The sequence below is a fragment of the Hydra viridissima genome, unplaced genomic scaffold (assembly GCF_058129835.1).
Source record: "Hydra viridissima isolate aposymbiotic clone 2 unplaced genomic scaffold, HvirCarnegie_v1 scaffold_5, whole genome shotgun sequence".
NCBI lineage: Eukaryota > Metazoa > Cnidaria > Hydrozoa > Anthoathecata > Hydridae > Hydra > Hydra viridissima.
Window position 1 is genome coordinate 4,785,446 of NW_028324304.1, and position 144,179 is coordinate 4,929,624.

The 144,179-nt window shown below is 30.2% G+C and overlaps 9 protein-coding genes, 3 long non-coding RNA genes and 1 pseudogene across 33 annotated transcripts in view; 7 read left to right on the forward strand and 6 right to left on the reverse strand.

Annotated features, from left to right (window-relative positions):
• The first annotated feature begins 8,995 nt into the window (after positions 1–8,995).
• Positions 8,996–23,678, forward strand: LOC145181026 (NACHT, LRR and PYD domains-containing protein 14-like). Of its 6 annotated transcripts, none has more exons than XM_090087179.1 (13): positions 8,996–9,330; positions 13,733–13,852; positions 14,436–14,693; positions 14,883–14,903; positions 15,604–16,944; positions 17,926–17,949; positions 18,252–18,290; positions 18,457–18,504; positions 19,521–19,550; positions 19,712–19,744; positions 21,049–21,084; positions 21,421–21,456; positions 23,037–23,678. In XM_090087179.1, the coding sequence occupies exons 2-13, from the start codon at positions 13,738–13,740 to the stop codon at positions 23,573–23,575; spliced, it is 2,520 nt and encodes an 839-aa protein (XP_089943305.1). In that variant the 5' UTR covers positions 8,996–9,330; positions 13,733–13,737; the 3' UTR covers positions 23,576–23,678. The 6 variants fall into 6 exon arrangements, 5 of the variants coding, with proteins under 5 accessions (XP_089943305.1, XP_089943307.1, XP_089943308.1 ...); XM_090087180.1 differs by having other exon boundaries at positions 8,999–9,315; XR_016452437.1 differs by having other exon boundaries at positions 9,012–9,315; positions 18,842–19,550.
• A 398-nt stretch (positions 23,679–24,076) lies between these two features.
• On the forward strand, positions 24,077–26,541 carry LOC149888114 (uncharacterized). The gene is made up of 3 exons (XR_016452438.1): positions 24,077–24,187; positions 24,385–25,243; positions 25,531–26,541. It is a non-coding gene; the product is annotated as an uncharacterized LOC149888114 (long non-coding RNA).
• Positions 26,542–26,794: 253 nt separating this feature from the next.
• On the reverse strand, positions 26,795–29,223 carry LOC149888115 (uncharacterized). The gene is made up of 2 exons (XM_090087184.1): positions 28,505–29,223; positions 26,795–28,315 (listed from the first exon to the last, which is right to left on the reverse strand). The coding sequence occupies exons 1-2, from the start codon at positions 29,103–29,105 to the stop codon at positions 26,922–26,924; spliced, it is 1,995 nt and encodes a 664-aa protein (XP_089943310.1). The 5' UTR covers positions 29,106–29,223; the 3' UTR covers positions 26,795–26,921.
• A 4,547-nt stretch (positions 29,224–33,770) lies between these two features.
• Positions 33,771–36,282, reverse strand: LOC149888116 (uncharacterized). Its single transcript, XR_016452439.1, has 2 exons — positions 35,593–36,282; positions 33,771–34,984 (listed from the first exon to the last, which is right to left on the reverse strand). It is a non-coding gene; the product is annotated as an uncharacterized LOC149888116 (long non-coding RNA).
• Positions 36,283–38,177: 1,895 nt separating this feature from the next.
• Positions 38,178–51,275, forward strand: LOC145188958 (uncharacterized). 3 transcript variants are annotated; one of them, XR_016452441.1, is made up of 14 exons: positions 38,178–38,513; positions 38,962–39,018; positions 44,781–45,203; positions 45,299–45,419; positions 45,527–45,616; positions 45,807–45,860; positions 46,599–46,653; positions 46,802–46,844; positions 47,211–47,312; positions 47,453–47,642; positions 49,041–49,226; positions 49,479–49,527; positions 49,886–50,486; positions 50,632–51,275. XR_016452441.1 is itself a non-coding variant. In XM_090087186.1 (13 exons), exons 1-13 carry the CDS (start codon positions 38,427–38,429, stop codon positions 49,917–49,919), a joined length of 1,491 nt encoding a protein of 496 aa, XP_089943312.1. In that variant the 5' UTR covers positions 38,178–38,426; the 3' UTR covers positions 49,920–50,626. The 3 variants fall into 3 exon arrangements, 1 of the variants encoding a protein (XP_089943312.1); XM_090087186.1 differs by lacking the exon at positions 50,632–51,275 and having other exon boundaries at positions 49,886–50,626; XR_016452442.1 differs by lacking the exons at positions 49,479–49,527; positions 49,886–50,486; positions 50,632–51,275 and having other exon boundaries at positions 38,187–38,513; positions 46,599–46,691; positions 49,041–49,227.
• A 102-nt stretch (positions 51,276–51,377) lies between these two features.
• Positions 51,378–64,307, reverse strand: LOC145188957 (uncharacterized). 2 transcript variants are annotated; one of them, XM_090087185.1, is made up of 8 exons: positions 62,865–64,307; positions 62,238–62,412; positions 61,689–61,831; positions 61,432–61,560; positions 60,524–60,685; positions 57,315–60,351; positions 55,691–57,198; positions 51,378–51,918 (listed from the first exon to the last, which is right to left on the reverse strand). In XM_090087185.1, the coding sequence occupies exons 1-8, from the start codon at positions 63,972–63,974 to the stop codon at positions 51,913–51,915; spliced, it is 6,270 nt and encodes a 2,089-aa protein (XP_089943311.1). In that variant the 5' UTR covers positions 63,975–64,307; the 3' UTR covers positions 51,378–51,912. The 2 variants fall into 2 exon arrangements, with proteins under 2 accessions (XP_089943311.1, XP_079921604.2); XM_080065478.2 differs by having other exon boundaries at positions 52,453–57,198.
• Positions 64,308–64,418: 111 nt separating this feature from the next.
• LOC149888117 (uS5 assembly chaperone PDCD2L-like) lies at positions 64,419–75,029 on the forward strand. Of its 4 annotated transcripts, none has more exons than XR_016452444.1 (8): positions 64,419–65,836; positions 66,219–66,379; positions 70,620–70,680; positions 71,289–71,343; positions 71,444–71,566; positions 71,664–71,879; positions 72,144–72,456; positions 74,228–75,029. XR_016452444.1 is itself a non-coding variant. In XM_090087187.1 (8 exons), exons 1-8 carry the CDS (start codon positions 65,756–65,758, stop codon positions 74,249–74,251), a joined length of 1,038 nt encoding a protein of 345 aa, XP_089943313.1. In that variant the 5' UTR covers positions 64,419–65,755; the 3' UTR covers positions 74,252–75,029. The 4 variants fall into 4 exon arrangements, 1 of the variants encoding a protein (XP_089943313.1); XM_090087187.1 differs by having other exon boundaries at positions 71,289–71,347; XR_016452443.1 differs by lacking the exon at positions 74,228–75,029 and having other exon boundaries at positions 71,289–71,347; positions 71,684–71,879; positions 72,144–72,502.
• Positions 74,232–75,029, forward strand: LOC145189065 (GTP-binding protein Di-Ras2-like). The gene has a single exon (XM_080065630.2). It carries the CDS (start codon positions 74,232–74,234, stop codon positions 74,892–74,894), a length of 663 nt encoding a protein of 220 aa, XP_079921756.2. The 3' UTR covers positions 74,895–75,029.
• Positions 75,030–76,781: 1,752 nt separating this feature from the next.
• LOC149888118 (uncharacterized) lies at positions 76,782–82,024 on the reverse strand. Its single transcript, XM_090086625.1, has 5 exons — positions 81,617–82,024; positions 81,124–81,392; positions 77,564–80,937; positions 77,213–77,451; positions 76,782–77,054 (listed from the first exon to the last, which is right to left on the reverse strand). Exons 1-5 carry the CDS (start codon positions 81,872–81,874, stop codon positions 76,806–76,808), a joined length of 4,389 nt encoding a protein of 1,462 aa, XP_089942751.1. The 5' UTR covers positions 81,875–82,024; the 3' UTR covers positions 76,782–76,805.
• Positions 82,025–85,085: 3,061 nt separating this feature from the next.
• LOC145188956 (uncharacterized) lies at positions 85,086–104,536 on the forward strand. Of its 2 annotated transcripts, XM_090087280.1 has the most exons (4): positions 85,086–85,590; positions 88,864–91,884; positions 92,544–104,076; positions 104,199–104,536. In XM_090087280.1, the coding sequence occupies exons 1-4, from the start codon at positions 85,321–85,323 to the stop codon at positions 104,201–104,203; spliced, it is 14,829 nt and encodes a 4,942-aa protein (XP_089943406.1). In that variant the 5' UTR covers positions 85,086–85,320; the 3' UTR covers positions 104,204–104,536. The 2 variants fall into 2 exon arrangements, with proteins under 2 accessions (XP_089943406.1, XP_089943405.1); XM_090087279.1 differs by having other exon boundaries at positions 92,544–104,536.
• A 1,887-nt stretch (positions 104,537–106,423) lies between these two features.
• On the reverse strand, positions 106,424–107,569 carry LOC145189599 (uncharacterized). The gene is made up of 3 exons (XR_013847289.2): positions 107,354–107,569; positions 106,762–106,951; positions 106,424–106,584 (listed from the first exon to the last, which is right to left on the reverse strand). It is a non-coding gene; the product is annotated as an uncharacterized LOC145189599 (long non-coding RNA).
• Positions 107,570–115,524: 7,955 nt separating this feature from the next.
• On the reverse strand, positions 115,525–116,565 carry LOC149888119 (V(D)J recombination-activating protein 1-like; annotated as a pseudogene).
• A 13,267-nt stretch (positions 116,566–129,832) lies between these two features.
• The window catches only part of LOC145188555 (BAI1-associated protein 3-like), a 28,037-nt gene continuing 13,690 nt past the window's right edge, over positions 129,833–144,179 (forward strand). For 2 of the 10 annotated variants that reach the window (XR_016452405.1, XR_016452404.1), the window contains exons 1-14: positions 130,640–130,737; positions 132,942–133,094; positions 136,194–136,362; positions 138,453–138,563; positions 138,673–138,732; positions 138,918–138,945; positions 139,080–139,118; positions 139,991–140,165; positions 140,260–140,304; positions 140,432–140,509; positions 141,020–141,104; positions 141,236–141,340; positions 141,468–141,512; positions 141,727–141,825. Coding sequence is in view for 6 of the 10 variants with exons in the window: in XM_090087045.1 (XP_089943171.1) it covers positions 130,712–130,737; positions 132,942–133,094; positions 136,194–136,362; positions 138,453–138,563; positions 138,673–138,732; positions 138,918–138,945; positions 139,080–139,118; positions 139,991–140,165; positions 140,260–140,304; positions 140,432–140,509; positions 141,020–141,104; positions 141,236–141,340; positions 141,468–141,512; positions 141,727–141,825 (1,218 nt within the window). In the remaining 4 variants the exon portion in view is untranslated. Of the gene's footprint in view, positions 129,963–130,639; positions 130,738–132,150; positions 132,333–132,417; positions 132,443–132,941; positions 133,095–136,193; positions 137,014–138,452; positions 138,564–138,672; positions 138,733–138,917; positions 138,946–139,079; positions 139,119–139,990; positions 140,166–140,259; positions 140,305–140,431; positions 140,510–141,019; positions 141,105–141,235; positions 141,341–141,467; positions 141,513–141,726; positions 141,826–144,179 lie in introns of those variants that run through there. The other 8 variants (XM_090087048.1, XM_090087046.1, XM_090087045.1 and 5 more) reach the window with 8 other exon arrangements.

A 144,179-nucleotide genomic window follows, 5' to 3' on the forward strand; every position in this document is an offset into this window, starting at 1 on the left:
GGCTTAAAAAACTTGCTCAAATCAGTCTGATAATTTGCATCTGAAATGTTGGTGTTAAGACTCTCATTGTAAAGCTTTTCTCTATTAGCTTTATATTCTCTCAAAATCTCATCTCGCTTTTCAGGATCTTGTATTCTAAAAAAAGACATTTTTAGAATACGGAGAAAAAAACTTAAAACAAAAACTCAATTGCGTTTACTATTTCTTAAATCCGCGTGCGAATTCATGGAAAAATCTTTAATTTTTCTTAAACAGGTTGTTGAATGCTTTTATCGCGTCTTCTCTTCCTTTTTGGATCAACGACTCTTTAGTCAATTCGTCAATGACGCTTTTTGTCTTGGTTCGGATTTCTTCAGTCATAGTTTTGAATTTTTGAAGCTCGCTGAGAATGAGTTCGTACTCGGAATCACTCACAAATCCATCCATAAGAGATTTTGAAATGTGGTCACTAATCGTATTCAATTTTGACTCGGAAAGAACTTTCAATTTTTCGTGCTTTTCAGCCTTTAGCATCATTTTTTTGTTCTGATGATTTCCGAAAATGGATAAAGCTCCCAATACAACAGCAATCCCTTCACACGCAATCGAAACTGGAGTGGCAACGACGGTTGATAAAAGTGCAATCCCTGTAACCCCTAAACCAATGCATACCGTTTGCAATCCGTCGTCGGTGAAACGAATTATTTTTGCCGCTCGATGGTATTTTTTACTCAAAGCCATTCGTTTCACTTTTTCATCCTCTATTTCTTTTTGGATCTCGCTTATTTTTTGAAGTCGATATAAATGTCCTCCATCTGATGGTGCCGTTGGAAGAACTGGATAAATTTTTTCATTTTTTTTTATTATTTCCATCTTTTTAACAAAGACACATTTTTTTTAATTCGAATCGATGTAGTTTATTTTACAAAGCTTTTCACCTTTTTTAACGGTGACTTCCTGGTTGTTGTAATTGTGTATGGTCATAACTATGTCATCCACAGACTCGGAAAAAATAGCATCGTTTTTGAAATAATTCAATTGATTGCTTATTTTATTCATCAAAGTGACGACAGCAATTCCTTTGTCTAATTGTAAACCTACGGACAACGATATCTGCTTGTGAGATACAGGAGGAAATTTAATGTCTTGTTGAGCAAAAATCTCGTGCTGTCTGTTGATGTTGAAATAGGTAGGATAATCCAACTTTTTCTTTGTTACAATAATGTTTTTTGTATTTTTTCGTTCCAACTCTTTGATTCTATCCTCTAAATGACTCAGATGGAAATTAAAATTGTAAATCTCTGCTGAGGCGCTGTTTTTAAACAACTTGTGTGGGGCATGCATTTTTTTTAATATGAAAATAAAATGTTTTAAGTCGTTTTATTTTCAGCTTTTTGTGCTTTTTACATTTCCTCGTCAGAATCCATTTCTCCCAAATCCAAGTTTTCACACATCATGATGCTATGAGGTAAAGATGCATTTTTTACGATGATGGCTTCGGACAGTTTAACTTGAATAGACACAATCGAAGGACCAATATACACCCCATCAATTCTAAGTCCTCCAATAGCGTAACATCGTTGATTGATAAAACCATGTCCAGAAGATAAGACCAAATTTTTATTATTACGTTCTCCTTTGACTCCATTTTTTATATCAAGAGCTGTTTTCTTTCTATGAAATGTAGAAGTAATGAATATTTCGTCTTCATTTTTAGTTATATACATTTTAGCATAAAACACTGGCGCTGCATCAGCATGGTCAGCTTTATATTTATAAATACTCAATTCGTTAGAGTTAATTTGCTTTCTTCTTCCTCCTTTTTTAAGTTTGGATGACAATTTATCTACTTCACCTCTAATAAACAAAGTAATCTTTTCCATTGTGCTAATAAACTTTGCTTCTTCTTCAGTTTTACCCTTTTTAGCATCAAAGCAAACAAAGGACATGGAATATCCAGTCAATTTTTGTGTTATCGGATCTTTATTCTCACACACACCATACGAAAATAATGTACAAATAGGTATAATAATATGTAGGTGTTCGTAATACAAGAGGACCATCTCCAGTTGGATAAGAATATTTTACTGGCACTTTTTGATAGACTACTGGTTTTGTTGCTGCGTAAATTTCTCCAACTGATAATTTGCTCTCATCAAAATTTTCAATTGTAATAAAATTCATTTCTTTTATATAGAAAAGAAAATTATTTAACTCATTTTTTCAGAGAAATCAATTCTTTATGATCTACCCATGAGTTGAATGAATCTGGATATCCAAACCATTTGACTAAAGATCTGTTCTTTTGCTTTCGAATGACTTTTTCAATTCTAAATATGTCTTGATTGGTCTTTTGCATTTCTTGTTCATAAAATGTACCTTTAATTTTTTCACCGTTAGCATCAGCGATTTTATACGTGGGTGGATTCGTATGCTGAACATTTAACACGGTAAAAACCTCTTCAGTCCATCTCGGTGTATACCCCTTTTCAAAATGAGACTTTTTTTTTACGATCCTCACTTTGTCACCCATTGAAAATTTTGGTCCTGCTCTTTCTGTTTGCGTCTTTCCATTCAGGTTCCACCATACCCTACCTTTATTATTTTCATCGCTAGCTTCCACTGGAGTCATTTTGATAGAAGAGTGCTTTGTGTTGTTGTAATTTTTCACCATTTCATCTAATACGTCAATGTATTTATTGGTATTGTTTGCTGAAAAATATTTAAACATTCTCTCTTTCATCGTTCTATTCCATTGTTCAACAACAGAACTTTTTTCCTCGTTTTCAGTGGAATACAATTGCACTCCCAACGCTTTCACATGCTTGTTATAAAACTCTTTACCTTTATCCACACACATCTTTGTACACCTTCTCTCCTCAAATATTTTGCTTAGAGCGTTAGCTACATCAACTCCAGTTTTACTCTTTAACGGAACGATCCATCCATACTTTGAAAACACGTCGATCACCATGAGCAAATATTTTACCCCGTTGTTGAATTTTGAAAACGATTGCATGTCCACCAAATCTGCAGCCCATATTTCATCCATGTCGTTCACAAACACTTTTCTTCTTTTAAAATGATGAATGACTGGTTTATGAAGCTCGTTTGCAAGTTGATCCGTCCATTTCAGGTTCTCCGGTGCTTTTTTTTTAGACCTAGACCGAATTTAGCTTTGGCTTTGATGATGGGAGTGATCAGTTTTCTTTCGTTTACTTCTCTCTGAGTAGGGTTTGGAATGGAGTTCATTTCTTCAAGCATCATTTGATCTGCCAAATTTCTGCTTTGAACGTCGTTTAAATATTTATAAGCTAAATCGTGATGGTATGCTGCATTGTCCACTCGGTCTACTGGTTTGCTCCACTCTTGATACATATCGGTGGATGTGAGCCTTTTGTCCAAGTTTGTGCCAGGTCCTGCAAAATTCATTCCTGGAATGTGCATTTCTCCTGGAAATTTTGCCCATGGAAGCTTTATTTTTTTTGAAAAATTGTTGATCGATTCCACCAAGTCTCCTCCTTTTGCCGTATGCGAAGATGATCCTTTGAGTGCATGCGAAGAAACAAACTTACATTTGGTCGTTCCGCAAACGTTGCAAGCCCCTTTGACTATATGCTTGTTGTTTTTTGTGATTTCGTTTCTCAAATGATTCGTTTCTGTTTTCCTTTTGCATTTAACACAGTACATTTTTTTTATTTTAAAAAAAATATTTTTAAACTAAAAATGGAAGTGTCTGATTTGTCATGGAATATTGGAAAAATGAAAAGAAACAACAACAAGCTTTTACCGAGAAGCATTCGAGGAATCATCGTTGGAAAATCCGGATGTGGAAAAACAACGTTGCTTCTCAATTTATTGCTCAGACCTGGATGGTTGGATTATAACCATTTGCAAGTTTTTGGAAAATCTCTTTTCCAACCCGAGTACAAAATACTAAAAAGTTCGTTCGAAAAAAAATTGCCAAAAAAAATAATCCTCGACTTGTTCAAGGTACAAACCGAAATTGAAAAATTGAAACTAGACCCTGAATGCGTTATCAACGACCTTTCAAAAAATTTTTCCGAAACCGAGGGTATGGAGTGTGAATTTTTTGAAACGGCTGACGATGTGCCTAATCCTGAAGATCTTGATTCATCCAAAAACAATTTAATGATCTTTGACGATTTACAACTAACCAAACAAAACAAGTGTAAAAAATATTACATCCGAGGAAGACACTCTAACGTCGGCTGCTTTTACCTCGCTCATAATTATTTCATGCTCCCAAGACAAACGATCAGAGAAAACACCAATTTTATCTGTCTCTTTCCCCAAGACTTAAAAAACATTAACCACATTTATCAAGACCACGTTTCGAGCGATATGGGAAAAAAAGAGTTTGAAAAGTTTTGCAGACATTGTTGGTCTGAACCTCACGGATTTGCGGTGATTGATTTGTCGTCAAAAAAGGACAATGGAAAATATCGAAGCTGATTTGACACTTTTTATTTTCCAAAAGAAGCCATTTAAATACGCCTGAATCCGAAGGATTTAAAAAAAATGTTACATAATAAAATGTCAGGCATAATCATCGACGTGGATGGAAATTCCAACGTAATCATAACAGAATTTTTAGAAAAAATCGTTTTTGAAAAAGGAAAAACTTATGAAATGGCTTTTTTAGGGCTTGAGACGTACAACAGCTTTCCAAACATCACCAGCAAAAACAATTCTTTCCGGTATAGCATGAACAACGGAATCAATTGGAAAAATGTCGCCATTGCAGACGGGAGCTATGACATCATTGACATTAACAATTATTTACAAAAGACCGTCTCAAACACAATAAAAAATTATGCATCTCAAAGCGCAAGCTTCGTCACAACAAATAAAATCAGCTACTCTCCAGATAACATAAAAATCGGATCCAATTTAAACACTTTAAAATCAACCATCACACTTGGATTGAATTATATGATGGATTTGAATGTGGATAACAGCATCGCCTCACTTTCAGGATTCACAAAAAGACAATTGGATCCTAATTCCGAATATGAGTCTGACGATGTTGTTAGAATTTCAAGCATCAACACGATCAGAATCCTCAACAACGTCATCGGGTCGGCTTATATCAACGGCTCCCAACTCAATTGCATCTACTCTTTTTATCCAGCTGTTGGTCCTGGGTTTAAAATCATCGAAAGACCCACTCATTTGGTTTACCTCCCTGTCAAAGTCCCAGAAATCTCCACAATGATCACTCGCGTTGTTGACCAAAATGGAAATTTGGTTGATTTTCGTGGAGAGGACATTACGATCCGTTATCACATTCGAGAAGTGAAATAAATATTTTTTCCCACATTTAAAAATGAGCAAATATGTTAGTGTTAAATTAAATGTGTCTCAGGGACAGATTGAAAAAATAAAAAAATCAATGATAGCAGGTAAACCTGTGAGCATCCGTATTTCAAAAGATGATTTTAACGGAAACGACGTTTTACTTGTAACACAAAATCAACATCGAAAACTTTTGGACGCTCTCCATCGAGGAGTTGGAGTCACCATTAAAATGAGCAAAACCCAATTGGAACATAACGCAAATGTGAAAGGAGGATTTATTGGAGCTCTTCTACCTTTATTGGGTATGTTGGGTAGTACACTTGCAACAAGAGTAGTTCCAGCTCTTGCCACCGGATTGTTAGCAGGTGGAGGATCTTCTGCAGGTTCTGCTATGGTTGATAAAATTGCAGGAAGAGGTATCGTTTATTTGAAAAAGAATGGAAATGGAATGAAAATGGGAACGCACAGAGGAAACGGATTATTTTTAACACCCTGGCCTAAAGGAGGATCATTCAAAGACGGAGTTTACGTTAAAAGCGGAAGAGGATATGAATCTATCGGCGCTGGTTTGCTTCTCGGACCAAACTCTCCATTCTCAAGCATCCCTTTTTTAAATTTAATTTTGTAAAATATACAGTGAAAACTTTTTTAAAATGACTTAAATAAATTTTTTCTTGTTATAAAAAATGAGTATTACAGAACAAGAAGAATATGAGGAATTCTGTTACAGTGAACTACAGGAAATAATTAAACCCACTTTTGATCCAGAATTACACAGAATTGCTATACAATTCCACTATGATAATCACAAAAACAAAATTGATGAAAATTATCTTAATAAAATTAAAAAATTAAATACCTTACCCATTCATCACAATACTAAACTCTTACTACAACATGGATTTGAGGAACAACGACAAAAAGAACATAATCAATTAATAAGAGAAACACGAAGAGAAAAATATAAACATCTTTTTCCATACTTGAAGAACAACTACAAAGAATAAATTAACTAAGACATTCACAACCTTTTTTCATAATGTCATCTCATTATGAAAATGCGCAAAGAAATAATTTTAGAACGGGAAAAAATATTCAGACAACACTTTACATTAAAAAAACACGACGCCATCTTGCATTCCTTAAGTATGGAAAAGTATCAATGAGCTTGAACCCGCTTTTTATAGTAGTAGTATCTCTTTTACTGTATGCAGAAGAACATATGGATAGTTTTGTTAGGAAGTCAAGTCAATTATACGGACAAAATTTCTATGTGTATAATGTTCACAATTTGTTACACCTTGGTAATGATGTTAGACATATTCAATGTAGTTGAAACCAATTGTCTTCTTTTCCATTTGAAAATTTCTTACAATCATTAAAACGTCTAGTTCGCAATGGACCTAACCTGCTAGTACAGGTTGTAAAAAGGCTAGAAGAAATAAAGTTAGTTGGAAGAAAAAAAGAAAGTCATCTAAATGAAATAAAAATAACAGCAAAATTGCATTTATCAAATGATTCATGTATTTTACTTAAGCATGGTAACTTTCCCGTTGTATAAGTAGTTGTTGAAAATGGTTTTATTTGTGATATTTATGCAATAGGCCAAGGAAAAAAGGTTTATTCATGTATGCAGTGCCGGTTTTGGCACTACCAGCGCCCTGGGCGAGATTTCTACGGCGCCCCTAGCTCAATTGAACCCCATACAAAAAAAGGCTAAACTTCGCCCCTTTATATTCGGCGCCCTGGGCCATCGCCCAACCAGGCCCTACCCTAACGCCGCCACTGCATGTATGTATGTATGTATGTATGTATGTATGTATGTATGTATGTATGTATGTATGTATGTATGTATGTATGTATGTATGTATGTATGTATGTATGTATGTATGTATGTATGTATGTATGTATGTATGTATGTATGTATGTATGTATGTAGTTCAACATTATTAAATGTTTTACATTTTAAAGCAGCAGATGCTATAATTGGAGTTTTTGTCCAAAAGTGTGATGTCAAATGTAAGGCTATTTGTTTGCCGATAGCTGATGGATATGTTATGATGACTGTCAGAAATGGAATAGAAAGGTATTTTTAATCATTCAAGATTTGTTAAAAGTTCAACTACAATAATTGTCTCATTTTTGACTTTTTTAAAACTTAGGAAGAAAAAAAGCTAAAAATTATGCGTTTTAATTTTGAAAATATACATATTTAGCACTTGGTTCAGATTTTTCTTACATATATTGTGTTTACAAATGCATATGATTGATTAAGTGTAAAAAAATCAGGAGTGGGGAGAGTTTAAACCGGGCGGTCAATTTGGAGAACAGTATACGCACTTTGATGAATATTTGGTACCTAAAATTGCTTTTTTCCCCTTTCCTTGACTACCCTGCTTCTAAATAGGATTATCTTGACAAAAATAGGCACCGTTTAATTATTGATAAACATCCTTTTACTAGCGAAAGTGGTCCTCAATCTTGTATATTATTTTACAAACATCAAAGATCATTTTCAATCGCCGAATTACTCATTATTTTGATCTGGATAAAACCTCGCTTGATTGATAAATACCATCTTATTATTCGGTCGAATCAATTTAAGCAGTATTGATCAAATTCCTCAGCTGCTATTTTAGATTTTGAAGATTTCGTAATCCACAAATTATGGAGCATGGGGTGCAGTATTTGAGACATTAGAACTGTCTATCGATTTTTACTCTGACGAATCACGAGAGGCTCTGAATAAGGAAATTCGCAAAGCTAGATTAAACCATACAGCCAAGATATCTAGAAAGATTGTTATGATGAACCAGTACCAATACCTCTAGAAGTGGTTCTGCAATATCTAACATTTATTTCAAAAAACAAAAATCTGAAAATGGAAAACCATTTCCCCTTGAAGTTTCGTCTTTTTTAATGACGTAATATATCTTTTCTAATGACAAAATAAAGCTGTGTTTTCTAGTTATCTTTTCTTTTTTTGTTTTGGTTAAAGAAAGGTAAGTTAGGATAATACGGTATTTTGGTTTTTTTAATCTAAACTTTTTCTTTTAGTTAATATATGTGCTCGTTTTGGTTTAAGGTACCCAAATTTTTTCATCTAAATTAATCTTTGCGCGCGTAAAAGACACCAACGCGAATTTGTAGAAGGCAAACAAGTAAAAATTCGATTATAAGTAGGGATCGCCGGTTACAGTATACGGTATAGTAACTTTACGGTATACTTTACGGTATACTTGGTATACTAAAATTTAGTATACAGATTAGTATACCTGTTTACTTTTATTTGTGAAATATTTTTGGACTGGCTTTAAAATTATATTTTCTTAATGAATTAAATTACTGCATCATGTCTATTATTTGACTAAACATGATTAAAGTGTTTTTTTTTATTCAATTTTTGTTTCTTAGATTTATTTAATAAAAACTTTAATTTGTTTAGTTGTTATATTTTTATACCAGGCTGTTTGTGCTGCTCTTCACCCTTTTAAGATTTAAGATTGTTTATTCTACAGATTTCTCTAATCTGAAATAAATAGTAATAATAGTAATCGAAAAAAAAAAAAGTAAAAAGTTTTGTTTACGTTAAACTTTACAGTATACTTTACGGTATACTGTACGGTATACTTTACGGTAGACTGTACACTAAATCTTTAGTATACCGTATACTGGCGATCCCTAATTATAAGACACTGACACGCGTACGCGTGCGTAATATGCGCCTTTTGTACGCGTAAAGTCTATTTCTTACAACAAGTTTAAATTTTCTGAACCTAAAAACATAACTATTGATGTATCAGGTGTTTATATTTAACGATCATATAATTTTTGTCGTTTTTTTACCTTTCGGATTCATCGTACACCTTGATATCACTTGATCTTATATATCCCATGACCTAAGGAGTTCTAGAAATACTGTTCAGAACATTTGAATAGCTGAATTTCAGCATATTGGTTGAGAAGGTGTTCTGATTCTGATTTTCTTTTCAATTTTCCTTGAGTGAAATAAAGGCAAGTAATTCTATCGTAAGTTGTTTTGAAATAACGTTTCTCATTTTTAAATTTCAGAAGTAGTTAGCTTCATAAGTGATTTCTTGTCTAAATTAATCTAAATATAATAGTAAATTAATAAAGTAATTGATAAATATTTCATTAACAAAACACCACAAAATGTTTGTGAAAAGATGGAAAATTTAGTTATTAGTAATTTCCTTTAAATTATCAAATGCTTTTATTTAAAAATTTAGTATTTTTATAAAGTAAGCTACATAAGTTTATATAAACTTATGTAACCATGCATTTTTTTATGACTTTATCTAAAATACTTTATTAGTATTGCATGTTTAAGTAGAAAATAATGTACTGTAAATGTTCAGGTGGAAAATAGTGTACTTAATATGCTGCACTTTTGAAATCAATTTATAAAATAATGTTTTCTTGTTGCTTTTTAACATTTTTTCTGTTATAACCATAGATATATAAAATATATTATATTGTTATAACCATAGATATATAAGTGTTTTATATATCTATGGTTATAACAGAAACCTTTTTTCTGATCAGGGGTGGATCCAGGATTTCCTGGCAAGGTGTAATTTATAGAAGTGACAATTTATAACAAGCATAAATGAAAATGCATTGCTATATCCCTAACCAGGGCAAGGATTACCAGTATTTAAATTCTTGTTTTAAACTTAGTTTCTGTCTTTTTTATTAAATGCTTGGTTGGATCAAACTGTTTTAGGAGAAATTTTTGTTTTATTTCACACTACAAGACAATGTACATTAAATGAATATATTCTACAGTTCCTATCTTAAAAGCCTACAATCAGACATTTTTAAGATAAAGTCTTGTTTTGTCCCATACCTTAACCAAAAGACATGCAAAAAGCAAATAAATAACATATTCAGATTTCTTTTGTTTTAGCATTTTTTTAATATATGCAGATCTTTTGCTAAAAAAAAATACTTGGGTAGAAACTGTTCTCCAAATTCTCACAATACAATGTTGCCTTAAAAGGAAGAAGCATAGTTCTCTCATTGAAGCTTTCTCAAAACAATTATTATTCTGTACATGTTTCTTTCATTCATATCAAAACATTCTTGTATAATTATTCATTTGCTTTACAAGTTCTTTTCAGAAATCACAAAAAGTTGTTTAAGATTGAAAATTTCTCTGTTAGTTGTAAATATTGATTCAGCCAGTTATAAAAATTTTAATTTGATTTGTTTTAATGAAAGTTATTTCTGCTTATTGCAATGTTCTTAAATGTGCTTGTGAATGAATTCTTTCAAGAAAGTTACAAAATGTTTATATTGTATAAACTGTAAAAAAAAGGAAACAGTATTGGTGCACAAAACAAGGCGTATTAATTATTTGAAACTGAGCTCAATTTTATATTCTTTTCCATGCTACCTTATATTTAGGCTTTAACAATACTCAATTTATTTAATAGATGTATTAAATACAAGGATACATCTTTACTGAATTTGGGTTATTTCATCTATTAAATAAATTTTAAACTTCAACATAAAAAGTTCAACAAAAAAGAAACCCTGTTGTTCTCATTGCTTAAGTCTTATATTTATTATTATTTATGTTTGTTAAGTCTTTTATTTTTACCTCAGTGTTATTACATTTTGCTTCTTTTAGCTAACCTTTAAAAAAGTAGCAGTTTAAAATCATGTCCAGAAATTTTATAGGAAATTGAATCAGTGCCCCAAACTGTCCTCGTCTTATTTTAATTTCTAATTTCAATTTATTTTAGTACACTATCTTTTTGCCCTAATTTGAGTTAAATTTGAATATTTTTTGTTATATTATAGATATCTGTAGTAAGCTATTTTTGAAATGCATGTTTTTATAATAATATGTAAATTTAAAAGATTATTACATTATATACATTTAGATTACACAGTCTGATTCATAAATTATTGTATAATTAATAGTAAATAATGCAAATAAGCTTATTTTTGCTTCAGTTTCAAAGTTCTGCTTTTCAGATTAAAAATGATAATATATGACACTATTTTAAAAAAACATAAGCTATAAAAGTTTATTTTGTCTATTTCTAAATGATACAAGATTTTAATGATATATATTATAAAATTGTTAATTTACTTTATGACCTGTTTTTTCGTGAAAGATTTTTTCTTTTTGTCTATTTCTAAATGATACAAGATTTTAATGATATATATTATAAATTTGTTAATTTACTTTATGACCTGTTTTTTTGTGAAAGATTTTTTCTTTTTGTCTATTTCTAAATGATACAAGATTTTAATGATGTATATTATAAAATTATTAATTTACTTTATGACCTGTTTTTTTCGTGAAAGATTTTTTCTTTTTTTTGTTCTTTTTTTTGCTATGAAGATTATCATTCATCTTTTAAAAAAAGCTTCTTTTAAAATCTTACTGTTGTCATTTATATTTATACTTATTATTATATATTTACACTGTTTTATACTTATTAGTGTATAATAACATCTTTGGTAAAAGGTTAAAGTTATGAAATTAAAAAATCATCAATTTACAGAAGTTATATTCTATAAAGTTATTTAAAAATTTTTTGATACCTTGATTTTTTGTATTCCACCAGTGTGTGTTTTTTTTACATCTGAGTGTATATTTACTTTTATACCTTTAAACAATAAATCTTTATATTAGTCTTTGTTTGATTATTTTTGTACTGCTATAAAAGTGAAGCAATAATTGAGCCATTTAATGCACAAGTCAATTAACTCTATAAAACAAAAAGTTTAGAAATGCAATAAAGTTATGTAAATTGTTTTTTAAAATTTCTTTTATAACATAAAAAAATGTTATTTTTTAATGGTGTTAATCTTTATCATTTAGGAAGGTTGTTATATAAATATAAAAAGTTATGACAACATCAAGTGCTTTGAGACTTAAATTTAAGAGTTTTCAAAAAGTGAATTAATTGATTTGTGCACTGAGTGGCTCAATAAATAATTTGGGAATATTTCTAAATTATTATCTAAAATACTCCATTAAAAACAAAGAAGAGAAAATATAATGTTAAGTATTTTTAAAACAGAGTTTTCCTTAAAGAATGCAGAGTCCCTTTTAAAAAAAGTCATTTAATTTAAAATATTCAAATCACGTTTAAAAAATACCTTACAAAGTCTTACACCATTATGTAAAAATTTGAAAAATAAGTGTTCACTGAAATATGTCATTTCAGTAAGCCCTGTTTTATGTTAAACTCAGAGAACATTTGATTAAATGATTGGAAAACTGCCATTTTTCCAGTATATTAAAATCCGTAGAGGATGAAAAACCAATAAATTACAATTTTTTTACTAACTTTATCATTCAAGAAATTTTTTTTGAATTTAAGAACAAAGATGTAGCGGAAAAGCGTATTATTTTAACATTTTTTGAAGAACCTTAAAATAACTGCAAAAAGAAATGTTTGCTGTAGCAAGTTGTTTTCAACTTTTAACTGAAGAAAATTGTGAAAAATTTTTTAAAAAGCTACTTGTTTTTGGGGTTAGCATGAAAATGATTTTATGTTAATACAGAAACTTTTTGCAAAAGTTCTTTTGTTTCTATCAACATCTGATGTAAGTATTGCTTCAGCAGTTAGTGATGTTGACAACACTAAACCTCTACAGCAAGCTATACTTTTTATCTTTTTTATTGGTTGCAGGATTTTTTTTCTAGTTGTTAAGTTTATAATTCTTGCTCTATGAAATAATATTCTTTATTCTAAACCAAGGTTAAAAGTTTCATTAAAAACCTACAACTTTGTAGAACAAAACATATTATAGTTTTTGTGAAATTTTCTTTTCATATTAGTTAGTTAGCAAATTTTTATTGGAAACTTTTAAAGAAACAAAAAACTTTTTTAAACTCATTTTCTTAAGTCTATGAATTGTGGTGATAATTCTCTTCAGAGTTGACCATTTTAACACTCCGTTTCTATCTTGATTAATTATTGTGTTTTTATTCGCTTTGTTACTCTGAGAAATTATTGGTTGTTATAAATAAAATCTAAAATCCCTGATTACATCATAAAAACATGGTTACAACAAAAACTGCATAGTTGCAATGTTTATTTATTGTATATTTATTTAAAGCTTTTATAGAACATGGTCTTTATTTTTTGTAAAATGTAGTTCTTCCTATTGTTCTTCACAATTTTTTTTGCTGACTAGAAGGCCTCTGTTATGATTTTTTTTAAGATTATTTAATTAATGTTATTAAATGTTGCTTATTAAAACATTGAAAAATATGAATCGTTACCACTTATGCAAATTAAAATGAATTTTGAACTTGAAAATGTGAAAAACACATAATTAGTTTTACTAGATTTATAAATTGCATACATTACAACTCTTTTTTTTTTATGCGTGTTAAAATTACAATGATATTTTATAGAATGCTCTTTTGACACAATAGGTTGAATGGGGAACAATGCAGTTAAAACAGTTAAGAAACAAAGTTTAATAGACTCTCAAAATGGTCATTATACTGGTACTGACCCTAACGCATCACTAGAAAGTTCTTTAGATAATGAAGGTATGTATTTTATGTATATATGTAATGTATTAATATATTGTATGCATATAGCCTATATATGTAATGTGTAATGATTGGTCATTAAATATTTTTAATAAAAGAATAAGTTGAGGTTTTTGGGATTCAGGCAAATACTTTGTCTAGAGTGAACCATTACCAATAGAAGAAGAAACTTTGGAAGATGAAATGATTGCTTAAGTAAATATCGTTAACTCAACTACAGAAGATATGACTTGTTGACAAACAAGAGAAAAAGAATAATTGATGATAGAGCAAAATTCTACTGGTCAAAAGTCATATTAAAAAAATCTAACACTCACTGATGGAAATTGTTTTTGTTGGATGGAAATTGAGTGTTTGTCTCAATTCCTTCCCTTTTTATTTATTCAAAATATGTTAATAACATTTATCATACAACACATGTTAAAATTTGTTTCCATATTATTTAATTATTCTTTGATCATTTTAAAAAAAAATATCTATATAAAAAATTTACTAAAAGAGCATTGAGTCCAAATGAAAACAAATTCATATAATCAATTGAATTGTTTGTTATAATTGGTGATAAATAAATTTTATTTAGGTATGGATGCAAAAGTAGTAAATGTTATAAAAGATAAACTGGCATTACATTGGAAAATATTTGCACGTGGCACTGGCTTTAATGGTGTGGATGCTGTTGTTGATCAAATAGATCATGATGTGGCAAGAGAAAAGTCTAAAATTGAAATCTTCTTAAAGAAACTTTACCAACAACAGCCGAACGATTACAGGACTTGTATACAGAATTCTCTAAAAGTTATGGGAAGGAATGATGTCTTACAAGAATTAGAAAACTTGGGTGGGTTTCTCATAGTTTTTGTTTGTCTTTCAGATAATTAGCAATTGTAAAAAAAAATTTAAAGAAAACTGCATTTTTTTTAAACTTTTCTAATTAAAATAATTCTTTTTGTGAAATTGTATTTCCTTAATTATTGCATTTTTTTGTGCTTAGAATATGTTATTATGACCATTTTTTTTTATTTTTTAGATAAAGAGGAGTACAAGATAGGTAAGCGATTTGATTTGTGAAAATTTTAATTCAGTTCATTTTTGAATTACTTGCAATCATTAAAAAAAGTTTATTTTATCTTCAGATAAAGATGAATTTAAGATTTTGAGAATATGATTTTATATTTTCTTAATATAATTTTTAATGAGTCTAAAGAAAATGAAAAAGAAAATAACTTTTTATCTGAAATATGCTAAATCATTTTGAGTACCTGTTTGAAACCATTCTATATGTTAAACTAAGCTCATAGCTTTGCTTAAGTATGTGGCATCCCCAAAAAGGTTGAGTAGAGCAACTAAATGAGCAGCACTCAAATTTGTGTCCCATAATGTTTGCTAGCTACCCTTTTTTTACAAATTTACAACTTCACAAATGTACAAGAGTCAAAGTGTATTAGTTAGAAATTAACATGTTTGAAGTATTGTTAGAAAGTGTCATATAATTACAAAAGGCTAAAGTTTTTTTTTATCAACTTTGGCCAGTGATAATCTTATTGCTTTTAACATGAATTTTGGCTATCAATTTATCATAATATTCTCAACATTAATTTGTTCTGGTTTCTGCATAAAAGATTAAGAAAGTATGATCAGTTCCTTTTTTTTGAAATGTATGAGTTTATCCATTTATATACTAGTCACTGAATCCTTTAATTGTATAGCAATTTATTCTTATGTTTACTTTCATATTTATATACTTTTAGAAATGCGTGATAAACTCAAAACACATTATCTAACCAATTATGGAAAAGTTGATCAACTTGTGCATATTGTAAAAAACCCGACTAAAGTTGAACTTTTAAATAAGTTTGTTGAATTGATTGTAGTTGATGCTGATGAAGTGGAAAAAGATTCTGTTACTACTATCAAGCAAGAGTCAATTCAACGAAAAAAATTGAGCTATAAACCTATTGATTTAAAGGAAGTGTTTTCAATAGAACGATCTTTACTCTTGATTTCTGGTATTGCTGGAGTAGGAAAAACCTGGCTGCTCAAAAAATGTTTACTTGACTGGGCCAATAATCTTTTATGGCAAAATGTGGATTTTTTAATTCATCTTGAATGCAGAAAGTTAAATCAATATCAAAGTATTAGTAACCTCAATGAGTTGTTTGATGTTTTCTACAAAGGTATTTTTAAGGATTGGAATATTCTTGAATGTTTTTCTATATTGTTTGTGATAGATGGGCTGGATGAGTTTGCTTATGTAGATGAATTAATAAAACACAATCCTCAAAATCCAAGCCAGTATCCCATTGTTAATGTGTTAGCAGATGCTTTGGATGTTAAAAAATATAAGTGTGTTGTTGCTGGAAGAGTCGGAGCTGTATTACAGTACAAAGACAAAGTGATAGAATGTGCAGATCTGTTAACCATTCAGATAATGGGTTTTAATGATGACGGAATAAACAATTACATCGAAAAGTTCAGTCCTGATAAAATAGCTGTAAAATGTGTTCTTGAATCATCTAGCTTTGCTAAAGCCATGGCATCTGTCCCATTTCACTTATCTGCAATGTGTGCAATTGTTGCTACACCCACACTAAGTGATTCTTGCTCATTCCTCAGTATTACAGAGTTGTATTGTTGTACTTTTTTATACTTTTTGCAAAAACACATTAACAAAAACAATGAGCCAGTTTATAAGATGATGCAAAGTGATTATAACAAGCAATTTATTTTAAGAGTTTGTAAAATTGCATGGCATATGTTTAATCAAAGTAAAGTGGTTTTTTCCCAAAAGGAAATTGAAGAATTTGTTGATGGCTTTGAAGAACATGAGCATTTGGGTTTCATTGAAAAAGTTGAATCTCAACTTGGCTATCAATATCAGTTTGTTCACCTCACTTTAATGGAGTTTTGTGCTTCTCTACATGCACATATTTATTTAAATTCTAAAGAGATTTTAGAAAACAAAAGGTTGTATAGCTGTTTGCCTATGATATGTGGACTAATGAATGAAAATGAAAGATCTTTTGTAAAATTTCTTTCTAACTTGAAGAATTCAAATGAAAGAAAGAGTTCATTGCTTATTGCTGTATGTGGTAAGTTAAGTTCACAATAAATATTAACTTTAAACCTTCATTGTACTGTTTGAAGTTACATATTTTATTTGTTACATACAAAATCATATATTTTATACATATAAAACATCTATTGAAATTCATATATATGTGGTTTAATAGTGAATTTATGGTTTATGGGTATTGTTCCAATATTTATAACTTCTATGATTGTATGTTAAAACTTCTTGGTTTAAAGACTTATTCTTATGTTTTAGAATTTATATTTAATGTTTCAAATTTCTTTTTGCTTTGCAAAGTTTTAATTTCCAGATTGCTAAATGAATATCTTTATTTTACTGGGAAATGATCCATATCACATGTTGTGAAAGTATGTGGCACTGCATGTGACCATAAATTTCATTTAAGTTAGTTTTTTTATTAAAATTATTTTTTGATTGGAAACTTGAATCAGGAGGAATAAATTTGCTTGGTAAAACCAACTTAAAAATACATTTGGAACATTTTTATTCAATATGATCTCCTTCAACATCAATGACAGTCTTACTTTGACCATTGACTTTAAACTACCACATGGATTTTTTAAAAACCTTTTCATACAGATCTCTGTGAGTGAGCACACCATCAGATGTATGGTTAGGAAAGAACATTTCAAGAGAGATCTTTGAAATTGTAATTCTTATGGGTTTAAAATTTACTTTTAGAAATGATCTAAAAATTAAAGGATGTATATCTAGGAATTGTTTTATGCAACTTTGAGTAAGGAATCCAGAAGAGAAAAATCTCAGCAAAAAAACAATGCTTATTTTTAAATTTTATCTAAAATTTGAATTTCCCTGATTTTCAAATAAAAATAAAAGCATGCTGAAAATGTTTTATATTATTTATGTTATTAGAAACATTTCAAATATTCAGTTGACCTGTTTTATCTATTTTTAAATGCATATTTTCCCTCAAAATAGGGAAAACAAGTTCTCTAACATGTTAAGGGATTTTTTTTAGATCTAATTCCAAAAAGAGGTTTTGGTATGTACCTTTTGAATTATTATTTCATATTGGTTTTGTTTTTTTGTTAAAACTTGTTGATGAGTAATAAAGTTGGTAAAGTATTCTATTTTTCCGTTCCACTCAATACAATCAACTTTAAAAAATTGTCATTATATTTTCTTTGCTGTTAATATGCTAATTGCAAATATATTTCTGCTAATTATAATTAAATTGTTGTTCCTCTTGCTCTATTTATATATAAAATATTTATACCTATATTTTTTTTTCATTCTTTACAGAGAAAAATCTTTTTTTGAAATCTTAAATTATTCTTTTCTTAGATGGTGTACAAAAACGAAAACTAGAATTTGCTGGTTGGGGTAATTTTTTAAAATTATTACTTCATAATGTTTTTATTTTGTTAAAAAATTAAAATTTTCATCAATAAAAAAGCTTTTTCTAGTTTTTTTTAAGTTTAAAAAATTTCCATTTTCTTCCCTGATCTTGTTTTTAGTGAACAATTTGTTGTTAATTTTTTTCTTTTAGATTTTACACAAAAAATATCAAAATGTCTTCAAGAATCAAAAAAAGAAGGTATTTGTACTTTTTTAATATTTTTATTTTTTTTTTAAGAGACTTAGAGCTTTATATTGATGGAAGATAAATCTGAAAAGATAAATCTGATAAATTTTAATTGCATTTGTTAAAAAAATAAAATTTTTCTTTATTGCATTTATTAAAACAATTTCCGGAAGTATGTGGCTGTTTCGTTTGCCATTACTATGATGGTTGTAAATACATTTTTACTAATTATATTAGGTTGCAAAGAAAGTTTCTTTCATACTTTCATTAATTAGTTTACACCATTACAATCCTTTGAATACACAAATTTCTCTATTTATTAGCTGAAAAATGGATCCCATCCTTTTAGAGCTGCCTGGCTGTGCCTCAAAGAATTTATGAATGTTAGCTTTGAGTTGGCAAACATCAAAGTTCTTCTCTCACATGCAAAATTGCAGAGCACAAAAAGATGATAGTCACTTGGAATGATGTCTAGAGAATATGGCAGGTTAGACAAGATCTCACATCCCATCTTGACAAGCTTCAGACATGTCCATTTTTTCATGTGTAGTTGCGCATTGGTGTGCAGATAATAAATCTCTTGATGCCATTATAATGGTATTGGGAGAAAAAAGCTCAAAATGCAAGATAGCATGTATGTCCCACCACACTGACAACATGACACTCTTTTGGTGAGGATCTGATGTGTGAGAACATCAAAGTGTGGGGGCTTGGTATATGTTGTTTCAGCCTCTCAGGCAAAATGACCAAGCTGGAACTCATATAAGATGCAGTGTCATGATCCAAGTGAATCATCTGTTCTCACTTATGTAGTTGCTTATAAATTTCTAGAAAATAGTGTACTGTTGATGCATGCCAGAACATTCTAGAAAACCATAGAACTTCCATGTTCTATTGAGATCCATTTGTAATGACGCAAGTGTAAAAGAACTTTCCGACTCAATATTTAAATTGTTTTTCCACTATACATTTTTGATGGTGGAAAAACAAAATACTTTTTTGTAAATTTTTAAATTGTATTTTTTTAGATGATCAAATATTAGGACAAAAACTGAATGGTGAGTTCTTTTTTAACAATTACTTCTTTTTTAATGATAACTTCATATTGTTTTTTTTTAACTTTTATCATTTCAAAAGATTTTCCTAATCATATTTTATTTTCATTCTTCATAGAGAAATAGCTTTTTATGAAATCTTAAAATTTTTTTTTTTTTTTAAGATGATGCCCTAAAATTTGGACAAGTAATGATTGGTTAGTACTTCTTTAATGATTAAGTCATATTGCTCGTATTTTTTACTGTTAAAATGTTTAAAAGGTTTTTATAGATGAATGATGAGTAAAAATTTTTCAAAAAACAATGAGTTGCACCATACATCGCCAAATTTGCTGAAATTTGGCACAAAAGTGTAAAGATGTAAGTTAGGAAAGACTGTAAATTTTTTTCAAAAATTTTTTATCCCTTGAAGAATTACAGCAACTTAAAGTTTGTTAGACTTTGACTGAAAAATGAGGGTGGAAAAGTCCTGTAAATGTGCCCATTTACTATTACCCTTATAAGGTGCTTGTAGTAATTTTGCAAAGCTAAAATTTGGTACCAAAGGAGTTTGAAACCTGTTTAAATTGAAAATTATAGATTTGTATCTCTCAAAACAACAAAATGTAGCTTATTTCAAGATATTCAAAGCGCAATAATTAATGACAATAAAAAAGAGCATTGACAACTTCCGTCAACCCGAGCAACTTTGGTCAGTTTCAGTAATTTTTCTTAAACATCTCTGAATCTTTTTACATCATCAGGACATGAACTGAACCCACTTAACCAACTTTTTCACTTTACCAACTTTTTCACTTTACCAACTTTTTCACTTTACCAATTTGAGATTTTATTCAGTACCTGAACTAGAACCCACTTAATCAACTTCTTTGCTTTACCAATTTGAGCTAAGTTAGTTAAAAATGTTTGTTTGCCTACACCAAATTTCAACTCTAATTCATAGGAACTCTGAGACAGGTCTTACTCAATGATGACCTACTGTCATCATTGACCTTTGATTCTAGGCAACTCCATGACTGATTAGTGAGGTCAAAGTTACTTGTACAAATTTCAGTTAATTAATTTTATACTGTCTGTTGCATAGTAACACTAGCCAAATACTCTATTAATGTTTCATGCACTCTACGATGCTGTAGTTCCACCTAAGAACTCATTCTTCATAACAGTGCAAAATTCATAAAGTTTCATTTCAACAAAATTATATTGTTTAAATGTTTTTAACATTTTTAGAGCTTGAAATTATTTCTTTAAACAAACAGAGTATGTAATTTTTTAACCAAGTAGTGAAATATCAAGCCAATGTCAAATAATAAGCTGTTAAAGGTGATTATTCTCAATTACAAATTTCATCGTTGTCAATCTTGTTAATGTAATTCTGCTAAATAATCTAAGTTGTTATTCCTCTCACTCCATTTACTTAGACTTTTCTCTATGCACTTCTTTTTATTTTCATTCTTTAAGAGAAAATTTTTTTTTTCTACTGTGAGTTTTTTTTTCTTAGATTTTATGCAGTTATGCCAGGAATTCCTTGGTATTGGTTAGTACCTTTTTATTGATTATTTCTTTTTTTTTTTTTTTTTATTGTTTTCTTGTTTAAAAATTGAAAATTTTTTTTAATGAAATATTAAACTGATGAAAATTTCCAGTTCTTAAATGCATTTATTATAATGAACAACTACAAAAAATGTACCTGGTTCACTTGTCATTAATAAGATATTTAGAACAATATTTCTGCTTATTAAATGCTTGCTCCTCTGAAATCATTTGTTTTGACATTTTTCTATATACTTTTTTTTCGTTCTTTATAGATGAAATGATTTTTTCTAAAATCTGATATTGTATTTTTTTTTTTTTTTTTTTTTTTTTTTCAAAGATGCTCAAAGTACACTAGAAGACTGGTATGGTTTTGGTAAGTACATTTCCTATTACTTAAGTATGTTTCTTAATTGAACTTATTGTAAAGAACAGTTTAAAGACCTAGATGAAATATCTTTTGATGGAAATCATTATATATGTGGTAAATGTTATTGCTGCACAATGTAATAAAAAGAAGATGTTTTTACGAAAGTTCGCGCTATTTGCTCACTTGTCTAAAGTTTAAAATTATTCATGAATCCACAATTTTTCTTATGTGATTTTTAAAGCTTGTAATGACATACTTAACGCTTCACTGATTCATAAACAAAAAGCCTAGTGTTTTTTGACTAGACTGTATTCCCTCTGATGGTAGAATAATAACGATCCTTTGAATTCTAAACTATTTTGATTTTTATAAGTTCTAGCAGAAATACCCAGCGTTATCCAGGAGGTGAAAGTAGTAACTGAATAATTATGGGGATCTGTTGCCGCCTAAATTTGGATGTTACTAGGCCTGCATCACGTGGAGGTTGACCCTTACAGACCTTTTTTGTTTATTTGGTTTTTTGTTTCTAATTATTTTTCTTTAATGGCAACTTTAACATTCTAAAAAAAGCCTCAGTTTTCAAGTTAGTAGGAAGTTTTTGGGCCCTTTTGGAAGACTGTCTTCTCTGTTCAGTAAATCTGGCTTCTGTTTGCTGTGATGTTTTATTTGATCTTGCTGAAGCTTGCCTTTGATTCTGCTAAGCAAGCCTGGCTTTTGTCTGTTGAGGTGTTTCATTCGATCTCTTGGAGTCTACTCTGGCTCTCTCGTCAGCAAGGCTTGCTTATATCTGTTGATGTATTTCATTTGATCTTGCTGAAGCTTGCCTTTGATTCTGGTTTCAAGGTTGGTCACAACTGATGATGCGCCTGATACAGTACGGCGAGGCTTTACCGAGGAATTAATAAAAATTTACTAGTATGCTATAATCTTTTGAGTTAAATATAGTGACACAAGGACAGATATTATCCGTAACCCCACTCGAACCGCATACTTATTTTTCTATCCCCTTCAATTGCCAAGTGGTTTGTTCACGATTCCATCACTAATGTCTTCTCATCCAGTTTGTAATAACATTTTTCATTCATACAACTTGAATCTAAAAATGTAAAAATTATAGAATGTTTTTAGAACTATTTATGGTTCAAATATTCTTCGTTCAAAATAAGCAGAGATTTAATAGTCAACAGAATTTTTCCAACACGAATAACTTAGTCATCCAGCATTAAAACATTTGCGCAATTTTTTTAAGATTCGCACCAAATTTGTGATTGACAGGGTTTTTTTAATTTGTTTTTCTATTGGTTGAAGTGCAAAAGGTGGAAACCAGAGTACGATTAGTTTCCAATATTTTGGTTCAACCCTTCCATGGATTATTTGTTGAAAATATATTTCAACAGCTAAAATATAATGATATATATAACAAGCTTTCCGATTATTTTATTATTTTCGGTATAGAATGGTATTCTTTATTTACTAAAGATGTTTATTTTGCTAAAATAATATTTAAAAGGTTTTAAAAAATATCGGTTATGAAAATAAATTCTGTTGCAAATGAATAAATGTTTATTATAATCTCTTTTCTTCAGATGATCGAAAGATGTTCATGGAATGCTTCTTTGAAGCACAGGCGTCGATGACAGAGGACTTAAAAAGATCAATCGGTGAACGAGAGTGGTCCGTTTCGATTCGCGATGGAAAAACTGCTCATGAATTTTCACATGAAAAGTATTTCCTAGAAAAATTTATCGACGCAGGATTCAAGTTGAATCGTTTAGAATCTTCTAAAAAGATCTTGTCTGAAGATGAGAAAAATATTCTTATTAAATGTTCGACCAACGTTCATCGGGTCGAATTTTCTCATCCGTTGAAGATCAGTGAGCTTAGTCCGAGGCATAAAATTGAATGGGTCGTGATAAACATTTATGAAACTTTTGTATCGAAAAACGAGTTCGAAGGTTTTCTCTCGTGGATTCGTCTCGCTGAAAATATGCATCTTATGCTTCATGACGACACGAACATCGACGACATTTGTGAGTTGCTTTGTGTTTTAAACTTCAAAAGGTTGAACATCACGTACCGTGGAAAACATTTTTCAAACACCGAAGAATTAAAAAAGATGAAATGAAAAACACGAAAATCTTTTTGAATGTTTAAATAGGTTTAATATCATAAAATAAATATGTAAAATGTAGACATTAAATCTTAAAATACATAAACTATTTATAAAATGAAACATTTATCGCTTTTTCTTTTTAATTGAAAAAGTTCTTCATTGAAAAGATGAAAAGGTTTTTCAGTTTTATTTTTCTAAATTGAAAATTACTTCTAAAAAATATTTAAAAGAATTTTTTTCTTTAACAAGAAAGAGAAGATCTTAACTGAGGAAAACCATAAAAAATATGAACAAATTTATTTTTATGATAAAAGTATTTATGAGTTTTTTAATAAAATTTTGTCTTATTTTTTTGCTGCTTTTTATAGTTTGAGACAAGTTTTGTATAAGCACCTAGAAGTTTAAAAAAAAGAATGGAATACTATGGCCTAGTACTAATTCAAAGCATATAGATTTTAACTCTCCAATTCGTTTGTATGTTTTCTGCAGGTTGTTGCCCTAATGATACAGTGAACATTTAGTCAATGATTTAGCTCTTATCATCTTTGTATATTTGTAAATAGTTAAAGATATTACATCTTTGGAGATGCATAAAGTGAGATTAACATCTACATTTATCGCGAGGTTAGAATTATTTTGTTCTATCTCCCATGTTAAAAGTTGGGAGAAAATAAAATATTAATTTTAGTAATTAATGATTAATTTTAAAATAGGCTTTTTTTTTAAATTTTTTTCTAAATAATTTGTTTAAACATAAATTATTTAAAGTTATTATTTCTTTAAAAATGAAAGTTAAAGTTTTAAGTACTTTTTACTTTTAGAAAAGAATCAAAAACTTTCTCAATGCTTAAAAATTGGAGATAGAACAAAATAATTCTTTGTTTGAACCGTTATGGTATTGAAACCGTTATGGTATTGAAAATCTTTTGAAGCTGTTAATAATTTATAACATCAATAAAACTTAAATCATGGTCATGCCTTTTTATTACAAAATTCTAATTGGAGTATTATTTTTAAGAGCAATACTGAAACGGAGGGGATGCTATAAACAATATGACTACTTTCTGACACTAAACCTAATGACACATTGACAAAACAATTTACAGAGCTTTTAAGAAATATTCTGATTCCTCAAAATATATATATAATTCTTCACTTATCTGAGTCTCACTTAGGACCTAGTTGAGAAGATAAAACTATGAGGCGTGATCCTTCATTATCTCTTCCCTAAGCTGACTATAAACCATCTTTGGACTTCATCTCAGCATACCTTTTAAAAAAGAATCCAATAGGTGGGCAGTTGTGTAAAGCTTATTGTACAGGCGTGGTTCCAAAATTTGACAAGCGTTTCGATGTTTAGATTCTTGGCAAACTCCACCAGTAGTTTTTCCTTCTTTGCCACATTCTCTATCACCTTTCTTACTCTGACTAGAATTTTAAAAATTGAAGAACAAGATAAATGAATTGTTGGAGTGAGATTACCAGAGAGTTTTTCTGAGAAGGATTGATATATTGTCTAATAGGGTTCCATCCTTTTAATACTGGTCCAATCATCCTCCTTTGGTATGAGAGGAGCAAACTTCTCCGTTCCAAGCTATTTGATTGTCATCATAGCTGGCTCTAATCGAATCAATCATTAAAACATCATTTGGTGAGAGTTCCGCCTTGTTACAGCTGGAGGTAATTGACTTTTCATATTTTACTGACAACAAAATAAAATAAAAAATTATTACAAATGATACAAGTTGTCAATTTTTTACATATATAATTTGATTTTTAACTAAAAACTTGACAATATTATTATAATTGATATCATTATTGAGCGAATTATTAAAAAATCAAATATAGTTTAACATGCCGACACCTGCCGACTGTTACCAACTATAACTTTTACTTATACAAGTACCACTAATCTACTACTATTTAATAGAAATTTAATAAAATTTTCATAGCTTTTTACCTTTCAGATCATTCCAAATGTTGCTCTAATAATGATGATCGGTGCAGGAAGCTGACAAGGTTTGTGAGCTTTTCAAGTAACCTCTTCATACCTTCTGTTCTGGCAACTGCTTTCTATAGGACCAGGTTGAACACATGATCAACGCATAAAAGGCTTTAATTGATCTGAATTGACTTGTATCTGGATTGCTACCTTTATGTTAACTCTAAACTGCCACAGCTTTCCAGTTGTCGGAATATCCAGAAATAGATTCACAGATTTTATCCAGTTTCTGACCAATTGCTAAAGAAATATGTGAACCTTCAAAGAGATCGCAGTTGATAACACTTTTGACAGTTCAAAGTCATCACTAATGTAGTGGAAAGAAAAATGACATGTGCGATTGATTTACGCTCGAAGTTGAGAGATCGGTGTTGATGGCTGCACCTGGCAAATACTCCGAGTCTCTAAGGACTTTCTTGTTCACCAAGCTCTTGCGTGTTTGTTTAGTAGTGTTAGCTTGAATCTTTAGTAGTGGTAGCTTGAATCTTGAATATTTTGCTTAATAGACTCTGTTGTTAAGTGAGTGGGTGTACTTCTTAAATCCTTCACAATTAACAATTGAGAATGCCAGGCTGCATTTCACTATAAACATCGTTCAGTCTATGTTCTTGGCCAACTGGCGGTTGTGTATCAGGTACTCAAGTTTCTTCGCTTTGTAGTATAAAAATACTTACCTGGTTTTTACAAGCGTTAAGAAACGCAAAGAACAAAAAAAATGGATGGAGTGTTATCAACAAAATCAGTTTTTAAGTAGTTTTTACACTCCATCTTTGATGTTTGTCCATGTTTTGCTGCGTGACTGCCTTATCACACTTGTCCAAAATGGGAAATAATTACTCCGAAGCTTCCCGAAAAAACCCTTTGGAGCGAAGTATCTACATATGTTCCTGATTAGAAAAATGAAAAAAATGAAATCCTTCATGACCGTCCGAGCGAGAAATTTTAGTTTTAAAATGTAAGAAATTGCGACAAAAAATATTTTTTTGCAATCAAAAGAAAACACATTTTTTATTCACTAAACATTGATCTACACTACATAACAGATCCCTGATGCATGGGTAAGTCACTAAAATGTTTAAAAAACTTCAAAATCAAAAGTAAAATGATTGTTAAGCAAGTTTAATTTTGATTTTTTTTTAAATGATTTAACAATTGTCCACTGTAGATTGCTTTTATTCTTTTTATTCTATGAACACATAACAAAGAAATAATGTGAGAAAACGATGTGAGAAAACAATGTACTCTTTAAAAAATTGAGTTGGGGGCAGCTTTAATGTTAGTTAGTCAAGCTTTTTTGAAAAACTAAAACATAAATAAACTGAAACAAAGAGACGATGTTTTCTTGATAACTTTGCATTAAAGACGCTTGCTGTTGAAATCTACTATGCAACTCAGCAACTTTTCTGGATAGTCTGGATGACCCAGAGGCCTTTTGTATCTCTCCCAGTGGGTTCGGAAACTGTGATGAAGGGCTTCTGTTGTCTGTTCGCTGAATGGTCCAAGAGACTTTTTGTGACGATCAATGAAATCCTTGACATGAAAGAAGACAGTGTGGACTTTTGGACTCACACTTACTTTTGGCAAGGAGAGGAAAGCTAGTTGAAATTGGTCAATTTTCTTTGAGTAGTTTGAATCCAGATGATTTCCAAAGCAGGCATTCACAACTGCATCAAACTTTCTCAAAGTGTCGATGAATGGAAAAACATGAAAAGCTGAACAATTCTCTGCTTGTCTTTGAAGAAGGTCAACATTTTTGAGGAGTTTGCGGCATTCATTCCCAGCAAACTGCCCTCCGTGAAAAGGCTGTTCTTTGATATGAAGAGCTTTAGGCCATTCTTCAGCCTCAGGCCAGGAGTCCTTTAGTGCCTTGAACAGATGGTTCACTACACCGAGAAGGAGATGTAGCTCCATTGGTGGTATGATGTCAAGAACAAGTGCATTGTCAGAAAAATCCAAGAGGGGCTCATGCACCACATTCTGAAATTGTTTAGCCTTTTTCATGTCTAAACCAGCTGCTTTAAATGAGGCATAAGATCTTCTGATGGATCCAAAGGTTCGAAAGTTACCATTCTGTGATAACCTATTGTGGTCAATGTCACACCATGTGCAAGGGTGTGAGCTGGCATGTGACTGAAGCCCACACACAAGGTTTGCCACCTTCAGGTCACTTGAAAGAAGAAAGTCAACTCGCTCAGAGAAGATGAGAGATAGTATTGTTCTCAAATTCTCATAGTTTTCTGGTACATCCTCTGCTACAGCAACAAGAAGTTGAGATTTCACACCACTGTCTTTTGCTGCAAAAGATGTAAGCGTCTTCTTGTCTGGTGGAGCTTGAACTTGAGAAATCAATTCATCTTCTTGAATCCCAAGGCTAACCTTGAGGAAACCACCACCACCGTCAATTCCAAGCTTGACTATGTGCTCTTTATACACTTGTCTTTTGAGCAAGACATCATTGAGAAGTTCAGAGAGATTCTTGCAGTGAACCACAATTTGTTTCTTTGTCTGAGACTTTTCATGTGTCACAGTTATGTTTGTGTGAGTGAAATGTTCAGATAGTTGTGTACCTATTTGATGGAATTTTGCCCGGAATTGAGGTTCAACAACTCTGGCTTGTGCAACATGGTTCAATGTTGAGGCCAATTTTTTGACGCTTGCATTAGACAGCCCTGTGTTTGTCTGAATGTTTGCAAGGTCTTGGGCTTTTAGAACTACTTCATCACCAAAGAGTCTTTTTGCGCTTGCTGCACCTGTATTAAAAACATTGCTATGAGTAGGAGCAAATTTTTCACATAAACAACCAAGTTTTCTTTATGGAAAGTAAAGTTTAGATTTGAACTGCAAATTTTATTTGTTAAAGGTTTTTTCTTTTGTAAAAGACAAAGACAATGACAAAGTTTTAATTACTATCAGATAAAAGATTTGCAAGTTACTGTTACCTGGAGTAATTGGCAAAGGTCGCCCACCACCACTTTGTGCTATTCTTAGGGTTCCATGAGGAGAAGCCTCTTTAGATGAAATGACTGCTGAAGCAATCTGTTCACTGACTTTGGAATCTTTTGATGCCAACATCTTTATGTTATGCCTGAATGTGAACTGATTGCATTGATGAGGTACTCCTCTTCCAATTAAGGAGAGGCAATTAGAACATCTTCTTTGGTCTTGGGATGGTAAAGGCTGTTGTGGCATTTCAAATGGGTGCTTTTGCAATGCTTTCAGGTGTCCAATTTTGCAAATGATGCAATCACACTGCTGTCCTCTTGTCTCAGGCCTAGGGATGACAGATGAGAAATCAAAAATGGGAGGGACAGAGACATTCTCACCATTTTTCTTTCTCCTCAGAAGCAGTCTGCAAGAATCACACATTCCAAGTGGGACTCGTGTGTCACAAAAGTCAACATCCTGAGAAATCAGACTCTTGACTTGGTCTTTAAGAAAACTTGTTAGCTCCCTAGAACATTTTTTCATACAGAGGAGACAAACTGACTTCCGACAGTCTTCATGATTTTTTGCTGAGTTTGGCATTTTTGAGTTGTGCATTCCACGAATGAAAACATGAATATGTCATTAAAATGCCTTTTCCCGAAATTTGGTTCAATATTTTATTAGGGATGTGCCACTAATACTTAAGAACTGATTTTTTCATCAAATTTTGAAAAAAAAATTAAAATTTTTTTTGGCAAAAATCTTATTTTTTAAACTGAAATTTCTCGCTCGGACGGTCATGAAGGATTTCATTTTTTTCATTTTTCTAATCAGGAACATATGTAGATACTCCGCTCCAAAGGGTTTTTTCGGGAAGCTTCGGAGTAGTTATTTCCAATTTTGGACAAGTGTGGACACCGCTATATTGATTCCTAATATACAAGAATTGATTCAACCTGGTTCAATTGTGTAGAGTGACATGTGGGCTGCTTGAAATAACTTACCAGCCTTTAGCATATGTAGATAAACGGTCAGCCTTAGACTCTTTTTTGTTGATCCTCCTACTGGAGTTACTACAAATCATTAGAAAGCAGTGCCGAACTAAAGTGGTGTTGAGCGAAATCTAAATTAAAAGCAATGACGCCCACTAATCATGCAATGACGCCCGGATTACTTGTATGAAATTATGTGATTACAACGGCTTAATCAAAATTGCTTCTTTAACTTTTGAATCCAAATTGTAGTAACACATGCTGTGTGAATTCAAATGTATACGCTTTTTTGCTGTTCAGCAACGCTTGAGTAAACTCGAGTGTACTTTAAAGAAAATTACTCAACATTTTAAAACGATAACTTATACGATAAAAGCTATCCTTTTACTTTTGTTACTGGGAGAGTGTTTTTAAAATTGCAATTATTACTTAAGGGACATTTTAGCTTTAGTAATAAAGTTCGTGTGGTCTCATTAAACCACTATTTAGAAAAATTGAAATTCCTCTTGTCCTAGGTATGAGCATTTTAAAAGTAAGTATTAGGTTTTAAGGAACTTTTTGTCGATTTAATAGATTTTATTTTTGACAATTACTTTACTGAATAAATGATTTCTCAACTGTCACTTAAAATATAGAATAAAATCGAATGCTTATTCTGATGATGCAATTCCTTTTTTATCAGCCGTTTTAGCTAATTACTATACAATGTCAGTGGGCAATTTTTCGTCAATTTTCTTGTATGAGTTCAAACTGGGATAAAATGCTGGCGAGATGACTAAAAAAATTAACATGGCGTTTGGGGTCAATAGTGTCAGCGAACACACCATTAAGCGTTGGTTCACAAAATCTGTTCCGGAGATTTCAGCCTCCATGATGAGCCCCGTAGTGATCGAACTACAGCAATCCAGGACTGAGATCTGAAGACTCTGGTGGAAGCCAACCCATCCCTAATAGCTTGAGGATCGCGAAAGAACTGTGAATCAGTCAAGAAACTGTTTTGGATAGTTTGAAATGCATCAGAAAGGTGAAAAAATTCGAAAAGTGGATGCCCCAGGATTTGATAGATTTACAGAAATTGTCAAAATTCAAGGTTTGTTCTTCGTTGCTTCTACGCAATCAAAACAACACATTCCAGAGACAATTACTAGAGACGTTCGAGACAATGTTTGGACGCCAACAAAACCCCTTAGAAACTTTTCAAAGGCGAAAACCTACCAAAAAAAGATAATAGTTACTGTAGTGTGGTCTGCAGCCGGTGTGATCTACTATAATTTCTTGGAACCAGGCCAAATCATCACTGCAGAGTCCTATTTTGAAATCAACTTAATGTTTGGGAAATTACGATGTTTTTTTATTAAATAGTTAAATTTTAAAAATATGGAAGAAGTAACTCAAGAAGTACAGCATCAAATACTAACTACACAACACCGCCCAATTCTTAGAAATAATCCTAAAAAATTGTCTGAACCATGGCTGCTCGGTAATCTACTTGAAGATTTGATCCCAAACTATGGATGCCAGTTGCCCAAAAAAGGGGATGTGCTTCGCTACTTTGATTTTCTCGATTGCTACTTTGATTCTCTTTGATTTCTCAGAAAAGCAAAATGGATGATATCATGAAACTTGTTATATTGAAGATCGAAGAGTTGTGGAAGCATTCTGGTATTGCTGTTACGCCTCTCAGACCTGGGAGTTCCAAAGCAAAGCTTAAAAGATTAATTTTGCAATATGAAAATCTTCGAAAACACAAAACTAGGAAATATTTTTCTGCTGAGAGTGCAAACTTTCTGAAACATCTTTTTCAACTACTTGACTAGCAAATGACAATACCATTTATATTTTACTTCAAGACAGATGTAAGACCAGAAAAATGATAAGGGAAGATATTCAATTTTTATGAGATCAAAGAGCGTGTCAAAAAACGGAGTTAGGTAGTCTTCATAAGTCACATTTTTCAAGAGTTACGAGGAAAGCATTCTATAATAAAAAAGAAATGTGAAAAATCTGTGAGGGAAAAGCAAAGGTAACTAGAATCTTCAATTAAGATAAACAAAACCACTCTTGAAGAAATTAACAAATTTGGTTCTTTTGATTCAAATGACTTGGATGGATTTAATGCTGAATTTGGTAAGGTTGAACCTGATTCAACTGAAGATCCTAAGTTTAGAGTTCCTTCAACTAGTGGTATAAAAAGTACAGCAATCCGTACAAAAACACAGTCACTTACTTTAAATTTACCCAGAAATCCATTTAAAAGCAAAACAATATAAGCTATGGGACGTAGACTAAATCTATCAGCTATTCAACCAGCAGCATTCATGGGAGCGATTCTTAAAGAAGGTGAAGTTCCTCTGGAAAAATCAACTCTTTCAATTAAAAGCACTTCGAAAGCAGGTCAAGAAGTAAGAAAATCATCAGCAAAATCTTAGTTGATTCTGCTGATAATTTAAATTTAAAGCACTAAAGCATTCAACTGTACATTGGGATGGTAAATTGGTTCCAGACTTGAAAAAGGAAAACAAGGAAAGATTAGTTGTTCTGGTATCTTTCATTTACTACGAAAAAAAAAACAACTTTACTTTGAGGTAAAGTTAAAATTAATTAGTTATTGTGTTATTCTTTACTGAAAAAAAATATTTTAATTTTAATTTCAAGTTGTTAAGGTTTTAATGCTCGCACTTAATTTAAAAGAATACTATTAAAAATTATATAATAAGTATTAAAATTAGTATGCATCTTTATTGTCCAACTGATCAACCGATAAACCACAACAGTTCCTTAAAGTTGTAAAAAGAATTTTTTTTACTTAGCAAGTATATTGTAGTGACTTAATAAAATGGAGGAAATCAATTTAAGACAAGTTGATCAATATTTTAGGTTTCAAAAAATATTTTCGATAATGGAGATTTAATTGTAATTAAATGATTAAATTAATGATTAGAATCATTTAATTATGATTAAATGACACTTTTAATTATGATTAATTATGATAACGCATTTAATTAAGATTAGAATTCAAGTTAGAAAAGACAAAGAGCCATGCATCACATTTGACAAAAAAGGTATTTGATTATAGAAATCAATTTTGACCTTATTGAGTATTTAAAATAAATTATTTAGTTGAATCACCAACAAACCAAGAGAGTTCAATAAATGAAAGTGCAAAAAAGTGGTTAGCCAACAAAAGAATTCAATTGAGTTCTAGCAACAAAAGACGACTGATAGTAAATATGCCATATGATGAAAAAACAGACTCTCTCGAAAGTAAAAAATGTGTCAGTTGCATAAAGAGCAGCATTTAACAAACGCAATTTTAGTTGTGTTAAATCATCACAAAAAGGCGACACAGATCATTATTGCTTTACGGTTTACGACGTTGCAAGAGAAAATGGCGTCAAAGAATCTTTTGCATACTTCTTGGATAATAAACTTCAAAAAGTAATACTCATAATGAAGCAAAGTGAGAATTTCCTTATTAACGAGCAATTGCTAAAATTTAAAAGCATCCATCAAAGTTACTGAAGGCTAAAGATGAAAATTAGATTTAAGATTTAAAAATTCTAACTGGAATTACCTACAAGGTTCTGATCTTTAAGCCACAGCAACAGAACCTCTTCGATTACATGTACAATCGGGAATTATAACAATATTTTATGGAATGTCTCAAAGACAGTGTTTGGAAGAGAGCGTTCCTAAAGGAACGGATTCGTAGAACGAGTTCTTTTTTTGAGGAACGAAGCTTGAAACTGGTTCCTTTTAAAACAACAGAACGAGGAAAGAGAGCGAATCCTTTTTTTGAACGAAAAGTAATAGTTCCCTAAAAATTTACAACTTTGCTTTTTGATATTGTTGTATTTGACAGTTCAAAAAACAAAACACTGTTACTTTTCATCTATCTTACAATGCATTGGCTTAAGTTTATTATTTATAAAGTATGTTTACAAAGTAAGTTTATTACCTAACGTCCTAAACTTTACTAAAGTCATGAGTGTATGCAACTAATGAATTTGCTAAACTTAACATAATGCAGTGTTTTCTTTTTTTCTCCAAGGTGAATTTTTTGTCTTGAAGTGGGTTAGAACTTTTTTTTGTATTCAATGGAAAAAATGGCAATAGTATAAATGCAAGTTGTGTTTATTTGACCCTTTAGGAAAAGTTGAGCGGCTATTTTCGACAGGGTCTAATGGGATGACTGAAAAAAGAAATAAGTTGGTGACTCTCTATTTGAAAAATCAGTTGTATTGAAACAAAATTAAGTTGGTGTTTAAAATTTTCTTTGTCTTCATACTTTTTGTTTATTTTCTAAATTTTTATTGTCCAATAACATTTTTATAATGCTCATACTTCCGAGCTCAAATTAATATATCAACTTTATGTGTGCATAATGTACATTGAGAGGCAGACCGGGAGGGCACCAGAAATGTTAAAAAACTTTCTAAAAGTAATGATTAAATAAAACACGTTAAAAAAAACTCGCTCACATAACGAAACAATAAATTTGCTCTCATTTTATCATAAATATGGTATAAGCAATACCTTTTATGGTATAAGATATACCATTTATATGTAAAAACAAGTTTAAAAAAAGGAACGGTGTAGGAACGAATTCTAATTTTGAGGAACGTGGAACGCGTTCCTTTTTTGAACAAGGAACAGGGCACTGGAACGAGTTCTTATTTTACGAAATGAACAGAGAACAGAACGAGATCTTTTTAAAAAGAAACTTCCCGAACACTGCTCAGAATACTAGATTCTGTAGACCAATTATGCTGGATTTTTTTAAAGGAAATAATAAAGTAATAATAATGGAATATATAAATATTGCAAGTAAATGTATAAATAATTGTTTGAGATATTTGATTGATTTAGAGTTCTAGTTTCCATTCACAAGGTATTAAGCACAAACTGGCGAAATCATCAATTTACCATTTCACCATGGTTTAATTGAAGAATAAGCAGCTGAATCTTGACAAAAAAGTAGAAAAACTACTTTGTTTGGCGTTTCCATACGAGCTGTGCATAATTCAGACCCTCTAATTTGTTAAATCTCATTGAAGATTGAAAACAGGAAATTTTTGAGCTTACCAGATAAAAAGTAAAATGCTTGTTAGCAGTTTGTTAGCAGTTTTATAGTGAAAGTTCATCTGGTATGAATCTTAGACCTTGTGTCGATATAGTTCTGTGATTATCTAGGCGTATACCTCACAAGCAAAACTACAGATTGTAATTTGAGAATTGTAATACCTCTCTTCCACTGTAGACTTCTTTCAGGCAAAGACATGAAAAAAGATCCTCGGGGGAACTTCATGTAGGAGACCAGGATGGGAAAGGAATATCTAAATTTGTTTGAAAGGATAATAGGGAAGATACTCTCGTGTACAAAGATGTTTCATAAAATCAACAAACGAAATAAGCAGCCTATTTTTCATTAATGAATACAACACACCACAGGGATGCCAATGTCTTACTTGATGCCATTATGACGAAGCAAAAAATAAAAAGCTAAAAAGAAAAAAGAAGTATTTCCATCTCATTTATAAGTTTTTGGCTCATAAGACTTTGGGAAGTTTTTGAATTCTAATCAAGAGTATTTCTAAAAAACAACAAAATGATCAGAATAAAGTATCAATTTTAGAGTTTAGAAAATATGTATTTTCATGTCTTATCATGGAGGATTGGCAAACAAACTCAAATAAAGTATCAATTTTAGAGTTTAGAAAATATGTATTTTCATGTCTTATCATGGAGGATTGGCAAACAAACTCAAATAAAAAAGACGGTCGAATAACATGCGCCACAAAAGACATAAAGCTTGACAAGGTTGGTCACTGTGTCACATGGATATATATATATATATACTTGATCGGTATTTAATAATTTCATACAAAGGCTATTAATAAAAAAATAAAAAAAAACTGCTGTTAAAATTGAATGCTAATGCATTAAATAGTTTTTTCAAATAAATGTATCATTTTTATTATAACATAAATTTTTCATTAATTTTTTATTAGTAAAAAGTTTCAAAACCAATTCATTCATTAAAAAAAAAAATCTAAACAATTAAGGGTTAAAAGTGGGAAACAAACGAGACACAAGGTAAACGAGCTTACCTGTGCTTTGGTTGTCCTATGAACAACACGATCGGCATACAACTGTAGCACTGAATGTCACTTAGGTAACAGAAGATGTACCTTTTCCCAGTCAAATTCGGTAACACGAGAAATTATTAATTGGCCCAGTAAGTAAATTTTGAAAGTAAAACAGAAATCCACAAAATGAGAAAGGCAGAAAATTCATTTCATGAATATTTACTGAATAGTTTCAATTAAGTTCACTGAATTAAAAAAAACTTTTTTCTAATATAATCTTTATTTCACGTAAAGAAAAACAAACTATTCCAAAGCATTTTTACGAAAGCGAATATTCTATTCTCCTCTTGATACACGATTTTTATAAAACGTTTTTACGATGAAACAAATTTTTGTCGATTTTTAGTTTTTCACTTAACGGCAATCATGTTTTCTTTTTTGTCAAAGAATCTTTTGCAGCAACAAATTTCGCAGCCTACGTGTGATAACTTTGAACCATCGCAGCTACAATGGGCGTTGCAATTTAACAGCATCTCTTCTTCTTCATTATAGAAAGTAAATCGATTAGGAGAACACTTGTTTTTCGAACTTACTAGACTAAGCAATCCCGAAAAAGCAATAAAACTCACTATTAGTAGCTGTGATACCATCTTAACAAAATATAAGATACATATTACTACGCGCATGCAATAACAGCTAATGTATGAGTAGAAAATTATATTTAAAAGTAATAAACGCTTATAAATACAAATATGATGGCTCAGATATATAAAGAAATTGAAATAAAAAAAACTTAATATTTTCATTATTACATATTTGAAGTTTCTTTTTTACTGTTGACTCGTTTAAGTAACTGAATTTCATCTTAATCCAAACACTCACTTTTTAAACAGATATTAAATTTCCTTTGAATTAAATTTTTCTGTGATGATGAAAATAAACATTTTGGTACGTAATAAGCTAGTTTTCCCAAAGCGTAACTAGTTCCGGTTTACTCATTTGCGCGTCACAAAAGAATAAGGATTTTCCCTAACATTCGAAGAAAACTTTCCCTAAAATTAAATTGGAAATACCAGAAGAAAAATTCCATTACTAACAGCTTAAAAATACCTTGGGATGGTGCAAATTAATCTCCACTTACGCAGACTTTATAATATTCTAATTACATTACGCGAAGTATTTATCTTCGATGTTAAAAAGTTGTTTTAAAGTTGGGACAGCTCTCTATGTTTTATGTATTTTTTGTCGGTTACCGTGTTTTCCCTTTATCCCAATTTTGTTGGTTTCTTAAATTTTAAATCTTTAAGTAACACGTACTAATAACATTTTTAAAATAAATAAATACAAAAAAAAACAAAAAAAAAAAACAAAAAAAAAACAAAGGGAAAACACGGCAATTCTTAGAAAATATGACTTTTCCAAGAACTAGCATGTTTTTTCTACGAACAGTAGAAAATCACAGAAAATATGACATTTCTGTGATTTTCTACTGTTCGTAGTTTTAATGGAATTTTCAATCAAGTCGATTGAAAAGCACAATAAAACTATAAGGTTTTTTTTTTAGTTAAAAAATTTTTCATGGTTTAAACTAAGGAAGCATAGTTATACATCCTATTGCATCATCCTATTGTATCATCCTCTTGAATATTATTTTGTAGGAAGTAATAGCTAAATACAGTGAATCAAAAAAAACTTAAAATGAAGGTCCGAGCTGGAGATTTTAATAAAATCAGCGGTAAAAAAAAGAAAAAAAAAGTCTAATATAATAACTTTTACCGCAAAATTTAAGCGGATTATTTAGTTGATAACTGTAGCACATTGTTCAAAATTTTATCTTTCAAACTAGTGCTTAAAGTTTGCGACAGGTAGCAGCTTGATACGCATACTTAAGAATAGAATCAAAAGGATGCTTTGTAAATGACACTGAAACCCTATAAAAATATATAAAACATCATTATGCATTTAGCTGTTTACGCTCCAACCCTCTTAGATGCTTCTAACATTTTATCGTTGTGCGTGCCATTGCAAAATGTTGTGTTTTAATTTTGTAATATTCAACATGTCTGCAGGTATGTTTAAGGTTTTTAATAATTGTTTTAGCTATGCACATGAGCTAAAGTAAATATCGAGTAATTTTAATTTTTTTATTTTTCACTTTTTTTATTTTTGATTGATTTCGAAAAAATGCAGGTTTCTTTTCAGGTGCTAAAACTGCTGTTTTAGGAGCTAGTGTTTTAAATTTAACTTAAGAAAATAGATTGCCCTGAAACGTCCGTACCAGTTTTTTTTTTAGCAGGTATATTTTAGAATTTTATAAAGAAATCTTTTATTTACACAGCTGCAATATTTTGTAAGTTTGGCGAGATTTTAAAATATCTCCAAGGTCAATTGGATTGTCAGGGAAAGAAGCTTAATAAGCTTTTCAGGTTTGATATTTTAAATCCTCAGTTATGTGGAAGAGATCCTTTGTATCCTCTTAATCTATTCACGTAATGAATTCAACCACGGTTTTTTTAGTAACATTGATTCTTCAATGACTTTTGTCTTAGCACAAACGGATCCAGACCTCTATGACGCTTGTCTTAAATTTTTTAATATTCTTAAAAAGTTGCAATAAGCCACAAAGTTCAACCTACCAGTAACGAACTAATAGTCTACAGTAATGGAAACCCTATTTTACCATAACTAGTCAAAAAAAAGATAATCATCATAAAATGACGTGTTAAATAAACACGCGTTAACAAAAAACGTATACCTTGCATGAGCTAGTGACGTAACAATGTTTTGATTAATTATAATGGTCGATCTATCTTTTCGGTCATAAAATGTAACTGGCTGTATTTGCTGGCTTAACCATGAATCATGATGAATCTTTACAGCTTATTAACGTAATTTCTAGATTCCAAAAAAAGTTGCAAAAAACTGATACTGCTGCATCTAAAGTAATTACATTATTTGTGTAATAAAAATGTCTATTAAGTAAAACTATTTCATTGGTATCAGTATTATTTTTAATTCAGACACAAACATTCATTTTAGTTTTACCCTTAACCCTTATCAATTTAAAATGAAACTGGTTGAACTTATTATACACATACATACATACATACATACATACATACATACATACATACATACATACATACATACATACATACATACATACATACATACATACATACATACATACATACATACATACATACATACATACATACATACATACATACATACATACATACATACATACTTACATACATACATACATACATACATACATACATACATACATACATACATACATACATACATACATACATACATACATACATACATACATACATACATACATATATACATACATACTGTATCTGTAGTTTATGCTTTTAGAAATTGAAGATATTGAAGAAGCTCAGTGAGATTCCAGTCAATGTATCTATTCTCAGGGTATATAAGAATATTCTATTTCTAATTGTCTTTTGATTGTTTCTGATCATGATAAGTTACAAATAGTTATTGAAACAGTGTATATATGCAGTGTTTGTGTATGTGAGAGAAAAAGGAGGGCAGCTGTTAAACTCTATGTTTATAAGAAACGAAATCTTAATTTGATGTTGTGGCCTAAAAATGTTTTTTGATTGGATTTACAGCAATTGCACTCACTGGTTGTAGGGATAAGTCTCTAATTGTCTTTACAAAGAGAATTAGGGACTTACCTCTTTGTAAAAAAGTTTCACATGAAATTTCAGGTAAAGTAGCCATAATTATATTGTAAATTAATAAAGTTACTGAAATGAAAATTTATTTTTGAACCAAATTAAGGTATATAAAATTATGATTAAAGATTAGTAAATAAATTTTTCAGAATAATGAAATTAACTCCACAAGCTCAGATATCTGTGTTGAGAACAAGTAAATAAATAAGAAAATCTCTAGTCTAAATATAAATCTTCACTTATTTTTTTTCATTATCAATCCAAAGTGTTTATATTACCAAATAAAGCAAGAACTTAACAACGAAAACATGAATACAGTTTGTTGTGGTTGAGGAAGTTGAGTCTTGCCAAGTTGTCTTTATAGGACTGAAAGATTTATCATAAAATATCAAATTCATCTTAGCAATTCAAGGATATCCACTAGATTATGTCAGAGGTGTCATTCAATAACGTTTCATTACTTGCAATCAAAAATGTTACAGCTGTCTCAGTCATCAAGGAATCTTTCAACACAATATTTGCTAAATAGTTTGGCAGAAAAAGTAAAATCCAGTGGTGTGCAAAACAATAATTTTCTTTTTTTGTGACTTCTTAGAATAAAGAATTCTTAAATTAGTTATATTTTTTATAATTGCTAGGGTAGTCTTAAAATCCAGAATAAAAATACACGTACTACCTCACCAAGTTGCAACAAATCAAGTTTTTGAAAATTGGCCAAAGCATTTGAGATCTTTTTAAAGACATTGAGTGATATTTTAACTAATAAGGAAAAATATGGAGGAAAAACTTGCTATTGACTGCAAAAAAATTCAGGGTCTCTGTGAGCAAATCCTTGGCATCAGAAACATTTATGAGAATTAATTGTGAAATTTGAAATAGTGATGGAGAGCAAATATTTAAAAATGTTTTTATAAAAACTTAGCTCATTTAACTTTTATCAAAGGTTCTCATGAAACTTTGACCCTTAATATCCTTCCACCTATGAAATTAAATTATTATTTGTTGCTGTTGTTATTATTCTTTTACAACCTCTTATATTTTGTGTGCACTATTGAGTGACTAAGATTAATTCACATAACAAAGCAGTCATTCCACAGTGGACATTAGGTGAAAAAATGACTGTAGGAAGATATTAAAAAGGATAGGCATTCTCAAATGATTTTATCAGAATCATTCATTCTTCCTTGCTCTTCTTTTGATTGACATGTTTAGAAAATTTGATGCTGTTATGAATGCATTGTTTGGTTATACTCTTGATAATAGTTAATGCAGAGAAAAAAAGAGCAATTCAGATTCTCCTACCTTTAGCTAGAAAACCCAAACATTACAATATTACGTTTTTCTCAATGCCAAAAATCCAGTGCCAAAACTCTTCCCTTAGGGTTAATTCTGAACTAGAGAGCTACAGAGATTCTGCATCATTTCTTCTGTGCTCTTTGGTAGAAATACAAGAAGACAAGTAACCATCATTATCTAGATGGTTAGCACAGTCAAAATGTTTGACAGAAAGTTGAATTAAAAAAAAAAAAGCAAAAGTTGGATGAAGCAGAGTAAGGGATTTTGAAAACTCTTGAAAGTTTTGTTTAATTTTTAGAACTTTTTATTTCTGTATTTTTTCGTAAGTTAAATTTCAATCTTTTGAATAAAATGATAAATCATATTTACAAACAATACACATTTATAGACACATTTTCAAAAGTTTAATTTTATTGAATTAATTTAATGACCAGTGACCTCATGGCTACTAATCTCATCAAAGGTTATTTTAGTTTACAACATAAAAGTTAAATCCATGACTCACTTTAAAAAAACTGTGACCCACTTCCTCAGATTTTTGAAATATATACCATATCTTTAATGGATTTCTTATTCAGATATTGTGACCTTTATGTAAATATTATTGTTAAATTAAAAATTACTTACAACAATAAAATTTTTATCTGATATATATTATTTGCCATGCACCAACAGATTTTAAAGATTGATCCTTGATAACTATAAATATTATACTTAACTGAATCCTACAATTGTCTTCTCAACTACCCAGGTGATATGATGGCTTAAATAACGATGTTTTTATTCTTTTTTAAAATCAATGTCACATCTAGTTCCAGTAAATGTTCTTGCCCTACCATGATATTTATTTTTTGTCTGTAAAGGAAATTTTAAAGAAAATAATTATAATGGTATTGAAGGATTTCATCAAGTTTCCATCAATAGAAATGGAGATTATCATTATAGAAGAATAGAAATTACCTTTAAATGGAATTAAAAGTAGGAATGGAGATGTTGGACAAAAAAAAAAAAAGAAGAAAAATAGAATGGAAAGTAGAAATTAATTATGATAAAAGTAATTATAATCCCTGAGTCAGTTTTTTAGAATCTTTTTTTGAAATTAGCAGTTTTCACAGTTAGATATGAGTCTGCATTACCAACAACAGATGTGTGTTTACTAAAATCTCTGCAAACTTCTAATACAAAGTTACAATACAAAGTTTAAAGTTTTACAAAAATTTCTTTTATAAAGATATATTTCAGTTGTTATTATTAAAAGATAGCTTTTGTTGTTTTTATTTAAAACATTTCTGTTTACTAAATCTCCAGCAACTTGTGCATTCAATTGGGTCAACCCAACAATATGAAGCCCACAGAGCAAAAAATATATCTGCTCCATAGATATGAAGCTAGCGCTGGCAATAAGTCTTGTGCCAACTTATATAACTGACTCTAAAAAATTTACTTCTTTCCGCAGAAATCCATTTTCAATACCTTCTCCCATTTTTTAATGGCCATAAATCTTATTTTTAAGGAAATTAAACCTAATATTGATGCTATGAGTGATCCTATTCTTTATGCATTTTTGTGGTAATTATTTACTATTAAAATAACAATAACTTTGTGCACCATTTTACCACATGTGCTTCACTTTACCAAACACCAACAAATGACACACTTCCTCAGTTTTTTAATTTAATGTTGGCGTTTAGTTTTTCAGTTAATGACAAATAATTACCATAATGGTACAAACGTGTATAATAGCGTATACAAATGTGTATAATAGTCTTTTAATATTAAGTCATATTATTAAAATATATTTTTATAATTTAGAATAAAATTACGTTTGTAACATGCAACATTTTTTAGTTTAGTTTTGGATTTTTTTATACTATTAGATTATGCTTCAAGTTTATCAACATGATACTTACATCAATAAAAATTTTCTCCTCTCCATAAACAGTGTTTCCGGTTACAAGATTTAAAGTTATTAAGACATCCTCTTTGCCTCTTGCAATAAATACACCTAAATAAAACCTAAACTTTTTTTTTGTGCAGGTCATTTAATGATAATTTAAGCAAAAATTATTTGCATAAAAATAAGGAAAAAATTATTTGTATAAAGCAATTGACCAGTTAAAATCGTCAAATGTCAAAATTTTTACTTTAAAAAATGAAAGCAGCACCTTTTTTAAATGCTGCATATTTTAGATGTTAAATTGGTAAACAAGACTTATGTAGGCAATACTGATCGTAAAAAAATAAGTTGATTTCTAATTTCTATTTAATTTTATTTAAATAGGTATGATGGAGATAAATTAATTTCTACTTTTCATTCTTATTTTTCAAAATCTATGTTTTGTCAGACAATTCAATTTATAAATTTCTTCTCTAAAAATAAATTGATTCCTAATTTCTAGTTTTCATCTCTCTAAAAAATAAGTTGTTAGTTGACATGTCATGAGGTTGTTACATAGGCCATTTGTAAGTGTTTATTAAGTTATCTACATCTGTCTGTAATTCTCTTGTTCTTAGCAGGTATGTACTGGTGGTAAACTCTTTGAGCCTTTGTCAAGTCTTTCTAATTGAAAGCTTTGGTTTAATAAACAACATCCAATTAGTCATTAGAAAAAGAGTTTGCATTCATTTTTAAATTTTGAAGTTCAACTAAAAAACTCTAAAATATTTGATGCTGCATTAAAAGTCATGTTAAAAGTATGTTATATAGACTGTCTTTCTTTCTTTTTTAGAAGCCCAATTAGAATTTTATATATGATGAATATATATATATATATATATATATATATATATATATATATATATATATATATATATATATATATATATATATATATATATATATATATATATATATATATATATATATATATGCATAATTTTTTGATGACTTCCAAGTAGATTTAGAGGATTTAATTGAGTTAGTTCACCTTAACTAATTTAACTAATCAAGCTGCATTCAATCAATCAAAATTAAGCTGCTGTTCTATAGAAAGGAAGCATTATTGAAAGTTATTATAAATGTTTATTATCATTATTATCATTATTGTTATTATTATTATTATTATTTTTATTATTATTATTATTATTATTATTTTTATTATTATTATTATTATTATTATTATTATTATTATTATTATTATTATTATTATTATTGTTATTATTATTATTATTATTATTGTTATTATTATTTTTATTATTATTATTATTATTATTATTATTATTATTATTATTATTATTATTATTATTATTATTATTGTTATTATTATTATTATTATTATTGTTATTATTATTTTTATTATTATTTTTATTATTATTGTTTTTTTTATTATTATTATTATTATTATTATTATTATTATTATTATTATTATTATTATTATTATTACTATTATTATTATTATTACTATTATTATTTTTATTATAATTATTATTATTATATTTATTATTATTATTATTATTATTATTATTATTATTATTATTATTATTATTATTATTATTATTATTATTATTATTATTATTACTATCAAAAAAAGACATCAATTAAATATACAAATTTTAGAGTAATTATGGAAATGAAGAACATATAAAAATATTGAAATGTGAAATTCTGCCTTATTGATAAATTTTAGGTGCCCTTCTGTTATTTAGCTCCTACAATTAGAGCATCCCGCCATCGGAAATTGCGTAAATGCGTAAATTCCGATGTGAGAAATAGTTTATAAAGGTGACTCCGACGTGATGCGATGGTGAGGAATGGTATCACATCGGAGGTGTGATGTAGTCCGAGGCCGATGGGGAGAATTTCACGCACTCTCCGATATATTTCGAGATTTACACAGTATCATACGATATTTTCGTGTAATATCACAATAAATCGTATTTAAAGTGTAAACTCGTAATATTGTGGTATTTCCAATATATTTATTTATAATTACAAAGTTTTTGCAAAATTACAGCAAAATTTTGCAAGCCACCACATCGGAGTCACCTTTATAAATTATTTCTCACATCGGAATTTACGCATTTACGCAATTTCCGATGGCGGGATGCTCTACCTACAATTCATAAAACCTTGCTGCTTAATAGTAGAAACTAAAAGTTTGTTTCGAGATATTTTTTAAACTAGATTGTCTAATTTTTGTAATTGATAATTTTGAAATGATGTGATGTTCAATACAGATTGATTTCCATTTCCTTTAGGAAACAGGCATTGGAAAGACAGTAAATAGTTTAAGAAAATGTGATGGAATGCTTGGCGAGCAAGCTAAAGAACTTATCATACAATGGAGAGATCATGTTAATGCTCTGCTTGTAACAGAGGAGAAGAGCAAAAAATGTAGTAAAAAGGAGGAGTTTATTCCAATACATGAGAAAAATTTAGGAACTTTTAGTAATGGAAGCAAAAATACTTTTCCCTCTGAAGCTTCTTGTTTTAAAAAAGCTAAAGAAAATTTTGATGATATATCTTTAAAACAGAAAAATGACATAATGCATGATGATCATACAAGAACAAAGCACAAACGATCTTTTGAAGAAATGCTAACATTACCGGCAGTTAGTAAAGTAAAGAAAAAGAAGAAAAAATCAGAATTTATTCCAAAAGTTATTGAAAAAATGGCAGAGGTGTGCATTGTTGATTAAAGTTTTCTTAGAGTTTGCCTAGAAAACTCTTTGTAAAGTTTTTTTTTTGATTTTCATTGTTCGTCTTTTATATATAGGTCAAAGCAAACAAGCTTTTAATGCCTAAATTACCTGATATTGAGCTACCTAAATGTGTGCTAGATGCTCCGAAAAATGAATACAAACCATTACCTGATCCTATTTTATCAAAAAAGAAAAGTTTGTAATTTTTTAAAAGTGCTTTTTTAATCTCCTGTAATTATCTTATATATTTTCAAGTTTTAATGATCTTTTTATGTTGAGTTTTTTTTTTTTTTAATGTCTAGCTGACCATCATTCCATTGAAGATCAAGATGTTATTATTAAAAGGGGTTCTCGTGGACAGATGTATTCAGGAAAGAAGCATACCAATGGGGGTATTTATATTCCTTTTATTTAACCAGATTTTTAATCTTGTTAATCTTTTTATCTCTTTGAAGAGTTTAAGTTTGAAACAAACATTTGAGTTTAAAATTTGAGTTGGAATAATTTTGATCTAATAAGTTTTTTTTTAATCATTTTTAACCAGTTTTTGATGTGGTACAAGTACTAATGCTTCATTTTTAGTTGTAATGACACTTTATCAAATGTGCATGAAAGTGCTTATGGAAAATATCAACTGTAAGTTTTTCTATGTGTATTAATTGAGATTTAAAAGTTCTGTTTTATTTGAATATTATATAGAATAAAAATGACTTTATGATGGGACTAAGAAAAAGAAAAAATATATTTTTGAGTACATTTTTACTTTCTTTTTTTTAATGTTTATATATGAATGTTAAAGACATAAAAATTTTAAATTTCCCATCATAAGTTATGATTGGAATCTTAAATTTATGACAGGTCATCTTAAATTTAAAAAAGTAATAAGTAGTTTTGCCATTTTCTTTGGCTTGATTCCAAGATGAAGTTCCTTCTGGATTTTCTGGATTTTTTTGTTACAAATGTATAAATGATTATTATCAAGTGCAATACATTTTCAATTCTTTGTTAATAATTGTGACAATATGAATGTAAAGTCATTGTTTTAGCATTAGTGTTTGTTTTTTTAAAAAAATTTGCATTTCAAAATTGTATTTAAAAACTATAATTTTGCTTTATTAAATAATCTCTAAGAATAACTTATTTTCTATTAAATAATCTTTAAGAATAACTTATTTTCTATTAAATAATCTTTAAGAATAACTTATTTTCTATTAAATAATCTCTAAGAATAACTTATTTTCTATTAAATTATCTTTAAGAATAACTTATTTTCTATAAAACAAATAGAAATTTTCAAAAGAACCATCTTAATCAGTCTTTTGGGTACTTTACTGGTGCTTGTCATAAATTGTTCATTCAGTTCTGTTTTTTTAGCCTTGTATGAAACTGGTGGTGTTCCTTTCACTATTCTAGAGCCATTATTGGCCAAGTATGTTTTTATTAAAAGGATGTAACAGTGATCATATTGTAAGAGGGTTTTACTATTTATATTTTCTCATTTTTATTTCTGTATGTAATAATTACTTATAGATAAATGATTAAGATAACAATTATTATTTTGGAATTTTTTTTTTCAGATGTTCTCCTAGTGAGCTAGAAAGACTAGAGGAGTACAATCCGGTATAGAATTTGTTCCCTGTATATTTCATTTGTATGGTTAAATTTAACTGTTCCAAATTTCTTTTACATTTTTTGGATTATTTTAATGAAGAACCATCTAAGACGGTCGAAGAAAGAAATGCTATTTAGTTTTTGATTTAGATTCTTTTGTAAAGGTGATGGAGATAAAAAATATTTATTTGGTACTATATTATTTTTTATTTGGTACTCTATTATTACCGTTATTTGATTGGTACTGTATAGTTAACATTAATTGTTTTTCCTTTGTTTTTTTGCTATTATACTACTGTTTGATTGTTACAGAGCATTTATGTAGATTGATTTGTATTTTTTCTTTTCATTAACATTTTGTTCTCTTATGTTCAGCATTTTCTTGAAGAGTCGGAGACATTATGGAAGACTCATTGTCAGCGTGAGTTTAAAGGAAAAGAACCTACATCACAGGAGTCTTGGAGAGAGTTGTTTCATGTAAAATATTGTGTTAAAAGTTTGCTTTTTCAAAACATTTCAATCAAAATTCTATAATATAGTTTAATTTAAACTACCTCTATTTTTCTTTGCTTGTTACCCTTATTTCATTTATCTTTTTTTTTTTCTTGCACTTTCAGAGGCTTAATATTGAGAGAGAGGACCGTCTACAGAGATTAAGCACCAAAATTACTAATTCCCAAGCTGCTAAAGCTCCTGAAAGATCAGTAAAGTTAGCTTATATAGCAGGAGTTCCTCAAATTACAAGGAACCAAAAAAAGACTGGTACTGGAATAGATAGCATTGCTCAATGTAAACTGGAGCTAAAGAGTAAAAATTGTTTATTTGAAGCTAATTTGTTATTTTGAGTTTCATTAACATAATTTATAAATTGATTTAAGGGATCCACCTTAACCTGAACGTTTGTCATTTATCAACATTTATTTTATAACATAACATTTTATTTGAAGGGGTTTTTTTAACCTGAATGTTTGCCATTTAACAACATTTATGTGAAGGTGTTTTTATGTGAAGGGTTTTTTTTTTTGTGTGTGTTTAGTGTAAAAAAACTGAAGGTGAATAAATGTTGTAGAATGGCCAAATAAAGTTTAAATGATAAATGTTCAACTCTATAAATATTGTCTAAATGAAGTCTATAAATTATGTTTAAACAATAAATATTCATGTCTATAAATGTTATGAATTAAGCAGTGCTACAAAAGGCTCAAACTTCTTGTAATTTCCTATTAACAGCTTATTAGAAACAATACTACCAAAATGTCAAACAAATTGCAAAGTAGGACTTACAGGGATATCCAATTATTTGCAAACCCAAAATGATAATATTTAATCATATGGTGATTGAATAATGGCTGTACTGATTTATGCTTATATGTATTCTACTGTTACTGCTCTTAATTGTGATTGTTGTGTCTCTTTTAAACAAATACTGTTGTTATCATTTTTTAATAACAATGACATCATTCAAATGACATCATTCAAATGACATCATTCAAATGACATCATTCAAATGAAATAAAAAACTTTTTTTGTACTGAAATAGTTCCAAAAAATAGTTAAAATAAAAAACCCTTGAGATTTTTTTTTAAATAAATTTATTGTCCATATAAAAGTTCCATTATTTTGATTATCTTTCACTGTTTTTTGATTATCTTTCATCATTTTACTTTTTTAAGCACTAAAATCTAAAAGTCTCATGATCTCCAACTGTAAATACAACAATTGGTTATTAATGCAAAATATTTTTTATTTTTTACTTATTCTTTAAATCAAGAGCAACATAAATTCAATTGCAAGGGGTAAATAAAACTGAGTTAAATTTGAGTTGTTATCTTTTGTATTATAATAAAATCCAGATTTTACAAAATTATGGAAATAGATTCAGAAATTCAAATGAATCATTTTTGATTTTGTTGATTAAGTTATGACACAAATCAAAATCCTACTTTAAATCCTTAAAAGATTGGAAATCAGATGCAAAAGTAAAAATTATTTACCAATTATATTGAAAAAGATTGACAACAGGTTTACAGATTATTGTGTTCCCTAAAATTGCTGGCCTTCAGCCGAGACCTATTCAGCATATTGGTATCTTGGTATTATCCGGTACTGATTCTATCCATTACTTTGCAGACTTTTTTACATATTTTTAATGTTACCTAAACTTTTATCAGCAAAATTGAAATGTTTCATCTTTGCTATTTTTAGAACGGATTGAAAAGCAAACTCAAAGTGAAGCAGATGTTTCTGTCCACTTTGCTAAATTACCACGAAAAGAAAGATGCTCATTAAGTGTGCCATTCAGCTCAAGTCAAAATTCTCCAATGAAAAGTCGCACAGAAGACTTAGGAACAGGCTCATTACGATATACACAAAAAGCTGCTAAGAAAAAAGGTTAGCTAAGTTACAGTTTAGTATCAAGCAGTTAGTTGTGTTTTTGATTTCAGCAAATATGTTGCATATACATTTAGTAAAATAGATCTTTAGAAAATTTCTTATGAGAATCAGTTTTCATTATTATTTTATGTCAAAAAGTATTACGTATCTGATAAATATGTAATAAATAGGTATTAAGAAATATGATCATGCTTTTAAAACTCTGTATTCTAATGATTTATCAAATATATGGTTTACATATATTTGTAGGAAAGAACCCATTAATGGCTGCAGCAATTAAACTACTTCACAAACAAAAGTAAGTTTTTAATATAAGATGATAAGATGCAAATTTACCATTCATCCAAGTTTTACTAAAATATTTCTAAACAAAATGAAATTTTAAAAAGACTAACATAATAACAGTGTTTCAAAGTAATTATTAAATAATTATTACTTATTATCAAAATGATTAGCATAATTTAACTAAAAGATTTAAATTAACTAAGTTAGTTAACATCAATAACATAATCACCATACCATTATAATTATAATGTTGTAATATACTATAATACATTATAATATAATATAATATATATTAATATGTTACAATATTTTAATATACTGCAGTGTTATAATATATTTTATTCTTAAAAGCTTTTGTTTCATGCATGCAGGAATCGAGTTAGCTCTCAAGTAATTCGCAAATGAGATGACGTCTATGATAAATGCTACTAGAAAGGATTGCTATTAGTTTACTCTCGCTGTCAGGATCACTTGGTAGTAATTTCACTTTAAACACTTGGGTTAGAACACTTTGGTTCAACTACGTTCTTGCTATTAATAGCTCAGTCCCAGTTCTTTTTATTGTTTTCTTCTAAATTTTAATTTGATAGGATTAATTTTTTTTTGACATCATAGGGAGTCTTAAAAAACGGTGAAAAGTTATAAATAAAAAAAAAAAAAGGTTTTTTGTTTTTATACTTTTAAACAAAGGTCGATTTTTTATATTTTCAAAGGTAAAAATTTTTCTGAACTATTGTAAATTTTATCATTCAAGTGCATGGTCTTTTTAACTAGATAAAAATTAACTAATGATTTTATCATTCAAGTGCATGGTCTTTTTAACTAGATAAAAATTAACTAATGATTGTGAGTTTATGAGAATTAAGAACAACTTTGTAATTAGTATAACACTTAATGATGCTTGTGCGGACTTAGTTGCAACGATTTCGTCTGGTTGAATCACTAAAGCTGTCATTTTATGTCATCTGACAAGTAATATTTTAAATTCTATTAAATATCTGTTTTAAAAATTCTAGATTTTCTTTTTTCTAGAATTCTTTTTTTTACAAAAATAAATTTTGTGTATTATACAGTTGTAGATTTTATAATAGTCGCAAATATAGTTATTATTTTATAGCCGATTTTTTACAATGAGATCATACAAAGCTTACACTGGAAACGGGCTCTTACCAACAGTTGTGCTAGATGAAACAGAAAAAAAAACTTTGATGGAAGATCGTGCAGTAGCAAAAAGTTGCTAAACAAGCTAAACATAGTCATTTCTTAAGTAACAGGGGACACTACAGGCTGTAGAAATGGTAATATTGTGCCTTCCATGTTTATTTTTCTAGGAATGAAGTTTTTTGACCACTTTATTTGCGACCAACAGATTTTTTAAAACCCTCCTATGATTCATACTGAATAAACAAGGAATACTTTGTTAAGTCCACCACTCTGTTTATCGCGTAAAGACTACAAAAGTGAAGCCTGCGTCTTGACTTAAATTAGTAACTATGTGAAGACAATAGTACAGTTTTGCTTTCCTATCTTCCTCATCGCTCACACAAGCTGCAGCCGCTCGATTTTAGCCAAAGGTTGTGATGTCACTTATTCAAATAGAAAGCATACTGAAATACTATCAGGGATCCTGGTGCAACTTTTAGCTGAAGAAGTTCCTTTTTCCAGAAAAGGGAGGACTGAAAATGCTGTTTTAAACTTAGATTCATCTTGTAATTGGCAAATGTTAGATAGACAATAGAATTACAAATTTTGGATTATAAATTTTGTTGCAACCAGCCCCAGTCTCCCTTATACGAAGGTATGATTGTAATTTAAGTCGTTTGATTTAAATATGATTTAAGTCAAAATTCTGGAAACATAAACTTTAATGTTGGAGAAGTTTTTAAGAAGAATCTTTGAGAAGCTAGACATAAGAAGAGTAAAAACGCAGGTGGCGTTTACTTTATCTACAATCCGTTTAAAGTCCTATTTTGTCCTATGGAGCACAAATGGCGCTCATATATCAAAAGTATCTAAAGTACGCGCATGTTTAAGCAATCGACGAGTCTGATATTTTCGGCTTCCAACAGAGACAACGCCTTCACGAGTTCATCCATTTCGTCCTCTTTCATTTTCAAATTAAAGTCGCACTTTTGCTTTTCTTTTAAATATCTTTTTGCTAATTCCTCTTTTTGGTTCACAACCAATTGAAGTTCCTTTAGAAGAACTTGCAGTTTTAGTTTCTCCTCGGTCGTGCTCGCGAGTTCTTCTTTCAGCGAATTTATGTGTTCTTCTTTCACCTGTAAATACGTCGATTTCGTGTTAATGATATCATCGTCATAGCAACGCTTTTGTGCATTGAGTTGATCGTAAAGAGATTGCATTTCTTGCTTAAGAATGCGAGTTTCGTGTTCACTTTTTAAAGCTAAAAAAAAAATTAGATTGTCATTGAACAAATTTAAGATACAAAAAAAAAGAGGTGAAATTTTAAAAATTCGTTAAAGCATCATTATGATAGTATTACAAATAAACAAATATTTTTCTGGAAAGTGATCACAAAATTATAAAATTCGTCTTAAATACATGATATTTCCTTTAAGCATTACTCAAAAATGCCAACAACTTTGAATCACGTTCATAGGTAGTCAGTGTTTTATACGAACTTAAATTTACGGCTTGCAGTCATGATGATTTGTGATCAATGAACAGAAAAGGACCTTAATGTGGTCGCATGTAAATGTATGGTTTTATGGGGAAGGGGGAGGGGGGGGGGAAGAGTAGGATAAAAAGAGGGGTAGACAGTCATGCCCTTAATATCTTTTTGTGAAGAAGTTCTGTATTAACGTTTTTTGGAAAGTGCTTCTGCTTACTCATATTATTTGTTTATTATTTACTCTAAATATTTAAGATTAACAAATCAAAACAATAGAATGTGATTATTTTGAAATAGTCATGTGACCTTTGTTATTTGTGCTTATGAGCTGCGTTTGTAAACATTTTATTGTTTCTTCTTTTTCTTGTATGTTTTTATTGGTCTTGCAAAGATTTCTTCGCTGTTCTTCAAGTTCTTTGATAAGATTTTCTATTTCGTTTATATGATTATTATTTTGTAACTTTAACTTTTTAATCTCTTCCTTTAGGGAAGATATCTCGTCTTCTTTTTGCATCTTTGGCTCCTCTAACTCTGATATCTTTTTAAAGTCATTTAAGTCACTCTTATATTCTTCAAAACCGTCTAAAAGTATTGTTTCGTTCGCGTCCTCTTTTACCTTTTTCGACATTAATGTTACGGTATTTCCAAGCGGAGTCACCTCGGTGACGTCTGTTTGTTCAGCAATATATTTGTCTATTAAATATTCGTTTTCATGCATTAAGGTTTTTTCGATATTTCGAACTTTTTCAACAAGTTTAAAAATTTGCTCTTGCAAAAAATCGCAATGCTGCGATTTGCTTATTAATTGATTTCTGAGTTGAAAAATTTGATCGATCAGTTCTTGATCGTCAGTTTCTGTCTCCTCATTAGATTCTTTTTTATTCATGACAATGTTCGCTTCAGGAGAGTGCGGCAATAGACCAGATTTTAAATTATCTAACTCGCAGCTTTGAATTTCTATTTTCAAATTTAATTTAGCGATTTCTATCGACTTTTCTCTTAGCTCTTCGTAGGCGGTTAGAATTTTTGCTTTAATGTAAAAGTTGGATTCCTCTGTCGAGTTTTCGTATATCAAAGAGCGCAGTCGATTGATTTTTTCTCTCGCTATTTGCAATTCATTTTTAATTTCTGTTTCTTGCTCTTTCAATTGCTTGTTTACAGCTTTATAAGTTAAATTTTCTTGTTCCATTTTGTGAAGGTCTTTCAGCAGCGATTTGTTTCTGTTGCGAACTATCGAAAGTTGTGTTAAGATTGCATTTGAGTTACCTTCTTTTTCAAACTTTTGTGCGGAGACTTTGCTTTCTTCGAAACTTTCGCCAAAAGCGGCGGAAACATCTTCAGATGTATCGATACTTTCATCGCAATTGTCACTAGGTTTTAGTAAACGTTTTAATTTCTGAATGACATTTTCTTTTCTGTTAATCTCGTTTTGGAGTTTTTCCTGCATCTTTACAAAGCCTTTTAGCTCTTCCCGAGTTTTATTCAAGCTTGCAATATATTTTTCAATCTGTTTACATTTACTGTCTAGCTCCTCTTGCAACGCTGAGTTTTTACTTCTTAACTCGCTAACCACAAGTTCTTTCGCAATACTCACTTCGAAACTTTCGGTGTAGTTAAGTCTTGTCAGTTCTTCGAGTTCTTTTGAGGTGTCTAATATTTTCTTTGACTGTTCTAGCAGCGTTTTTGTTTGAGACAACTTAGATTCGTTTGGCTGATCTGACTCGTGCATTGATTTTAGCATCCATTTCTGCAGCTGCATTTCTAAGTTAGAAATCTCTTTATCCTTCTGATGCAGTTGTTCTTGCTTTTCTGTGAGTCTGGTTTTTAAAGAGCTCACCTTTTGCTTTTGACTTCCATTTTGACTTTTTAAATGTTCAACTTCTTTGTTTTGATTTCTAAGTTGCTCTTCGAGTAATTTTATTGTATCTTTGCACTCGACGCTTGATCTTCTCTGGATTGATTTTTCTGTTTTTAAGTTTGTGTCATTTTTCTGCATTTTTGCTTCATATTCTTCAACAATGCTTTGAAGTTTCTCAATTTCTTCAGTGTCTTTTACACTTTGCTTTTGAAGTGCTTTGATATCTTGGTGACGTCTTCCTCTTGTCTCTAGTTCAAAAAGGTGTTGCTCAAGCTGTTTAACTTTCTGCTCCAACTTTTGCTTCTGCTCCTCCGCTATTTCAAATTTGTGTGTAGCGTGTTGCAGCTTGGTGGATGCTATCTCTGCGTCAACCTTTGCTTCATTAATTGTGTTTTCAGCTTGCTGTATGAACTTTTCGTTTTCTCTCAAGTTATTCTCCAGACTTAGAATTTGTTCTTCTAACTCTTCATTGCAACCCTTTAAAATTTCGTATTCGATTTCGTAGTCGATATCACGATCGTCATTCTTATCATCTGCATCTGTCTTCATTGAGCGATCGTCGGAAATCAAATCTAAAGTGTTTGCCAAAGACTCATTTTTTTCTTTAAGCTTTTGATTTTTTAACCTCAGTCCTTCAATCGTACTCTTTGTCTCGTTCAACTCTGTTTTAAGATGGATTGCTTCATTTTTTGAATGACAAATAAACTCTGACGTTGTGCTTTCGCTATTTTCAAGGAGAACCTTGTAGTCTTGACATTGTTTTTCTACTTCTCTTAGCTGTTTTGTAACTTTATCGTATTCTTCTTCGCTTTTTCGTTTGTATTCTTGAAAATCTTTATGCAGAGTAGAAAGTGAATTGTTCTTCTCTGCAAGAGCTTCTGTCAGCTCTTTTTTTATTTCCTCAAAATATTTGTCTTTTAGCCGATTATCCTCGTGTATTTCATTGACTTTTTTTGTCAGCTCCTTGTTGTGTTGATGTTGAATTGTTAACTTGTGCTTAGCAATCTCCAAAGCCTTTTCGGCTTCCTTCAAAACATCTTCATAACTGAGTTCAGTTTCCTTGAGTTTTTTTTCCAGCTCTTCTGCTCTTAAATTTTGTCCTATTAAAGGACTTGCATTTATACTAAGACTCGTATTACTTTGGTCTTGAATTCTATACTCATTGCGAGAGTTAGAGACAATAATGTCCTCTTTACTTTTTGCAATGTTTAGTTCTTTTACGTGTTTTTTAAGGCGTCGAACTTCTTTTTTTTTCTCCTTGAGCTCCTCTGATATTCTGTCGCAATGTTCAATGTATTTTTCTTTACACTTTTCCATATCATCTTTAAGTGCTTTAATTACACGCTCTTGAGAAGACACATTTTGCGTTTGAGTTTCTAGGAGCTCTTTCAATGACTTGTTTTCTTCAATCAGTAAAGAGTTTTTCTCAGCTAAAACTTTAGGCATGTAGTAAACACTTTCCTTTGAAGAACCCCATTGTTCTACTTGGCTACTCTTTAAATTTTGTTTTTTTTTTGTTAGTTCGTCATTGTTTAGTTGCATTTGTAAGAAACTGTATTTATCATATACGTGGTTTTCAATGACGTCAATTAACCTGTCTTGTCCGAGTGTCGAAAGATTTTTGTTTTCAGTAATTCCTAATGTTTTTCGGTAAACGTCAAGTTCTTCATAAAGTAATTTAATTACCTTATCATAAGAAGTATCTGGATAATCTTCGTTGCCATTATCTTCTTCGCAGTTCTCAGACTTCGCTGTTGCATTAGAGGATTCGTACTTTAGTCTAGACTTTGGGACTTTTGGCACTGGCGGACGCCTTTGAGGTATCTTCGATGTTTTTTTAAGAACATCGCTGCTTTTAGAACGAGTCGGGACTTCTTTATGCATTGTTGTTGATTCATAAATGTTTTCTTCTTTGTCAATGGCTTCGTGAATTTCTGCTTTTTGGTAACTATATTCCTCTTCAGGTGTTTTCGATATCAGCGATAGAGAGTCTTGTCCAGGTGTTTTTCGATCAAGGTATCCACCTGATAACGTACTTCCACTATATGGTATCATTTTGTTAAGATAGACTTTCTTAAATTTATCATCGTCGTGGGATGAAGCTGATTGAATTATTCTGGCTTGCTGTAACTCTCTTTCAAAATCTTGTGCTTTTTTCTTCCATTCTTGAATATCGCGTTCTTTCGCCTCAATTTCCAACATCAAAGACTGCTGTTCTTCAATTTCAACACTTTCAACTAGTTTTTCAACTTCGTTTATTTTTGGCCACTTTGCTTCTTTTAGCTCTTCTATAGTTCTTAACAATTCGCTGATCCTTCGTCGCTTTTGATGAATGTCTTTTGTAAGCGTCTTTATTTCGGCGTCACGATTTTCTTCGGTTTCCTTCAAGTTTTGTTGCAGTTTTTTATTTGAAAGAAGTAATTCACTAATGTCTTCGTTTTGGTCCGATATATTGTTTGTCGAGGTGTTGTACTTTTTCTCTTGGTTAGACTTAATGAATGTTAATTCTCTTTTTATTTCTTGAATTTCTGCTTCTTTAGCAACGAGTTTATCGCGGTAAGTTTTTTCTAAAAACTTATCATCTTTGGAAACTGGTTTATCTCTCTTTCTTTCTAAATCTTTAACTTTTGTTTCAAGTATAAACTTTTCTGTTTTCAGTTCCGATATTTCATGTACCATTCGTGCATATTCCTCCTCTTTCCTGAACACTTTTCCTTCGGTTAATTTACCGTCTTCTCTCATGCGCAAACTATGGAGATCTTTAGACATGTCATACATTAATCGTTGCTTGATCGCCAACTCCTGCTTCAAGTCTCCGTTTTCTTTTGCAATTTTCTTTAAATCGTCCCTCAACAAATGTATTGTTCCTCGATCTTCGTTTGCTTTGGCCATGTAACCAATTCGGTTCTCTGCTTCTTTTTTCAATTTGTCTCTCTGCTCTGTCATTTCGTGAAGCTTCCTTTCTAAATATTGTATTCGCCGTTTGTATTCTTCCGTCTCTTTTTTTGCCAAGTCAAGTGAACGCGTTGCTGCGCTTAAATTTTTTTGTTTATCTTCCAGAGACTCGTTCAGTTCTAAAATATTAGCGTGGACATCTCTTAATCTATTATCGTGACTTTCGCTTAACTCGTTAATCTCGCTTTGAAGAGCAGTATTATGCATTATCACTTCTTTAATGGTCTTTTCTTCGTTTTCTATAAATAAAAAATATAAGAAAAATCTAGCATTTATTTAAAACCAATCAGATAAATCCAATAAAGCTTAACAACAAATCTGAATTATCCAACAACTTAATAAGATTAAGCATTACCTTGCAGCAGTTTAATAATTTTTCTAAGTGATTGATTTTCTTTTGAAAGCCTTACTGAATCTTTTTTTAATCTTTGCATCAACGTTTCACGTGACTCCAAATCTCGTGTTGTATCCTCTAGTTCTTCTTGGGTTACTTCGTACTCTGCAGTCTTTGCGTGCAACCTTAAGTTTAGCTCCTCGGCCCGAAGTTGCAACTCGCGATGACGTTTTTCAACGTCACTTAGCTGTCGTCTCATAATCCACAACCTGGACTTATAATCTTTGTTAACAAACTCTTCATCTAAATCTTTTTCCAAGTCTTCTTCAAACTTAAAGAAACCTTCGTTTAAAATGTTGTGAATGTTAGTAATAGAGGCGGCCGCATTTGTAAAAAGGTCCCAAGCATGATCTCTTCGCCTTGACGATTTTTTGTCTCGATCATACTTTGTTTCAAGAGCTTTAAACTTGCGTTTAAAGTTTTCAAAATCAGATGCATACTGTTCAATTGAACCATCTAAAAGTTTGGCTGTCGAGGCTTTTTGAAGAACTAAATGAGTTCGCAACGTTCCGGTTAAATGACCATGACCTCGTTCCATATCAGCGATAATTTTTACTGTTTCAACCCCTTCTTCTTCTAAATTTAACATTTTTGCGCGTAAAGTTTGATTTTCTACTTGAAGCTTCCTTATTAATCTTCCGTGGTCTCGAACATGTTTTCGATCAGAAATACTTCCACGAAAATCATCAGGACTCAATAGTGAGAAACGTTTGTTTAAATCAGATTGAAACCAATCGTTACCATCCTCACTTTGCTTACTATTTTCTAATTTCTTTACAACATTTGCATAATCTTCTTCCAATGCTGACTTTTCGTCTTTTAACTTATTTATATCTTCAATCAAAGAGTCCATTTTTCGGATCATTGAGTCAATTTTCTCTTCAAAAGTAATTTTATCTTGTAAGTTTTGAGAGGCCATCTTTCTTTTCTCACGCGATGCTTCTTCTAAAGTGTTATTCAAATCTTCAATTATTTTTTTTAGCTCTAACACTCGGGCTTCAGTGTTTTCTCCCCTGTCTTTTTCGTGCCGGAGATTTTGAAGTATGGCTTTTAGTTTTGCAATTTCGTCGTATGCTTCGTTGCGGGAGATTTCTGATGCGTTAAGTTCTCGTTGCAAGTTAACAATTTCCGTCATGCTATCGTCTAAAGATTGTTGAGAGTTTCGATAGTTTTTCTTTCCCTTTTTTTTTTCCTGATCAAGAATGGTGATATCATTGCATGATACACTTTTTTTGGCATTTAACGGGTGTTCTATATTTGATTTTCTGCGATCAACGACTTCGATAAGTTTTTCTATATCTTTCAAAGCTTTGTCAAGGTCAGATTTAAGAGCGTTGTTTTCAAGCATTAAGGCTTCGCACTCAGCTTTGCTGAATACAAAGCGTTTCCCGTTTGGACTTCCAGCAGGAGTCAGACCTTCATTGGTTGCTTTTAAAAACCTTACTTCTTCTTCATAGTCTGATATTTTTTCTTTGTTCTTAGCTAATTCTTTATTCTTTTCTTTCAATTCACTTTTTAATTCAATAATTTCTTCTTCGATAGTTTCATTTGAGCGAATAATAAGTTTCATTTTTTCCCTTTCAGATTTTAAAACTTCGATTTCTTTTTTGTCTTCTTTATTGGTTGTTGTATTCATCCTGAGACGCTCATTCTCTTCTTGAAGTTTTCTGATGATTTCATTTTGCTGAATCATCTCGGCAAAAGCAGCTTTTTCGTTAGATGAAACCTCCGGATTTCGGTTTTTGGTACTTTTTCTTTTACTTTTCGGAGGTAACCCCCCAGGCTCACCTGATGTGAAGCTTTTCTCTTTTGATTCATTTAAAATTCGCTCTTTGGAGTTGTTCAATGAGTTATCTCTTGAAAAAGTCAAATCTTCGTTTAACGTTCGGTGCTTTATATTAGATCTTAAGATTTTCTTTGCTTCCTTCAGCTCACGTTCAATAAGCTTGATTTTATCGCGTTTACGCAAGTTACTGTCAACCAATTCTTTTCTATCCTCGTTGAGTGCTGTCCGAAGCAAAATATTTTCGTTAGATAAACGATCGTTCTCTCGACTTAATACAGATTTTACTTCATCAACGTTTGTGCTGCTAATCAGTTCCCTCAGCCGTTCATTTTCTTCGTTTAGCTTTTCAAATCGGACTTTCCAACGAGAGTCTCTCGTAGAGGAGTCGGGTTTTTTTTTTAATGCACGGTTTTCTTCCTTCATCTCTTTTAGCTCTTTGTGCAGAGCTGCGACTTTATCTGCCAAATCAAAATGTGATATTCTTAAACTTTCTTTTATTCCAGTAAGTGCGGTATCAAAATTGAATTTTTTACTATTGGTTTCTTTTAACGAATCCTCAGTCTCAAAGGAAACTTGATGATCCCATTCCGCTGCCACATTTTTAAAAGCGTTTCTAAATTCTTCTATTATATTGCCTTTACTGTCAACATCCTGGACTAGTCTTTTGTTCTCGGCCATAAGCTGTCCAATTAAAAACTCGATATCTTTATTAGAGTTTGCTTCGAAATTTATATTCAATCCTCTTGAGATTTCTTCTTTTAATGTGTTTAAATTTTCGGTTAAAACTTTGATGAGCAAATCCTTTTTTTTCAAAAGAATTTGGTTCTCGCTTTCAGCAAGCAATTTTATGTGGAGCTCTTTGTTTACTTTTTGCAGTTCTTCTTCGTAGCTTTTTATACGATTTACTAAAAAAATATTATCAACTTCGTATTGAGGTCTCTCTCCTCTTGAAAATGCTTCAGCAGCGATGGATTTTTCTTTTAAAAAGTTGTTTTCTTCTTTCATTCGGTCCATACGTCTTTCCGCTTCCAAAATGGCAGACTGAAGAAGTGCAAGTTCTTCTTGAATGTTTTCTTCAATCGATGCTCTAAGCTCGTCATTTCTCTCTTGCAAAATTTTCATGTCGCTTTTTAGTGCATTATTTGAACCTTCGTTAATCTCTTCTTGCAAACGCAAGCGCTCCATTTTATCTAGGGCTGTTTGCATTTCAAGCTATAAATCAAAACGGAGAGCTTATATAAATTAAAGCGGATGGCTTATACAAACTAAAACGAAGGAATATGACAGCACAACTCAAAATAAAATTGCGCAAGTCATAAATAGTAAACGTATTTAAAAACAGTTTCCCAAAATTATAGGGGTATTTCTTTTGAATAAAAATCACCTTAAGCTTCTCAAGCTCTCCATTTTTCTCCTCGACCAAGGTCTTTAGAAACCTTGTCTCGTTTTCTTTATGCAAGAGCTTAGCATTCTCCTCATTCTTCTGTCGGACTTTCTTCTCCAGTTTTTCTATTTTTACTTTCAGCGTTTTATTTTCTTCCACATACTAAAGATTAAGATTTATCAATCAAGATTGGATTTGAGAGGATCGTGAAGAATTTCACAGCTGTTGAAGAAAGCTGACAGAGGTTAAAAATTTAAATAATCTCGTTTAATAATCTCGTTTAAAAATCTCTTTTGATAATCTCGTTTAAAAATCTCGTTTAATAATCTCGTTTAATAATCTCGTTTAATAATCTCGTTTAATAATCTTGTTTAATAATCTCGTTTAATAATCTCGTAAGCGAGATGGATTTTGGGGGATAGGGAGCTCACGTCGTACCAAAATTTGTTAGCTTTTAAATATGACGTTTCTCTGTAATGCAAACTTTTTGATTCTAAAAAAAAAATATGCTGGTTCTTATAATTTTTTTAAGCAGAAAATATCTGTAGAGAATTTTTATTATTTATCTCTTTGAGATCTCGATTAGCTTCAAAAAGTTCATTCCTCCCTTCTCCAATCCCATTCCCTGTTAATGTTGCATACTGGAATGTAATTATTATACAAATCAATAATTCCCTATTGAGTTTCTCTTTTTATAGAAGAGCACATGACAATGTTAAAAAACTTGATGAACACTTGCAGGTCTAAAGTTATGTAACACAGAACTCGTGGAAACAGAAATTTCTAAATATCTCGAGTTAAAAAGGACACGTAAAATAAAAAAATTTCATTTCTTAATACCTGAGATAACTATATGAGAAACCTTTTTATTTGCAAATTCTGACTGAAGCTTATTTTTTTCAATTTACCTTTTGAGAAAGTTCAAGTTCTGCTTTTAACTTTTCGATTTCCTCTGATTTATTTTCAACAACTTTCCTTAAATCCATTGCTTCTCTTTTGTAGGTCTTTTCACAAAATTCCTTCTCTTCCGCAGTCTCCTAGAAAACGATGCTAAATATGGCATTTTGGTAATACATAGACCTATAGAGCATCGTAAATATATTTAAGATATAAACATTAAACCCGAAAAATCAATTTACGAGTAAAATTTAATGCATTATTTCACCTTGATATAGTTTCTTAGCCTTCGAACTTCTTCTTGGGTTCCATTAAAATCTCTCTCCAACAGCGAAATTTTATCGAGGCATTGCAATATATCCTCTCTTGCTCTCTGATGTTGCTCAGGATTCCAAATGCAGGGAAGCTCACCTGCGAAAACAGAGGGATTGAGAATTAATATGTCGAATAATTGGCTATTGCAAAAATTTTTAATAAAGTGGAAGGTCTACTCCTTAATTGTGTATTAGTAAACTTAACCTGATATTATATATATATATATATATATATATATATATATATATATATATATATATATATATATATATATAATCAGACTGTAGACGTTGTCAGCGTTTGTAATTCATTTTCTTAAAATTAATAACTGTATTTATATTAAGAGTACATTTTTGTTGAATTAGTTAATCACTTGTGCGTCTCACAATTTTTTTTTTCCTCTCCCCTTCCCACCTTTCACTTCCACTCCATAGTACAACTTTGAACGTGCAGTTAATTAAAATAAAATGTTCTTTTTTCTTTTTCTTTTTTTTAAACTTACTTAGTCTTTTCCAATGACTTTCTTTTGAAGACGTTGAAGTTGAACTACTTTCTTGATCGATTTCATGAAGCTGGTGCATGAGTATTTCTCTGATGTCTTTAGTGGAGCATTGATCAACTTTTTTTTCAAGATCTTCACATCTTGACATTATATCATTCATATCACTTCGCATTCCCTACAAGACACAGAATAGTAATTTTTATCTTAAAAAAATTCGCCATTTTACCAGGTAGATTAGCTCAAATTACATATTGACATAATTTACTAAAATGTCTTGTAAATTTCAAAGCAGGACGTTTCTAGATATTTTAGCTTGACACAATTTAATGATGATTTGATGATAGTTTGATAATGATTTCATGGTTTGAACATGGATTTTTCATGATTAAAACTTTTAAATAAAGTGCAAAATGAAATAATAATAAAATTTTGTTTAAATGACTAAATATCATTTGAAAAAAAATTAATTTTTTATTTCACTTTATAAAAAAATGGTTGATTTTTGAAGATGTTAGTGTTTAAGAATTCTTATGCATCTTCTTCACTGAATTCTTAAAGTTTTTAAAATTTAAAATTTCTTGTATTAAGAATTAAATTTTGGGTAAAAGTATGCGATATTACAAATACTTTTTCATTTTCGGAAGGAATACGGCAATCGCGTAAACTGAGCCCAGACCCCCATAGTTTATTCGTATCCATAAGTTCGTGTTGATGATTATCGATGTTTGGAATAGTTTGTTTTATGTGCTCAGTTTGGGCAATCAATTGCCGCAGCTTTTCAGATAGATAGTTCTCATTGCTTGTGTTACTGGAGCTGGATACTCGCCCATCTTGGGAAACTTCTAAAGACGACGAGGATGTTGAGGAGGTGACAGGATCAGTAAAGAGGCTCTGGTAAATATCCATTTCCCTCCGAATTGGAACATCTGATAGCTGTTTAGTTGTTGATGATGTTTGAAACTCATTAATTACTTCATTTCCTTTCTGATGCTCACTTCTCAGATGCTCTTGTACTTCCTGTAGAAGCTTCCAGAGAGCAATATTATCACTCTTCAGTTTATAAATTAGTTTTCTTTGATCGCGTGTTACTTTTGACGATTCATCAAGTCTGGTTTTAAGCACTCGTTTTGAATCAGTTGACTGCTGAAACCATGCTTCCATTTGAGCCCGATCTTTGTGCAATGCAACTTGAAGAAGAGACAGCTCCTCTATGTATTTTTTTTTCCTCTTAGCAATGTTTTTTAAGTGATTTTGTAAACTTTCTACTTCGTTTAACAATCTGTCAACGTCACGAGCTGTATCCTTATTGTAAATACCGCACTGATGGCACATCAGTTTATTTTTTGATAGGTAAAGTTCGTTTGAAACCTTTTTTAATACATCTTGACCGCGATCGATACTTTCGTAAGATTGCTTAAGTTTTGAAGTAATTGCCTGAATATCCAAGTTTTTACTTTCATTTTGTGGATTTATAAACCTGTCTCGCTCTCTCTCAAAAGCTTCTTTAATATCTTTGTCGCCAAAGTATGGATCATTCGATTTGATGCGATCGTTTGTAAAAATAAGTCCATCTTCTTTTGTATACTCAGTATCTTTTAAATTGCTTTCAGGAAAAAACTCAAAATGCATAAAGTTTCCGCCTTGTTTATCGTTAAAGTGAACTTTTCTTGAAATATTTGGTTGCACCCCGTATTCTGAATAGCTTGGCAAACTCGGTTCCAGATTACGACCTGCCATAATTTTAAAAAAAGCGAAAATTAGGAGAACTTTTTAAACTTGCTAAATTTTTGTTTTTTTTCTAAGTTCTTTTTACCAATAAAACTGGTAAATGTATCAAAACGTTATTAAATGTAACGGTTTCTTAACGAACTTCCTCGCATTGCTGTCTTTTCTCGGTTTGTAAACACATATGCAGAGCATGAGTAGCTAACTAGAAAGATGTTTCTAGTAGATTTTTGATTGGTCTTATCAAAACAAATGCGCAATTACTTCGTTGATAAGAAGTGAAACTGTTCAGTGGTTTGTTCATGGTTCGTTGTTGTTCGTTGATGTGTTTAACAAAACTTGAATGACACATGTTGAATGTTAGATTATTAAGAGTGAATAGAGTCTTTTGAAATATATTACTAGTCATGTGATTTTCAAAGCGTCCTTATAGGACTTTTAAAAAACATCTTCTTTTCACGCTTTTTTTCCAATTGGTTTAAAAGTTAAAAGTTTCTTTTTTTGCTAGAGATTTTTAAACTATTTTTTAAGGTTAATATAAGTTTATTCAAAAAAGGGACATAGTTTTTGAGTAAACTTTTACCAAGACCTTATGAAAAGTAACTATTTTCAGATTATTTTACGGGTTAATGAAAATCTAAAAGAAGCTTACGTCACATCTTTAAAAAGATAAAGATGATAAACATGTCTTATTGTGATAAATGTATATCTTGAACAAAAAGAAGTATATTTAATTGAAAAAGGTGAAAATTAGAAAGGAAATATGCACTTTGGTTTCAAATATTTCTCAGTTCATTAGATAGTCAGAAACCTTTGGTTTAATGCCGCACTTATGGCAAGACACCAGAAAACTTAGTCTAAGTCTAATCTTGATTGTAGCTACAATGTCAAAAGGGGAAGAATGCTGCTTGCGTCTTAATTCTTGAATGATGAAGAGTATAAACAGATCCAATTTCCTTAAAGGCTGCGAGAGCGCGTCTCTGTGAAATCTGATGCTTCATATCGTATGTTTTGGTGTCTGTCAACATTGTAGAGTTAAATTTCTTTTTTAGTTTCTTTTTTTATATTTGTTTCAAAGTTTGATAAAATGGTTTGTAGTTAAAGTAAAACTGAATGTGATAAGTGAAATACAGTACAGTCGTTCAAAATTATTTCACCCCATTTCAACATCACAAATATGTAATCTGTTTACTCATTATTTACGCATAAATGATTTAATCACGGCATCTAATTAATTACTTATTTTTGTTAACGGCGCCGAAGTTTATAGTACACAATAACTGCCGGTTATATAAAGAAGGAGAAATATTAGTTTTTTTACAAAGTTTTACTTGTTACTTTTCAAAAATCTTTAAAAGATAATTTATGAATAAAGAAATTTATTACCAAAAATAGTTTTAACTACTTAGAATTCTGTTTTAAATTAAATTTTACAGTCTCTAATTTGCGGTAAATAAATGGCTTGTTAAGCTAAAATTTGTTGTTGAGGTGGAGACGCCTTTGGAGTAACAATGAAAGTTAGTATGTTGACAGGAAGTAAAAGTTTAAAGCCTTCAAAGACCCCTATACCCCCACTCCCGAACTCATCATAATTATATGCTTTTTTGGAGGGAAAATATGAAGTTTGTAAACAGAAATAAAAAAATATCAGAAACTCCATTTGCCGTAAAATAAAGCTGTATTTACCTTCTTCGGCCCCGTAGATTTTTACCTGTGGTTGGATAAACACGCCGAACATGAGAGCCTCTTACACGTAACTACTTGAGAAAGTTGTTCTTTGCTTTATAGTTAAAATGAGTACACTTATTGGCTTCAAAGATGAAGAAATTACTGATAACGTGGACTGGAGCTGCAACAAGTTTGGTGGATTGCCAGTGTGTATTTTCTTTGTTAAAATTCTCCTTAAACTTAACTGATATAATAAGTTGTACTGTTTTTAGTAGATACATTCCAATATTTAAGTGGTACAAACGTTGGTAAAAACATAATTGGAAAATAGACATTATTAACTGTATATACAGATAATTTTTCTGTATATACAGTTTGATGCATGCAGGATAGGTTTTTGTTTTTGAAACTAAATATTTAAAAGCAAAAACTGTTTATGTTGAAGTATTTCTTACTTTCCCGTGTATGTTACTAAGTATTCATTAACAACCCATTTGATATTTTCCTTTAAATCTTTATGGCTGTAATAACCATTTTAGTTTGTATAATAATATTGATTGAAGCAACAAAACTAATGCCATTTTTTAGGACTGGATGATTCCTGGGACTCAGCATCCTAGCTGCAAAGTTTGTGGTGAACTTATGTGGCACATAGCACAAGTATATTGCCCCCTTTCAGAATCGAATTATCATCGTACATTGAACACATTTGTTTGTATAAAAAATCAATGTTTAAAGAAGCATGGAAGGTTGATCCTTTATTTATACATTTATTTAAAATCTTATGTGTTTCAATTATTCACTTGAAATTGCTTAAACTGTTAGAGAGATTAGTATCTGAACTAAAAATTAAACTTTGGCAAACCTTTTTCAGAAAAAAAAACATTTTTGATGAAAACATTTATGATTATTCTGAAGCAAGTTTAACCAAGATTTCAGATTTAAAAAAAAAAAAAAATCATGTTAGTCATGTCAATAAAAATCATGTCAATCACTTTTTTTTTTTCAGAATTATCTTGCCAAAGTCTAAAGTTTGCAACATAATTTTTTGTTTGGATATTTATGGATATTTTACTTTTTCCAATTGGACTTAAAAGATTAATATCTGCAGACTGCAAACACTGAAAATTTTTCAACGTCCATTTGTCACATCCAAACCAATTCTATCATCAAATAAAGATGAGCTGGCTAAAAATTGAAAAAAAAAAAATACCCAAATGTCAACTTTATTATTTCTTACATATTTGTTCTGATATATATAATATATTTGATGATATTTTTTTAATCATTTTTCCTTTGATCTAGAACCAAAATTATATGATATATTTTACAAAAAAATTAAAAATCATGTGAAGAATTGTTTAGTAAAAATCTACTTATTTTGAAACAGTTGTCAGAAATTTACCTTTTTGTCATGAAGCCTATTTTTCTAACTTATCATTCAGTTTTTTTTAATGATCTAAGATATTACCAAATAATTTCCACTTCAACTAAGAGAATAAAGAGTTGTTACAGAAATGCACAATAGTTTACTTTTATGTCTGGACTTACTTAAAACAGCTCTTTAAGAACTGAACGTGAAATAAGTTTTGCATTCCCACAAGGTATATTTTTACTTACAGAGACTGTGAAATTCATTTTTTAAGAGTGCACAAGAATTACAGAATTTTGCATTTTTTTTGGTTATGTGACCAGTTTCAAAAAGTTTTTGAGTTTATGGTGGGGTAATTCCATATGAAATCATCCACAAAAAAAAATTTTTGACACCCTTACATCTCAGAATTTGTTCATTTTTTTCTCACTTACAGTCCATATTAAAAAAATAATAACTGCGAAAATTTTAGTTAAAAATACACATGGGATCCAGAGATATTGTCAGTTAAAATAATGCTGACTCAGCATTTTAGTGATTTTCTGAAGCGACTACAAAGCAACTTTGACATATAGTATCTTTATAATGGCTTGGGGAAATTTCCTAAAATTTGGTACCCCAATAGATTTTTACTTGCAGAATCCAAAAGGAGCACTGTCAAGACTCCATTGTCTCAGGAAATGCCTCGTTTATCCAATTTTGTTCAAAATTATTGACTTGTAAATTCATGATTTTTGGAGGTAAAATGAAGGCTGTGGCCCAAAATCCCGAATAAAAAGTTTAAATGTATATCATTATTTTATCTTAGGTCTACTGAAAAAAATTAGATTCATCAATTGTCTCTCTAATACTTGATCAAAATTTGCGTTTTAAAATTGTGTCTTTATAGAAAAATTTAAATTTTGTAACGAAAGCAAGTGAAATGTTTTTTAAAACATTTATTTGAATAAAACATCAAATAGTGTTATTTATTGACTAGTTTAGGACGTTTATAGTCTTAGGCCAAGGGAGGACCAGCAGGCCTCTGACCAGTTCTCCCCCCCCCCCCCCATCTCCCTGGATTTCTTTTTTTTTTTTTAATGCATTAAATGATATAATAATAAATAATTATTAAAATTCAATTTAAAGCATAATTTTTTTTTAAGTTTAAGTTTGAGAAACTATTTTTTATTATTTCAATTCAAATCGGTGAATGCTTACCTCTTATCATATCAAAAACAAGCAAATGTTTTGTTTTGTTCTTTTTAAAGGTTGCACTTTCCTTGTTTGTATTTTTTAAAAATGATTGTGAATTTAATTGTTTTTGTATTTTTTAAGCAGTTGGTATTATAAATAATAAACATATTTAATATGGAGAAATGTGAAATTAGAAAAAGTCTTAACATTCATTGCCACAAAACTGGATTTTCTAGAAAACAAAGTTTTGTTCAATTCAAAGATCTTTCTTGTGAAAAACAAGAAGTAATAATATGGCGAGCAAATTTAAAGGAAAAATATTGTTCAATAAGAGTTATATGTTGTTATCATGAGCAATTCTATGGAAAATATTTTGAGAGAAAAATTAAAAAGTGTTGCAATCCTTTTGGAACACACATGGAAAGTAAAAAAATTGCTATAAAAGATAATCTAACATTAATTACAACAGAGTTTATATGGAAATTAAAATAAAAGAAAAACATTTTATTATTTATAAAAAATTTGATATTTTCAATTATTTTAAAAACTTAAAACTAAATTTGTTTCTTAGGTTATATAAATATTTCCCTAGACTTGGCGAAATTTTTGCAACAAAATAATGTTTATGTAACCCCAGGTTGGAAATTCTGCAGTAAATATTTAGGTGGAAGAACAGTTCCTGGCACAAGGACATATCATCATTTTATTCTATCATTTTATTCCTTATTGCTTCAAACACTATAAGTCATAAAAAAACAAGTATTGATACATGTATTGAAATATTTGATATCATTCCAAAAAGCAAACATAATAAAAAGATTTCATTAAACATTAAAAAAAAAGGATTATATTGCATGTTTTTATGACGGATTTTGGTAGTGATTGCTGAAGATGTAAGTGAGCTTGATATAAAAGTCAGATTCATGCATCCACATGGACCGAGTAAAAACTTCTTTTGGCCAATGAGAAATGATGAGTGTTGGGTGCTCAATTCTGAAGTTATATGTCTAAATTCTACACCCACAACAATATCAGGTTGTATGTAAAACATATCTGATTTAGATTTAGAGAATATAAGCAGTTGGTTACAAAAATAAATAGATAAATACATTTAAAATAATTTTGTTGTAATTTTATTTACCTATTTTGGATTTAGAATTTGTCTTTCTTTTTTTCAAATCCTTGGATGGAAGGCTGAGTAGCGTTTAAATAAATTCTACTGTCCACCTTATTATGTCAATCACTATATTAGTAATAATCTACTAAGTAATACTATAAAGATATTGATTGTTAAAATGTTTTAAAAAATGTTTCAATATTTTTGGTTTTAAAATTTATGATTTTTAAAATCGTGAAAAGATATTAGTTTACTGTGCTTACTTTAAAATAAGAGGTAAATAATGAAAAAAATAGTTTCTCAAACTTAAACTAAAAAAAAAATTATGCTTTAAATTGAATTTTAATAATTATTTATTATTATATCATTTAATGCATTAAAAAAAAAAAAAAAAATCCAGGGAGATGGGGGGGGGGAGAACTGGTCAGAGGCCTGCTGGTCCTCCCTTGGCCTAAGACTATAAACGTCCTAAACTAGTCAATAAATAACACTATTTGATGTTTTATTCAAATAAATGTTTTAAAAAACATTTCACTTGCTTTCGTTACAAAATTTAAATTTTTCTATAAAGACACAATTTTAAAACGCAAATTTTGATCAAGTATTAGAGAGACAATTGATGAATCTAATTTTTTTCAGTAGACCTAAGATAAAATAATGATATACATTTAAACTTTTTATTCGGGATTTTGGGCCACAGCCTTCATTTTACCTCCAAAAATCATGAATTTACAAGTCAATAATTTTGAACAAAATTGGATAAACGAGGCATTTCCTGAGACAATGGAGTCTTGACAGTGCTCCTTTTGGATTCTGCAAGTAAAAATCTATTGGGGTACCAAATTTTAGGAAATTTCCCCAAGCCATTATAAAGATACTATATGTCAAAGTTGCTTTGTAGTCGCTTCAGAAAATCACTAAAATGCTGAGTCAGCATTATTTTAACTGACAATATCTCTGGATCCCATGTGTATTTTTAACTAAAATTTTCGCAGTTATTATTTTTTTAATATGGACTGTAAGTGAGAAAAAAATGAACAAATTCTGAGACGTAAGGGTGTCACGGTCTGGATGATTTCATATGGAATGACCCGGTGCGCACAATATTGTAAACAAAAGCACTTCCAAATCAGGGTCAGACTCTATAAATTGTATGAAATAAAGAAAAAATTTTGTTAAAAGAAAAGTTTGAATAACTTCATACTAAAGTGTTTATTTACTGAACAAACAGCAAGCCAAACAAAAAATGTTTTTGTTTGTTAGTTTATGCAAAATAGGTGTATATATGTTTTTTGAATTGCTTATATTCTTCAATTTTCATTAGTGCTACAGTATATAGAAGTCAATTACTTGAAGTTATTCCTGATGTTTCTACAGCTGATGTTGTATGTATTCTAAATATTTTTGAAAGTATCACCAATTAACTTTATTGAGGCTCTAAGAGTTTTTATTTTGTTTTTTTAAAAAATGATTTATACTTAGTTGTCTCTGTTTTCATTATTGTTATTATCCAGGTTTTTTTTCGGAATAAAAAAATGCTCTAGATGAATTATTATGCTCTAGCATAGTTAATCAAGGTTCTAATCAATGTGTACATATTCAAAAAGTGTTTGTTTTTTTTTTTTAGGTGAGTTTTTTGTTGTTGCATCAATAAAAACTGAAACACATGTTACTAGCATGTCACAGAAATCACATGTCACTGGCTATTAGAAAACCATTTTTGTTCTAATAAAAGAATATCATTTAAAGTGAATGCTTTACTAGATTTTTATCAATTGGTTGCAAATGGCTTTTTAAGTTTAAAGTCTATAATGCAGTTTAATTTTATCAGTTCTTAAACCAATCAGCAATTAAACCAGTGTGTGATTTTTATTTAACTTGTAAAAAATAACCAAAAAATGTGTATTGCAATCTGTACTGTGTGAAAAAGAGTTTAAAGTGTAGTTGATGACAATATTATATACAGTGATGTATTGTTAATTGTCTTTTCTAGAGTCAAGATGATTGGGGCACAAATGATTGGGTATCAGAAATTCCTATCAAAACTAGTAAGTAAGTATTTTGCTTCCTTATAGTGTTTTTTTTTTTGTTAATTTAATTTTAAAAAATCTTAAGTTAAATATTTAGTATTTTGTCTTATTTTTAAAGTTCAGATGAAACAACATCTGGTTGTGATGCTACTGTACCTTTAAAATCAAAGAGTTCTAAAACTGTGACCAACTTACATCCCATAGATAATTTAGTTATTTCTTATTTCAAGCCATTTTATGTGTAAGTGATAGTATTTTGTCTAATAATGGAATGATCCAAAAATATGCAAAAAAAACTATTCATCATTTTTTTTTTAATGTAAACACATTTTTTCTAGTTTTGTCCTGTCCGATTCAGATTTAGCCTTTGAAGAAAATACTTCTCATGAGCAACAGCTCTACGAAGATTATGTCACACAAGAGTTTAATCAGGTGAGTTTGAATAATACAGAGATCCACACTGAAGTTTATGAAAGAACCAGTGTAAAACATGGTGATCATGCGTTTTATCGCTTACAAAAGAAGATATCAGGCTCACCATCTCAATGCATGAGGTAAAAATATTTAAATAATACTTTGAGGGTATGTGTGTGTTTATATATATATATATATATATATATATATATATATATATATATATATATATATATATATATATATATATATATATATATATATATATAAAACAGATAAGTTATATTTCGATAATACAAAATATCGACATATATTTTTAAATGAATTTTTTTGTTTGTTCCCATAATTAAGTTTCATTTTTATTTGTTTTCTTAAAAAATATATGAAGCTGTTGATTTTCATAGATATAGAAGAAATGGTGAACCTTTGATATTGTCGAGTGTTTCTACTCCGACCGCACCGTTTGAAACGATCCCTCCGTGTCCCTATTGCAATAAACATCGAGTATTTGAAATGCAGTTTATGCCTCATATTACAACGTGCTTAGTGGAGATAGATGGAGTGCGATCAATTAAAGAAAATAGAGAAAAAGTTTGTTTGGATTTTGGGTGTTTGTATGTTTTTACGTGTAGCGGGTCATGTTGGGATGATGGCGAAGGTGTAAGAGAAGAATATGTAATTATTCAGCCTGATCCCGACGAGGCTTTATTGTCAAAGGTCTTGTAAATATATTTAGTTAGTTTTCAATAAGTTTTTTGTAAAATTCATAGTCTCGTTTGTTTTTCATATGTTCTTCCTTTTCCCAAGTTCTTAAACTTGGGAAAAGGAAGAACATATGAAAGTTTTTGATTATTTGTTGTTGTTGTTGTTGTTATTGAGTTCGAAAATTCATTTTTGCACTATTTTCATTTGGATTTTTTGATTTCTCAAATTCTTTTTTTAACTGCTTCAGAAAATAAGAAAAATAGCTGTCGTTACCGTCAACTGGGGTGACTTTGGCCACTTTTTTGTCATTTTGTTTTCCTGTAAATTTTGTGCTTAGTTCTTTATATAAGTCATTACCTAATGCAGTTTTTCTGATCGAAATACCTAGCAATTCAAGGTATTTTTACTATGAAAATCATGTAATCCTTTTTCTCCTTCGGTGTGTTTTTAAAGCTCTCCTTCTTTTGGTTGGTTGCAACTCACCCCATGTGACATATGACGGAACTTGAATGATCGCAGGAATATAAAGGCTCTCAACTTCTTGAAGTGGATCTAAAATATTGTTTCCCAAGCTCCTTCGGCTGCTTCTTTGGTTTGTTCCATTAAACTTTCTTTTATTTAAAAGCGTCTCTTAAAATTTCCGCAAACTCTGAACCTTTTAATATTACAATTACACCGACAGCATTATTCGTTTTTCCTTTTTCGTTCCGGTACTTAAATCATTTTTCTTGAATTGCAATTAGATGCGATCTATCACGATTCCTGCGACAACATGAAATTCGTAAGGATAAAACTATTAATAGATTAATGATATTTAATATATTCATAAGTAGAAAAAATTTCAGCAAAATGTTAACTTCATCACTGAGCGAGTTAGGCCATTAAAAAACACTTTCCTTGATAAAACTGTACGCAACAACTGGTCCCAGATCGCTCCTAAATTTTACTAAAGAACTCTATAAAAAGTGCAAAAAATTAAGTGGAACAAATCTAGAAACTGAAATATTATTTAAAAATTATCATTTAGAGAAAAATCAAAACTTTAATTAATGGCGGTCCGTTATGACAGTTATTCAGAAAGATACAAAAATTCGTACCACACTGTTAGTTGACAATTGTAATGTTAATTACACTTGTCAACTAACAGTGTGGTACGAATTAGTTAATACGTGTTGGGAGCGAAGTTTTCTGTTTTTCGTTCGCCGGGTTCCATTTCCGGAGTTTATTTAAAAATCAAGTATATACAGCGTTTTTTCGAAGTTCTGGACTAAAGTTAAAAAACTCGGTTTAGAAAGATGTTATGTTGTAATTTATACTATTATCTATATTATACACAATCAAATGTTCAAACTGCTAGATAATATCGATAATTTTATAGCATTTATGTATATTGGCTGCATCTAAGTGTATCGGCAAGAACACATTTTATTTCCGAGCTAAAATAACTGCACATTCCTTTCGGATATACGAGGGAAACTGTTGCGTTTCATTTACGAAGGAACCCGTTTAGAAAAGCACGTTAATTTACTAACAACAATTGATATTAAATATTCTTGTGCTTCATTGTACTTTTTTTTCATATATTTGCTGACGAAATGTAATTTTTTTTTTTTTTTTTGTCGCGATTTTCAAATTTAAAAGCTTGTTTTTCCGCATAAATAGAAGTTTTACAAATGTCTTTTAAGGGAGGGTTTATACAGTTTCACTTTTCATACTGGCGGTTACTTTGATTATATTCAACTGATCGTTTTCTAAATTAAAAGCAGGCTTGATCTTCATTTAGAATAATGGATACAGCTTCTTGTGATGGCGTGTTCACTTTTAATCGAAAACGTCTGTCCGCACAGTCGAACGCAAAAATTCAGCGTAAAACAAGAAGAGTATTTATTTTGGGATCAACGAAAAGCGGTAAAAGTTCGTTAGTTAAGCGATTTATTCACGACACATTCACTGACACATACATTCCTACAATTGAAGAATGCTACAATCTGGATTACGTTTATAAAGGTTATAATTTAAACTTGGACATTATAGATACATGCGGAGTATTCATGTTTCCTGTTATGAGAGATTTAAACATTAAAAAAGCTGATATTGTCATAGCAACTTATGAAATAAATAACGACGTATCCATTAAAGAAGCAATTGCATCGTGTAAAAAAGTAAACGAAATTCGCAAAGATGTTATTCCAGTTGTTCTAGTCGGCTGTAAGTCTGATTTAAATGATGAGAAGACGGAGTGCCAAGACACCATTGTTGGAGAGTTGGGTGGCTTAAAGTTTAAACATTTGATAACATCAGCAAAATTAAATATGAATGTCAAAGATGCTTTTGAGCTGGGTTTTGATGACATCATCAAAATAATTCCTAAAAAATCCTTGACTTCAATCGAACACTTCGTTAAAAAACGCGAAGAGAAGAAAAGAATAAATTTTTGTGTAATATACTGATGATAAAATTATAATGTGTAGGAGAAATCAAAACGGATTGGGATATTTTGAAGATTGTTTAGTATTTTTCATTTTTTAAGCGTAGGCATTTTACTGTGACCATTTTTTGTGAGATTTAAATTGATTCATAAGAAATTTCTTTTTTTTATCTGTTTAATTGTTTGGTTTTAGACTAGCCGAGATAAAATTTTATAAATTAAAACTAATTAAATGTTTGAGAAAAGAATTCAATAATTATTTTAAATCATTTTGATTGAAATATTTGCACTATCGACTTACAGAAAATGTTAATTTTTTATTTTATATTTATATATTAAATTATATATTGTGAGCATATTTTGAGTTTTATTTCCTCCAGCCCCTCTAATCAAGTGTCTCCATAAATTTAAAAAACAGATCCATTAAAAAAACTTTAAACTTTAAAATAAGAACCAATAAAATTTTTTAGGAAGAACCAAAAATAACTTAAAATTATTGGAAGCAATCATTAAAAGCTATGAAAGCAATCTTTTGAGAATGCTCCCATGAATTTCAATTACTGCAATCAATGTTTAAGAAAAGGAAACGGATCTGGATATTTTTAAACACTTTTTTCCCTTTAACTATGCAATAAAAGAACCTTCGAACGAGTTTACCATATAAGAAACCAATTAAATACTGGGCGAATTACCTTTTTTGCATGAAACTGGGCATTGTTGGTAAGTTCATAAACTAATTACAAAGGAACGGAGAAAGGGTTTTGATTTATTATCAAAAGTCTGTTGGAAAGAGATGTTTTTTTTGTTTTTTTTTGTCAAGAAATGTTTAAAAAGAGATCCAAGTTTCAGGAAATCCTTTTTAAGATTAAGATTATTCATCATTTTATTGAGTTTATTTTCTGGTCTTGGTTATATAACAACTTAGTCATCATTTAACCATGGGTTTTGGTTATCAGATTCTTCATTTTATTCAGTGAATCAGGCTGCCATAACATAACTAAGATATATTTTTGAACATCTAAACCCGACTCATTAACTATACGATTAGTAAAATATGATTAAAAAAAAAATATTGCGTTAGTAGCGGAATCTCAGGAAATGTATTTTTCCAAGTATTCTAAGGAATAGTGAATAAAAATCCTCGTGGAAAAAACTTTTGCACTGCATAAATAAAAATCACACAGTTTGGAAGTCTTTTTGAAAGTTAAAAGTCTTTCAGCTGCCTTCTTATTAAACTTTACTTACTGTTACTTCATACCTAATTACCAAAACTTATGGCTAAATGATGACTAAGTTGAAGACTCCACGGGAAGAAACGGCAGGGTCACATTTTGAAAGTTTCGACTTTTTACACTTTCTAGCTTTACTAACCATAATAGCATATTTTGTATTTGAACTCAAATCAAATAAATGATTTGATGCATATTTAAAGTTTTTCTAAATTTTCCTTAAACTTCGAAACTTATAATAGTCTAGTCAAATTAGGGTCCAACCTGGACAAAATTTGGATAAAGATGAATTTGGTATCATTCGAAGCGTAATTTTATCTACTTTAACATATCCAAAATCCACCAAAATCCATATTGGGCAAAAAAAGTTATGATTATTTTAGCTCACCTCATTTTTATTCAAATTTATTGAAAATACAAAAAAAACCCGTTGTGTCTACTATCAATAAGTTGTAATAACTTATTATAAAGTTGCTTAGCCTTTATGAAATTTTGCGCAGATATAGCCTAATGTGTAAAAATTTAAAAAAATGAAATGTGCTTCAGAAATCTTTTAAATGCTGATGTCAGCAGTTTTTTTACAATATTTTTTTGAAATTTTTTCTTTCATAATAAATATATTTTTAACTACTTTTGAATAATTTTTCATTTAAGGTTTAAATATTAGTGCTTTTTACACTCAACCAATATAATTAGAAATAATATCAAAAATCAAACATTTTTTCAAAAATGTTTCCATCTCCATCTTCACTACTTTCATATTCATTTTCGCTGTCATCGATATTGACGTTATTTTTTGGTGCATTTGTGCACTCCAAACCTTGACACTGTCCGCAGGCTGTCATGCAATTTATTCCATGACGTCGACATTGGCATTGTTTTCCACATGGTGTTTTAGTATTAGTGCCGCAGTTGCATCTTATGATATTAAGAATGTGAATTGGTGCAGGATCCTGAATAAAAAAAATACTTAAGTTGAAAAGTTAATTAAAATTTTAGTTGGGAGCTGGTTTAAACTTAGATTGTTTATTGAAAAATGAGTATTTTCAAGAAATCCGTTTTGAAAGTAAATCAGCTTTTGTGGTTTATTTTGCTGCTCCAGTATACGTACTTTGTCTGTCTTTATAGGTACTAAAACGTCATTTTCCCTTCTCCATCCCCACTTTGTTTCATCCATATTGACTCCCAACCATTGCTGAATTTGTAAATACACTCGAAACGAGTGGTACTTGATCGCGCTTTCAGTTGGTGGTAGTCGTTCTGGCTGAATTCCTTTTTTGGAAGTTGCCACCATTCTCATATATTTTTGTTTCCTAAGTTGTGCTAGCGAGACTTGTTTATTTTTTTCACCTATAGTAATAGTTGAGCTAAATCAAACCTCTGCAAAACAATATGGACGTATAATTATAAAATAAACAATATTGTAAATCAATAAAAAAAATATGATCACTGTCTTGCATACCATACATGTTCGAAACCACTTGTATTCCAACATTAGCTACCTGATCTTGTGTTGCAAAGGGATCTTGGAATACTGCACATAAAGATTGAGCGAACTCACTATTCGATTCAATAAACTTCAGTACAGCTATCTTTCCTTGACCAAAAAACGCAGAGGTAGTATCACATCCACTCCATGCATGGATAAACAACAAACATTTTTTCATGTGATATGATAAACTTAATGTAACATTCTTTATGCTGATTGTTTCCGTATTTTTTTTCATACTTTTTTTAGCTTTGCGGCGCAAAAAAATTTCACACATGGTTTGATCCCACATGTGAACCAACATAACAAGAATGTCTGTATCATCAGCTATGATAGTAACACATTTTCCATTTTGTACAAGCTCAATTCCTTTTGTAGCAATGGTTCTGTCAGCATCTCCTTCGCATTCCGCTACTATATGACCTTTTTCTCTTAGCTTTATTACCAATGCTTTGATCAAAGCAGTTTTGTTATTGCTGTTTGACAGAAATTCAGATTGTTTGCAGTTCACTTGGTTTTTTGGTTGGAATACAATGTTGATAGACTTTCTTGCTCTCCTTTGATGTTCTTGATCTTTGATGGATGATTTGTAACCATCAAAAATAATTAAAGTATGATTACCATACTTTTTTTTAATATATGTACAATATTGTTCAATAATGTCTGAATATGTAGCTGGGAGACTCCAAAAAACTCGATGCAGCAAAGCTCCGCCGTCAAGAATATAGGTTGTGTCATTATTCACTGTTAAAATTGTTGAATCCTTAATGAGTTCTCTACCAAGCTCTGCTTTGTTTGGTTTCCTCATTAATCCATCTTTGAAGAGAGATGTGGGCTCCGGTGTTAATTCATATTCGAAGCAGTCAGTCAAATTTTCAACCCTCTCAATTAGCATGATTAGTCTTTGGAACAAAACATTAGGATCTAAGTGGATTGCATCGCCATTAACTTTAACAGATGGCATCAATTTGGCAAGTGTCTTGACCTGCTTTGAACGCTTGATAACTGCTTGATTGACTGCGATATTATTAAGACTGTTTTGAATCTCTAAACCCACATTTTCTGCTTGATCACAATTGATTTCATCATCCTTATCAGCACATAGGCCAGTAAATATACATTGAAGTCCTGAGTGTTGAAATTCAAATGGGTTAAACAGCTCGAGCTGCTCCTTTAATGCTTTAAAATCTTTAGTATCTCTTTTTCGCCGAGACTCACCAGATTCACAATGTTGCTGACTGCTCTCAAAACGATGCTTTGTCAATGTTGACATGGAATCATGGATTGCTCCGCATTCGTGCAAGGTACTGACCCAAAGATTCCTTGTAGTCTCTGACATACCCCTTCCTCTGGTTAAGCCTCCATTGCTTTTTATTGATTTCATCATGCACTGCTCAATTACTAAATCAGGCCAAAGACCAGCCCAATATCGATCTGTGCGTCTAATACAATGGTAACCTGATTTACAGTACTGCTCATAAAGCCAAGGATGTTCTGAATTAAGTGAGTGCATGGATTGTAGATATAACCGAGCACTTTTGGCATAGTTTATATGCCCTGTTGCGGCAAATAAATTAAGCATCAGCCTGATGGCTTCCAGATGTTCGTGCCAGTTCCCAGCTCTCTCTGCTCTGATGAACATCTTGATAATGCTAATGTATTCAAGATATTGCAACCATAGTTTTGCTGTTCTGGATGAATGGGAAAGCTGTATTTTTAAATTTTCAATAAGATTTGTGAATCTTATAACTACACTGCTATTGTTTATCTCTTCCAAATCCATGTTTCCTTGGACCAGATCCTGATACATATTTTCTAGAGAACTATCAGCTTCATCTTTGGGGCTTTGTTTAAAAAGTAGACTCATTAAGGCCGACTCCACTAAGAAGTGAGCTCTTAGTGCTCTAGCTACTGCTTTACCAGTCATTATATGCGTGACAGAGTTGCTTGCATAAATAAGTTCGAGTAATCTATTCAACCCTGATCCCTCCATGACCATACCAATACTTCCTAGGAAGCTCATTAAGATGTGGAATCCTCCCAATCGAATAACTATATCCAATTGCTTAGACTTTGCAATTTCGTAAGCTTTTAACCATAAAGGCTGATCAAAAGTTACACTTAGAGTAGGTAAATTGATTAATTTCGCTTGGTTTTGTATAAAAACTAGTGCAGAATAAATGCAGTTTTCATCAGATGGGTTTAAGTTAATGATAGGCGCCATGAATATCTCACTTTTTCCGGGATGACATTTACTACTATGATGAAGTTGCATAAATCCACTCCATTGTGCCCGGTTCTCACCAGCCGTTGAAGTGAACGAACGTTGCCAGAAAAGATCAATACCGAGAGACAGTGAAAAAGTCTGTGGTGACTGAAGCTCAACAATGGGCTTGAACAATATCTTTGTCAATGCTGCTGTGTCAGGAACGTCATACCACAAAATCGGAATATTTATTTTAGAATTTATTTCTGCTGCCTTTAAACCATATCTTATTCTTTTAATTCGATGAAGATTATCCAAAACTTTAGAGTTCATCATTCCAGCAGCGATGATTCCCATCCCATGAAAAGTGTCTTTACCATCTAATGTGCAGATATTATGATCAACATTGTCTGCCACCCACTGAGTAAATAATCCATTCAGCACTCCTTCAACAATGTTATCGTTGTTAGCCATAACAGAGTGCTTAAAGCGTGTTATTTCTGATGGACTTATGCAAAAGCCTAGTTTAAATAGCTCATTTGTCAGCCATTTTGATGCAAACTTGTGATCTAGTTCTATTCCTAAACCAAAAAGCAAAGGCGGGACGTAAAACCGCGATCGAATAGCTTTTGTTATAGTTTGACCAATGAAAGATTGTTTTAGTTCGTCAGATGTAATTTGTTTCATGAAGAGGCGAAGCAATGGGCTTAAACTTTTTTCATGATGCTCAATATCGTATTTAGATGGGTAATTCTCTGTGCTGAACTTTAGATTTAAAATTTCTGCCTTTATCAACTTAGCCGCAGTTCTAATGATAACTTCACCTTCGTTTGCATCTTTGTTCTCTGCCTTAGATTTTTTAATAATAAATGTAGCCGCATCTTTAAAGCATACTAAATTAGATTTTCCTTCAGTTTGGCTAATAATTATGTCGTCTTTGTATTTTTCTTCTAATTTTCTCTTTAAGTGCTTCATTGAATAAATATCTTTGGAATTTGCAAGCTCTTCCATTTTAATGTGCAACTCAGTAGTTGTCACAGGAGCCATTTGACTCTCAAACCAACCACAAAGCCTTTCAAAGTGTTCCGCCATTGTTGAACTTTCTTTGCGACCAGGCTTTTCTGTTTCAATCAAATTTGACCTGTAAATATATTAGGACTTTCTAGATTAGCATATGAAACATAAATATACACACAACGATTATAAAAGTTCAAAACTTGGTCAGAATTGGTCAATATGTTACTTTATTATGGAAAAACTACAAATCACTTTATCATTTGCAATTTAAAATATATTGGAATTAAGTAAAATATATTGGAATTAAAACCTGTTGGTGGAAACCCTACTGGTTGAAAATAGCTTATAACATTCAAAGTGGTATATAGCATCACTTGCAACCAGATCACAACAGCAATTCAAACGAGATTTTACTTCAACTGCCCATATATCTTTTCTGTCTTCACAAACCTTAAGCATACTTTGTTTGAATTTTATTGTACGCACCTGTATTACGGCTTTACGATGACGATGTTTAGAATCGGGTAATGCTAAGTTGCCACAAATGAAGCAGCATTGCTTCCAGTTGAATATGTCGGTCTAAGTTATAAATAAATTTGTTTACAAAAAAATACAAATATTAAGCTACTGTTTTGCTTTTTTTAAGAAAGTGGGATGTCGTTATTAAAGAACCGCACAATGAATTAATAAAAAACAGCTAAAAGAACATAGTTGAACAAAGTAACTCATTCATATATAAATATAGTTAATTGTATGGATCAGTGACACAAGCACAAAATTGACTAAATACGAAAATATCTTACTGAACGCAATTTTTTAATGTTAGGGCTTTCCATTTGACATTTTAATACTTTTCTTTTCGGATTTGTAAAATCACGCCTGCATGCCACATGAACAGCAACCGTGTCCCTTTCCTTAAGTTCTTCTTCAAGGTTTTTATCGTTGCGTACTTGTGAATAATGAATTAAGGTATTAATACCTTTCCTTCCAACATTAATCGCTTGATTAGCAAGGTCACTATCTTTGCAAAGCAAACAAGTTTCTTTTAATGTGTTCAACATTGTATATTTTAATTTAAGGTATATTTAATAGTTTATCAAAAATTAAAACATGAAATTTAAAAATAATATTTAACAACATCAACATTCAGCTCTACAGTTTAGCAAGTACACAAAATATATTATTTGAAAAGAAAAATTAGCGCATTTTGAGCATGCTATGCTGATATTAAAGTAAAAAATGATGATGTCAGCATTTTATGTAATTAATTTTTACATTTTTATAATTTGTAAACTTTAAACTATATTTTTACAAAATATTATATGAATCGCGACATTTTTCGCTGAATTATCACAACTTATTGACAGCAAGTCGTACGGGTTTAGTTTATTTAAAAAAAAAAAATCTACAAAGTGAGGTCAACAATAATATTTATAACTTTTTTTGCCCAAAATGAATTTTGGTGGATTTTGGATATATTAAAGTAGATAAAATTACGCTTCGAATGATACCAAATTCATTTATATCCAAATTTTGTCCAGGTTAGCCCTTTTTTAGGCTTATTTTGACTAGACTATAAAGGTTTTAAAGTTTAATAATGATTTATCTCAAAATGAAAAAATGTGACCCTGCCGTTTCTTCCCGTGGAGTCTTCAGTTGTTATATAACCAAGAGCAGATTGCAAATTTTTTATTTTTCTGAGTTTCTTGTTGAAACAAAAATACACCATCAAATTCAAACAACATCATCAAACTGCTATTGTATTTTGATCTAAATATTGGCAAAAATGTTTGCAGATATTGCTAGGATGCATTAAATTTAATTATTAATTAATGAAAGAAAGCTTAATGACTCATCACTTTTGAACAAACGCTTCTTTTGATTTTGTGGTCCGGTAGCATCCTTTTCTCTCTTTGGGCATCTTGTCGCATACTATGCATATAATAAGTATGCATGCATGGATGCATACATACATACATACATACATACATACATACATACATACATACATACATACATACATACATACATACATACATACATACATACATACATACATACATACATACATACATACATACATACATACATACATACATACATACATACATACATACATACATACATACATACATACATACATACATACATACATACATACATACATACATACATACATACATACATACATACATACATACATACATACATACATACATACATACATACATACATACATACATACATACATACATACATACATACATACATACATACATACATACATACATACATACATACATACATACATACATACATACATACATACATACATACATACATACATACATACATACATACATACATACATACATACATACATACATACATACATACATACATACATACATACATACATACATACATACATACATACATACATACATACATACATACATACATACATACATACATACATACATACATACATACATACATACATACATACATACATACATACATACATACATACATACATACATACATACATACATACATACATACATACATACATACATACATACATACATGCATACATACATACATAATGGCTAACGGCCTAATGGCTAAGATTGAGCGAGCTGGCTAGGCCGGCGTGCTTGTATTAAACTGATACTTCTCTTTTTTTTTTGTCGCCCGCTCTTCAAAGGAGAGGCAAACTCAGAGTCGACGCGCTACTGGGTCTTCCCTGGAGAGGAGTAGGTAGTCCACAAGGCATACGCTGGCGGACTTTAAACACAATTTCTTCCTTACATACATACATATGTAAAGGTTCAAGTTCTATAGTATATGTTTGGTATAGATTTGACTAACCCACTTAGTTCAATAAGTGAAGATGGCAGCAAATATAGTTTAAATATGAATGGTCTTTTCTTAGTGTGGGTTAAAATAAAACCCGTAAAAGAAAAATTGGCAGTTATAGATATCCGTAAAAGACAAATTGGCAAGTTTTCTAATCAATAAGGTCTGAATACTCCAGATAAGGTTCGATGTGACATAGAATTAAAATTTGGTTTCGAGTTTCGAGAAGTTTCGGTCAAAGAAAAACTTTTTGTTCCATTTTTTTTAATTCAAAACTAAAGACATCGATAAGTTAAATTAATAAGAAGTTTTGAAAAAGTTTGGTTTTTGTTTTATTTTTAGTTTTATACGTAAATTTAGAGTTACTGTTAAATTTTTTGTGGTTTAAAAAATTTTCGTTACGGATCAATTTTTTTTTTATAATTAAAAGATATGATAAAATAAATAAAATAACAAAACTGAAGCTTTATTAATTTATAATTAAAAGATATGATAAAATAAATAAAATAACAAAACTGAAGCTTTATTAATTTGTGTTGCGATAGCGCTAAAAATTCTAGCGCTTTACTTGATGACTGCTGTGACTTGTATCACGTAATCGCGATGCGAGTTGTTTTCAAAGTCAATGCATTTGTCCTAAAGTAAGATTAATTTCAAGATAAAAAAGACCCAACAATTTGTGTCATTGGCTGCCATCTCGAAACCTATAAACCTTCGGCTTGCATTTTACAAAATTGCAAAATAAATTTTACTATAGATTGCAATAATCTATATTTTTGTAAGATCCCTATAAATAAAATGGGGATAACCCTTAAACGTTTTATTTGGAACATGAACCAAAAAATGAACATAAAAAAAAACCCTAAAATGATCTCAAAAATTAATCCAGCCAGAACCAAAAATTTCGACGAAAATTTTGATTTGGGATAAAAATTTAAACGAGTTGAAATTCCAGTGGCAAAACAAATAGGCAATAAAAACATGCGTTTTTATTTCAAATTCGAAATTTTAAATTTAACAAGTGAAATTTAAAATTTCGCTTCTAAAAAAAATTTTGAATACTTATCGCGTATTTACGCGTGTTATCCAGTATTTATGCGTGGGCCCAACATCGGAAAACACTGATCTAAGTAAAGCCAAGGGATTTTTGTCAACTTTTTTTCACTTTTGGCGTAAACTGAGGTCACTTTATCATGTGCTGATAAAGCTAAAAAGTTTAAAAATATTTTGTATCCACTTTTTCTGTTTTAATGCTAAAAATAAAAATAAAAATTATATAAAGCCAGTAATTAAATCTTTTATTTTTTTTAACTATAAATCGGACTAAACGAGACATACTCGGCTGATTTCTATTGAGATCATTTGAAGCATGTTATTCCACAAAATGAACGCTGAAATTTTTTAAATTTTACATATAAGCAGATGCACAAAAGCTATATCACAATATTGGATTATCATTTTTTAAAAAAAAATAATGAAAAAACTTCAAAACATTTTGAAAATTTTTATCTATATTATTTTAAAATTTTAATTTTAAAAGTTGGTCAAACTTTGGCTTTGTTTTTGGTTTTAAAATGTCGCAAAATCTTCGTCAAAACAGTATTTCACGACCGAGTTGCGAAACAAACTCTTAGTAAACGTGTGTATGCGCAGGAGGATGAAGATACTTGTCGCTTTTTTTGCAGTTTACATATCTCACTTGAACTTTTCTTATGTTGCGTCGGTTGAATTGAAACTAACTCACCGAAAATGGTTAGAACGTGAGTTGAAGATTGACAATTCTAGTCCAAACTATATTACCTCAAAGGTAACTCTTTCCAGTCAAGACCCAAAAGAAAAAGATCATGTGAGGAGAGTTTTTGTGCAAGCCGGCAAGATTTTTATTTACAGGCTTGAGTTCGCGCAATGTTTCGAGGTAAGATTTCTTAGCAAAATTAAGTTAGAATAATAACTTTTACCAAATATTTTTTTGTAACTATAAATTGAGGATTGTATACATTAACAATGTTTTCTTATTTATTCTTTTTATACAAGTTTATAATGTGTTACTCTTTCTCTGATCTTTTCCGTCCGCCAGCACAGTTTTTATGCTGATATCGTGTTACTCCTGTTTTTTCGTCTGTTATTATCGCGTTGATATCGTGTTACTTCTCGTTTTCACTATACGATAATATTACTATTACCGATGTTTATTAAGTATTATTTTGGTTAAAATACCGGATGTACATATAGATTTCTTTGGGTGGCTTTACGTTCAACTAGTTAAGTATATTTCATTTTTGTATAGTAGCTCATCATATTTTGATTATTGTGCGAATGCGCCTTCCTAGAAATAGTTCGCTTTGAGTAAGCTTTTTTATGGTTACTCGTGCAGATCAATAATTTTGCAAGGGCTTTTGCAGTTTTCTTTCCTCGTCACCCGGAAGTCGCCGTTTGTGAAAACATCACTACTCTTTTTGTGTCTTTCATTTGCGTTTTGCGTTTGCGCTTCGTTTGTGTTTTGCGTTTAATCCGGTCTATACTGTTTGTACTCTTGGCTCTGCATTTATCTGCTAAAAGAAAGATGTGGTTAATGCCAATCATTTTTGTAAAATCTTTAAATGTGAAAGAGTAAAACTGTGCTCTGTTGCCTCTGACTGAGACTTTGCATTGGCATTCCAAAGTAAAAAAAAATACTTTCGTAGTGCGCTGATGATGCGTAGTTGTTGGTGTTTTTCATCCATTTGCTAGTAATAGGAATTTCATGGTTTTCAAATATTGAAACTGTAAAATGTGTTCAAAAATGATTTTCCTGGGGAAAGTCGTTTTTGAACACTTTTTACAGTTTCTCTCTTCTATTTCCTCTTCAATATTTGAAAACCAAATGAAAGTTCTACGTTTTATTTCTGGATGACCATCGCTTCTTCATTATCTGATTTTGATATTTTTGTTTTTTTCATTGTTGGTTTTTTTGAAAACTTTACAATGATTTTTCAAAGAAAGGACATCATTGATCACTTCAACTTGAAAAGTTGTAGAAAATATTGAACGAGTAATTAAATTATTTTCATCGAAAGTAAAAATGACAATAAGGAAAGTCGTAAAAAACTAGTGAAAGTAAAAAAGACTATCAAACGAAATTGCGATAATGACTGCTCCGCGTGTATGAGGAGAATAAACGTTACTCTGCGTATATGAGGGGTTGTAACTACAAAAAAGATTGTTATATAGCCATCACTCAACTTGGGTTGATGGAGAACTCAACGTGAAGGATTTAATCGAAGAAAAAACATCGACATTAGCAGAGAAATCTACGTTTAAGAAGTGTGGACGGCCAAAGAAAGATTTTAAACACTTGACGGCAAACGACGGAATATCAGAAAAGACGAAGAAGTAATCTTAAAGTCTTATCTTAATCTTAAAGTCCTAATCTTAATCTTAAGTAAGTGATCTTAAATATGAATCAGCGCAGAAAGTTTTGCTTCACGCAGAAAAACTTTTTAAAAAAAAGAGATTTTAGTTTGGTGAAAGTTTTATCACAAGATGTCGAAAACAAAGAAAATTCGAAAGAATTTTTCTAAAAACTGTCAAAAAAACACAACACAGATGCCAGGAGAAGAAGCTTTGGAAATTATACTTAGTACGAATATCTCCAGAGTGCAGTATGAAGCATTTCAGCAAGTGGATCATCATCATTTTCCAAGTTAAAAAAATCGCTACAAAAGCGATGGATAGTTGCATACCACCCCAAAAAGAATCAAAGTTAGTGAAATAAAAGTTTAAGTAAAATTACAAGGTTTGATGGAGCACATTGCAAAATGTATCGTTGGGTTAAAAGTGCAGAAATTATGGAAAATTTGGATGCTAAAAGCAACGAGTTTGAAAATTTAGTGTTGTTGCAGTTGGGGATGAGATAGAAGTTCCAGTCAATAACAGTACAATCAGAAGCTTTCAAGAAGTGCTAAACAGGATTCCGGCTTACTAGCTACAACAATAACACCAACAGCAGCATACGGTTAGAGCAGCAATATTTTCTAGACAAATTTAATGGCTCAAAGTGTGAGGTTATGTAGATCAATCGTTTTGGAGTTTACTAAAGAATGTGCGGAAATCATTCTTAGAACAAAAGCAGATGTTGAAAAGGAAATGGCAGAATTAGTGCAAGTGAAAATTGATCTGCCAAACTGTAAATTTGTTTTAGTTGACTTTGAATTTGTTGTGTCAATTAAAAAGTTTTGGTTTAAAAAGTCTCTGATCCTAAATTCAATTCAAGTTCAGCTTGAATTGAACTTGAAAGTGCGCTACCAATAAAAACTGAAAAAGTCTATAGAATTGCCTGAGATGGTTAAAGAGTTTTTAGTAGGTTGTAAATCAGAAGACAATGTTCCAGCTACTAACCCAAAAGCTTCCATAAATATTGAAATGGAAATAATAGAGGATCTTGCAGTCACCAACAAGCAATTTTAAAATGACAACAATTTTGAATGAAGTGGTGAAAATGAATTTATATATGAAATTGTGTAACATTTTATTAATACTTTGTTTTTGAAACTAAGTATCAACAAAAAGTTAAAATTAAAAAAAAAAAAATTCTTTAGATTATCTTTATTTTGACCTCTGGGATTAAAGTTATCTCAAAAATGTTGAAAAACCTTTCTGGTTCATGCACCCATACCAAAATGGCAATAATTTTGGTTGTCTAGGTCGCGCAGTTTCTAAGAAGTTGTTTCTTAGAATTTCTTAGAATTAGAAGAAAATTTTAGGACTTGGCGTTCCAAAAAAATTTTCAAACTTTTTTTCAAAAAGTACTTGTTAATACCTTTCCAACAAGAGTTAAAATCGGTAGAACCGTTCTCGAGTTATCGATTCAAGGGCATTTATAGGCCAATTTCTAAGCAATTTGGTGCACCAAAATTTGCACCAAATTTCAAAATTTGGTGCAAAATTTCATAGGAACTAAAGTTGTTAAAAGGTTCTATTTTTTGATGAGAATATGTCAACATATGTGCTTTCAAAATATATCAAAAACTTGCTGATTTAACAGCCTTTTGATTTTTGTTCGCGTAGTTGTTTGGGGCTTTCTCACTGTGTCTGCCGGCGCACTTCCAATTCCTTTCATTAAATTCAATTCATCGAATGCATAACAAGTTAATGTATTAGTACAAAAGAATTATTTATCTCTTAATATAATATAAATTTATAACTTTAGAAAAAAAAAAGTTCTTCGGAAGATTGGATAGAATTTCATCAAGAACTTACTATGTTGATTGGGTTACCACATTCTGAACTCTTGGGAAGTTTTCATTTATCGTATTATTGTCGTGTCTCAAAATCAATTACAAACTATGAGGTAAATGTAAAAGAGACAACAGAGGCAACAGAGGAGATGGAAGTAATCAATATTGAAATAAATCTAAAACCATCTGTGATGAAATATGACGCTATAATTGAGGTATTTATGGGAGAGGATAAAGCATCTCTGACGTTATTAAAAGAAATGGAAATTGTTCAGGTAATTGAGGCAAACGTAAAAAACTATAGGGTTCTTAATAACATTACCGATAATTTTCAAGCAATACTGAATTGGGGAGAGAAGTCCACTGCAAAGTTGGTTGTTGCAATAAAACTCGAGCAATGTCGTTTCCATCAACTAACATATGCTCTAACTTCGTATGACAGTATCCATATCTTGGGAATAGTCATATACACATTAGTTAATGATAACATTTATCTAAAAAGAGACTGTATTATCCCTAGACTAAATTCAACCCAAAAGCTTTTAAGTAGTTCACAAAACTCTGTGCGACAGAGAGTTATGAGAAGAGCGCTTCCTTACTTAGATATTCCTGATATGTTTAAATCTAACTTACCTAAACTCGATTGTTCAAACAATACTCCTCCCACTGCAAAAGAAAAAAGCATTTTATTCATTGTCAATTCGAATATATTCACGCATATCGCACTCAGCGAGAATCTGTTTAATGATAATGAAGATGGAAACTTAAGGATGCTAAAACTAAAGCTGAAATGGGAAAATGGCAACGAAATCAACCCCGAAGACTGGATCCAGTTTAACTCAGTCTTAAAACTAATATACATCTTTGCAACAGTTGGCGTATTCCAAAAACAACCTTTGGAGGGGTATAAATTTTTTGCAGAAGTAACCGATCAGTGCAACTCGTCTGTTACAGCTAGCATTTTTATTCAGATCAAATTTCCTGTTTCTAATAGCAACAAAGCGGTGTCAGCTTACTGTGACTATGTAGCGCTTATTGTTGACACTTTAGCAGACAGGACACCTTTTATACACGTCTTAACCGAACTCATCAACAAAGTCACCATTTTTAGCAATATTAATTCAGGTGACTTCTTCGTTCTGAATGTTTACCGTTCTTTTTACAAACATAGATTAGTTTATTCGATGCTGTTTACCGTGAAAACTTGTGACAATTGTAGGGAAGACATTTCTGCTATTTCAGCAAACTTCAATAAAAGTCTCAAAATATTTCTCATGCCGAAATTTAATTTTAGAACAGCGTTGGTTTCAAAATGCGGAGTTAACAATCCTCCGCAAGCTATATATCAAGTAGACGATTTTATTTTATCGGAAAATCGTACGACAGTTTTTGAAATCTCAACGGGAACATTTGTTGACAGTGAAGACGGTTTCTTAGACAATTTAACATTTTGGATAGATGATTCTAGAATTGATGGTGTTGTTGTTATTTTGCATAATGAAACCCTCTTCTTTTACCAATACAAACACAAAATTAATATCGGATGGATTAACCTGACAGCTGCAGACTCTTCTCAAAACTCAACAACAGTAACAGTGAAGGTTATACCAAGTAGAAACCTAGCTTTTGTGAGCAGGTGGTTTACATTTACATTCGATGCCTATTACGATGAATTCAAAAGCGACAAATTTGTCTTGATGAACTTGCTGAAAGCTTTTTCAAAGTTCTTTGGAGGTTGGGTCTCAATGTCTGATTTAATTTTAATGGGGTTTGATAGGAAAGGAGTGTATCCACTATTGATTGAGTTGAAGCTGTCCTTCGTTTCAATTGCTAATAAAAGTTCTATTGCGGTCAGAGAAATGAGAAACGAAATCTTAAAAAAAGATGGTTCTGCAACAGTAAAGTTTGCTTCCTCATTACTACCGCATATTAGAAATATTCAGGGCTCATTCCATGACACTGAAGGGAATACGTTTGATGACAGTCGACCACTTCCAAAACTGTTTAAAAATGCACCAATTATAATGAACTATATACCTAATCTCAAAGTCAACACTTTTGATATTTTTCGGTATTTCATCCCGAATAATACGTTTCTAGATGACGTAGATGGTAACACCAAACATTTAGTTTTAAAACTTACTGAGTTAGACGGAAGAATGCTGGGTAAGAACTCATGGATTCAGTTTCACTCTGAACGCCAAGAGATTTATGCTGCATTAACTGCTGATATGATGCAAAAAGATAAAGTAAAAGCTTTTCATTTTAAACTTATAGCTATCAATTCTCGACAACAAATGACAAACTTAACAATAAACTTAGTTGCGACGCGTGGGGCTATGGCACCGGTAGGAATCCTTGTTAAAGTTATTGTTAGGGATGATGTAAACTCTTTAGACAATGATTTGCAACTGTTAATAACGTTTTTAACGAGATTCACCCAGATAATGAAAACATCAAAAAAAACTGAGTTAAAAAGTTTTAGCAGAGAAAGAGGTTTATCTACAATTGCGTTAATTTATAATTATTCAACCAACGCTGGTCTTTGTGATTACAAGAAAATGAACGACTGGATGAATAAAGCTTTTGAATCAAATGTAACATTTGGACCAAATATAAAAGTAAGCGCCATCTTTTCAGATTTTATTCCAAATATCGTTGTCTTGGAATTAAAAATAGAAAAACTTGGAAATTGCGCTGAAAATTTTTCAGCTTTTAATTACCATGAAGAAAGATCCATCAAAACCACAAGATTCCCTCCCACCTCAGCGTCCTCTCGATATCGAATAACTTTGCCTCAACCAACTTCGCCTCTGGTGATGGGTACTCTAGGCTGGTCGACAGGTCCTAAAATCCAAATTGCAATACCGAGAATTTTCGTGAGCTTTTGCAAGTCAGTTGTTTATTATCTCAATCCTGACACTTTTTTTGATCAAGAAGATGGCAACGCAAAAGCACTTGAAATCGAATTGCTACACAAAACTGAGGGAAAGGTGATTTTTTTCTTACATTATTTGCCTGTGTTTTTTTTTATATTAACGACGGTTTCTATTTATTAATTCTTTAAGCCTTCCCTTGTTTTCTTTCTGGTCAACTGGTTTAAATACAGCGAGGTATTTACTCGTTGCTTTTTAACTACTTTCATTAAGAAAAAAAGTAATAAGTTTTTCTTGTTATTCCCAGTTTTTTTCTCTATTTTTGAAAATTTAAAAAAAAAAGTTGAGCCAAATAATTTTTTTTTTTCGATTCTCCGTTTCATTTACATTTAAAGTTTCTTTTCAAACAACGTAAACAATGATCGCACATCGCAGTGCCTTAAAAACTTCTTGACAGCTCTTACTGGCGAATAAGTTGTCTGATACTTATGGCTATTTTTAAAAGTCAAATTTTTTTTTAACTGAATTGAAACAGAACTAACAACGACTAAAACAATGCGTGTGATAGACTACTCCTTTAAGTTGTATAGTTGCCGGATAGTTAATGTTTTTATCATTCAAAACGAGGGCGGAGCCATTTTAAACTTATGGGTTTCGGAGAGTCAACTGTTGACAAAAGCTTTCCATGGAAAAAAAAAAATAACCGATTACAAACTGAAAAGTATCAATTGGGGCTATTTTATACTTTTTTTTTGTATAACATTTTTTTGTTAAAGGTCACTAATTCATCATGGATACAGTGGGATAAACAACTTTTACGTCTTTACGGATTTTTGAAATTGAGTGATTACGATTATTTAACTAATAAACAAGAGAATCAGTACATGCTGAAAGCAACAGATTCCGACGGCTTTTCGGTTGCAGCTGACATCCATTTTATTTTTCCATTGAAGAGACTTCACTACTTCTACAAAATCTCCACAACATTTCAATCGAAAGCTGGTGATGAAGTTGAAACAAATCAACAAATTGCTCTCTGGCATAAATTAACAGATTTTATTGGGACGACTAAAATCCAAATCATTACTTTCGTCAAAGTTACCGGTAATCGAATATTGTTAGAATGGTTTGCATGTGAAAAGGAAGAAAACTTATGCCCAAAGATTAAGATTGCTGCCCTTGAGAAGAAACTCTTAAGTGATAAACAACCTTCTAACCAGTTTTACTTATTCATGTTACCCGAATACGAGGTTTTAGGAGTTGAACTTTTAATACAAGATTCTTGTGCAATTGCAGCAAATATGTTGGTGGAGAATACTTCAGAGTTGTTTAACTCTGTGTCACCTATAAAATCAAATGCACATTCAACCGAGTCTTCAATAATCAATAATTTAACCTCTTTACCAACTCATAAAATGCCTTCTCTTTACTCACTTACAGTTGTTAATTTACCACCCATAATTTTAAAAGCAATACCAATAATATATATTCACTCGTGCGAACTCACCGAATATAAACTTCACGAAGATGCATTTTTTGATCCTGAAGATGGTTTGACCCGTAGTTTAAAAATAGAAGGAACAAACGAAAATCTTCTATTTAACGCCTTAACGCAGACGTTAACTTTTAAATCTATCGCTGAGTCGCCCTCATTTTTTCAAATCGCTGCTGTTGATAAAAACGGATTAACTGTCGCGCAAACTATAACTGTGATAAAAACGAAAGATGAATCAATTAGTTACAACATTTCTTTCACTGGTTTTATTGTAGGAAGTCATTTAAATGATATTGATATGCATGCCTTAATTACTCTTAGACTGAAAACGTGGTTGCAAAGACATTTCCCAGAAAATTCTAGTTTTTTAATACATGCTGTAAGTAAACATTATAACTATATGACTATCCACTGGATACCATGCAACCTTCAATGCTCAAATGTTAATTTTCAAAAAATTAAATCCCTAATTTACGGAAAAGATGAAAATTTGCAGGACGCAGTAGTTAATCTTTTAGCACCAAATATCGTAATATCACAATCAACGTTGGCTGTTTTACCACTGTGCTCTGATAAATTGAAGAATGAGCAAACGATGGCTCCGCATTTTATAGCTAATTTCATCGCATTTGAAGATTCTTCGCAAAAAATAGATGAGTCAAAATCAAACTCACCACCTGTGATAAAAACTAGATTACCGATACTGGTTGCTCAAAAGTGCAAGTCGTTCGAGTTTAAAATTCCCGAGAACTTTTGTTATGACGCTGAAGACGGGTTCACTCCTAATCTGCGCTTACAACTGCTTTTGATCAATAAAGAGCGTCCTGGTTTAAAACAATGGTTGCACCTCAATGAAAAATCTCAAAAACTTTTTGGTATTCTTAAGTCGTCTGATATTTCCGAGCTTCATAACAAAACTCTCTCTTACTATCTTTCTTGCAGTGACAAACACGGGGAAACAGTTTCACAGCAGATCGATATTTTGGTCTTAGAATCACAATTAACACCTCCTCATCTCATCACGTTTTATAGTTATTTACATATTAGCTACAATGATTCTGAAGTGAAAACACGTTTATTAAATAAAATAGCCACGTTCCTAGGAGAAGAGGATACCAGAAACATAGAAGTTATAAACTTTTCGAGAACTTCGCTGATATATCCTCATATGATTTTGAGTTGGTATAATTGCAGCGTTGATGATTCTTGTAATCCGGAAACAAACAAATTAAGAGATAAACTTTTCGATAAATCAAATCTCAATACTCAGTTTACATTGGCAATGGTCCCAGAGTTTGTAATGATAGGGGGCAAGTTCAACACCTCAGGATCATGTTTACCATTACCCACTTCAGATGGAGCATTAGCCAAAATTCCAACAAACCAAAACCTCAATAATGCACCTGTAGCTAAACAACCCCTTGACGATGTATTTGTTCCGGTTTGCTCAACTTTCAGTTTTCGAATTCCGGAAGATACATTTGTTGACATTGAAGATGGAAACACACGGGAATTGAAACTAAAATTACTCACGGAGGATCTTCAACCAATTTCAAAAACTTCTTGGGTTCAGTTTGTGGAATCCACACAAGTTGTGTATGGTTTTTCAAAAGTGGCTGACTTTAAAACCGTTAGTAGCAAAATTGTTTACTTTTTAGAGGCAACTGACAGAGGGGGAAAAAGCGCCTATACAAAATTAAATCTTGTAATCCCATCTAAACCAAATATGACTTTTGTTGTCAACATGACTTTAAGTAGGTTTTTTGACCTCAATTCATCAGATTTGATAGAGCAAATTTTTTTAGCAAGTCAAATCAGTTCTTTTTTAGGTGACAAAGATGTTTCCAATATGTTAGTTCTAAACTTCGTAAGGAGAGCGCCATCTGTATTTTTATCTTGGAGCAACTGTACCTCTCTAAATGAGGGTTGTCCGTACAAAGCTAAAAGTTTCCTACAGAGCAGGCTTTTTGAAAAAGAGCAAATAAGCAGCGCACTGATTGAAAAAATGAAATCTTATTACTCGGTAAAAGATATAAACTTTTACTTGAGTTCTAATTGCATTCAACCTACTGAATCTTTACAAATCTCTTATTACAAAAACCAACCACCAATAATAACTCGCTTCATTCCACCGCTTTATGTGGACCTTTGCAAGCCATTTGTTTATCAAATTCCAGAAGATATATTTACCGACGAAGACGGAAACACTTCGTCTTTAAAATTAAATATTCTCGATATAAACCTTAAAGAAATCATGATGAGTTCGTGGATTTTATTTAATTCGAGCTCGTCAACAATATATGGAATGATTAAACTGTCTGATATACTAGTGCAAAACAACGACTTTAGATACTTGCTAACCGCTTCTGATTCTTTTGGACTGACAACAAGCATGCCTTTATCTTTTAAAAACATAAATTTCCAAAATAAAATAAGCTATCAATTAGTATTGGAATTAATGGTCATTCAATCACAAGCAATAACAGATATTCTAATGCAACTAATACACAGAATAAATACTTATTTCGGTACAACAGACAACCCGGATGTTCTACCTGTATCGCTTCAAAATAAAACTAGGGAAGGAAATATTTACATTTTTACCTGGACGTTTTGCAGTTTAAAATTTGAAATATGTCCGCACCAAAAAATAAACGAAATAAATAAAATGCTCTTTGACTCATACGGCAACGTTCAAGTTAACTTTCGCACTATCTTAAAACCAGATTTTTTTGTTTTAAGCCTAAAGAGTTTATACATGAATTTATGCTTAGAGACTCCTACTACACTTCCGTTTACTGAATCTAACTTATCCCCTCAACTCATTCAACTTAACCCAATTTCAATTTATATAAATCACTGCAAATCAATAGCATTCAATGTATCCAAAGATCTTTTTACGGTTGGCTCAGAAAAATCACCCAAATCAATAACCTTGCGATACGAAAACGGATCTCTGGTCTCACCTCAATCTTGGATACAGCTAAATCAAGAAACTAACGTAATTTATGGGGTCACACGTGCCAGAACAAATGAATTTCTAAGGAAATATATACTTCAAGCTGAATACTCAGACAGTCACAAGCGGATAATTCCAGTGAATATTGATTTTGCCCCAGTGAGCGCAATAGACCTTCCTTATCATGTTTTTGTTACATTCAAAGTAAACTTAAGCACTTCAGCTAACGAAGCTCTTCTCTTAGATAAATTTAAGTCAAAACTTGTACTTTATCTTAAAATGGATTCTATTATGATAGTTGATTTGGTTCAAAACAGTTCTAGATTCTATGTAAAATTTGGTTTCTGTACTAGTAACCCAAAAACATGCAATTATAAACAAGTCGACTATGTTTCATCGTTGTTGTTCAGTAGCACAGGTAAAAGTTCAAAGAATAAAGTTCAAAAGTTCATCAGCAAAAGTTTAGTGTCTGTGTTTATGCCAGAATTTATCGACCTTTCTGTAATTGATGAGCTTTCCGGCCCTTGCGTAAACAATGCAGTTGTATCGAATGTTTACATGAAATCAGCGGTATGTGTGAAAGCCTGTGGCGTTTTTCGTTTTACGTTACCAAAAAACTTTTTTTTCAATCCCACAACAAATTTTGAAAAACAATATGTAACAGAAGTGATGAATGTAAATAAATCTGAGATTTCAGAAAATATTTCAGAAATATCTTGGCTGCATTACAATGAATCAGCAATGGAGTTTTATGGAATACCAACGGATTATGTGCGAATTCGCGAACCAGAAGCTGGATATAAATTTTTACTTGCTGCGTTTGAATATAATGGGGGAGTTGCTTATAAATGGATTTCATTTAAAATTTGTGACGAAATACCGAAGCAAGAAAACAGCATTGAAGTTATACTCGCTTGCCCAACTACAATAAAAAGTGAATTTACAATTTTGCAGAACATTTTAGAACATTTATCATATATTTACTTTCAAAAAAATACATCATCAATTTATTTATTTAATCATTCTTCAGAACAAAATATTATCAAGCTAACCTTTTCGGGATGTGAGGCAAAAGAAGTTTTCCTTAAAGATATTCGCGGAACAAAAATCAACAACTGCGTTGTGATTAAAACGTCACTTTCCAAGAGACAGAACCGCCCCCCGCAAGCCAACGTAAAAGAGTTGAAAGTTAGACCAAGGTTCTGTCAAAAAAATGTATTTAAGATTCCATTCGACACCTTTCTGGATGATGAAGATGGGAATATTCGCAATCTTTATTTATTTATAACATTTGAAAATCTCACACATACACCAAAAAATTACTGGCTGACGTTGGAAAACAGTGAAATCCACATCCTATTTACATCAGATTCAGCAAAAAATGTTGTTTATCGGTACTATTTAAATGCCAGAGATTCAAAATATCAGTTTGCTCGTATTCCATTAATAATAGAGGTCATTGATAATTTTCCCACCGCAAGTTACTTTTTGTCCGTTCGTTTCAGACCAAATATCAAAGTCTCAACTTTTTTGCAAATTACTGCATTTTTCGCAAAACTTAATTTATTTTTCAGTTACAACGCGTCATACGCCGTAAAACTAGTCAACTATTTTGATAATCAAAGCATAGCCCTAACATTTTTGAATTGCTCTTTAACAACAACTGATTATTATAAACAAATTAAAAATGTTTCTTCAACAATGAGATTAGATAACGGAGATAAAAAACTAATTACTGCTTTTATGTTGCCCGAGTTCGACCTTGAAAAATTCACTGAAGTAAATTCATCACTATGTACAGTTGGTAATGCACCGGTGTTGATGCATAAAATATCTGACATCATTGTTCCTTCTAAGGGATACTTGATATTTCAAATTCCTAAAAATACATTCTTCGATATCGAAGATGGATGGACCAGAAATTTGTCATTAACTATGTCTTCTCCAGACCTATGTTGGTTAGAATTTTCTACAAAAGATCAGACGATATATGCTATTCTTTCGGACGAGATCTTAAAAAAGTATTCAAACAAGAAGTTTTCTCTTGCTTTGACAGCAACCGATTCATCAGGACAAGACATAAGTACAATAATAAACTTTTCATTAGAACCAACAATCTCTCACAGTTTTTCTGTTTCTCTTTTGTTCCAAATTACTTTTACGCAGAAGAAATCTTGCTTGCAAGAGAAACTTGCTATTTTTAATAAGCTTTCAACATACTTGAATACATCACTGACTTTAAAATCAGCATTCAAAGCAGCAGATGGCGTGTTTATTGAAATCACTGTTGCAAACAGCTCGATGAGATACGCTCCGTGTGATTATTTAACCATAGATCATTTCTTACAACTCATTGAAGACAGGCAACGATCAGTTGCAAATGAACTATCAAATTTTATGATTCCAGAATACATTCCTAGGTTTATATCAGTACACAAAGAGCCAATATGCGAGGATTCATTCAACACCCCTCCTAAAGTGAATCGTACCTTTGATATTGACAACTTTCCCACATATTCATTTATGGAGAAGAGACTTCCGGATAATTTAGCATTTGATGATGAGGACGGCAGTATTTTAAATTTTTCTTTACTGTACGCTGCAAACGGGTTTAAAGTTAAGTCTGATTGGATTTTTTTTGAAGAAAATTCAAAACTGCTTTATTTTGTTGGAAGTCATGAAGTAGCTGCAAGACAACCAAAAGACGGATATAAATTCATATTCAAAATACAAGATAGTAGAAAAGCTTTAGCCTACCTCGAATTCAAAGTTACACTCGTATTGGGATCGAGATTAGATAAATTTATTATCACAGAAATTGTTGATATTGATCCACCAGAAAACGTTTCTATATTTAGATCACACGTTCCTTCAATTATACAATGGAAAAAAGAAAGGGAGAAACTCTTAAATAACACAATAGATTTTATTTCATATAAAATAATCGGATCCGATAAAATAAGAAAATCTCGTTCGGCTGAAAAATTAACATGGAACGTCACGTGGACTATTTACGATGAAAGCGAGGTTTGCAACTTTAAGGCTTTGGACAAGATTGAACAGATTTATAAACATTCGTTTAATATCGCTAACTACAGGATCATAAAGCTTCAAAAATGTCTCGATGAACCTAAATTTCCTCCACTTGCTAGGAAAGATGTTCGGGTCTATCTTGATCCTTGTCAAGAAATTGACTACACTATTGAGAAAGATGTTTTTTGGGACGAGAAGGATGGAGACACAAGAACACTCTCCGTCAAGGCAACATTGGTTTATCCAAAAAATGTAAGCTCCGATATTTTTTATGATTCTTCATCTCAGAGGTTTTATGGATCTGTTATCTTTGATATATTTGTAAAGCATGAGCACGTGGAATTCTACTTAGAGGCAACCGACTCTGATCGCATGAAATCTAACACAACATTAAAGTTTTTCATTTTAACTTCACACCGTAAGTTTTATGAAATCGAGGCTAGTGTAGTTTATTTTTCAAATGAAAGAATAAAGTTTTTGACATTATTTCGCAAAAAGTTGCTGGCGATGTTAAACTTTGAAAACCAAGGATTAGTGTACTATCATTACAACGTCACATTATCCACTGAACAGCAAAACTTTTCTTTGCTTTTCACAATTTGCGCAAAAACTATGAGCTGCCTCTTTTATGAACGGGTTTTATCATCCTTAGTTTCTGATAGAGGTGAACCCAATGAAGGTTTTGTGAATGCTATGCTTGAAAAAATGTTACCTACTTACGCGACTAGTAGATTGTTGAATAAGTGTATAAATGATGCTGATTCAAAAGATCTTGAGGAGGCCGCAGTAAGCCTCTGTCAACCATTAAATTACAAAATACCATTAAGTACAAAGGGTGACAAAGAACGGAACTCAAAAAACTTGTCTTTAGTATTTAAAGAACCTTTGTTAACTTGGCTTAAGTTCGAACCATCGACTCAGACTCTAACAGGAAGAGTTATAAAAAGAGATATTCTGATGTCAAAAAGTGAATATCAACTCATATTCAGCGTCACAGATGGTAACGGAAATATTCTTTTCAAAAATTTAACTCTAAAGTTTTTAAAAACGCTCGTAGACAACTATTTGGACATTCAATTGGTCTCAAAAAGATCTTTCCCAGACTCAGGTCAATTTCGAAACGTTATACAACAAAAAATTGATGCACTAAAAACTATTAACAGTAACATCAGTTTATATGATATATCAACAGAGAGTTTACCCGTCCCAAATCAGAGGTTTTCAGTATCAATTTTTAGTTGCAATAATCTCTATAATCAATGCGACTCTGTGAAAAAAAATGGCCTTTTGTCAACGTTTGTAAACATCAAAAATGAAATAAGCGAAATTTTTACGAACGCATTTTCCGACTACTTCAGTGTCATATCTATTTCTGAAGTAAACTCAGGAAATTGTAGCAAGAAACAGCTGAAGAAGGGAGAACCTCTCGTTCTAACACTTGAGATATGTAGTCAGCTTAAAGTTTTTGTATCTGATATTTTGTTTGCAGAGCAAAGACATAGAAATAGCGAATCATTTGAGCTTCTCTCAGAGGACAGTAAAAGCTTACCAAAGTATTCGCCAATCCAGTTTAACAAAGCGAACTCTGTCATATACGGATTTGTTACGCACGACTTTGTACGTAAATCCAATAAAGATTTAAGATACGTTCTTAGAGCACATAAGTTTGGCAATACTTTTGTTGACGTGAATGTAACGGTTTTGTTGCCAAAAAAAGAACCACCTGGCGTCTACATTATAAGAACAGAATTACTGAGCTACTTAAGCATGGACATTGCTGATATTGATGTGCTTCTGAAATTTTTATCAAGAATTTCTATTTTCTTGGGCGAGCTATCGGGTGATAAAATTAGCATCAAAAACTTTTTCCGTCGCGGTGACAGAATTCCTCAAAGAGTAACTGTCGAATGGACGAACTGCACTAATATCATTACCGAAAACTGCAAAGAAAATCAAGAGCTTTTTAGCAAAGTGTTTAATGACAAATTGGCAATAAATCCTCAATTCGCGAGGGTATTGAATCAAGAGTTTGGTTTTGTACATAGAAAAACCACTTGGCAACGCTTGAGTTCTTGTAAAAAAGAGAATACTTTGTCAAAATCACACGATAGCATAGCACGTGGTAATATTACAATATTTCTCGATTCCAGGTCTTTTTTTGAACGTAGTCTCAACAAAAGTGTTTTTACTGATAGCGAAAATGACGATAATTTTTCAATTATCATGACTTTTACAAACAAAACCTTAATTCCATTTTATCATTGGCTACAGTTTGACAATGAAAAAATGATGCTATTTGGTTTTCCTGATAACACTATTTTACCACTTGTTTCTTATTGGTACAAAATTACGGCAACCAATACTAGAGGCCTAGAAATAGAAACGATTGTTGAGGTAAAAGTTGGTGACCGAATACAAGGCGGAACTCAGTTAAGTGTAGAGTCTCAATGCGTAGATCATCGTCTACCGATTGTTTTGCACATAAAAGATATAGTTAGTGAACTTGCAAAGAAACTCAAACTTTCTATCACAGATGCATCTTTAGACTCGTTTCATTTTACTCTTAATCAGCGCATATATTTAGTTTTAAACATACCAATTTTTAAGGGGAATTTTTCTGAAGTTCAGCGCTTAACTACAGCGAGTTGTTCAGTTTTAAGTGTTTTACAAATAAATCCTGTGGCGTATTTTGCAGATAAAAATGCTGAATCAGCTTCTAATAGTGTACCTATTGTCTTAAACGGTATTCCTGACTTTTATATTACGTGTGGAAAACCTGTAGTTTATCAAATAGCTGATGATTCGTTTTACTTCGACAGCATGCTTAAAGAGAAGTTGTCTTTTGAGCTCCTTGACGAAAATCTTTCAGCCGAGCATGGTTCTTCTTTTGTCACATTTAAAGTTGACACTCTTTACATTTTTTATAGTCTAAATGATTGTTCAAGTTTAAAACCTTTCAGCGTAATGAATATTAAAGCTTCCGATCCTCGAGGAAACTTTGTGATTGATACCTTTAAAATAACAAAATCTTTTGACTTTTTGCAATGTTGCAGTACCTACATCAAGCTTGTATTTCGGGCGCCATTTTCTCCCACAGAAGATTTATTTAAAACTTACAAGATATTGCAAAATGACATCTACAATGATCGCGCAGATAACTTACGTATAGTAAATACCTTATCACCTACCTCTATAAACACTGTTATTTTATTAGCAAACAGATCTTTATTTACAAATCAATCATGCTATGCTAGTGATTCATATAACACATTTTTGCTTCCAGTGTTTAAATCTACAAATCCAGTCATCTTGCAAAGAAAAATGATAAGCGTTTTTGATAACCTTACTTCCGCTTCCGTTGTGTTTTGTAACACTACTGATGCATCTGCAACTGTACCATCATCGGAAGCCCCGAGTGGAGGAAAAACTATTAGTTCAGAAGAATGGTTTTTATATTTCCTGCCATTATATGTTTTAGGTTTTATGGCATGCATTTCATGCGTATGCTTTTACGTCTGCCAATGTGTACATAGGATTTGTTTCGATTCAAAAAAACCAACAAAGCTTCTTGTTGATTCTGGTTCTGAAATTATTGAAAGTAATAATGAAAAACCCACTTTTTCTGCAAGATCTTCGTATATAGAAATCCCTTCACAATCGTCTTCGGCTACACCGAGCATTAATAAAATCCAAAGTACTCAAAGTTTGTCTAATAAAAAGGAGAATGACTCTTTCATGCAAAATAAATCTACTGGGGCTAAAAATATGCATGAGGAGAAAAGAAATCCAGGAAAAAGGTTAAAAGGTAAAAAGATAATCAACAACGTTCAAAAATTAGATTTACCTTCAAAAAAAATTCAAAAACCGCAGTTGCTGAGTAGTAATATGCTTAAACCTGATAAAACTAGCAATAAAGATCAAGAAATACTTCGATTACCGGCAATTCCTAATGGGCCGCCTCCGCCTTATTCACCACCTCGAAGGCAAAGAGCGTTTTCTCAAAATGTTATACCAACATATTACGAGCGTTACGCTCAAAAAAGAACATCAGAAGAAACACAACGAGGTGAATCAGTACAAAAAGTTTCAAAATGTTCAAGCGCTTGTTCAATACCCTCAAAAAAGCCTAAAAGACTTTTATTAATAAAAAAATCTAAAAAAAATAAACCTGTTTTAAAAGAATACAAAACACCAACTAGTCGCCTACCAGATACCAGTTCCTCAAGTTCAGAGTTTTCAAAATCTGAACTAACTGAGGATTCGTTAGAAGCGACATCAATATTGAATAGAAAGTACCGCGCACTCCGGAAAGTTTATCGATCTCCCGAAAATTTACATTCCATTGAATTAAAAAACAAAAAAGAAAAACCAAAAGAAAAGAAAAAAAGAACCCGTAACAAAACTAATATTACGCGGTATATTGACGATGTTAATGCCGCTAAGTTACCTGAAAAGGTCACAACAAATACGCGGTCACTGTACAATCACCATCCCATCCATCGAAGATATACTAAGCCTTTTTTGTATGACTACTTACCAGTGAGGAGAGAAAATGGGGAAGCAATTTATCAATTTCATGATCCCTACAATCTTTACAGAGGACTCAGTAGTTGCTCAAGTAGTAACAGAGATTCTTATGGAAGTAAAATGAGAGTGAGTCGATATTTAGATACGCTCATCAACACTGTGGACCCGCCAAATGCTGAGAAAACCACCAGCTACAAAAAACAGAGTAAAACAAACAAACGCCAAAATGAGAAAGAAAGATCCCTGAAGAAGATAGAAGAAACATCCCCGAACAAGATCTCGCGCAGTTATGAACGTAAAGCTAGCCTTAACGAATACCTTGAAGATTCTTTCTAAAAATTTTCTTTTTAAAGAGATTTGAGAAAACCTAGCGTTTGTAAATTTGCCAATATATTTCATTTTCTATTTTTTTTTTAGAATAAATGCCGGGACATTAATTTACTCGCAGTTTGCAATTAAAGTGTTTTAAAAGGATATATGACGTTACAGTACTGTAAAATGAAAATGACAAATTTTTTAATGCTTTATGTTTTGACTCTTTTTTTGATAAAAAAAAAATTTTTAGTAATTTTTATATAGTTTCGTATTTTTTTTTTTTTTTTTTTTTTTGTTATTTAAACCTGTTTAAACCGGTTTCTCGTTGGAAAAATTTTTGGAAATTTCGTAATAAGAACAAAAATAAACATAAAAAATTTTCCAAATTAATTTAATTGTTGTAATCAATTAACATTTTTTTAATAAAATCAAATTTTTGCTTTTGTATTCTTCCTGCTTCCATTTGTAAGAATGAAAACTGAATACAATAATGTGTTGCGAAGATAACTTTTTAATGCTACAATAATTTAATGCAATTTTTACTTTATATGGTGTGAAATTAAAATGATGTAGAGTTGGTATGATATGGAATTGATATCTTAACCGAAGGTGTGGTACATTTTAGATTCTCGATAGATGCGTTCTGTTAACCACTTTTAGTAGAAATCTACCAAAAATCAAATATACTAAATTTAATTCCTAAGAAACGCTTTTCTAATTTGGAACTTGAGTTTAATTTAAATGTTAATTTACTGTAATATGCGGTTTTTTGGCAGATTTACTTTACTCTTTGAGGGGATTTTTAAATAATAGGGGAGCATGAGGCGAGATGACGAACGTTTTGAAAATCACTCATATCTTGGTCAACAACTGTTTCAATAAGTAAAACTTTTTCAAGGAGTAATAAAAGATTATTATGCGTCACTTATGAATAAAAAAAACCCTTATAAATATTGAAAATAACCTGGAAAAAACTCATTAACTTATCTTATCTCAAATCATCATCTTGAAACAGTATTTAAAGCTACTTAAAATGCTAATTTTTGTAGACTATTGCCATGACATCATTAGTTATATGTGCACAATTTAAACGTATTTCAATTACTCATTGCTTATATATTCAACAAAAAAGGAAAAAACTGTGTAAAGTCTCCCCAAGCCACGGGGCTAATAACTAATACTACTTAGCAACAGGCAGCAATAACTTTACATGTAAATGCCTTCTTGTTTGGCATAATTTGTTGTTAAAGCAAAAATATTTCCTGAAAAAAAATTTGGATTTTTCAAAATTAATTTATTACCATTCTTTCCAGCTAAAACCACATTTTATTGCTGATTTTGCAAGTGTAAAAAAATTACATTTGAAGTGTAACAAGTGGTTATTTTTTTTATATGATATGCATAAATTAAAATATTTTTAACGATATGCATAAATTAAAGCATCTTTAAACAAACATGTTTTAATTTGTGCATATCATTAAATTTTTAACTACAAACAAGATAAATGTAAGCATCTTCGAATCTGTCGCCAGATCATTTGATAAGAATTAATCAGATAGTAAAACTTGCTCATTAAAGAATTTTTGTTTAAGTGTCGAACCTAATTTGTTAACCTAATGACTTGGTAAATAGTTCAAAGATACAAATTCTTAAAAAGAACTTATATCTTTAAACTATTTACCAAGTCATTAGGTTAACAAATTAGGTTCATTCAAACATTAACTAGAATGTTTTTTATTACTATGTCTTTATGTTTAATCTAGTTAAGGTATTTAAGAAAAAGTAAAAAGCTGTATTTATTTGTAAAAAGCATAGCTATTTTTGTAAAACATTTTATAACAAACTGTTTTGTGAAATTGGCTTGAATTCCAAAACAAAAAATAGCATTATGGAGTACATAGATAGGGCTTGTACTTGTCCTGTAGTTTGTCTTATATAAGGACGATCAGTTACTTGTTACTTCCACTTTTAGAAATGAGGTCTACATGGGGAAAGGGTAGCCTTAGACTTAAGGATCGCAATTTGCTTGGATATGCACGTTACATCAGTGTTTGCATTTAAACTTATATATTTTGTTTTAACTACTGGCATCGCTGTATTACCTGTTACTTATAGTTATATTTCTTTTTACTTTATAGTTTTAAAAGCTTCTTGTTTTATTAAAATATAGTTGTTAAATAGTAAATGATTGATCGTTAAGATATGTCTAAAGGGAATTGTTTGTCCATTTGCTCGGCTATAAATTAAGTTTTAAATCGTCAAAAAGTAATTCAACTCAAATGTTGTTTACCTTGCAACACTTCATTTCTTAAAATATCTGGTTTGAACAAAACTGTTAAATTTACTGGCCTCATTCGAAGAAACTATAAAATCTTAAGGCTTATTATCATTAGATAATATTACGCTTTATTACAAAAAATACTATTGTGACTTGGAGATTTTTATATACACTGTATACGAAGGCTGCCTTTGGTTGTGTCGGGTTTTCCTGAAGAAGATAAAAATACGGTTTGATTTCAATAGAATGTACGGAGTGTAAAACATACTCAAAGTATTCTACTGGAGCAAGCATTCAATATGAAATAAAATTAATGACTACCAGCCAACTTGACAAACAACTTTATGTATTTATAGGCAAACAATTTATTTCTGTGTAATGACTTACATTTTGTTACACTGCATTTGCCATTGATTATTTTCAAGAACTCTTAACTTCTTCGTCATCTCCCGTAGGCACTTCCTCGTCAGGATGTGTTTGATATAATGGGTCTCTTGTCAATATACGCATTTCATCACATCCCTTGTTATATCCTTTATATTCTCTGTTCGCTGCGCAAACCATTTCAGTGTTATTACTATAAAAGAAGAAACAAAATGATGTTTAACCGTTTTCATATCAATTCCTCATGTCGATTTTTTCCTATCGATTTTTCATATCAATTTTTTATAGTTTTTCTTACAACCCAGTATGAACAACTTGAATGTGTTGCTGATGTGTAAAATACATTTACTTTCGTTACAATGACACAACAAAATATGGGATGTAAAACAGTAAAGAAAATCTCAACCAGTAAGAAGAAAAAGAGCTTTTAAGAAGAATTTTTAACAGACAACCAGTTTGTTTAACTTCTTTGTTATTTGGCTGACAATCATTTGTTTTTACGAGGATCCTTTGAATTGTGTTCAAATAAAGAAAATTATTCTGGATAATTATCGAAATTCACCAACTCAAACTAATTAGCAAAAGTTTGACTTACCTGTCACCAAAAATTGCATAAACTAACAATTAAAAGATGTTTGGGAATGTTATTTAACGTCTTCACACAACGTAAAATCAAGCGCTTCACATGATTAAGGTGTTAACGCAAGTCCGACTTGTATGATTATGTTAATTCCCACAAATCAATAGGTTTCAATACGAATGCGTTATTGACAAAAATGACTTTAAATGCTGATTGCTTTAAAAATATTTTTTGCATGACATTCTCGAAATTATATATTTATATTTAGGACAGTAAGTTTGTCGATTTGATTGACAGTTTCTGAGCCCATATAATTTTGGTTAATCATCTTTATTGTTTGCACACGTGTTGTTGCTAAGGTGTGGCTGCAGCTGATTAAAAATAGCTGCGTGCGCATATTTTTTTTTTTAATTTTTTTTTCCGGTCATCGGTGGTTATTTCGTCACTATTTATTTCAACAATTTTTAATTCGAAAAAGGGCGTGGTTCGTCAAATTAACTTTTATTTTCCTTTACATTTTCTCACGCTTTAAGATTTTTTCGGTTCGAAAGCCATTAGTCACAAAAAGTATTTGCTTATATTAATTACTAAAAGAGAAGCGATCAAAATGCGGAAAGTTTTTGGCGTGAATAGCTTAACTAAAATTAAATCCGATAGTTCGTTTATTTACGTACTGAATGAAAAGTTATTCTAGGAAATAATTTAGATTTTTAAAGCTTTTGAAGTTCTAAATTTCCTTAAAGTTTCAAGATTTATGTTACATATAACAAAAAAGCCATAAACATTTTGTTAAAAACATGTGATAAAACTCAAAAATTTATTGCTAATGAGCAACAAGGTCACAATTACGCCATCTTAACATCTTTTCTTAAGAAGGAACACGCCTGTCTACTGCATAGATCAGCTTGAGAACATGGTTTCCATTTGAAAATTCATGGTAAAAAAAACTTTTTACATTACTTTTTATTATGGGAAATTTACGTTAGATTTGCTCAAGCTCAATGTGTAATTTCAGGGGGAGGTATTCAAGCTTCTACGAAATTTTTTTTGTTACTTTTAAAAGCGCTAGTAAATAAAGGAAGCAAATCTTCTTGTCCAATTTCGGTAGTGGACAGCTTACAGAGAATGTAAGGTGGGTCGCTGACGTAAACGCAAATCAAAGGGTAAAATTAGCCTTTTGAAATAATTTACGATCTTTATTCTTCTGTATCAGCTTAACGACATCTTTCTTTTAAGTTGCAAAAGTAAAAAAGGGATCCTACGAAAATTTGAAACCATTATACGTTCGTAATAAATCTCTAAACCGAAAATCACGAGGTTGAAGAGCTGATAATTAGAAAATTACTTTAGCCTAAGAAGTTATGTTATTATCAGTGTTTTATTATCAATTTATGACGCATTCTATTTATGCAAAGTATTTTTTTTAATGATAAATTAGTTCCTAAACTTGGTGTAAGATGCGCACGTCATGCAATATTTATGTGTGTGCGTAAGTAAACCCTCCCATTCTCTGCCTCTGTAGATGAAATTAATGATATGTTAATGTATATGTATATATGTATGTGTATATATGTATGTGTATATACATATATATATATATATATATATATATATATATATATATATATATATATATATATATATATACATACATACAAATATATATAGGTATGTATGTATGTATGTATGTATGTATGTATGTATGTATGTATGTATGTATGTATGTATGTATGTATGTATGTATGTATGTATGTATGTATGTATGTATGTATGTATGTATGTATGTATGTATGTATGTATGTATGTATGTATGTATGTATGTATGTATGTATGTATGTATGTATGTATGTATGTATGTAAAATATCATTTGCAGCAAAACCTTAAATGATCAGTAACTAATTATTTCATGATCAGTTGCTAAAAATTGTCTTAAAACTATTTTGGGAGATTTTGAGACCATCTCAAAAGTACTTTGTACCGAATCGCAGTAGAGAAATAACGCTTTTTTTCCCTTCAAAACGTTTGATCAAAAGAAAGTCGTAAAAAAACGCAGTCAAATGAGATCTTCACACTTCCTGACTACTTAGGCCTCAATCTACTGTTTGTTTATTCGGAAATTAGAAACTACAGCCAATTGGCATTAAATTAAATATTATATTGTTTATAAAGTTTGATTGTCATACTTTATGTCATGTTCTTTTACATTATGTTATTTTAAATTATGTCTTATAATCGGTGTAAAGTATGATTAATAAGGACCGGGATTTTGCCGAAAAAATTCCGGTTTACGACAAATTTCGATAAATTTGCGATAAATTTCGAAAAATTCGGAAACGAGAAAAAATTTTTTCTCGGAGTTTATCGAAAAGTCGGAATTTAAAACATTTTTGTTCTAAATCTTTCGGTTGTTTTCCGGAAAAATCTTCTAGTTCGATGAGTTTTGAGAAACTTAAGTTTTCGAAAAAATTTAACTTTATCGAAAAAATAGGAACGAAACGGAAAAAGAAAACTTAATGAATACATTTATGTTCCATAGATTTAAATAAAAACCGAGGTTTTTTGAGAGCAGTAGAAAATCAATGCAACATAAATAAACAACAAAGACAACTCCTTATTGATATTTGGCTTAAAATTAAGGAGAAACTAATTAAAAGTAATTTATTTAATTTGGCTTTTATCATGTCAAAGACTAAGGGTGGAATGCAAGAACCGAACTTGAGTCAAGTTCGACTTGAAATCTCAAGTTCGACTTTGTCAAGTCAGACTTGAAAAATTGACTTGAGCGAATGCGTAAACGAGACTTGAAAATTTCAAGTTCGTGCTTGAGAAAGTCGAACTTGAAAAATAGTCGAGGCGTTGAATTTAGGGCGTTTATCGGAAAATGCACTTCGCAACCAATAGCGGTAATGGATTTTTTTTACGGGAAAAACCTTTTACTGAAACAAATTCCGTGTAATGATATTTGTATAGTATACGATTAAATAAAAAGTTAATAACAGCAAAAAAAAAAAAAGTTCTTGCTGTGTATTTTTCATCAGAAAAACAAATTCATCTTGGCACTTTCAGTTCCAAATCCTAAGTTGTTGGTAAACAACGGTTGGTCATATGTACCACTTAAGTGATCAAGACAATTTCTCTTGATTTCTCCATTTTAACAGATTCCATTTGAATTAAAATACATGGAAATGTTCTAGAAAATGCAGAATCTTATTTTGACGCTTTTTGGGGATGATACTATACTACAATGTATTTTTATTTATCTTTTTACTAATACTTTAATGAAAATAATGGTTTTTTTTTAAAAATACTGAGAAAATTACTTTAAACAAAATTAGTTTTCTCAATACTAATACTACATAATACTATGTGTGTGTGTGTGTGTGTGTATATATATATATATATATATATATATATATATATATATATATATATATATATATATATATATATATATATATATATATATATATATATATATATATATATATATATATATATACCTACACATATATATACCATTAACATATGTAAGTATAACATTTACATATGTAAGTATACCATTTACATATGTAAGTCAATAGAGATCACATATGGAGACAGGTCTTCTGAAATTATTGGGCCACTTATAGAAACAGAAAAGAAAATTTTTAAAAACCATTGATAGCATCTTGCTCATTAACACATGAAAAAGAACAAAGTTTAACGTTAAACAAAAATCTCTTAATAAAAAAAAATACAAAAAAGCAATATAATGAAATTCATGATCTTGATAAAGAACTAATGCAAAAACAAATAGAAATAGATGATATAAAAAAAAACTCTCTCCAGAAAAAGCAACAATACAAACAAAACTTTGTGAAAATTTTCACAGTTAAAATTTTCACAAAGTTTTAAAAAAGCAACACAACAGAATTATTCTATGTGAGGATTATTTTTTTCTAACAATATCAGATCCAAATTGCTTTTGGAATGTTTTAATTTATCACTTTATTTTTTAGTGAAATTGTTTTTTTCATATATAATACTATTTTGAAATATAAAATGTAATTCTTTTGAAATAATATGTAGTATAAATATTTGAAAATAATGTTTTTGTTATTACACCCTTTATCCATTATCAGACACAAATTTTTTTTAAAAAAAATAAGTCTGAAATTTGACTTTTGCTTTGTTTCTGCAAAAATATCTTTAGTGAATGCTTTAGCACCACATTCTTCATTGCTATTTTGTATTTCATTGCCTCCACAATAATCATTTTGTGGAAGGGCAATGTTGTGAAGCACAAAACAGGATATTATTATAGCTATGGAATTTTGCAGTTTTGTTCCTAAGGGAATGTTAAGACAAGGGTATTGTTTTTTTTTGATATACCAAAACAATATTCAACAACAACATTCAACATGTGTGTACTTCTCAAATTGTAATTGTATCTGGTTTCATTTTCATTTTTGGGTTAGAAAAAGGTGTCATTAAATATTGTTTATAAGGATAGCCAGAATCACCTAAAACATGAACAACATTCAAAAAAAAATCCCTTTAAAAAAAGGGATTTTTTTTTGAAAAAATCCCGGTAAAAAAAGGGATTTTTTGAATTTGGTAAAATCTAAATAATGGTTGATAAATATAAATATTTTCTTTATCTAAGAAAAGTTTGAAGTTTGTATGAAATAGCAAAATCAGATATCCATGAAAACTTATAATCACTTTTGCTGAATTATCAAAGAATCAGCTTCTGTTGGAAACTTTATGTACTGATATCTTTTGTTAGCCATTTGAATTGAAATGTTCTAAACCACTGGACAAACAGTTGAGTTTCAGCTCTTCCAAATCTCCTGTTATTCTCTAAGAGAGTTTATTTATTGTTACTTAAGTATATTATCATTTGTTGGTATAAAATGTTGTTATTTAAAAACGTAATGTAAAATCTACAATAAGAAGGTGCCATTTTCTGATACCATTTCTTGAATATCTACTCACTTGGAATGAACCAGTAGCATAAAACCGAAATGCAATAGCCAGTTGTTGTACAGTTGAAAGAGGGCACCCTCGATTGTTAACATTGTTGTTAACAATGTCATTAGCTAATATTAAAAAGTTTTTTTTGGAAAATCTGTAGCACCTTTTAAATTCTATACCGTGGTAAACTTCTAAAGGATTAGCTCTGTCAATAATAAACCTTGGTATGTGACTTGGCATATTTTCTCTTCTTCTTCTTCTAAAATTCAGCTCATACCGATTCATTTTTGAACATTTTAAAAAAAGTTTTTTTTAATACTTCATGTAATTGTAACTACTTCTCATGAACTCTCTTTTACTCCTTTTACACGTATCACTTCTTTGTATAACTGCAACTATTTATTACTAAATGGAATTTACTTTTATACTGTATCACAAAAATGTGCCTTAATCAACAGCCTTTTATAATGCTAGGATGTTCGACATTTCAAAAAGCTAATAAACATTTCTAATGGCATCAAAATATGACATGTTGAATCATTAAATACGAGTTACAGGATGTTTTAAAAGACACACGTTTTCGCAATGTTAATATTCAGTTTTCTGTAATGAATTCATTAAAAAATATACTTTCACAATGTAACCTTCTAAATTAATTAGGTCAATATGCCCAAGTAACTACTTTTGCTTGTTAAAAACTCATTTTCATACTTGCAAAGGTTGTAATAAGTTATATAGTAATAGTAAAGTTTTGTTACGCATCAGCAAAATGATAATGGCGGTCTGTTTTTTTTTCAAGTTTGGTTTCAAGATTGGTCTGGAGCAGACTTGAAAAAATGACTTGAAAATTCAAATATTCTCGTTTTTCAAGTCTGACTTCAGTTCAAGTTCGCTTCTTGCATTCCGTTCAAGTCAGACTTGAGATTTGAAGTCTAACTTGAAATTTCAAGTCGAGTTCTTGCATTCGGAAGGAATTTTTGCTCTCTCAAGTCTGGTTTGAAGTCAGACTTGAAAAAGGTCTATTTTTAGCGGTTTTCAAGTCTGACTTGAGTTGAAGTTCGCTTTGTGCATTCGCTCAAGTCGCACTTAAGGTTTGAAGTTCGACTTCAAATTTGAAGTTCGGTTCTTGCATTCCACCCTAAGTTTTTGTGTATAAAGCGCGTAAAAATATAAATGCGAAAAGGCATTTTAGGCACAAATTCCACATCATTTTTTCATGCCATTCCATAACCGGTTTTCCATAATAACGTGAAGTCACGGTATTCAGAAGCGCCAAGTTATTATACGCAAGCGCAGTGACAATTATAAAATATAGAATTTTAAAGATGGCTACGGTCGTTGGTTACAAAGGGAATATTAAATTTGTAACCATATATTTATAATTTTATGCAACACGTTCATATTTATTTTGTTTCTTAGAATTAAATTATTATAAATATAGTTTGTATGTTTAAAAAAAAAATTTATAATAACATTTAAATGTATCAATAAACAAAAACTTCAGTTTTTCGCCAACAATTATTTAGCTATCTAAGGCATTACTTGTTTATAAAATTGTAACTCTTTTTCTAATTATTTGAGCGTTAGAATTTAATAATTTTTTCGTTTTAAGTTAGATAAACTGTGTCTAGATTTGAAACTATCCATATCTGAGAATACAATTTTTTTTTTTTTGGTTAAAATATATAGTTCTTCTTACTTATAAATTTTACTATCTATGACAGAGTGTATTTTACTATCTATGAAAGATAGATACACAGTATCCCAATGACATAGTCTATGTTCAATTCTTAATTTATAATTAAATAGAGCTATATTAAAAATAATAATAATACAGGGTTCATGGCACTTAGGGAAAACCTGGAAAACCAGGGAAAAGTTTTTAAAATTTAGAAAATCAGGGAATACCTAGAAAAGTCTGGAAATTTTTCTTGAAAATCTTTAAAATCAGGGAAAACTCAAGGAATATTTTTTATTTTAATATTTAGATTGAAGTAACTTTACAGTATCCAGTTTTTAAATCTTTTTTAATATTGAAAGTTGCTCACTACAGTGGCTTTATAACATTTATAATAAATAGTAGCTATATTAGATAAATGAATTACTATAGTAACTATATGTTTTGGGAACAAGGATTCAGTTGCAAAAGTAATATATCCTTCAACATAAAAAAGGAAAAATATATACTTTCCACCGCACGAACTTAGGGAAAAAATATTTTAAAATATAGCAAAATCAAGGAATTATCAGGGAAAACTCAGGGAAAATAGATTTTCAAAACTGCCATGAACCCTGTAATAATAATTGCATTATTATTATATTGTGGCTTTGTCTTAGTGAAGCTACTGCAATGTTTGCACTAGCTCCACTATGACAAAACCACACATTATATGGTAGTAATACTAGTCTAATATTACTACCATATAATATATTTGTGTTTATATATAGTTGAATAGTAATTGTTATTTAATAACATTAACAAAGCCAACTTTATTTTAAAATTATAAATTTGAGGTCTAAATAAAAATAATAAGCAAATTTATTTGAGATTATTAATAAAAAATGTGTATGAGCTACGCAAATCAAAGGTGGGCTTTAATTTCCCACATCCTACCATTATACAGATTCAGGAAAGCAGCTGGTAGAACTATCACTTGGCATTAACTTTGAGTATCTGAATGTAAAGTGAAAAATGTGTTATGCTCTATCAAAGTTAAAGATTTAATATTACTAAACTGTAGCCATTTATCATTATTCTTTTTTTCATAACAATCTTTATGAGGTTTGTTTTTAATACCTCTAAACTTAAGTTATTAATAGCTATATATGTTTTGATATATATGGTTACAAATTTATTTAATTAAAATAATATTTGCTATAATTAGGCTGATGTGTCAGAAACAAAGGAAATATATTATTACAGAACTAATCGTAAACATTTTGTTGTCAAAGTTTGAAAAATACCTCTGAGGTTCACCATTCTACCCTCTACACACACACACACACACACACACACACACACACACACACACACACACACACACACACACACACACACACACACACACACACATACACACAGAGAGAGAGAGAGAGAGAGAGAGAGAGAGAGAGAGAGAGAGAGTTTATTATTAGTATGTATGTATGTATGTATGTATGTATGTATGTATGTATGTATGTATGTATGTATGTATATATATATATATATATATATATATATATATATATATATATATATATATATATATATATATATATATATATATATTGTCCAGTATTTTATCAACTCAGAATTTATTTTTAAATTAGTAGTAGCAAATTTATATATACTTGCTAAAACTGTTTAAAAGTCTTATGAAAGCATTATAATGATTTTTTTTTGCTTAAGAATGTGGAGTGTAGCATCTTCAACTATTCTTGGGATATGACTACTAGCTGTTAGATTAAAAATCTCTGAAAAAAATGCTATTATTAAAAGTATATGATGATGGTGACACACTTGATGAAGATAATGGTGATGACAACAATAGTGAGACAGGTTGTGTCAAAGATTTTTTACTGCAGGCGAGCTTATGATGTAAATACACATCGTATTCTTTTGTAACATTGAACTTTGTTTTACATATAATACATTGAACAGTCAACATTTGTATAAGTGAATTTGATTTATTGCTGGTCACAAAGTCTTCAGGCAACACAGGTGCATCACATTGTATAAAGATTCATTAATGTACTTTATTTTAAGATTTTCTACTATACAGAAAAAACAAAACAAGTGTTCACATTTTTTTAAAGACACCGGTTGCTTTGGTAATTTATTTTTTGAATTCATTTTTCAAATCGCTATTATCTATTTCCATATTGTGTATTGTGAAAATATTTTCTATTAAAATACTAAATATTGAAAAAGTCCAAACTTTTTCACCAATTCTAGGATGGTCAATAAACTTTGTTTTATCTCTTATTTGAGATTTTGAAGCATTGAGACCTTGAATCAGTTTTTTTAGCTGACAAGTATAACAGTCATCACAATGAGGTGTCCATTGTGTACACAAAAGCAGAGTGGTTGACGACTTTCTTTTGATTACAATGTTAATTGTTAAGTAGCATTTGTGACAAATGTTTAAAGGGTGAATCCCTTCCACATCTATTAGTTTGATGTGAAAAATATTTTCAATTTTGGATGGCTCCAATAGGGTATTTTTTTTTTTAAAACTAAACAACCACAAACTCTGCATAGGAGATTTAAATTCTTGATATGCAAATCCATCTAAAATAACTAAATTTATTAATAAAATATTTCAACACAGTATTAAATTAATATCAAAATACTAATTAGAATTCAATACAAAAATTAAATCAAAATTTAAAATAGTAAAATTAAGTAAAAAATAATCCACTATAACAAAGTTTTTAGTGCATATAATATATTTATTGTATATGTAAAAAAGTTGTATTTAAGACCCCCCTTATACTCCGTAAAAAATGATTTATATGCAAGGCAAAGCACTATTCTTAACCCTAACCATAACTGTCTAAGACTAATACTTAGGATAGGGTTTGTTTTTTATATACATTTTAACGGGGTACATTAAATACATGTCTACTGACAGTCTTATAAAAGAAGTCAGTAGACGTGTATTTAATGTTCTTATTAAACTCATTTTTACTGACTATAAGGTGGGTCTTAAATACAAAAATATTAGAATGCTAATCAAAAAATAAAATTTAAAGAAAATATTGTAGCTCAATAAAGAAAAATAATTCTAACACAGGTAAAAATTTTAATTTATTACAAACTAATAATAACTCGAAAGTTCATAACTTTGTAAAACTTAATACTGTTGACCTGTGAAAATGTTAATTTTCAACAACAACAAAAATTGTAACCTGAGATGAATTAAAAGCATCAAAAAGATAAAAGATTCATAAAACTTCCTAAAACATTTCTGTCTAATTTTAACGCTCAACTTTTGCAAAATATCACTTTAAAATGTATAAACAAACGACAGTGTGATACCTTTAAAAGTAACTAAGTGTTAATCGTAAAATTATACGTATGCATGTCAATTTTCGTTGATTCTATATAAAAAAAGGTACCATTACAAGTATTTTTCCCAAAAATTGTATTACAACAAAAAAACAAAAACAATTTATGCAAATAAATTAGTTGCTAAGAAATATTAATTCGGTTTCGAAGATCCACAGCCATTTTGAAAATTATTCAACTTGCTTTATGCCAATGCGCTTGCGTATAATAACTTGGCGCTTTTTGGTAAAGTTTGAATGACCGTGAAGTCAAGTCAGATCAGAACACAGGTCCATTATCATGTGATTTAATGAGATGCCGTTTTTGTATGTACTCTCTGTCTTGTAAGTTAAAACTCAGTAATGTAAGGTACTGATTTTTTACCACAACTGCAAATAGCTTTTCAAATAAAGGCTTTTTTAGCAAACTTAATATGCTTAGTGCATTTAAAATTCTTATCTACTTTTCCTCTACATTTGGGTATAAAAGACCGCCCCAGGAGTTTGTTGGTGATCGTACTTGATTTAAGTTTCATCGTCTTCAATGATACAGAAATTCTTAGGAATAAAATTTGCCCTACGACTTTTTTACAGCGGTTCCTTGTTTTTCTTGAGTTTCAGAACGGTTTAGCATCTTTTGTAATTTGAAAGAATGAAGACCATATTTATTTCAAAATTTGGCAATAAAACTATGAGAAAATATTAGTTTTTTTTCGGGCGTTCTCTAAATGTCTCTTATTTAGGTTAATTTTCAAACTATTAAAACGTTTTCTAACCATTTTTCTATCTTGAAGACCCCCTCTTTCTTCCACCAACAGATTTTTGTTTGATCGATTTTGTTTGAGAGAAACTTTGAATAACACGACTAACGGTGTAGGGATGTAGGTGCAACTTTTTTTCTATTGAATTGTAGGTTCTATAAGAACTTTCCAAATATTTAAATTTTATTTAAAAATAATTTGTGAATAGCTTTTTCTCTAACAACTTTCTTCTTTTGTCATTTTTAAAACTTATTTTAATCAAATAGGAAAACTAAATGATGTTTTTAAAACCAAAATATGTTAAACATCTTGTAAACGAAATACTGTGAGGAGGGAAAAAGAGAAAATTATAAACATCATCTTTACGTTTTCACTCGACACTCAAGCATTTAACATTCGATCAAAAAAAAGAACGAGTCATCCAAAACACCACGTGGACGCACATGTTCAATTACATGAGAAAAAAAAAAAAAGTTTTCACCATTAATGTTTAAAACCGTTTTCACAAACGCGACTAGAATTACAATGATATGAGTTTAATTAGTAAAGTTCTCAACAGTTCTGTGGCCATTCTGAGAAAAAGAGCAATTAAAAGAAAACTAGTAAAACCTGTTTTAGAGTACCATGACTCAGAAATTGAAGCAAAAGTGCTAAACGAACTTGAAGAAAAAGAAAGCAATTGCCTTTACGAGAATTCAAGAAACATCTGCGGATAAATAGAAAAGGAACGGTTGAGAAAATCTTAGGGGATTTTTGGGGAGTTTTTATGGGGAGTTTTTTTAGCAAGTTTTTTAGAATGCAATTTGAGGATGTATTAAGAAAGAGTTTTTTAAAAAGTTTTTATTTTTGGATTTTAGAAAAGAGTTTTAAGAGATTTTGAGTGATTCTCCTTATGAGAGAACTTTATGAGAAAAGAATTTTTGGAGATTTAAAAAAAAAAATTTAAAGAAAAATTTATGGAGATTTTAAAGAGAATCTTATGAGAAGAGTTGGTAAGAAAAGATATTTGAGTGACTTTAAATATACGTCATTATGTATTGTTGTTTGAATAAGTTATATATATATATATATATATATATTAATGAAAAATAGTTGAGAATATTTATTAAGTAAAATACGTACGAGAAGAAAAACCAGTGGTAAGTATTATTATTTTTGTATGTATTTTGATTAAAGCAACATTATTATTATTACTTTATGCGTTAACAGTTGTTATTAAAAATTCTCACGCTCCAATCACATCTGCGCTGCACATTGACAGCCCTACCTCACCTGCGCTACTGACAGCCCTACCTCACCATTTCACATTCTATATCTGCGCTACTCTCACACTCGCATCGCTGTAGTCACTTAAACTGCGTCACGCTATCATTATACTGCATTCCCGCGCCATCAAATTAACATCAGACTTAATCACAAAAATAAATAAAAAGAAACCGCGCCCTCACAATACAAACAGAAAACTGAAAAAAAGACGTATTCAGTATTTCAAATTAGTTGAAAAATTTTGTCTGTTATTTCTTTTAATCGTGTTATTTAAGAGAATCAAAAAACTTAATCAAATGTAAGTAAAATTTGTTTTAAGGATCTAAATAAGTAATTGTGTAGTTCATTGTAAAGTTTAGCATTATCAAAGGAGTTCCTTGTTTCATCAACTTTGCAATAAAAAATAGTATCTTCCGAGAAAATTGTATTTCTTATGATAAATTAATGTTGTTTACGAAAAAATTCTCAATTTTAAAAATGAATTCACCAATCCAGGAAAATGCATGAGTTCATAATTATTCATAAAACTTTTAGTAAGCAAAAACCAAGATGCAAAAAAAATCTAACAATAGCTTTTAAACTTTTCTTTAAACTATTTTTAGTTTAAATCTCATCGTTTTCTAATCAATAAAAATTAAGTGATGTCTAAGATAAGTTCAGAGGGTAAAAGTTTTCAAGAAATGTTGTTTTATCTTAAAATTTAGTGACCGATTTCAATAAAAACGACTTTTATTCGGAAGATATCGAAATAAAAATAGGAAAGTCAAACTTCAAACGAGTTGTTCGAAGGAAAATAAAAAAAGATTTTGATGATTTTCAAAAATATTGCTTTTTTTTCGGAAATTTACAATTTTTTCTCGAACGCAATTTTTTCCTCCAAAAAATTACAGAAAATTTGGAAAAAAATTTTCACAAACAGAAATTTCTCGAAAATCGGAATGAAACTTTTATTCTGTCTCGTATCGAACTTGTGTTTTTACCGTATCTAGAGTCAGGACCTTTAATGATTTGTAGTTTTCATACGAAAGTTTTCATACGAAGCGATAACTTATTTCGAATGAAATGATTGGCTCATTTTCACACTTCCAATAAAAATTAAATCAACTTTCTATTGTAAGAATTGCAATTAAAAGATTTTATTGTAAAGATGGTAGACTGTATTTTTTATTCTTTGGTGGCAAATCTACAAAATTGTAAAAAGTTATTTAATCTAACGAATCTCTGAGTTGCGAAAATAAAAACGTTTCAAACACCAACATTTTAACTTGTTATTTCTAACTTCTATATTCTATTTTCTACTTAAACAAACGGCTAAAAACGGCCTCCATTTTTCTTTTGAATGTAAAAAGTTAATGTCTTACTATATAACATTTTTATAGTGAAAGAGTGAATTATGTCTTTTTATAGCCATAATTTAATACTATTTTTGATTGACCAATATCGATCTAAGAAACAATCCTGTAACCAAGGGACAAAGCGGTTTGTACCTTAAACCACAAAGTATAATACCTTGGAGACATAAGGATAAATACTAATCAAATAAACTCTAATTAGATAAGGCTTCAAGAAAGGTATTTAGAACATATTTTCTGAAGCTAATAATAGATCATTCTGCGAAAAATGGTCCATTACTAATGTTATGTCAATGAAGGAGCTTGTGAGCAAGTAGGTTGATGCGTTACAAATAGCTAAGAAAGTCGTTTTTCGAAAAGAAATTTTTATTCAGTAATCGTAGTTCAGCATTTTGGAATAAGCATTCTTTAACTTTAGCAGAAAAAGTTAAGCCGGATAATCTTACCAATTACTTCTTTTTGATATTATAGCAGCCAAGATTTACCATTGAATATTAAATAATAATAATAAAATTAAGCTGTGCAGTATTAATTTAGTCATTTTCGATAAACAAAAAACAACAAAAAAAGACATCACGTTTTTAACAAAATAAAACACAAAAAGTTTTATAACTATTATCTTTATAGTAATAAATTTTTTGTAGAAATGACGCATTAAAATCAAAGTATCAAAAATCACATTCAAAACAAATGGATAACTCTTTGCCTACTTTCTGTGGATTAAAGTAATGAAGCTAGTGATAAATTTTTATTTTTAGTTCAAACTGATCCTTTTGCTCTTCTAAAAAGACTAGAGATTTTAAGTAATATGTTAAGTCTACAAGATCGGCGTTTATTTGCTCTTGAATTCGGATTTCAAATTTTTCCAGGAGAGGAATGTTTTTTGATGTTCCATGATCTCTTAGCTTCTTAGTGGCAAATTCAGCAACTTTTTCTGCAAGTAAAAGCTCAACGTCTTCTCTACATAAATATTCCGCAGTCATCTAAAGAGCATCGCATAGTTCTTCAATCTTTTTAGTTTCTTTATCGGAAACGTGAAGCTCTCGCTCAAGATAGATCAGTGCTACTTTAACTTCTTTGCAAAGTTCGTAAAATCTTCGCAGCATTTAATGAGGCCATTTAATTACCTTTTGCAATATAAAGATAAAGTTTTTTCCTTCCCAAAAATCTGGATATTTTTAGGATAAAGATAGTCATCATTCTTGACTGGGGATCCTCTGAAGATTTTAACAACTTGACGAATTTTAGCAGCAATCGGATCTATCAAAAACCTGCTTCATTTTGTTCTTTGGTTCATCGCATTCCTCCTCTGTCTCATCATATAATTTTCCTCTCAATTACATCATTAATTACATCACTGTTTATCTTACGAGGTTTATAAAGTATATCACAAACGTAAAGTTGGATTGCATAATACGAGGCAGTTAATATGAATGGAGCCAGTCTCCTTTCTAAATTTCATTATTACACTTGCACCAACAGTGATTGTTGCTGCAATGTCATTGTCCAAATCCATCTTAATTTTGACAATCTTGATTTAATTGCTTTTTTAGCTTTCATATTTCCATGAACACAAATCATTTCAAATGATTGGAAGCCATTTAAACCATGTAAGTTCAGATTCATGTAACGACGATTTCTGACCAAAGTGGATTCGTCAAAACTAATAGAAAAACAACCTCCTTTTTCTTGAATATTTCAAATTTCTTGTTCAATAGTGGTCGTAGATTTACCATACTCATCAGTTGACTTTTTGATAAAAAGTGGAACCATCTGATTTCAATCCTCTTCTAGGCGGAGCACTATTTGCAATATGTTTGAAACTTAGGCCATCAGCTGCAACCAATTTGCTTATTACTCACTAAGTGGTTCTAAGCTTTTCTTTAAGAAAGGATCAATACGAGGAACGTTTGGTATTGATTAAGTTTCTAGTGACTGATCTTATGCTTTGGTGGTAGATAAGACTTTTTGTCCCAAGTGCTTTCAAAACTGCTGAAAAAATTCTGCACTTTGCACTATCTTCTGTTTTGCTTAACAAAAAGTAACAACAGAAACTTGATTTTCTTTAAGAGTTTACATCTTCAAATTCAGCTGGCCATGCTATGTCAAAATCCTCCACTAATTAAAGTTGAATGAAGCAAAAAATTTTATTTACAAAAAAAAAAATTTACAAACTTAAAATTACCCAAAATTACCTGAATAATTTGGGAAAACTACCCGGGTAACTAGTAAGAAAAGGTTTACAAACTACACGGATAACGGGTAAGGTAATGCTCATATATGAAACACTGATACATACTAAAAGTCTCAGTAAAACATTATTCCTCTGAGTTTGTGAAATAATTAATCAGCGGATTGGTGATTTACAGTTAATTGGTGAGATATTCAGACTCTTTATAATCTTCTGCTGCACAATTTTCGTAAGAAAACTTTTTTTTTTTTGATTTTCTAACTTAATATTATAATCTTAAATTTGACTCAATAATCACAAAAAGTTCTAAAAGATCACTCTATCGTGTGTGTATATATATATCTTAGGGTGATCCAAAAAAACTTTTTTTTACTTTTTGTTATTCCTAAGGTCTAAATGTGTTCATTTATGAAAGAAAACATTGTACCAAAAAAATCAGCCAAATCGGTTAATATTTAGAGGTCGCGCTGGGGCGACCTTTATACCCCTCTAAAATTGGAATTTTCAAAAGTTCAGTAAAATATTGACCTTCGTTTTCTGTGCACAATTCGGTTATTTACCGTTCGATTTTAAAAAAATAAAAAACGAAAATAAAGCTCTTATTACGCATAATAACTTTTGTTAAACAACATTAAACAACATTAAACAACAACTGGTTTGTTTAGCACTCAATGTTGATTTTTTTGCATCTGGTAAGACAGCCCTGTTTTCTGCAACTAAATTTAGCACATACTTTTGCTGCTCTTCATCTTTTGTTAAGACAGCATTAAAGTCTTGTACTAACTTCACCCCTCTTTCGGCGCAATTATTAACAACTTTAAGAGACTTCACTACTTCTTTAGAGTCGGCATACGACTCATTATTTTTCCAGTTTGAAGGATCTTCTTCAAGAAAGGAAATGTCAATATTTAAGAAATTAAAAAATGAAAGTGATTTACACGTTACAAAGTCCTCAAGGGATTTACTCATTACATTTGTAATATCTGCTAATTTCTTTGATGGCCTATTATTGTCTACGCATTGACGCTGAAGGACAGTTATCATTTTTCTTTTAACTTCAATCTCTACATCATCACTAAAAAAGGCCAAAAATATAAGTTCTTCACTTAAATACCATAGATGCCGCTTTATTGCCTTGGTTGCAGCGGTCGCTATATTTTCATTCATTTCACGATATTCCTCAATGTTTTTTAGAAAATCTAAATCATTAAATGGGGCCGAGGCACTGAGTGGTGCAGTAAACCACTGTCGAACATATATTAACGCAGCAAACATGCTAATATCTCTTACTGCGTTTAATTCATGTTGCACCATTTTAAACTGATCTCTAAATAACCATATTTTAATTGAATAAATAAGTTTTGCCATCCACCGAGCATGATGGAAGGCTCCAGGTGCTTTAAATCTTATTCCACTAGGAGGTTGCTCTCCTAAATATATTAGACATAATTCAAGAAGTTCTCTATAATCATCTCGTGGTTGTGAGTCTTGCAAACATTTTTTTAAGAAATCAATTATAGACGATTTTTTTTCAATCGAGACGTTTAAAAGATATCTTTCAGCTTCTTCATCTTGCACTGTTGGGCTAAAATCATCTTTCTTGATATTCTTCCAGGCTTGTTTAAATCGTTTGAAAATAGCAACATCTGGTCCGGACGTTAGTTGGAAAATAAATTTTAAACACAGATCCTGCAACAATTTCAGTAATGTGATGACGACAAGCTAAATTCAATAATTCTTTTCCTAATTTTTCTTCAAGTAAATTACAAGCACCTTTCTCAGATCCTGTATTGCTAGCTGTGGTATCAAACGACATGCCACAGAGATTATTAATAAGATTCGAAGCGTCCCATTCATGGAGGGAGGCTACAACTGCAGTAGCAATGGCTTCTCCTTTTGAATCAGAAAGTTTTGGCACTCCCAGAAGTTTTTCAACACCACGCCCTGTTACTAAAACTGACAAACGCTCAACATTTCCACTTCCATCGATGTCTGCCATCATTTTTCCATCCCAATGAGCTACGAGAGGTACATCTGGTTTGAAATTTTCTTTCATTTCATTGTAATGAGTTTCACGATAATCAGTTTTTGCCCTATGAAAAGTAGTAACAGATATAGAGAACTCTTCAATGGGAGCTCCTAAACTTTGCATTGTAGCTGCTATAGTTCGCATTGCCACACGATTGCTTACTTTTCCTCTATTTAAGGAAGCGACAACTTCAGGGGTAATAATTTTTTTTTATAGAACGCTTCCTTTTCAGACCGGAGCTTTCTGCAACATCATCTTTTCCTTTCAAAACTACGATATCATCATGATCGCTACTAGCAGAACTTGAAGGCGAAGTTGAATTCTCAAGAACAACTACTTCTTCAGAGCGTTGTTTCCTTAACGCTTCTTTTTGCAAACGTTCATCCAAACTTATCTCTCTGCAAACTTTATTTTCTTCTTTCTCTGCATCATCTTTATTAATGGAACCAAAGACCATGTTTCTATCATCTCGTTGATCTATGAGGAAATCGCGATCTTCAGCAATTTTTATTAAATCAAAAACATTAGTTTGTGCAATATCAAAAAGTTTCATAATTCTCTTTTCAAAGTCTGTTACTTTGCTTCTAGCAACAGCTGATTTCTTATTTCTGTATTTTAATAGATCCGTATATTCTTTATGAAACTTTTCAAGCCTTGTAACTGCATTATCCTTTCGAATTGTAGGAATTTTAGCTTTTTCCCAAATTTCACAAGTTGATTTGATAACTGTTACCGAACTTTCATGCATACTCAATCCTTTCACCTCATGGTGGAAGAAAAAACATTTTAATACTTCCAAAATCGTTTGAAGCTTAAGATGGGAAAGCATTTATATTGGTTGACCAATTAACCATTTTGCTGTAGAACTGGGTGTTGACTTTGCGACTGCAGCCATTTTAAATTTTTCTTTAATACAGTGTATGAATGAAAATATATTTTGTTGTCACCTATATTTCCAAACAAAATTAGTTTCGTTGAAACTCGCAATTATATCACTTTCTTAAAATACTGTAATTAATATTATTAGTCAAGCAAAATAGATTAACTATTGTAATTTTATTTCAGGAATCACAACACTCTCGATAAAGTCTCGAACTGAACTAAACCATATAATAAACCAATATAATAAAATATAATGAAATTTGGCTTAGTTTGCAATTTATTTTGCCGCTTTAATATGCATTTAAAAAGGAAATGTTGTTTAACAAAAACTATTATGCGTAATAAGAGCTTTATTTTCGTTTTTATTTTGTTAAAATCGAACGGTAAATAACCGAATTGTGCACAGAAAACGAAGGTCAATATTTTACTGAACTTTTGAAAATTCCAATTTTAGAGGGGTATAAAGGTCGCCCCAGCGCGACCTCTAAATATTAACCGATTTGGCTGATTTTTTTGGTACAATGTTTTCTTTCATAAATGAACACATTTAGACCTTAGGAATAACAAAAAGTAAAAAAAAAATTTTTTTGATCATTTTTGGATCACCCTAATATATATATATATATATATATATATATATATATATATATATATATATATATATATATATATATATATATATATTTCTGTTAAAATGGTGCGTCTATCTATTTTACATAGAATAGATGCTTATGCTATATTTATCTAAAACAATACTTTTTGTATAGAAATCAAAGTAGGTATCGTAGCTTTTTTACAAATTTTAATATGAGTTTCTCTGTTTTGGGGGATAGTGTATGTAGCTGTCCATTATATCTTCTATGCAATAGAATAAGTGATTCACGGTTTCACGTGCTTTAATTGTTTACCAACTGGTCTTCTCACGTTTCGTTTACCATCTTAACCTTTTAGGTTACACCTCGACTCATCTGACCATAATATTCGTCCCCACTGTTCTACGGTCCAATTTCTGTGATCCTTCTCGAACTGCAAACGTGTTTTTCGGTTATTTGCCAATATCAAAGGTTTTTTTTTTGCTGTACTTTTGTATACACGTCGCCGTACAACATTTTCTAAAAAAATTGTGTTCCAATATGCGAATTGTATTTCTGGCACTAACAAATAGATTCTTTTTCATGTACCTAATCATGTACAATCAGTACGAGGAGTACTTTTCTTCGTTGGTCCACCTAAACGCTAAGTTTCAACAGTTCGTATGGCTTTACATTTGTTAACTAATCGACTTATAGCCGCTTTTGACATTTTATACTTTTTACATAGTTCACTTTGTGTTGTTCCAGCTTTATTAATCACCGATTACTTTTTGTTTTAAAACACCTACATTTATTATATGTCATTCTGTCGTCTTTCAGCTAAAGTTTTCTGTAAGTTTCTGCCAAACAACATTTGTAGTGCTTTATGTTGCATAAAAAACCAATTATAAGTCTTTTTCTTCTTCGTTAAATAAAATCCAGAATCAAAAAAAATATATATATATTTTAGACTTCATTTTATTTTAGAGTTCCCTTAGTTTTGGAGGACAGTGTATATATAGTGTGGAGATCTATTCAGAAGAATTATTTTTTAAAAATTTTTATTGAAAATCTAATTAGCAAATGTAAATTTGCAAGTCTATTTTTATTTTAGTACTTATTTTTTTTTTTGTTTTTACTGCTCTATTATTATACAATTAAATAATTTATTTTTAAGTTCGTATTTGATGTTTTTCAAAGAGTTTTTTATCAGTTTAATGATATAATTTACTAAGTACTACAAGTTTTTAAAAAAAAAAAATTTTTAAACACACCAAAAAAGTGTTTGATGTAAGTTTGTGAATATGGCTGTGTATATGTATGCAGCTGTTTACACGTATATGGCTGTGTATAAATATACAACTGTATATACGTATACAGCAAACATAAAGAGCATTGTCAGATCTCAATTTATCCAAAAATAAGGACGATCACAACATTTGCATAGAAAGTATTACAAAATGCTACTCTTAAAGTTATAAGTGACACTTTGGTATCCCAATTACATAGATCTAAGGGTTCTAAGGAAATTAATATGCATCGGAAACAAAGACCAGAAAACTCACTATCGACCAAAAATACCAAAAAGTCAGACACTTATTTGGTTACAACGTCTGAGGTCAAATATCTTAAACAATATTTTTAATGTCTTAAGGTTAGGACTCTTGAATTTTGAAGCGTTACATTGTGGAACAAAATGCTTTTCAACAAGTTAAAAGTAGCAGTAATCATAAATCTATTTTCAAAATGAAATTCAAAGTTTTCGTTTGAATCAGTAAACTCATACATTCTATATGCAAAATTAGTGTCTGGTGATGAAAAGATATTTTTTGTGATGTTTATCATGCAAATCAAGCTTTGTCTAATTATATTTTATTACACTTAAGTCTTGGATAATGCAGGATGGAATATATTTGCTTTTTCATTTGCCTTAAAAAATATTAGGAGTTTATAATTCATAGAAAAATCTGGGGAATAGGGAACAGTTGTAATGGTTTTAAAAGAAAAGCCATACGTGAACACCAATTTGTTGTTCTAATGATAGTTTTATTAATACTATTTCATTCTGAACTTCATTTTGGAGATAATATTTTTTATCTACCCTTGGATATGAAAATCCACTAGACAAAAAAGTGCTATCATGAATATCTTTCAATAGAACTTTCTGTCAAAGTAATAGTTACGAAATTCGTTTCACTTGCTTCTTTTTGATTGGTTCTATGCAGTCAGCCAATGACTTCCACTTTTAATCTCAAAAACCTTTGAGTTTTATCATTTTTACTGTCTAACTATTACAGAAATAACTCATGAAAAAGTGGTTCAAGATTATAACTGCGCTGTTTCTGATTTTGTTTGTCATTTACGTCACAAGCGATGTTTCTTCAACATTTTTTTTTTTTTTATTTATTTATTTAACCAAAAAGAAGTCTAATAAGTTTGACTATGTAATGTTTACCGGACAAATTCGTGCTACTGTAATTTGCTAGTAGAAAGCATAGTAAAATTTTTTTAAATGCCTATAAGAGGAAAAAAACTAAGGGGAAGCAAACCAATGGTGTTTTATAACAATAGACCAAAATTTTTTTCATCCTGTAACCATCGTTTCTCTTGATAAACTTTTACAACTAATTTGTAGTACGACGTAATAACTAATAGCTAAGTTACCTAAACAGCAAATCCCTAATAGTTGATACCTAAAAACTAATCCTCACGTCTAATATCATTACCTAGTATTTAATCGCAGATGATACCTAACTAAGTTATCAAACTTGCTTGAGATACCAAAATTACAGCTTTAAATCTCATTAATAAAATTACAGTGAAAAAAATATCCATTCAAATTCTTGTAAACGTGTGTTTTCTTTTGCGTTTCTCTAGTTTTTCGTAAATCTTCGGTGCAATGCAAACTATTTATGAGTGTTATTACACAAAAGCGATATGTTTAACAAGACTTTAATGCTATATGTTTAAAAACACACTTGATTTTTTAAAAATAGATCTCCTATTACTGTTTAGACTTCATACAATCTTGTATAAAAAAAACATACCCCCTAAAAAAAGTTAACCTTTTAAGAAGAACCTATTTTTTATATATATATATATATATATATATATATATATATATATATATATATATATATATATATATATATATAAAACTATCAGTAAAATAGTTTCAACGAAAAGAGGCCTATATTAAATTCGCAAAAAAAATCTCTATAATTGATGATTTTCTAATAGCGACTACCGATGAGAAGTTTTTTAGGAAACCATAGTTTATTAAAACGGATACTTTGATTTTTTTTTAAAGAAGACTTCATTTTTTTTTTCTTTCTTTTTAAGCATGAAAACCATAGAAAATAACAAAAGAGGAAACATTTCATAAGATAACTAAATTTTCCTGATAATGGCATAGCAACCAATCAACTTTTATTCCGTGTGTATAGGCAAATCATCGGCAATACCTGAATTAATTACTCAGCTGAATACCTGAGTAAGAAAAAAAAAAAAAAAAAAGAATCGATTAAATAAAGTCTCATGATTACTGTGGTGAGTAAAAACTGCAAGAGAAGCTGAAAATGTCAATGTAAGTTAATATTTCATTAAAAATTAAAGTGTTCTACAAATCTAACAAAATCAAAAACCCAAATTTAGTATATTTTTTTAAAACCAAAAGCTGTTCAAGCTTAAGAGCCTGATCGATTCACATCGTTACGATAAAAAACTAGAATAAATACTGCTCCTATTATCAACTTCGGTAAACCGCATTTTACCGGTTTAGAAAATTTTAAACCGGTAAAACGCGGTTACCGAAATTGATGATAGGAGCAGTATTTATTCTAGTTTTTTATTATTTTTAAAGAAAACAGAGTTTTCTTTAAAAAAATGTTTAAAGAAAGATTTATTCCAAATGGCTGTAATTGATAATAAATTATTAATGATAATCGGTAATAAATCCTTTTAATTGAATAATATTTATTTATTTTAATAAATCCTTTTAAAAAATCTGGAGTGTAATTTATTAGATTATGCGGCAGAAGATCACATCTTTCAACTATAAAGCTTTAAAAGGAAAGACCATTAAAAAAAAAGTCGAAACTTATTTTTTTCACTATTCAAAAGAATTCATTTTGTTTCCATTCATCAAGCCGTAGTTGATGAAAATCATAAAAAACCGAATTGTTGAAAATCTTTTGGTTTTTTTTTAATTTTTGCAATTATTCACAAACCAATCCCGTTTGCGTATAAAACCGCGTAAAAAGTTAAAATTTATTTTTGGTTTTTAACCAACAGTATCACTATGAATTTACTTTTGGGAAATAAAGCTGTAATAACATGTTGAGCAGAAAACTGGAATATAGGTAAAAAGATTAATTAATAGGTATACATTTTTAACTATATTAGCTAACCGTATATTAACTATACAAAAATAAATAAATTAGAAGCTTAAAAAATTTCATGGGGATAAAAGAAGATAAGTATCATAATCCAAATTGAACTAAGGCCTGACCCATTTCAATATTTGATCAAGCTTTAAAATGTAAAGCAAGCAACGCGTTAATTTCCATAAACCTTCCAAAGCTCAATAAGCCAAGAACAACGTTACTACTTAAATGTTACTACTTAAAACGTTACTACTTAAAACTTAAATACCTTCTTACTACCTACGGCGTTCTACGGTGTTCTACCTTGTTTCTACCTACGGTGTTCTACCTTTTCTTATTTAAAAATAACTCAGGCTATTTATATTTGGTTAATCTTAAAAAGTTTGACTTTGATAGGAATATATTTTTTAATATGATAACTTATGTGTCCTTTTTTTATATATTTTTTTAAGTAATTATATACACTAATACTAATACAACATCTTCTTATGCTTTTATGTATCATCTTGTTATACAACGTCTTTATACACTTTTACGTTTATCAATCTGTTTCGCAATGTTAATAGAAATTTTTTTTTTCTCCTTACATTGATAGAAAACACTCTAAGCAGTTTAAAACTGATGATGTTTTTTCGACAGCACGATAATTACTCAACATTAAAAGTGGCTTAAAAGAAGTTCTTAAGTAAAGCGTCATATCCGAATCGCTTTTTTAAATAGGCAACTTGTAATTAAAATGTTAAGAAAGTTTCTTGAAATGATTTAATTATTGATATTGTTGCATTTAGCTTTCCACTCTAATTTACAATTCTTATTATAGAATTCCTTTTTTGAAGTTGAGCAACTCAATTCACCTGTCTAAGCTATACAATTTTTTTGACTTAATTGTATCCAAGACAAATTATCTGACCAAGGCATTTCCAGTTCTTCAGTTTCATTTAAAAAGAAAAAAAATAATAATGAAAACAGAGACTTATACATTCAAATCAACTCTTGCTTTGTAAACATCAGTTGTGTCTAATCAGAAAAGTTCTCATTGGGTTAATTGTTCTCCAGCGGTATCAATTTAAAAAGCACGAAGAAAGCGATTTTAAAATGCCGCGTGGCGTGCATAAACACATTCAGTTCATTAATTAGATTAAAAAAACGAAATTCGAAACAGTTTTTTCTAAAGCTTGAGTGAGAAAAACACGCTGAATTGCATAAGGTTATGCTCCTAACCTTATCAATAGATATATATAATTAACGTTGATTTTTTAATAAAAATACAAAAAAATATTCCAAGTTTTCATAAAAATATATAAATGTAATGTTTTAAGGTGATAATTGTCTCTCTTGACTTCAATTTAGTTTGTAACGAATTCCCTTATAAAAGTGCCGCTCTCTTCTAGGAAATTATTATAAAATAATCTTTATAAAGCAGATGGAATAGAATTACGGAGTTAATCCAATGAATTTTAAAGCCGTTACCGATTTCATTATCAACGAAATACCAATTGATTTCAAAACAAAACAAATATATACCAAAAAGAGATTCCATAGATAAATTTTTACAAGTCATTACACCAAAGGTAATGTAACACAGATAGTTTTGTAAGTTGAGGGATTGTTTAAGTTAAACTGAGAAAATTTTTATAAATCTTTTGTTTTCTTAAGTTAGCGTTCATACATTCAGCTAAGGGTAAGTACTTCCTTATTTAAAATCTTTTAGATGATGAATTTTGCTACACACACACACACACACACACACACACACACACACACACACACACACACACACACACACACACACACACACACACACACACACACACACACACACACACACACACACACACACACACACACACACACACACACATATATATATATATATATAAATCTGTGTGTGTTTGAAAAGTATATTGATATATATAGGTAAATTGACCAACTTTTTTATATTACAAAATAAAAGAAACATGTATTGCAACAAAAATACTCTATAATTTAATATATACATAATAAAAGCATAAGGAACTTTTTAAATTATGCTTACTTTTTGATAGAGGTTAGAACTTACAAAAGGAGGACTGTCTTCCCTAAAGAATGACAAATGGCCACCTTAATATTTCAATTTACAAGTATAGATATACTGTAATAATTTGTAATGTATACAAATATGTTTTTGATTGATTTCATAGAAAAAAGAACTATTTTAAAATGCAGCAAAATGGAGACAGAGCAAAACGACGCATGTCAATTAGACGAAGAACAGGACCTCAGGTTAATCGTCAATATTTAATAAATCTTGAGGATTCCTTGACTCTAGCTCAAAATGATGCTCAATCCCACAGGTAGACATTTTTTTTTTTCTCTTTTTTTTATTGCTTTTATATATTTATAGAGAGAGAGAGAGATTTATTGAATATACAGGAATTTTGTATCTAATCTAGATTTAAAAAAAATTTATATATATATATATATATATATATATATATATATATATATATATATATATATATATATATATATATATATATATATATATACACACACACAGTAACATATGTACAGACTGTGAATAAGTTTTAGCCCACTAATTAAAACTCATGTTTTTTTAACATATTTTGAATAACAGCTTCTGATTATTTTTTATATAAAATAATGTCTAACTTCAAACAATACTAAGCACTATTTTAACAAACAAAAGCAATATTTATCATAATTTTACATAGATTTTAGTATTTAGATATCTAATGTGCTTATTTTTATTGTATGCTGATCTGAACCCAATATGTATCAGCTTGTTTGTTTTTAGTTTGCTCTTGCATTTTTGTTTATTTATTGCCTTGAAGGCTTCATATTAGATGATAATACAGTTTACCAAGATATTTCATAGATATTGTGTGTTTAATTATTATTTTTTGTTTTTCTAAGAGCAAAACTTATTCTAATTTAAGTTTTTTTTTTTTTTCTTTTGTATTTTTACGTTTATTGTTATTTAAATAATGGGTAAGATTCCAATACTGGAACGTAAAAAAATTATCGTGCTTCATGAAGAAGGTTATTCTCAACAACAAATTTTCAAAAAACAAAATATTCAAGGAGCGCTATTAGAGAAATTATAAAAAAATTTAAAAACATGGGATCTCTTGAGGATAAAACTCAAAGTGGAAGACCTCCAAAGCTCATAAAACATGGCATAAAGTATTTTTAAAATATGTTTCTGCGAAATCGGAAAAAAACCTCCAGTGAACTAGCCCAAGACATTCAGGCTGCGACTGGGACAAATGTTTCCTCATCTTGCATTCGACGACATTTGCTAAAAGCTGGGTTAAGAGGATGTTTTGCACTTCGAAAGCCTTTACAATGTCATGGCAATAAAGAAAAAGACTTAAATATGCAAAACAGCATAATAATTGGATGCAAGAAATGTTAAACCGTGTACTATACACAGATGAATCAAAATTTGAATTGTTTGGTAGCAGAAGATGACAGTATGTAAAAAGAAGGGTAGGAGAGGCTTATCACCCTGATTGTCTACATCCAACATTCAAGCAGGGGGAGGTTCTGTTTTTAGTTTGGGGTTGTATTTCATCATCTGTAGTAGGTTATTTAATCAGAATTGATGGCAAACTGACAGGAGAACAATATATAGAAATTTTAAGACATCATGCAATACCATCTGGAATAATGATCCCAAACATTGTTTCCGAGTCGCCAAAAAATATTTACAGAACATTTGTGAGGAGGGAGTTCTTGAAGTAATGAACTGGCCTCCTCAAAGTCCAGATTTGAACATTATTGAACATGTTTGGGATTATTCGGATTAAAAAAAGGTTGAATATAACCCCAAAAATGTTGAAGAATGTTTTTGAATGTTAAGAAGAGAGTGGGCCAATATTCCACAAAATTTCATTACAAATTTATATGAATCAACTCCCAGGAGGTTCGCTTCTATGATCAATGCAAAAGGCAGGCATACAAAGCATTAATTGTTTTTTCTTTTTGTATCATATTTTATTAAATTATTTCTAGATATTTTTGTTTGTAATATATGTGTCTATAAGCCTGATTTTTATTTTACTTCATAAGTCCTTCATATTTTTACAATAAAATCAAAAAAAATTATAAAATTATGGTGGGCTAAAACTTATTCACAGTACTGTATATATATACATATAATACTGTTAGTACCCTAAAATTTAAATTGTAAGATTACTTACATTATACCTATAGACATCATTTACTAACACCTAAAAATTGAAACATTAAACTTTGCTTTGTAATATTTTTACACAAGGACAGTCATCCCCAACATGTAGCTGAAGCCAACCCATAATTTTTATCTTTATTTATAATTGTTAGTGTTATAAATTAGAACATTCTTATGTCATACCCATCCTATTTAAATTTACAATAAGTTGTAATATTCATAAACCCTTAAATGTTAACAGCAGATGCAACAAACAAGTTTGCAGTATATAAATTTTCAAACTTTTAATAAACAGATAAAATTTATTTTTAGAATATACTTTAGTTAAGACACGTAAAAAAATACATTTTTTTTTTTTTAATATTTAAACAACTTTTTTAAATTTGTTCAAAGTCACTTGATTTTGCAGTATTCATACATATGCATGATTGTGTTAGGCACAAATGTGGTACTTGCAAAAACATGTTTTGACAACTTTTAAATTTCAAATACCACACATCTGTGACGCTTTAACTGCAAATAGAGTTCAGGCCCAAAAAAATCTGTAGTATTTGACCCACAAATAGAGTTCAGGCACAAAAGAATTTGTGTAAATTGATTTCTAGGGTCTCTGTCAGCTTTATTTGTGTTCATAAACATTTGTGTTAAGAATAAGTATGAAGATTATAGGTCAACAAGAGTTTAAGTGTCCTTTTAAATTAAGGCTTATTTAAAAAATACCTTTGTAGACTATTATTAGTTCAGGGACTTTTATTTATATAGAAAGATTAATCTGTTCAGAGATTAAAAAGATTAATCTTTCTTAAAATGATTTTCAAAATAACAATCTGGACAACTTGACTTCAATCAAGTATGCAATTTTGATAAATCAAATTAAAATTTTACTAATAACCAAGTTTTTATGTTAAGTAATTGGTTCCTAACATTGATTTTATTTACCTTATTTGTGTTTTCTTTAAATTTAAGGTACTGAAAAAAAGTTAAGTAATTCTGCTATTGTCAGAATAATATCATATAGTTCTCATCATAGTTTGACATTTAATTATAATTGTAGCAGATGTGGTGATCTTTTTATTTACAATTCATTGCGTTTTAACTGTTTCCTTAGTTGCTGTAGAGAACAAATAATTTAATTTCATATGAAATTCAATGTTAAAACTAATAAAATTATGTTTCAACTGATTTAAGATTTAAGATAGTCTTCTTTTGATGTTTTAAATTTATTTTATGGGTTTAGAGGCAAAGTATTGGATGGTGCATTCTTTGAGGATATGGCAGTTTTAGAATCAAATCAGAAAAGCAGAGTTGAAAAAGCATACAACTCAATTAAGCATAGAGAAGATTGTACAGAAGAGAATAATTGGTCTAAAGATGAATCTATTTTCCAGCCTCCAGAGAAATTTAAAGTATGCATTCATTTAAGCTCAATATATAAAACTGTATTTACTTTTTTTTTTTCTTACAAAACTTTAATTGTGGAGTAATATACTTTTTCTTGATTGTTTTTCAACATGAAATCAAACATAAAGTCTCAAATACGTCTTGATAAAACTAAAATAAGGCACAGAACCCTCAACAAATTTAAGATCAATAAAAATCTCAACAAAAACTGCTCTTTATAGTCTCTTTCCTTTCCGGATAAAGAAATAGTTTCAAGACAAACGATTAACATTTCTGATGATCATGAAACATTTGTCGTTTTTTAATTACAATTATTTTGAGTGTGCATTTATAAGTGCTTTAAGTTAACTTTATAGTGCCGCGTTATTTGCTTATTAGCTGATTAAAAAGACGGCTCATTGTAATTTGAGATTCACAAACCCCAATTGTAGCAATTGTTTGTTGATCTTTTAGACTGAAATCTTAAAATTGTTATGGTCTTTTTTTAACTTTCGTTTATGTCCGACTGGAATGAAAGAGTATGTGGAATATTATCTTGGATCACTGTTCATAAGGTCCGATATCAATTGGTCATCAGAAAACACCTCATTATAAAGAGGATTTCTACATCTCTCTTCAGCACGAACGGGACAACAAACTTCAACGATTTTCCTTAAGTATTTAAGTTGTTCATTTAACATCGCCACGCAATACAAACCAATATTCAATCTTTGTATATATTTTAAAAATTACTTCTGTATTGCTATAAGTTTGGACATGATGGAATAGTTCAAAAATCAAGCAAAAACAATGGATTGTTTTATGGATGTATTTATGTGCAGAAAATGCCGTTCGAAGTTATTTAACTTTACATATAGTTATTAAACTTTTTGTAAAGATAATAAAGCTGTTGAAATTAAAATCCTTGTCCTTGGTCTTTAATCAGTTTTTATTTTAGCAATTGATTCAAAAAAATGTTTCCATCTGACACAGGATAATGAGAAAAACATGATTTGTACTGGATGGTATGGTGGTACTGGTTGAATTTTCTATGACCTATGACTTTATTTTATTTGATACTTAGTGATGGTTTTGCAGGGGGTCTAAATGAGTATATCCTGTTGAATATTCCTATGGTTTAATTTTATAAATGTGAATTTAGTAAATATTTTTTTTGTTTTTAGATTTCAAAAAGGGAATATGGTTGGTTGGGGGGGGGGATTTGAACCAGAGACATTGTAGTCGACAGAGAAGATCTGATTTCAAATCTTGAATACATTGTTCATTTTTTTTAAGAGAATAATATGTATTTTGAAAGTCTGAAATTGATCTGTACTCTAAAACATTTTCTTCAAAAATTGTAGGTATTGAGATAAGTTTTTGAAACTTTTCCAGTTCCAAAACAACTTTTGAAAAAATTGTCTATTGCTTTTAACAATAGTAGGCTATTTTCACCAAGGATATTAGCTCCTCAGCCTAAAAAAAGTATGATTTAAATACTATAAAATGTCATAAATCATACTTGGTTCGGGTTGACAACAAATGTTCAATAAAAAATTTAACAAAGTAAAAAGGGGCATAACTCCCTTAGTATTTAAGCTAAAAGTTAAAACAAAATATATTAAAATAGAGTATTAAGTCCTTTATTCATTTCAATATTATCTTCTATAAGTCCACTAGTCCTGACTCTTCCTATTCGAGGAAAATTGACTTGAAGGTGTCTTTTACAAGCTCAATATTGATTTTCTTGAAACAATAATTTATTATAGTACATAACTCATCAGTATTTCTTGCTTGCCAGTTGTTTGCATTTCAGAATACTTTTCAAAATACTCCAAAAATCCTTGATTAGGCAAAGTTCTGGAACATCTGGTAGATTATCTACTCTTGTCACATAGTTGATGCTTTTCTTATCAAAGTATGAAACCAAAAAAATAATAATAATTTATGTATTACAATCATGATAATTTAAATAATAATAATTTATGCATTATAATCATAATGATTTAAATAATAATTTATGCATTATAATCATAATAATATAAATAATAAATACTTTAAATAATAATAATTTACATATTATAATCCAGTTCTAAAAATAAGTTTATCTATTTAGGCTCTCCAGCTATACAAAGAATTAGTATACACCATAAAGTATCAACTTGGTAAACGCAATCAAGGGGGCGATTCTTTGACTGATGGTGAGATCTTTGCCTATGGAAAGCAGGTATAGTTGTACAGATATTACTTATAAATTAGTTTAATAATTCTAGTTTTTCAAAATAGGTGGCTTAAAATACTTTTTTATTTTTTAGAAAATAATTTTTTTTTTCCAGGTTTTTGATATAAGTGCTGCTGACCACAAAAAGATTTATGATGAAGTTTCAAGTCTCAAAGTAAATAGAATTCTTTATTATAAGATTAATAAGCAAAAAAATTCTTTTTTTGACATTTTGGCAAATGAAAACAAAAAAAGACCTTTTATGTTTAAATGTTTCATAAAATGATGTTTAATGGTTTGGTTTAATACAATTATAATTTAATAACGCACAATTGATTACTTTCATTTGATTACTTTCAGCCTCCTGAATGTTATTTGAATCTTCAAGGTTACTTTATTTTATGTCTTGTTATTAATTTATTGTTTTCATGTTTTTATTTTGACCTTCCCTAGGTTTATGCATTTTTAAAATAAATTTATTTTAAAAATTTATTTAAAATTTTTTTTTTTTTTTGCTTTTAGTTATTGCTGCAACTGGATTAGATCCTAAAGATGCTAATGGTATAAAGAAACTGAAATCTTTATTTGTGCTTATTTTTTAATCTATAAAGTATGGATTCATATTAGTAGACTTTTTTTTCATATAAACTGCTGCAAAAGTTGCTTGATGGAGGTTGGTACTCTTTGAATCTTTTGGAATTATTGTTCAATTTCTTTATCTTGCTATCTTTTGATCTTTTGTATGACAGTTGGAATGTTTATCAAAAAAGTGGATAACCGCATCATAGAAAAACTGAATTAATCACTATAAAAATTATCTCATCAAATTTAATTTAAATGTCTTGTTCAAGATTAATTACATTTTTAAGTGAGTCTTCTGTATTTTACATACTTAAGCTATTTTACACTGTCAAAACAAAACCCGTTAACAGCACTGTTTTGTTCTGCTCTTGCATAGTTTATTGTCTTCTTAACTTACTTAAATGCTATCTAAGAACTGATATTCTTATGAATCTAACAAGTCATGATTTCAGCAAGAAATTAATTTCAGTCAGTTGTGAAACATTTTTGATGGCTAAAAAAATAATAAAAATGTAAGAGTACATCTGCTACAATATTGAAATTATTTATTATGAAGATTCAAATCTAATGATTGATCATTCCTGATGGTTGGATATTTTCATGTTAGAGCTCTAATAATTCTTTAAACTGATGTAATTTTTTACATACATGCATAAAATTAATTACTATTTTATGACTTGACAGTATTTTTCCTTATGGTTAATTTTTATTTAAAATCTAATTTGTTAAAAAACAACTGATACACCTGGTTGCTATTCAGTTATAAATCAAAGTATATAAAAAAAATTATTTCAGTCTTTGTCTTGTTTACTTCAGTATTTGTCTTGTTTACTTCAGTTTTTGCTTTGCAGGGTTTAGTGATCCTTATTGTATGATATCAATAATTGACAATGGTGCTGGAGATATAAATCATAATGGTAAAAGAAAGAAAAAAGTTTTGCGTGACTTCCAAAGAGAAGAAGATGTTAAATTAACAAAGATAAAATTAAAAACACTAAATCCTGAATGGAAGCAATATTTTAAGTTGTGCGTTTTATATTCAAATATGTTTTTTTTTTTTTTTTTTTTTTTAAAGAAAAGTTTTTTAAGTACTTTTCTTCATAGTTATGTTTGCTTTTAGTGTGGTTAATGATGTCAAAAATCAAGTTCTCAGGGTGGATATTTGGTAAAAAAAAAGTTTAGTATTTGTAAAAGTTTAGCATTTTGTATTACTATTTATTTCTGTAAATATTTTATAATGCATAGATATAACATTTCTAGTGGTCTAAATAAATAAAGTTTTCATATTTTAGGGATAAAGACGATAATACAGTAGTATGGGATTCAAATAATGCCATAACTTCTATCAAAGGTGTCAGAGGAGCAGGAAGGTTGAAAGTTATTATAAATTTTTTTAAAAGTTTTTGTTTATAATACTTTTTAATGTAATACAAATTAAAGTTCTTAATTAAATTTGATTGCCAGAAGTTTTTTAATCTGAATAATTCAGATTTTCTTATCTCAACATTTTAACTAATTATATAAGTTTAAGTCACTTAATAAAAGATTTCAAAAATTATGATGTTGCTAGTGTTATAGCATTTAGAGATTAAGTTAGAGCTTAGATATGAATACAACTAGAATATGCACTACTATGGTTATAGAAAACTCTAATTTTTATGTGTTTGCAATAGTATTTTACAATATTATACAATTAAATTATTATACATTGTTAGATAGTATTTAATATTGTTATACAATATTATACAATATACGTTATTATACATCGTTATATAGTATTATATATTATTATGTATTAATCTTCAACAAAATTACAAAAATTATCTTTTGATAAAAAAAAAATAATAATAATATGAAAAGTTAAATTTTTTTTTTTTAAGATTTTTTAAGGAAATGTACCAGTCTGCTAGATCATCTAATGCGTTTTTAGATGATTTTATGGGTCTAGTTGAAGTACCACTAAAAGTAAGATATCTTTTCCAAAAAATTATTTATGCCAGGCTTTTACTATTTTACTTACTCCACAGTTCACTAATGCTATTTAGTCTTAAAATTTTTTGATATATAGCAAATATGGTTCCATTTGATATGTATAGACTGTATCTGAAGATGGGCTAGACACATGGTTTCAGCTGGAACCTCAATCTGAAAAGAAAAAAGTTAATGGGAAGATACACCTCAGCATGTCTCTTTCTGCTAAGGTTGGTTAATTACTAATTTTGAAAAGTCTTTTTTTCCTTCTGGAAAAAGTTTTTTTCACTTATGTAAAGTAAACTCTTTTTTTCGATACTATTTATAATTTGAGCATTTGTTTATTATGCAACATAGGTATCATCCAAGAATGCAAGTATTGCACATTCAATAGGTAATCAGGTATAAAGTTTATATTTTTGCATGTATTTTTGTATAAATTTTTGTATATACTTCAGTATATTTGTATATATTTTTGTATATACTTGTGTATATATATGTATATATATTAAGTTGATTTAACATCTGTGATGTTTCATTATGGTTATGTGTATGAATATTCTAGTAGGATTTACTATGTAGCATTTTTTTAACAACTATAATTTTTTTCCTATAGGAATCTGATAGCAATTCTCATGTGTCTACAAATACAATTTATAATGAGTTCCTTAATTACTTTGTACGGTATGATTGTCAAAGGAATATTGATGTTGAAGTAAGATATTTACAAACTTACTATTACTTATCAGTTGAACACAATGCAAAACAGCATTCTTTAATTGTTAATTACTTGAAAATTACTTAACAAATTTTTGTAAATTTTTTACCATAATGAAGCTAACTAAATTATTTCTATCATTTTTTACATTTATTACTGGATGCTTAGATAGAAATCAAATATTTTTGCAAGTACTTGACATCATCTGGATCCTGGATCTTGCTTTGAGTTACTTTTTTTGAAGCTGTTTATCTACTTTTCCTTAAAATCAACTTTATCTTAAGCTAATATTTTGCTTTCCAATAGGACACCTTTTATAATTGATCAATAACTTTCAATAACTAACATCTACCTTTCGACTGAAAAAAATATTGCTGGCCTGGCAACTGTGAAAAGTCTTTTTTGCTATAGGTTTAATTGTCTTCAATAATGCACAAGTTTTCTATGCTTAAAAGTTTGTATAGCTTTTTTGAATTATGAATTTCTTTAATTTCTCTATCAGTGGATCACTTTGGAGTTTTCTTTTTTATGACATGCTTTATTTTGAGATTTAAGTACTTTTCAAAGTTTGGTGAATTTAAATTTTCTTGCAAGATCTCTCTACGACTGACATGAATTTGCTTTTATGGAGCAAATGATTGATTTTGCTTTATTTTTTGTTTAAATCCTTTCTTTTTTCCACCTACTGCTTTTCTTTCAATAAATCAGGCCTCTTTATATTACTGCAAAAAAAAAAAAAAAAAAAAAATCAAACTAAACATTGAGTAACATAATCAACTTTGAAATGTCAATTTGTGACAACAAAGAATTTTGAAAAATTTCCATAAGTTGTTCTTGACGAAATATTTATTATCCTTAACTAATACTTAACACCAATACAATCAAAGAACAACACATTAGCTTCTTTCTGCAAAAAAATTAGAAAAATCTTTTATATAGTTTTTGAGTAATTAACAATCAAAGACTGATAAATTTCATCATGTTCAAACGCTAATTTAAATTGCTCAATTTTAAGGTGTTTTAAACAGTTTAGTTGCTTGTTTAGTGTCTATTGTTGAGATCTCTTCAGCTTTTTGCTGTAATCTGCACTTTGTAGTTTGTTTGAATAACATATTTCATTTGTATATTACTTACATAATACATTTTATTTGTTAGCATTAAATTGGGATTTTGTACCTATTGAATATATTCTATTGAAAATAACAGGTGTTGCAGCAAAATCCGGAATGCTTTCGAAAAAGAAATTTGATAATATATTTACGTACAGCAATAATGATTATATCCTTAGAAAGAGTAATACAAATTGTACAAACCATACCTATGTTTAACTCTCAATAACATAATTTTACCAAAGATAATCAATTCTTTTTTTGATGCTCTCTTCAAGGCACTGTACAAGACTGACATTCATTTGTTGCAGACATAATTTGATTCTGTGAAAGAGCTGAAAAATGTTTTCAGCATTCGAGCATTGGAGTAGACATGGGCTTTTAAGATAGCCCAAAAATCTTTGATGGATATGGCCTCCAAGAGGTTAGCAGGGTTGTCTTCCTTGGCAACTAAAATGATGCCATTCTGTTCCAAGTGTTCCACCACCACTTTGTAATGGAAACTGGATTTGTCGGGCCAGAATATGTTGTTGTCATCATAGTTGGCATAATGTACACAATAAGTCGTTTCTGAATCCATTCCTCTAGGAGAGTATGAAATACCATTCATCATCAATGATCCAGCAGGTATTTGAGAATTTTCTTTACAGCTGCTCACGCAAATTCTCAGCCTTGGACTTCTGTCTTTCATCATGTTGTGGGATGTATTTTTTCTTGTAGGCTTTCACATCCAGTTTCCACTTAGCTACTTTGACTGCAATTTTTCATCCTTATGGTCAAACAAACACTTAAGAGTGGTCAATTTTCTTCCAGTGACTTGATGAGAAGCTGGTATATTGTTGTGAAAACGTTACAAAATGTCACCGGTAGTTGTTCTAGGCCATCAGATGATTTTTCATCCATAAATGTTAATGGAGTAGAACTTATATACTCGAGAACAGAGGGTGTCTTCATTTGAAGCAATTATTTTAGATGTTATCTGTAAAACCAAAAAAAAAATACCATGGTAAAAACATGTGAAAAAGTTCAACAAAACAACATAAATGGTTTTGTGCATAAATGTTCACACATATGTTTGGTTGCTTTGAATAGTTTTTTTTTCAAAGTGCATAATGTTGTTTAAATATTACAGAGCGCCAAAACCATTTCAGATTTTGCATTAGTTGCACTTTTATATTCAACACTCATTAGTTGCGCTTTTATATTCAACACTCATTAGTTGTACTTTTATATAAAGTAAGG

What these genes read in the sequence shown, in the direction of transcription:
- LOC145189065 (XM_080065630.2), top strand. Translation starts at nt 74,232, where the DNA reads ATGGATACAGCTTCTTGTGATGGCGTGTTCACTTTTAATCGAAAACGT.
- LOC149888117 (XM_090087187.1), top strand. Translation starts at nt 65,756, where the DNA reads ATGAGTACACTTATTGGCTTCAAAGATGAAGAAATTACTGATAACGTG. An exon ending in ACAAGTTTGGTGGATTGCCA is followed by an intron (nt 65,837 to 66,218) that starts GTGTGTATTTTC and finishes GCCATTTTTTAG; the next exon opens with GACTGGATGATTCCTGGGAC. An exon ending in ATTCCTATCAAAACTAGTAA is followed by an intron (nt 71,348 to 71,443) that starts GTAAGTATTTTG and finishes TTATTTTTAAAG; the next exon opens with TTCAGATGAAACAACATCTG.
- LOC145181026 (XM_090087179.1), top strand. Translation starts at nt 13,738, where the DNA reads ATGGGGAACAATGCAGTTAAAACAGTTAAGAAACAAAGTTTAATAGAC. An exon ending in AATTCCAAAAAGAGGTTTTG is followed by an intron (nt 17,950 to 18,251) that starts GTATGTACCTTT and finishes TTCTTTTCTTAG; the next exon opens with ATGGTGTACAAAAACGAAAA. An exon ending in ATTTGGACAAGTAATGATTG is followed by an intron (nt 19,745 to 21,048) that starts GTTAGTACTTCT and finishes TTTTTTTCTTAG; the next exon opens with ATTTTATGCAGTTATGCCAG.
- LOC145188956 (XM_090087279.1), top strand. Translation starts at nt 85,321, where the DNA reads ATGCGCAGGAGGATGAAGATACTTGTCGCTTTTTTTGCAGTTTACATA. An exon ending in AGTTCGCGCAATGTTTCGAG is followed by an intron (nt 85,591 to 88,863) that starts GTAAGATTTCTT and finishes TTATAACTTTAG; the next exon opens with AAAAAAAAAAGTTCTTCGGA. An exon ending in TACACAAAACTGAGGGAAAG is followed by an intron (nt 91,885 to 92,543) that starts GTGATTTTTTTC and finishes TTTTTGTTAAAG; the next exon opens with GTCACTAATTCATCATGGAT.
- LOC149888118 (XM_090086625.1), bottom strand. Translation starts at nt 81,874, where the DNA reads ATGTTGAACACATTAAAAGAAACTTGTTTGCTTTGCAAAGATAGTGAC. An exon ending in ACATTAAAAAATTGCGTTCA is followed by an intron (nt 81,393 to 81,616) that starts GTAAGATATTTT and finishes TTTATAACTTAG; the next exon opens with ACCGACATATTCAACTGGAA. An exon ending in AGTGGTTTCGAACATGTATG is followed by an intron (nt 77,452 to 77,563) that starts GTATGCAAGACA and finishes CTATTACTATAG; the next exon opens with GTGAAAAAAATAAACAAGTC.
- LOC149888115 (XM_090087184.1), bottom strand. Translation starts at nt 29,105, where the DNA reads ATGCACAACTCAAAAATGCCAAACTCAGCAAAAAATCATGAAGACTGT. An exon ending in ACCTTTGCCAATTACTCCAG is followed by an intron (nt 28,316 to 28,504) that starts GTAACAGTAACT and finishes TTTTTAATACAG; the next exon opens with GTGCAGCAAGCGCAAAAAGA.
- LOC145188957 (XM_080065478.2), bottom strand. Translation starts at nt 63,974, where the DNA reads ATGGCAGGTCGTAATCTGGAACCGAGTTTGCCAAGCTATTCAGAATAC. An exon ending in GGCTAAGAAACTATATCAAG is followed by an intron (nt 61,561 to 61,688) that starts GTGAAATAATGC and finishes ATCGTTTTCTAG; the next exon opens with GAGACTGCGGAAGAGAAGGA. An exon ending in AATTATTAAACTGCTGCAAG is followed by an intron (nt 57,199 to 57,314) that starts GTAATGCTTAAT and finishes TTTTATTTATAG; the next exon opens with AAAACGAAGAAAAGACCATT.
- LOC145188958 (XM_090087186.1), top strand. Translation starts at nt 38,427, where the DNA reads ATGAATCATGATGAATCTTTACAGCTTATTAACGTAATTTCTAGATTC. An exon ending in GCTTATGGAAAATATCAACT is followed by an intron (nt 45,861 to 46,598) that starts GTAAGTTTTTCT and finishes CTGTTTTTTTAG; the next exon opens with CCTTGTATGAAACTGGTGGT. An exon ending in GACTAGAGGAGTACAATCCG is followed by an intron (nt 46,845 to 47,210) that starts GTATAGAATTTG and finishes TCTTATGTTCAG; the next exon opens with CATTTTCTTGAAGAGTCGGA.